Genomic DNA, 139948 nt, shown 5'->3' with positions numbered 1-139948 from the left:
CTGCCCATGTGTAATGATATCAGTCTCTATAGGTTACACTGACACTGCCCATGTGTAATGATATCAGTCTCTATAGGTTACACTGACACTGCCCATGTGTAATGATATCAGTCTCTATAGGTTACACTGACACTGCCCATGTGTAATGATATCAGTCTCTATAGGTTACACTGACACTGCCCATGTGTAATGATATCAGTCTCTATAGGTTACACTGACACTGCCCATGTGTAATGATATCAGTCTCTATAGGTTACACTGACACTGCCCATGTGTAATGATATCAGTCTCTATAGGTTACACTGACACTGCCAATGTGTAATGATATCAGTCTCTATAGGTTACACTGACACTGCCCATGTGTAATGATATCAGTCTCTATAGGTTACACTGACACTGCCCATGTGTAATGATATCAGTCTCTATAGGTTACACTGACACTGCCCATGTGTAATGATATCGGTCTCTATAGGTTACACTGACACTGCCCATGTGTAATGATATCGGTCTCTATAGGGTACCCTGACACTGCCCGTGTGTAATGATATCAGTCTCTATAGGTTACACTGACACTGCCCATGTGTAATGCTATCAGTCTCTATAGGTTACACTGACACTGCCCATGTGTAATGATATCAGTCTCTATAGGTTACACTGACACTGCCCATGTGTAATGATATCAGTCTCTATAGGTTACACTGACACTGCCCATGTGTAATGCTATCAGTCTCTATAGGTTACACTGACACTGCCCATGTGTAATGATATCAGTCTCTATAGGTTACACTGACACTGCCCATGTGTAATGATATCAGTCTCTATAGGTTACACTGACACTGCCCATGTGTAATGATATCAGTCTCTATAGGTTACACTGACACTGCCCGTGTGTAATGATATCGGTCTCTATAGGTTACACTGACACTGCCCATGTGTAATGATATCGGTCTCTATAGGTTACACTGACACTGCCCATGTGTAATGATATCAGTCTCTATAGGTTACACTGACACTGCCCATGTGTAATGATATCGGTCTCTATAGGTTACACTGACACTGCCCATGTGTAATGATATCGGTCTCTATAGGGTACCCTGACACTGCCCGTGTGTAATGATATCAGTCTCTATAGGTTACACTGACACTGCCCATGTGTAATGCTATCAGTCTCTATAGGTTACACTGACACTGCCCATGTGTAATGATATCAGTCTCTATAGGTTACACTGACACTGCCCATGTGTAATGATATCAGTCTCTATAGGTTACACTGACACTGCCCATGTGTAATGCTATCAGTCTCTATAGGTTACACTGACACTGCCCATGTGTAATGATATCAGTCTCTATAGGTTACACTGACACTGCCCATGTGTAATGATATCAGTCTCTATAGGTTACACTGACACTGCCCATGTGTAATGATATCAGTCTCTATAGGTTACACTGACACTGCCCGTGTGTAATGATATCGGTCTCTATAGGTTACACTGACACTGCCCATGTGTAATGATATCAGTCTCTATAGGTTACACTGACACTGCCCATGTGTAATGATATCGGTCTCTATAGGTTACACTGACACTGCCCATGTGTAATGATATCGGTCTCTATAGGGTACCCTGACACTGCCCGTGTGTAATGATATCAGTCTCTATAGGTTACACTGACACTGCCCATGTGTAATGCTATCAGTCTCTATAGGTTACACTGACACTGCCCATGTGTAATGATATCAGTCTCTATAGGTTACACTGACACTGCCCATGTGTAATGATATCAGTCTCTATAGGTTACACTGACACTGCCCATGTGTAATGCTATCAGTCTCTATAGGTTACACTGACACTGCCCATGTGTAATGATATCAGTCTCTATAGGTTACACTGACACTGCCCATGTGTAATGATATCAGTCTCTATAGGTTACACTGACACTGCCCATGTGTAATGATATCAGTCTCTATAGGTTACACTGACACTGCCCGTGTGTAATGATATCGGTCTCTATAGGTTACACTGACACTGCCCATGTGTAATGATATCGGTCTCTATAGGTTACACTGACACTGCCCATGTGTAATGATATCAGTCTCTATAGGTTACACTGACACTGCCCATGTGTAATGATATCGGTCTCTATAGGTTACACTGACACTGCCCATGTGTAATGATATCGGTCTCTATAGGGTACCCTGACACTGCCCGTGTGTAATGATATCAGTCTCTATAGGTTACACTGACACTGCCCATGTGTAATGCTATCAGTCTCTATAGGTTACACTGACACTGCCCATGTGTAATGATATCAGTCTCTATAGGTTACACTGACACTGCCCATGTGTAATGATATCAGTCTCTATAGGTTACACTGACACTGCCCATGTGTAATGCTATCAGTCTCTATAGGTTACACTGACACTGCCCATGTGTAATGATATCAGTCTCTATAGGTTACACTGACACTGCCCATGTGTAATGATATCAGTCTCTATAGGTTACACTGACACTGCCCATGTGTAATGATATCAGTCTCTATAGGTTACACTGACACTGCCCGTGTGTAATGATATCGGTCTCTATAGGTTACACTGACACTGCCCATGTGTAATGATATCGGTCTCTATAGGTTACACTGACACTGCCCATGTGTAATGATATCAGTCTCTATAGGTTACGCTGACACTGCCCATGTGTAATGATATCAGTCTCTATAGGTTACGCGCCAATTTGTAACTCAGAACTGATAACGGTGTTGATTTTCCAGGTGCTGAAGTGGTGTGAGGTTTGATAATGGACCCAGTGGATACAGAGCCGTCATCAAGTTCCTTTACTTGAAAGTCTGAACACCAAAGGAGACGTTCGAGGAGATGAAGGAGGTTTATGGTGATGATTCCCCATCATATGATGGAGTCATGAACTGGCATCGTCAATTCAAATGTGGTCTGACTTCGGTGCAAACAGCTCCAATTCCAGGGCGACCCCACTCTGTCATTGATGAACACACCATTCAGTGGAGGTCGCCATTTTGGAAAATCGCTGCATAACCATTCACCACCTAGCCCAAAATGTCAAGATTAGTGTGGGATCCGAGGAAAAAATCATCCCAGACCATCTTCACATGCATGAGGTATCCGCTTGCTGGGTTCCCCGGCTGCTCACACCTTTCCAGAAGCAGGAACGAGTCGAATGCTCTCAGGCTCTATTACGATATGCCATGGAGACCAGGAGGACTTCTCCAACAGACTGATCACACAGGATGGAAGCCAGGTCCATCACTGTGATCCTGAGACTAAAGTCCAGTCAATGGAAGCATCATGACTCGCCGCCTCCAGAGAAGGCACGTGCCCAACCCTCAGCAGGAAGGTCATGCTCACAGTATTTTGGGACCAGCACGGAGTAGTATTGATGGATTTCCCAGCAAAGTGTACCATGATCACTGGGGCATACTATGCTTTACTGCTGCAGAACTTGCTGGAGGCCATCAAAACCAAGAGACGTGGCATGCTCACCACAGGTGTCCGCCTTCTGCAAGACAATGCATCAGTTCACAACTCACATGTTGCCCAAATGGAAGCATGCTCCTATGGCTCAGAAATTCTACCGCATTCCCCTTATTCACCTGACCTCGCACCATCAGACTGCCACCTCTTTCCAACAATGAAGTTAGTGATGAAGGGCAAGCATTTTCCAGATGATGAAACTCTGAGTTCTGAGTTAACAATGTGGCTTATGAACTTCTACAAGCGCTTAAAGCATAACTGTAGTTTATCCCATCTTTGGGAAACAGAGTTCCAATTCCCTAGCCACATGAAGGCCTGATTATTGCCACACCTCTTCTCAATCAAGAAAGTAGGGGACATGTCACTTTGAAATTGTTTGGCGCATGTAGTCAATGTTATACAGGCGTCATCGACAGACCCCCCCCAAATTTGTCATGTTGGACGCTATTCACACTAGGGCATCCGACAGACAGCGGTAATTCCACATTCGGCCACTTTTCCTCAGTGGCGCCGGCTAGACTTTATCCAAGTTGTCCGGGGTTAATCTAGCTGGTAATCGGGTTGGAGGCTGGGTCACGCCCGTGGCCTTTAAATAGTCATTCTGGACTTTGGGCGTCGCCGATTATAATGTCATGCGGGTACTGGGTAGACTACAGCTGATTACCCGGGCCCCTGCGATATCCCTCAGACTAGGGAAAACCCTGTCTGTCCTTCTCCCAGAATTTACACTCATGGTGTGCTTGTCTGGGCCGCCAGGCCTGACCCTGACTCCTGTTTCAGTCCTATGCTGAAACCTCCACCCGCCACCTAGTGATAAGACCACACACCAACCCCTACAGAAAGCACAGACAGGGAAAACAAAATGCACCACGCCGCAGACACACAGGAAAACACTATAATGTGCACAGGGCAAAACAAATATAGGAAGGAGAAATATGACAAAGGATAATACACCACCAGATACAATATTTCTTCTCCTAGACCACCACTCCAGACCGAGATCACCAGGTACAAGACATAAGCTATAATCGGCGATGCCCAAAGTCCAGAATTACTATTTAGAGGCCCCGGGCGTGACCCAGCCTCCAACCCGATTACCAGCTAGATTAACCCCAGACAACCTGGATAAAGTATAGCCGGCGCCACTGAGCGTATAGTGGACGAATGTGGAATTACCGCTGTCTGTCGGACGCCCTAGTGTGAATAGCATCCGACATGACAAAATTGTTCTGTTACTGACGTAATACAGTAGGGTACATCTCACGTACAAATTGTTTGGAACATGTAGTCAATGTCATATAGGCATCATCCGCACCAAAAAAAGATCTGTTACTAATGTCATACAGTAGGGGACATCTCACTTTGAAATTTTTTGGAGCAGATCTTCTTTGTCATACAGGCCTCATTGACACTGAAATAATTCTGCTGTGAGTAACATGATTCATCACACCGTATTTCACCTTCTAATTTTGTGTCGCTGTGTGCAGACTAAAAAATCTAATTTTTAGTTGCTAATAGTGTGCTCCTAAGGCTACGTTCACATTTGCTTTGTGCGGTGCAGCGTCGGCGACGCAACGCACAACGCAAATGTAAATGCATGCACAACACAGCGTTTTGTGACGCATGCGTCCACTTTTGCATGGTTTTTGGCGCAGAAAAAACTGCATCTTGCAGCGTCCTCTGCGCCCTGACACATGCACCACAGTGACGCATGCGTCACAAAACGCAAGTGCAACGCATGTCCATGCGCCCCCCATGTTAAATATAGGGGCGCATGACGCATGCGTCGCCGCGGCTGCGCCTGTCGCAACGCTAATGTGAACGTAGCCTAACACACTATGTAGCCAACATGACTGAAAAAGCGAGGTCGTGGAGGAAGGTGGATTAGGCTTGGTGTTCAAGGTGTATATGGGGTAGGTGTTAATGTCTCTGAAACACTAGTGAACCACTAACGTGACGTCCTATCCAAAGACAACTGACAAAATTTGTTACTGGATGTTGTAGTTTTTAGTGTGCTGCATTGTTCTCGCATAATTGCAGTCTCTGATATCTTTAGTGGGGCTTCTGTGCCTGCTGTTGCTGCTGCTGCTGGAGATGTTAACTCTAATTTGTGGAAATGTGAACAGTCCGTCCTGCTTGGGTGTCCATCTGCTAGATTGGGTGTGGTGGAAGACCTGTCGGTCCCTATTAGACTATTTCTACTGTGGTGAAATTTATGTCATAAATCGTGTTTCAAAAAAATACTTTACATAATGGGAATTTTAAATCAAATAAATTAGTGAACATGCATCCCCTTAAAAAATAATTTTATTTCAAGATATTTAAAACACACCACCCAGTGTTTATTGGCAGCAAACAAAAAAAAACAAAACTGCCTAATTTTAAGACCAAGGTCTAGCGCATACCCTACACTAATCCTTACTGACCCCTGCCTAGCTGTGGAGGTTGGCACCCTAACAACGATTTTTTGGCGCCCCCACTCAGCGTAGGCTATCCCTCTCTGCCCTATCTCACCCTACAATGCAGGTGAGAAAACAATAGCATAAGAACAGAGATGAAAAAAGTCAAAAAAATAAAAAAAACTAAATATAATAAACTTAGCAAAAAATATGGGGTGAAAGGCAGTTAATAGGAATAAGATATCGTTTCCTTACAAGAAATATAGCAAATTAATTACATGCTATATTCTAATGGGTATGCTACCATTTTTGCCACATAGATATTGTATTCAGGCTAAAACAACTTCTTTTGGACTAGCACCCATACCACAAAAAAGATGTGTCAAAAAGGAGGCCATCAACCATATGTTTTATATCCAATATCATTAGTGGCATATGCATCCACATATTCATTAGGTTGATAACTGACCACATTAATAATCAATGTAAGGTACCTGCACAATAGTAGATAACCGTAGGCATGTCCATAGCCACTATCATACTGTTTTTTTTTTTTTTGTCTTTTTTCATCTCTGTTCTTATGCTATTGTTTTCTCACCTGCATTGTAGGGTGAGATAGGGCAGAGAGGGATAGCCTACGCTGAGTGGGGGCGCCAAAAAATCGTTGTTAGGTGCCAACCTCCACAGCTAGGCAGGGGTCAGTAAGGATTAGTGTAGGGTATGCGCTAGACCTTGGTCTTAAAATTAGGCAGTTTTTTTTTTTTTTGTTTGCTGCCAATAAACACTGGGTGGTGTATTTTAAATATCTTGAAATAAAATTATTTTTTAAGGGGATGCATGTTCACTAATGAAATTCATGTCACTTTGTTGATGTGTGCAAATAAATTTTTGTAAATGTATAGATTCCGCTTTGGGTCTCCTTCATGTGTGTTGCCTCCAGCAGTAGGCCTCCGATACCAGCAGTCCTCCACTATCTTTGAGTCAACTACCCGTGTTACTATCCTTACATTTTTCTGACAATAGTAATCTACGAAACTGATATATGTGCCACCTGAGTGTGGCTGAGCATCACTTTCAATTTTTGAGGTGGTTTTATCACTTATATAGCGCCAATAATTCAACATTCACTGTACAGACATTTACAGACATTACTGGCATTGTCACCATTGGGACTCACAATCTAAATTTACCATCTGTATGTCTTTGTAGTGTGGGTAGAAAAATAATTACTGGTAGTAAATCCTCGCAAACACAGGTAGAACATACAAACTCTTTCCAGATGCTGTCCTTGGTGGGGTTGTAACACAGGACTACAGCGCTGCAAGACTGCTAATGTTTTTGCGTTGACAACTGAATGTTTCTATGATTGGAAGGCTATCACTGTAATGCAACCTGTGTGCCTCACTGTTGTGTTGGGGAAAACCACTGTCAAAATTGTCTCCCAGCATGTTTTGATACTGCATCATGGGGGCATCCCTTTGCAGGGGGTAGCAACTGGCAAAATTTACTTTTGTATTGTGGATAGAACACACTGGCAACCCACTAGTCAGCACTATTTGGAATCATAACTATACGGGTAGCAATCATGTTGCAGATAGTGCTGCAAGAAGGCGCTCATGGGTCGTTCTTTTTCATGAGGTCCAACTCCACAGTGTGTTGGTGGTGGTATAACACTCAAGCTTTCTTCCTCCATCCCCTCCTGACAACCATGGACAACATAGAGGGAATCATTATCGTCTTCATCTCCAACCTGTTGCGCGTCCATCACCTCTTCCTTCTCGTCATTTTCATTCCATGGCAAACATCTGTGAGACGAAAGACTTGAACTTATAGATATTGTTAATCTTAAAGGTATCCTCCTCTGCTTCCTCCTCTTCCCCCAGGGCCACCACCACCGCCTGCTCACCCACACTATTTAAAGTGTGCTCCAGCATGTAGATGACAGTAATAGGGATGCTGATGACGGCATCATCACCGCTAACCATCTTAGTAGCTATTAAGAAAACATACAGAAGGGTGCAGAGGTCCTTCATCTGCATCCAGTTCGCAAGTGTGAATTGCACCACGTCCGTACTGCGTTGTGCCAGGCTGGGACAGTGGCGAACAAATTTCTTTACCATCAGATTGAAGATACGAGCCATGCAAGGCACATGTGTAAGGTTGGCCCGGCGTAGGGCCGCCACCAGGTTATCACACACAACCTTCCCTGGCTCCAGGTTGAGTGTAGACAGCCATTGCTCAAACTCAGTATGGATAGCTGTCCACAACTGTTGATCTGCATGACTGCGATCTCCAAGGCATATTATTGTAAACACTGCCTGATTATGGTGAGCCCCGGCTGTGCAGTATGGAGGTGGGTGAGGGATTCTCTCTGCAAAGTTGGAACGTGCGTTTAATTCAGACAGAGGTTGCGGGGCCCTAGAGGAGGTGGAGGAGGCAGAAGCACTGCAGGAACTGTTACATACAGAGGTTTGTTCTGCAAGCCCTGGGGATTCTGTGACTTGGTGTCTAGTGACATCTTGTTGTCTACTGCTTTAGTTCTCCATCCTCTGCTGTGTACTAGTTTAGTTCTCCAACCCAAGCTGTTTAGTAGTTTAGTTCTCCAACCCATATTGTCTATTAGTTTAGTTCTCCATGTTCTGGTGTTAATGTGTTTAATTCTACAATCATAGCTGTTTAGTAGTTTATTTCTACAACCCCTGTTGTCTAGTAGTTTAGTTATCCATATTATGGTGTGTAGTGGTTTATTTCTCCATCCCTATGCGCCCTGCAAGCCCTAGGAATTGCAAGACTTGTGGAGCAGCCCCTTCCCCGACTGCCCCTATAGCCACCAGAGTCACCCAGTTCCCACTCATCTAGATGTAACTCCCCTGTCCATGTTTGCTTGCCAGGTGTCATTGTTGAAATGCACCCTGGCAGACATAGAATTTTTCAGGGAATGGGTGATGTTGTCTGCGACTTGTTGCTGTAGTACAGGCACATCTTTCTTAAAGAAGTAATGGTGACTGGGCAACTGGTACCGGGGGGACTGTGACGGCCATCAGCTTTCTGAAACCGTCTGTATCCATAAGGCGGAAAGGCTGCATTTCCGTGGCCAACAGTTTGGAGTGGCTATGTAATAATCACAGAGATCACAGGCCATGAGTCATATAGAAACAAGCGCTGTGATCTTTGTAGCGAATAGCTCTCAACTGGCCCCTATCGTCCACACAATGACACGATTGGACGGTGGCTGGCGATCCAAACTAGTCTGCATTTTAGCACAGCGACATTTTCAGATTAACACATGTTGATCGCGCATGTGCCAGTTCATGCATGTAGTACTGAAATTATTAATTTTTTTTTTTTACTCTACTAGGTCTTTTTTTTTTTAAAGTTGACAGCTAACATGATTTTTCAGATTTTTGCCGGTCTGAAAAAAAGACCCAAGATAGGCAACTGCAGAACCGTGCATGCTGCTGTCCACTACCAGACTTGGGGCTCAGGATGCATTGGTTGTCTTGGTTGCCTAACTCTGTGTCTACGTAACCTCCTCGTCTTCCTCCTCCTCTGCTGAGCTACTCAGCTGCATGCCTCGGGGTTTACACCAAGTGTGATCTACTACCTCATTGTCATCCTCTCTGTTCTCCCACTTCTCGCCCTGAGAGTCACCCTCCTCCTCTTCCTGCCTTGACAGCATGGTACAGTCTGCGGGTGCCTCAAGTATCAGAGTCTCATCAGAAATGGATCACCTTCACCCAACAGGGTTAACGTCTGTTGACGAGGGTTTGGTTTATGCTTGGACCAAACTTTGTCCAACCATGGATCAAACTAAGAAAAAAATTTGGCCATCGGTGCAGATGATTTCCTCCTCTTGACTCTGAATTTTTTGAGTACCCTTCCTATGCCCATGGCGTGAAAAGATCTGCAGACCAAGCCATCTGTGGTTCCCAACAGTCAGTTGGGCGCTTGGAGAGTTGTGATGTGGGGGAAAAAATGGGTAACTGGTGTACCACCACTGAGGATTGTACTTTGTATGATGTTAAGGTGGAGGAAGATGAGCAAAGGCCACTTGATGCAGCGCTTGCCATCTACTGGAGCACATGTTCTTTCTGGCCCCCATCTACAAAGCGTATTGTTGTACAGCTGCAAAAGAAAGGGAGCGGAGTTGCCCGTCCAGTAACAGAAGTTGTAAAAATGCTGTGCAATTGCTCACTGCAGCAAAACAAACTGACTACTCATCTCTCATATACCTGTCTCACAACCCTAAACAACTGTTCAGTACTTTAAATTTTTCCTGCATCCACCAGCTCCCCTTCCCTCTCCTCTCATCTCAGGTAAATACTTTGCTTCACCACCTGTGAACTTGACACAATAACGCCCCACCTCATTCCAAACTTTACCACAGTCTTCATCACAAGCCTAACCTACCTCTTCAACCTGTCACTAACAACTGGTGTCTTCCATCCTGATTGAAACATACCTCAATTACACCCATCCTCAAAAAGCCCACCCTTGACCCATCCTCTGTGTCTAGTTATCGCCCCATATCATTTCTCCCCTATGCCCAGGGCCGTATTTGCCACTAGGCACTTGAGGGCACGTGCCTAGGGCACCAGGATGCGGGGGGCGGCACCTGAGCAAGTTTTTCCTTTACATTAGAGTCCGGGGTTATCGCCCGCATGCCAGACCAAACCCCCCCACCAGCCCACCTCCTTGCAGACATGATACTCACCCTCCTCCAGTGGTGCCTGCAGCTCCGATTTTCTCAGTGCCGGCAGCTCATCCTGTTCTCAGCGGTCACATGGTACCGCTCATTAAGATGATAAATATGTATGCATATTCATGACCTTAATGAGCAGTACCATGTGACCGCTCACACAGGAAGAAGCTGCCATGCCGGGACAGAGATGCTGGGACTTTCGGTGTGGTGGAGAAAGATGAGTATGACACGGGAGGGAGGATGGAGGATGAGGGAGGACAGAGAAGGAAGGGGGAGGACAGAGGAGGACGGGGGATGGATGGGGAGCCATGCATACAAGATGGGACGGGGGAGCAGAGCCATGCATACAAGATGGGGAGGGGGAGCAGAGCCATGCATACAAGATGGGATGGGGGAGCCGAGCTATGCATACAAGGATGGGAGGAGGGGGAGCAGAGCCATGCATAGAAGATGGGGGGGAGCAGAGCCATGCATACAAGATGGGGGGTGCAGGGCCATGCATACAAGATGGGGAGGGGGAGCAGAGCCATGCATACAAGAAGAGGAGGGGGGAGCAGAGCCATGCATACAAGATGGGGAGGGGGAGTGCAGAGCCATGCATATAAGATGGGACAGGGTGGGGAGCAGAGCCATGCATACAAGATGGGATGGGGAGGGGAGCAGAGCCATGCATACAAGATGGGGAGGGGGAGTGCAGAGCCATGCATACAAGATGGCAGGGGGAGCAGAGCCATGCATACAAGGATGGGAGGAGGGGGAGCAGAGCCATGCATATAAGATGGAATGGGGTGGGGAGCAGAGCCATGCATACAAGATGGGATGGGGAGGGGAGCAGAGCCCTGCATACATGATGGTGAGGGGGGAGCAGAGCCATGCATACAAGATGGGACAGGGGGAGCAGAGCCATGCATACAAGATGGGATGGGGGGAGCAGAGCCATGCATACAAGATGGGACGGGGGGAGCCATACAGACAAGATGGGACATGAGGGAGCCATGCATACAAGATGGGACAGGGGGAGCCGAGCCATGTATACAAGGATGGGAGGAGGGGGAGCTGAGCCATGCATACAAGATTGGACCGGGGAGCCGAGCCATGCATACAAGATGGGACCGGGAGAGCCGAGCCATGCATACAAGATGGGACGGGGAGCTGAGCCATGCATACAAGATGGGACCGGGGAGCCAAGCCATGCATACAAGGATGGAAGGATGCTTACAAAAGGGGAAGCCACACAAAGCAGGACAGGACGGGAGGAACCACACATACCGGGATAGGAATGAGGGGACAATACATACCCAGCTTATACTCGAGTCAATAAGCTTACCCAGTTTTCCGTGGCAAAATTAGGTGCCTCAGCTTATACTCAGGTCGGCTTATACTCAAGTATATACAGTATGTAATATATACACATGTATGTGTGTGTGGCTACATATATATAGTTTTGTCGCTATAAAAGGAGGGGGGCCCAGACACAGTTCTTACACAGGGGCCCCAATCTGGGGAATGTAGGGCATGTATGAGGAAACAGTATGGGGTTATGGGGGCATGTATGAGGAAACAATACAGGGGAATAGGGGCATATATGAGGAAACAATATGGGGGAATGGGAGGCATGTATGAGGAAACAGTGCGGGGAAATGGAGGGCATGTATGAGGAAAAAGTATGGGGGCATGTATGAGGAAACAGTATGGAGAATGGGGGCATGTATGAGGAAACAGTACTGGGCAATGGGGGGCATGTATGAGGAAACAGTATGGTGGAATAGGGGGCATATATGAGGAAACAGTATGGGGGGATGGGTGCAGACAGTATGGGGAGCGAACGGGGGAATGTATGTGGACACAATGTGAGTAGAGATGTGAAAAATGTATGTGGACAGAGTACGGGGAGTGAGGGTGATGGGATGTGTGCAGACACAGTATGGGGAGTCAGGTGAGCAGGCAGTATAGAAAGTGAGGAGGTAAATATATGAGGAGACAGTATGGTGAACAGGAGGGATGTGAAAGGAGACAGTATGAGGGAGTGGAATAGTGTGAGGAGACAGTATGGGGGGAGAAAAGTGAGTGGTCCCAAAATGGAAACTGAGTAGTGGGTTCGTAGCATGGGGGGACAGTGTAAGGGCCCAGCCAGGAGAGGACAGTATACCAAGGAGTAGGAGAGTGATGAGAGAGTACAGTATAAATACTGGGCCCTATAGGGGGGACACAGTGTGAGAGGATAGTGTGAAGAGGGGTCCGGTATGGAAAGGAGAGGTCAGTGTGAAGAGCATGTACCATAAGAGGGACAGTGTGGGGTCATATTTTGTGCAGACAATATAGTGAGGGGCAATTTTTTATTCAGGAGCATTTTAATGACATTTGTATCTTTAAGGGAGTCATGTGGAGATTTTCTGCAAAAGAGCAGAGAAGATGGAAGTCTGCAGAGACGGCTGTGGATGAGAAAACTCATCATGGGGTCTGGACAAGATGAAGATAAGAAGAACGACTCCAGAGATGATGTCATCTATAAGGTACCTGGATGTGAATGTTATTTGTGATACTGACTAAGGATATGTGTCCACGTTCAGGATTGCATCAGGATTTGGTCAGGATTTTTCATCAGTATTTGTAAGCCAAAACCAGGAGTGTGTGATAAATGCAGAAGTGGAGCATATGTTTCTGTTACACTTCTCCTCTAATTGTTCCACTCCTGGTTTTGGCTTACAAAAACTGATGAAAAATCCTGACCAAATCCTGATGCAATCCTGAACGTGGATACATACCCTAACATGTTTTTATTTATGTTAGGAGCATTAAAGGGAATGTCCAGGTTTGTAATGAGTCTGCAATCATTCTTTGTGACTGCAGACTTCTGAGTTCTCACAGTGCGCACTGCACGCTGTCAGGATTCTCTCGTGCTGGCATTTTACATACATGCGGTCACATGCTGACTAGACATGTGTGGCCTCACTCAATGAAAATGAACTGAGCGAGGCCGGGCACGTCTAGTCGGAATGTGGTCAGAAGTATACAAATCGCATGCTTGTGCTGACATGACTGTCCACAGGCAAGGGAGAATCCTAAAAGTGTGCAGTCCATGAGTTGTGAGAATTCAGAAGCTGCGATGTCAGGATTCAGCTCTGCAGGTTCCAGTATTCGTCACATGGACACTTCACTCATATGTGACTTTCATACTTGTGGTCCTGTGACATCGAGCTTCTCTTCTGTTTCTCAGTTTTTCACTGAACATTGAGAGTATTAGGGAGAGGAGCTCGTGGGCACATGACTGAGTGTGCAAATCGCATATGTCCTTCTTGCCCCGGGTGCCAGAAACCCTAGATACACCTCTGCCGGTATGCTACTGTGAGCAGTGATTACCGGGTCCGGTGGAGGGAGGTCTGTGCACAGGCAGTGAGGCAGGGACTGAGGGTGTCCACAGAGAAGATGGAGACCCAGAGACTGCCCGTCCCAGTCTACGCCATAGCCTGGAGCCCTCATTATCATAGGAATATGTCAGTTAATATATTGTTTTTCTAAAGCTTTATAGTGTAGTTTTAGGTCAGAGGGCTGGTTAGGGATGAGCTAGCAAGGTGCAGGGACAGGTAGTGATGGCTACTTGCGGACATGTGCAGCACTTGCGGTGAGACAAAAAAACACTGTTAGCCCTGTTTTTTTCCATTGCTGCAAGTACCGCATTTGCCGGATCGCTGCAAAACTGCAAGTGCCGCACATGTCCGCAAGTCCCATAGGGAATGAATGAGGCCGAACGCAGTGTTGCTGTAAGTGATCCGTTACGCGGCAGATGCGGAAAAACTGCCGGATCTGCTGCAAAAGGCGACTTTCACATCAGCGATTCTTGCCAAAGTCACTGCCGATAGTGTCATACTCACCAATGGGGGAGGCAGCACTAAAAGTGCCTAGGGCAGCAGAAACTCTAAATACGGCCCTGCACATGCCTCCAAACTACTAGAACAACACGTCCATGTTGGACTGTCCTCCCACCTCTCCTCCCGCTCCCTCTTTGACCACTTACAATCTGACTTCAGACCGCATCGCTCCACTGAAACTGCCCTCACTAAAGTCACCAATGAGCTACTAACCGCCAGATGAAAGTGACGCGAGTTTGTCCTCCTTCTCCTGGACCTGGCATCAGTCTACGACACAGTGGACCATTCCCTCTTACTACAGGCTTTCTGATCTGTTGACATTACAGACTTGGCCCTTTGTTGGATCTCCTCGTACCTAACAGACAGGACAAGAAAACAAAAAAAAAAACCACAAAGTAACCATAATGTGTGAACGTAGTCTAAGTCCTTATTCACACGATCATGTTCATTTAGCTTCTTTGCACCTGATGGCCCATTTTTCATCCATTTCTATTCCGTGTGTCCCCATTTATCTTCCCTGTGTCATCCATATTTCTTGATCCGATGGACACTTCTATCAACTGTTCTGGGAAAAACTGATACCATCCCTGTTCTGACCGTTTTTTTTAGCTCCCCATTCACCTAAATGGGAAATTCTCTTAGTAATATATCCTTTATTTCTGTGGACATGACCCTATCAGTGTAATTATATGTCGGGGGGACACAGGGACCCTCTGCGACGTTGTTTACAGGGATGCAGATCAACAAGTGTGAGAATAGCTGCAGCTGATGTGTCAGGCAGCGATGGAGTCGTTTGAGGACTTTAGGTGCAATCCTTATTCTATAGTGCCTCCTAGTGGCGAAACCTGGTAAGGACATGATCTGTATAGACATTTAAAGAGAATCGATCACCCGGATTGTTAAACTCACAAAATACCATGAATATTCTCTACTCATGTAGAATTCCGATGCCTCGGCCATTGCTGACAGCTTTTGGGCGTCAGATGGTGATTGGAGACTAATAAAGTTGGTCTGTGAACATTTAAGCCCCTTAGATTAAATAAGAGACACCGCGGCATCCAAGGTGGGTGACGGAAGGAACATTGACCCTCTTCAACTGACCGGGGATAGGACCCCATTTCCCTTCATGGTCTGCTTCTATGGCCAGTGCAGCCTTACACCAGGTCTTCCATCATATCTGTACAATATCACCCCATACATTACTAGGGGCCCACCAGTAAAATTGATACCGGGGTCCACTGTTCAGCTTCATGCAATAATACCAGACTGTCATTCATAAACTCTCTTATGCTTCTACAGAGGATGAAATAAGCATTGACTACGTCACCATTTTCCTAAGTAAATCTATTTGTAAAGGTGCTATTGACATGAAATTCTCCCCAGATTTCGATAACAACCCATCCAATTTACACAGGCAAAGAAATCATCCATTGGAGTCCATAAATTAATTGATGTGTAATAATGAGAAAACAATGGGAAAAAGTATAGACAGCGCTTACAGAAATTGAATTAATTCTTCGTACAAAAGCCTTTGTTGGTGATGAAGTTTTAAGACGCCTCCTGGATGGAGAAACTAGTCGCAGGTATTGCTCAGGTGTGATTTTGGCCTATTCTTCCACACACACACTCTTCACACCCTGAAGGTCCCGTGGTGTTGTGAAATTGGATTTTGGGCTCCCCCGGTGGCCACTGGTGGAATTGAACTTGTGTGCATCATCCCCTCTGTTCACCTGTTCCCATCAGGATGTGGGAGTCGCTATTTAACCTTGCTCCTCTGTCACTTCCATGCCGGTCAACATTGTAATCAGAAGCCTTTCTGTGCTTGTTCCTGCTACCAGACAACTTCCAGCTAAGTCGGACTTTTGTCCTTGTTTGTTTTTTGCATTTTGTTCCAGTTCACAGCTGCAGTTTCGTTTCTGTGTCTGGAAAGCTCTTGTGATCTGAAATTGCCACTCTGATGTTATGAGTTAATACTAGAGTCTTAAAGTAATTTCAGGATGGTGTATTGATAGGGTTTTCAGCTGACCATGAAAGTACCCTTTCTGTCTTCCGGCTTTCTAGTAAGCGGACCTCGATTTTGCTAAACCTATTTTCATACTACGTTTGTCATTTTCATCTTAAATCACCGCCAATATATGTGGGGGCCTCTGTCTGCCTTTCGGGGAAATTTCTCTAGAGGTGAGCCAGGACTATATTTTCCTCTGCCAGGATTAGTTAGTCCTCCGGCCGGCGCTGGGCGTCTAGGGATAAAATGCAGGCTACGCTACCCGGCTACTGTTAGTTGTGCGGCAGGTTTAGTTCATGGTCAGTTTAAGTTTCCATCCTTCCAAGAGCTAGTTCCTATGTATGCTGGGCTATGTTCTCTTGCCATTGAGAACCATAACAGTTTGACCGGCCACAAAGGGTTAAATTAATTGGCAGAGAAAGGAGAGAAAAAAGAAGTCTGCTGAAAAATTTTTTTTTTTTTTTTTTTCCTTCAGTTCTGAGTGTGCTTTCAATTGAATCACTTGCAAGTCTGCCTATTTTGCAGCCTTCCTCTCTCTCTCTCCTTCTAATCCTGGAATGGCTCTGTGTTCACCTGTTTAAAATGGATATTCAGAGTTTAGCTGCAGGTTTGAATAATCTCACCACGAAAGTTCAAAATTTACAAGATTTTGTTGTTCATGTTCCTATATCTGAACCTAGAATTCCTTTGCCTGAATTTTTCTCGGGGAATAGATCTTGCTTTCAAAATTTCAAAAATAATTGCAAGTTGTTTTTGTCCCTGAAATCTCGCTCTGCTGGAGATCCTGCTCAGCAGGTCAGGATTGTGATTTCCTTGCTCCGGGGCGACCCTCAAGATTGGGCTTTTGCATTGGCTCCAGGGGATCCTGCGTTGCTCAATGTGGATGCGTTTTTTCTGGCCTTGGGGTTGCTTTATGAGGAACCTCATTTAGAGATTCAGGCGGAAAAAGCCTTGATGTCCCTATCTCAGGGGCAAGATGAAGTTGAAATATACTGCCAAAAATTCCGTAAATGGTCTGTGCTTACTCAGTGGAATGAGTGCGCCCTGGCGGCGAATTTCAGAGAGGGTCTCTCTGATGCCGTTAAGGATGTTATGGTGGGGTTCCCTGTGCCTGCGGGTCTGAATGAGTCCATGACAATGGCTATCCAGATCGATAGACGTCTGCGGGAGCGCAAACCTGTGCACCATTTGGCGGTGTCTACTGAGAAGACGCCAGAGAATATGCAATGTGATAGAATTCTGTCCAGAAGCGAACGGCAGAATTTTAGACGAAAAAATGGGTTGTGCTTTTATTGTGGTGATTCAACTCATGTTATATCAGCATGCTCTAAGCGTACTAAGAAGCTTGATAAGTCAGTTTCAATTGGCACTTTTCAGTCTAAGTTTATTCTATCTGTGACCCTGATTTGTTCTTTATCATCTATTACCGCGGATGCCTATGTCGACTCTGGCGCCGCTTTGAGTCTTATGGATTGGTCCTTTGCCAAACGCTGTGGGTATGATTTAGAGCCTCTTGAAACTCCTATACCTCTGAAGGGGATTGACTCCACCCCATTGGCTAGTAATAAACCACAATACTGGACACAAGTAACTATGCGAATTAATCCGGATCATCAGGAGATTATTCGCTTTCTTGTGCTGTATAATCTACATGATGTGTTGGTGCTTGGATTGCCATGGCTGCAATCTCATAACCCAGTCCTCGACTGGAACGCTATGTCTGTGTTAAGCTGGGGATGTAAGGGGATGCATGGGGACGTACCTTTGGTTTCCATTTCGTCATCTATTCCCTCTGAGATTCCTGAATTCTTGTCTGACTATCGTGACGTTTTTGAAGAACCTAAGCTTGGTTCATTACCTCCGCACCGGGAGTGCGATTGTGCCATAGATTTGATTCCGGGTAGTAAATACCCTAAGGGTCGTTTATTTAATCTGTCTGTGCCTGAACATGCTGCTATGCGAGAATATATAAAGGAGTCCTTGGAAAAGGGACATATTTGTCCTTCGTCATCTCCCTTAGGAGCCGGTTTTTTCTTTGTGTCTAAGAAAGATGGCTCTTTGAGGCCGTGTATTGATTATCGGCTTTTGAATAAAATCACGGTTAAATATCAATATCCGTTGCCACTGCTGACTGATTTGTTTGCTCGCATAAAGGGGGCCAAGTGGTTCTCTAAGATAGATCTCCGTGGGGCGTATAATTTGGTGCGAATTAAGCAGGGGGATGAGTGGAAAACCGCATTTAATACGCCCGAGGGCCACTTTGAGTATTTGGTGATGCCTTTTGGCCTTTCAAATGCCCCTTCAGTCTTTCAGTCCTTTATGCATGACATTTTCCGTGATTATTTGGATAAATTTATGATCGTGTATCTGGATGATATTCTGATTTTTTCGGATGACTGGGACTCTCATGTCCAGCAGGTCAGGAGGGTTTTTCAGGTTTTGCGGTCTAATTCCTTGTGTGTGAAGGGTTCTAAGTGCGTTTTTGGGGTTCAAAAGATTTCCTTCTTGGGATACATTTTTTCCCCCTCTTCCATCGAGATGGATCCTGTCAAGGTTCGGGCTATTTGTGATTGGACGCAACCCTCTTCTCTTAAGAGTCTTCAGAAATTTTTGGGCTTTGCTAACTTTTATCGTCGATTTATTGCTGGTTTTTCTGATGTTGTTAAACCATTGACTGATTTGACTAAGAAGGGTGCTGATGTTGCTGATTGGTCCCCTGCTGCTGTGGAGGCCTTTCGGGAGCTTAAGCGCCGCTTTTCTTCCGCCCCTGTGTTGCGTCAGCCTGATGTTGCTCTTCCTTTTCAGGTTGAGGTCGACGCTTCTGAAATCGGAGCTGGGGCGGTTTTGTCGCAAAGAAGTTCCGACTGCTCCGTGATGAAACCTTGTGCTTTTTTTTCTCGTAAATTTTCGCCCGCCGAGCGGAATTATGATATTGGGAATCGGGAGCTTTTGGCCATGAAGTGGGCTTTTGAGGAGTGGCGTCATTGGCTTGAGGGGGCTAGACATCAGGTGGTGGTATTGACCGACCACAAAAATTTAATTTATCTTGAGTCCGCCAGACGCCTGAATCCTAGACAGGCGCGCTGGTCGTTGTTTTTCTCTCGGTTTAATTTTGTGGTGTCATACCTACCGGGTTCTAAGAATGTTAAGGCGGATGCCCTTTCTAGGAGTTTTGAGCCTGACTCCCCTGGTAATTCTGAACCTACAGGTATCCTTAAGGATGGAGTGATATTGTCTGCCGTTTCTCCAGACCTGCGGCGGGCCTTGCAGGATTTTCAGGCGGATAGACCTGATCGTTGCCCACCTGGTAGACTGTTTGTTCCTGATGATTGGACCAGTAAAGTCATTTCTGAGGTTCATTCTTCTGCGTTGGCAGGTCATCCTGGAATCTTTGGTACCAGGGATTTGGTGGCAAGGTCCTTCTGGTGGCCTTCCCTGTCACGAGATGTACGAGGCTTTGTGCAGTCTTGTGACGTTTGTGCTCGGGCCAAGCCTTGTTGTTCTCGGGCTAGTGGATTGTTGTTGCCCTTGCCTATCCCGAAGAGGCCTTGGACGCACATCTCGATGGATTTTATTTCGGATCTTCCTGTTTCTCAGAAGATGTCTGTCATCTGGGTGGTGTGTGACCGTTTCTCTAAGATGGTCCATTTGGTTCCCCTGCCTAAGTTGCCTTCTTCTTCCGAGTTGGTTCCTCTGTTTTTTCAAAATGTGGTTCGTTTGCATGGTATTCCGGAGAATATCGTTTCTGACAGAGGAACCCAATTCGTGTCTAGATTTTGGCGGGCATTCTGTGCTAGGATGGGCATAGATTTGTCTTTCTCGTCTGCTTTCCATCCTCAGACTAATGGCCAGACCGAGCGGACGAATCAGACTTTGGAGACATATTTGAGGTGTTTTGTGTCTGCAGATCAGGATGATTGGGTTGCTTTTTTGCCTTTAGCGGAGTTTGCCCTCAATAATCGGGCCAGCTCTGCCACCTTGGTGTCTCCTTTTTTCTGTAATTCGGGGTTTCATCCTCGATTTTCCTCCGGTCAGGTGGAATCTTCGGATTGTCCTGGAGTGGATGCTGTGGTGGAGAGGTTGCATCAGATTTGGGGGCAGGTGGTGGACAATTTGAAGTTGTCCCAGGAGAAGACTCAGCTTTTTGCCAACTGCCGGCGTCGGGTTGGTCCTCGGCTTTGTGTCGGGGACTTGGTGTGGTTGTCTTCTCGTTTTGTCCCTATGAGGGTTTCTTCTCCTAAGTTTAAGCCTCGGTTCATCGGCCCGTACAAGATATTGGAGATTCTTAACCCTGTGTCCTTCCGTTTGGACCTCCCTGCATCTTTTTCTATTCATAATGTTTTTCATCGGTCATTGTTGCGCAGGTATGAGGTACCGGTTGTGCCTTCCGTTGAGCCTCCTGCTCCGGTGTTGGTTGAGGGCGAGTTGGAGTACGTTGTGGAAAAAATCTTGGACTCCCGTGTTTCCAGACGGAAACTCCAGTATCTGGTCAAATGGAAGGGATACGGTCAGGAGGATAATTCTTGGGTGACTGCCTCTGATGTTCATGCCTCCGATCTGGTCCGTGCCTTTCATAGGGCTCATCCTGATCGCCCTGGTGGTTCTGGTGAGGGTTCGGTGCCCCCTCCTTGAGGGGGGGGTACTGTTGTGAAATTGGATTTTGGGCTCCCCCGGTGGCCACTGGTGGAATTGAACTTGTGTGCATCATCCCCTCTGTTCACCTGTTCCCATCAGGATGTGGGAGTCGCTATTTAACCTTGCTCCTCTGTCACTTCCATGCCGGTCAACATTGTAATCAGAAGCCTTTCTGTGCTTGTTCCTGCTACCAGACAACTTCCAGCTAAGTCGGACTTTTGTCCTTGTTTGTTTTTTGCATTTTGTTCCAGTTCACAGCTGCAGTTTCGTTTCTGTGTCTGGAAAGCTCTTGTGATCTGAAATTGCCACTCTGATGTTATGAGTTAATACTAGAGTCTTAAAGTAATTTCAGGATGGTGTATTGATAGGGTTTTCAGCTGACCATGAAAGTACCCTTTCTGTCTTCCGGCTTTCTAGTAAGCGGACCTCGATTTTGCTAAACCTATTTTCATACTACGTTTGTCATTTTCATCTTAAATCACCGCCAATATATGTGGGGGCCTCTGTCTGCCTTTCGGGGAAATTTCTCTAGAGGTGAGCCAGGACTATATTTTCCTCTGCCAGGATTAGTTAGTCCTCCGGCCGGCGCTGGGCGTCTAGGGATAAAACGCAGGCTACGCTACCCGGCTACTGTTAGTTGTGCGGCAGGTTTAGTTCATGGTCAGTTTAAGTTTCCATCCTTCCAAGAGCTAGTTCCTATGTATGCTGGGCTATGTTCTCTTGCCATTGAGAACCATAACATCGTGGGCTCCTTCTATGAACTCTGAGCTTTAGTTCCTTCCATACATTTTCTTTTGGATTCAGGTCCAGTGATCGGCCCGGCCATTCTATCAGCTTTATTTTCTCTGAAACTAATTGGGAGTTTTCTCGGCTGCGTGTTTGGGATCACTGTCTTGCTGAAATGTCCACCCTTGTTTCATCTTCATTATCCTGGTGGATGGCAGCAGATTTTTTATCAAGAATGTCTTGGTACTTTTGGCCATTCATCCTTCCTTCAATCATATGAAGTTTCCCAGTGCCACAAGCTGAAAAACAGCCCCACACCATGATGTTCCCACCTCCAGACTTCACTGTTGGTATGGTGTTTTAGGGTGATATGCAGTGTAATTTGGTCTCCAAACATGGTGTGTATTATGGATTCCAAAGAGTTCAATTTTGGTCTCCTCTGACCAGACTATATTCTCTCAGTATTTCACAAGCTTGTCTAAATGATGTGAACAAATTGGAAATGCGCTTGACCATGTTTTTTTGTTCAGCAATGGAGTCTTGTGTGGGGAGCATGCATACAGGCCATGAAGGTTATGTGGTGAGCATGCATACAGATCATGGAGGTTATGTGGTGAGCATGCATACAGGCCATGGATGTTGTGTGGTGAGTGTGCATACAGGCCATGAAGGTTATGTGGTGAGCATGCATACAGAGCATGGAGGTTATGTGGTGAGCGTGCATACAGGCCATGGAGGTTGTGTGGTGAGCATGCACAGGACATGGACATTATGTGGTGAGCATGCATACAGGCCATGAAGGTTATGTGGTGAGCATGCATACAGATCATGGAGGTTATGTGGTGAGCGTGCATACAGGCCATGGAGGTTGTGTGGTGAGCATGCATAGACCATGGAGGTTATGTGGTGAGCATGCATACAGGGCATGGAGGTTATGTGGTGAGCATGCATATAGACCATGGAGGTTATGTGGTGAGCATGCATATAGACCATGGAGGTTGCGTGGTGAGCGTGCATACAGGACATGGAGGTTATGTGGTGAGTAGTGTTGAGCATTCCGATACCGCAAGTATCGGGTATCGGCCGATACTTGCCGTATCAGAATTCCGATACCGAGATCCGATACTTTTGTTGTATCGGGAATCGGTATCGGGACCATATTAATGTGTAAAATAAAGAACTAAAATAAAAAATATTGATATACTCACCTCTCCGACGCAGCCTGGACATCACCGCTGGTAACCGGCAGCCTGCTTTGTTTAAAATGAGCGCGTTCAGTACCTTCCATGACATCACGGCTTCTGATTGGTCGCGTGCTGCTCATGTGACCGCCACGCGACCAATCAGAAGCCGTGACGTCATCCCTCTAGGAATTTAGGACCTGAGAATTACGTCACGGCTTGTGATTGGTCGCGTGGCGGTCACATGGGCGGCCGTGACCAATCACAAGCCGTGACGTCATCTAAGGCCCTGAACGCGCTCATTCTTAAGAAGGAAGGCTGCCGGAAAGAAGCAGGGCGCGTCCGAGGGTGAGTATATACCTAATAGGAATATACTCACCCTCGGCTTCTTTCCGGCAGCCTTCCTTCCTAAGAATGAGCGCGTTCAGGGCCTTAGATGACGTCACGGCTTGTGATTGGTCGCTTCCGCCCATGTGACCGCCACGCGACCAATCACAAGCCGTGACGTAATTCTCAGGTCCTAAATTCCTAGAATTAGGAATTTAGGACCTGAGGGATGACGTCACGGCTTCTGATTGGTCGCGTGGCGGTCACATGAGCGCTCATTTTAAAAACAAAGCAGGCTGCCGGTTACCAGCGGTGATGTCCAGGCTGCGTCGGAGAGGTGAGTATATCAATATTTTTTATTTTAATTCTTTATTTTACACATTAATATGGTTCCCAGGGCCTGAAGGAGAGTTTCCTCTCCTTCAGACCCTGGGAACCATCAGGGATACCGTCCGATACTTGAGTCCCATTGACTTGTATTGGTATCGGGTATCGGTATCGGATTAGATCCGATACTTTGCCGGTATCGGCCGATACTTTCCGATACCGATACTTTCAAGTATCGGACGGTATCGCTCAACACTAGTGGTGAGCATGCATATAGACCATGGAGGTTGTGTGGGGAGCATGCATACAGGCCATGGAGGTTGTGTGGTGAGTGTGCATACAGGCCATGAAGGTTATGTAGTGAGCGTGCATACAGATCATGGAGGTTGTGTGGTGAGCGTGCATACAGGCCATGGAGGTTGTGTGGTGAGCGTGCATACAGGACATGGAGGTTGAGTGCATTACTTATAGCTTTCTTTGAAATAATTGTATCTGCTGAATCCAGGTCTTTCTGCAACTCTCCACAGGTGGTTCTTGGCTCTTGGATAACTCTTCTGAAAATGTTTGCCACTCCTCTGTCTCAAATCTTGCGGGGAGCACCTGGTCTTGGACGGCTTATGGTGTAATTATGTTATTTCCACTTGCTGATTATGGCCCCAGCAGTGCTCACTGGAACCTTCAGTAGTTTAGAAATTCTTCTGTAGCCAATGCCATCAGTATGTTTTGCAACAATAAGGTTGTGGAGGTCTTGAGGCAGCTCATTGGCTTTACCCTTCATGAGATGTTTCTTGTGTGGCACCTTGGTAATGAGACACCTTTTTATAGGCCACTGGATGAACCGGCTGATATTATCTGTCACTAAGTGTCAGGATTGCTTTCTATTTACTGATAGATTTCAGCTGGTGTCAGGACTTTGCATGGCTTTTTGCTCCTCACTTTCTTCATGTTCAATATTTTTTCCTTTTGTCGTTTCTCATTGATGCATATAACTTAATTTATGCACATCTATGGTGATTTCTTTACCTGTGTGGATTGCGTGGGATGTTGCCGACATCTGGTGAGTATTTCATGTAAATAGCACCTTTTAGAAATAGACTTAAGGAAATTGGTGACAAGTTCAATACTCATGTCACCCGCTGTATATAATAAAATTGCAACCCCAATTTCTGTAGTGGGATAGAGATTCCCCCCACTTTCTTTACCCACCATCATTGTCTGTAGAAAGACAAAGATCCGCCCCATTGTCTGTAGAGACAAAATACGCCCCATTGTCTGTAGAAAGACAAAGATCCGCCCCACTATTTGTAGAGAGACACAGACTCCTCCCATTGTCTGTAGATAGACAAAATACCCGCCCCATTGTCTGTAGAGAGAAAAAGACCCCCCTTTATAGTGAACAGTCGTAGTCAAAAGTTCTGATACTGAAAAAAAGTTTTAGTTTCCACAAAGTTTGCTCCTTCAGTGTTTTTTTTCTCTGCTCTTTCTATTGTTACTAAATGCAACTATAAACATTTCAGAATTTGTGTTTTTGCCACTTTTTTAGGATTAACCACTGGTTCTCAATGGGATAGAGATCTGGGAGTTTTTTGGCCCTGGACCCAAAATGTCAATGTTTTGTTCCCCAAGCCACTTCGTTTTCATTTTTTGCCTTGTGACATGGTCTCCATCATGATGGGAAAAGCATCACCACCACATTACTCCTGGATGAAGGGAGAAGTTGCTCTTGGAGGATTTAGATCCAATCTTTTACTCATGGCCAAGTTCTTAGGCAAAATTGTGAGTGAGTCTCCTCCATTATAAGAAGCCCCCATCCATAAGTGGTCTCAGGAGGCTTCCTGGCAGGACACAGGACTCATGGCAGTGCTCACCATTGCTTTTCCCGACAATGATTCTCCCAGATGTCCCAAAAAGTCTGAAGGGGAAATGAGAGAGAATAACTTTACTCTTGCCCTCTGTAGTCCAATCCCTGTACTTACTGCAGAACATTAGTCTGTCCATGATGTTTCTTGGAGAAGGTTGGCTTCTTTGCTGCCCTTGTTGACACCAGGTAGCCTCCAAAGCCTCCACTGACTGTAACCTGCTGCCATTTCTGGGCATGCTCTGCAGTGGTGCTGAACCGATCTCGTTGCTGAATCCTCTTTGGGAGACGGTCCTGATACTTACCAGACTTTCTTGGGCAGCGTGAAGTCTTCTTCACAGCAATTGGACCTTTCTCTTTGAATGGGATTTGTTTTTTTTGACTAAGGTAATTTTCATTGCAAGGATAGACTGTCCAATTTTTTTTGTAATTCACCAGTTCTCTCTTCATAACAATCTAGAATCAATAGGAATTGCCACTATAAGACTAAAGCAGCAAAACTGTATTATTTATTATTATAGGAGTAATAGCGCTGGATAGAGACGATGCTTTACTAGGCGCGACCAGTAGAGGTCCTCAGTGTAATGTGCAATGTCAATAGCTGCTCATAGGTGCAAATTTGCCCCAAATGACCAGAAAATACACCCCCTGGCAAAAATTATGGAATCACCGGCCTTGGAGGATGTTCATTCAGTTGTTTAATTTTGTAGAAAAAAAGCAGATCACAGACATGGCACAAAACTAAAGTCATTTCAAATGGAAACTTTCTGGCTTTAAGAAACACTAAAAGAAATCAAGAACAAAAAATGTGGTAGTCAGTAATGGTTACTTTTTTTAACCAAGCGTAGGAGAAAAATTATTTCTCAATTTCGCCATAGGTTTCCATTCTAGCAAACGCCGGACACCGCCAGATCCGTCGCTGTCTGTTTTTTCGACAGAAATAAAAAACATTAATATGTCTGTTTTCTCTAACAACTGGAAAACAAATTTTCGATGGATCCGGCAAAAAGTGGATGAAACGTGAGGCCATCCGTCGCAATCCGGCGCTAATGCAAGTCTATGAGAAAAAAACGGATCCGGCGGCATAATTCCATTTTTTTTCAAAACTCACCGGATTGAGCCTGATGGCAAAAAACTAATGTGTGAAAGCAGCCTAAGAGTGTGTGCAGTGAAAGAGGGAACTCTTCATATTTGTAGATTGTGAGCCCTCGCGGGCAGGGTCCTCTCTCCTCCTGTACCAGTCGTGACTTGTATTGTTTAAGATTATTGTACTTGTTTTATTATGTATACCCCTCCTCACATGTAAAGCGCCATGGAATAAATGGTGCTATAATAATAATAACTGTGCGACATCTGTGTCTGGAAACTGCCACTTACTGCCCAACTAGCACCCTTTGGAACCAATGAGAGAGGTGAGTGTTTTGGGGAAGATGAGTCTACATGAAGCACCTAGTCAGGTGACATTCATGACACTGTTCCCAGATATAAAAGCTTGATGTGACAAGGTGGGTAGAGATTAGGCGCCGAGAGCAGGGGGACGCTAAGGAGAAGAGACCAGGACATACACGAGAAACTAGGACAGTGAGCTGCTATGTAGCCGCAAGATCCAGACTCCAGGCAAGAAGATCCATAGAACAGATCATGCCGGTCAAGACTTGAGGCCTAGCTGTGCGCCAGTCAAGATACTGAGACCAGACTACGCTGGCCATGACTCAAGCATCAGCCCTGCATCCTTTCGGACCCAACAGATGCCCTTGCAGGTCAATCACTGAAGGTCTGGTGAGGACCTCAATCTGGGAGTGGACATCTACAATGGTGACCAAGTGGTGCGAGTGATCCGGCCGCTACTTCCGACACTGATGTACAGTACAGATGTTAGGGGTGGTGAAACAGATGGGGTGGGGACAGTCCAGAGTGTGAGAGGCACAGAGAGCATTGACTGATTTTGTCAAAAGGACTTGCGGCCTAGCGGGAAGAACCGGAGATCCTCGCTAGGGCCTACTATATAAAGAGGATCGTTGTGGCGACACCCTTATCACTGTGAACATTGCTCTCATCAGAAACTAAATGTATGTAGCGTAGGAGTTATAGTACATTGATAACCACTGTGATATTATTGTATATCCTTGATGAGGATGTTAATCTTAGGTCATTAGCAGAATGGAGGGCACGGGTAGGGTGGTAGGCAGACGAGGGAGCAGAAGTAAGGTGATGCTGGACCATGGAGTGCTTTGTGGGTGAGAGTGATGAGTTTGTACTGGATTCTGGAGTGGATGGGTAACCAGTGTAATGACTGGCACAGGGTAGAGGCATTGATGTAACGGTTGGTGAGGAATATGATCCTGACTGCAGCATTGACAGATTGGAGAGGGGAGAGTTTGGTAAGAGGGAGACCGATTATTAGAGAGTTACAATAGTTCAATGAGTAAGAGCAACAGTAGTTTTTGCAGAGTCGACAGTAAGAAAGGGTCGAATTATAGAAATGTTTTTGAGGAGCAGATAACAAGAGCGAGCCAGTGATCGGATAGGGGGGGGGGGGTAAATTAAGAAAGCGGGCATGTTGCTGGGGAGTAATGGTAGAACCACATGTGGAAATTACAATGTCGGTCATAGGTAGGTTAGTGGAGGGAGGAAATACATAGTTCAGTTTTTGACAGGTTCAGTTTGGGATAGAGGGAGGACATGATGTTGGAGACAGCGGTAAGACAATCACTGGTGTTTTGTAATAATGCAGGTGTGGTGTCAGGAGTAGAAGTGTATAATTGGGTGTCATCAGTATAGAGATGGTACTGGAACCCAAATCTACTGATTGTTTGTCCAATAGGGGTGGTATACAAAGAGAAGAGGAGGGGGCCTAGGACTGATCCTTGAGGAACCCCAACAGTAAGGGGAAGGTGAGAGGAGGAACCAGCAAAACATACAATAAAGGAGCGGTCAGAGAGATAGGAGGAGAACCAGGAGAGAACGGTGTCCTTGAGGCCGATGGAGCGGAGCATAGTGAGGAGGACCTGATGATCCACAGTGTCGAATGCTGCAGAGAGATCCAAGAGAATTAGCATGGAGTAGTGACCATTAGATTTAGCTGTTAGTAGATTAGAGACTTTAACGAAGGCAGTTTCATTAGAGTGTAAAGAGCGGAAATTAGCGTTTAGAGGGTTAAGTGGAAAGTGATCTGAGATAGCTGATCAGACAGGAGTGGACCAAGCATTCCAGGAATTTACAGATGAAGGGAAGATTAGAGACCGGTCTATAGTTAGCGGCACAGTTTTGGTCGAGGGATGGTTTTTTAAGTAATGGATGCATGTTAGAGTGTTTAAATGAGTAGGAAAGATACCAGAAGAGAGAGAGAGAGGTTGAATATTTTTGTTAGGTGAGTGGTCACAGCTGGGGAAATGGACTGGAAGAGATGTGAGGGAATAAGGTCACTGGTGGAAGTAGTCAGGCGAGAAAATACAAGGAGTCCGATCACTTCTTCTTCAGTGATAGTGAGCTAGATGCAGTGGGGGAGGGAGGACAGTGCATGGTATGAAGAGATTGGGAGAAAATTTCCTGTTGGATATGGTCCATTTTTTCTTTGTAAAAAGAGATCTGTGGTCTCCCCTCTTGGGTTGAGGAAGGAATGAAAAGTGACGTTTAGGATGGTTGGATGGTGAGGTAATGAGGTTGTTGAAGTATTTTTGTTTGGAGAGGTGAAGGGCAGAGTTGTATGTTTTAAGCATAAACTTATAATGTATGAAATCTTCGGCCAGATTGGATTTTCTCCACAGTCGTTCGGCGCACCTGGAGCACTGCTGTAGGAAACGTGTTTGCAGCATGTGCCAGGGTTGTTGCCATCTGTGCCGAGTTGTTCTATGAAGAAGAGATGCAGCTTCATCCAGGGCACTTTGCGGTGTTTTATTATTTTTGTGGTTGCCAAGCGAGGGGTATGAGAAGAAGCTGTCCAAGTAGTGGACAGCTTCTTTAAGACCTAATTGTTTTTTATTGTACAGAAAAAGCAGACTCATTTTCATCAGTGTTTTGGAACAGATTTTTGCCAGTGTTTCCATTTTTACCATCAGAGTCTTATTAATGATTTTCTCATAGTGTAAAACAAATAAAAAAAATAGCAAATCTTCTCCAAACAATGACTATGTAAATCACAGACAATGCATGGATAGCACTCAGATGGTATCCGTGTGCCGTCCACGACTTTCACGCGCCCACAGGCTAGCATTGGTGAGAGTGATGTTATCCATGACTCAGGTCAAAAATGGACATGTGAACAGCCACAGACCATAATGGGTACATGTTCAATCCATGAAAACCACGAACATAACACGTACGTGAAAAACGGACGTCTGACAGAGCCCTTATATGGATTATTGTATATGACGACCAACAAACTGAAGATTTTGACTCAATTGGCAACAAGCATTGACGTGTCGGGGATTTAATATCTGCACTGGGTATCATTTTATGTACTTATTCACATTTATTTTTTTTCATGCACTTTGGTGCTACTGTTATACAATTTGGAAAACCTTAAATTGTAACTGCTGCGTGTGAACGTATCCATTCAATGTGAGAGGTGAAATCAGCAGTGAATCTGCATGTGGAAATCAGCGGCGAGTAGACGTGGCCTTGGACATAGATGGTGCGTTTACTAGGATTGACCAGCAGAGGTCCTCAGTGTACCTACTGTGCACAGCTATTTATTTATTTTTATTTATCTATTTTAATTTAAAAGCAGATAAAAAAAATTAAAAACTTTGTAAGAATTGTGTCGCCATTTTCTGACATTTTTTCATCAGAGCTGTAGTTTTGATTGGTACCATTTTGGAGTAGATATAGTAACACTTTGTGGTTTTACGGGATTTCTTGGAGGTTCCTGCATTTTGGGCTTTTTTGGCTTCACGAGATCTAACCTACTGGTTAAATAATTTTATATTTTGATAGATTTGGACCTTTGCGTAGGCGATGATAACAAATTTACTTATTTATTTTTGCTCTTTTTATAAGGGTAAGAAGGTGTTTATATTTATGAGTGTTTTTTTTAAAACTTTTAAAGCTTTTTAAACTTTTTTTTTTCAGTCCTAGGAGACTTGAGCCTGTGGATCATTTGATCCCTTGTACTGAATAAGGTACGATCAGCACAAAAAAAAAAGGAATTGCGTTTTTTTGTTGTTGCTGCACCTCCCACAAAAATGCAAATAAAAGTAATCAAAACTTCACATATAACCCAAAATTGTGCTATTAAAAACTAAAGCTTGGCAAGCAAAAAACCAACCCCTACACAGCCCTGTCAATGGAAGAATAAGAAATGTATGTGTTTCAGAAAACTGCGACACAAACCACATTCATATTTTTAGAGAGATCAAATATTATCCTGTGATCTGTGCTGAGCACTTACCTTGGGGGTTCTGTCTAAATCCCCCCCCCCAAAAAAAAAAAAGTGAAATTCCAATATAAGTGCTCATTGGAGAGCACAGGATAAATGTGAACTGAGCCTTAATGGGGTATTCACATCTCCAAGATCCTATCCCAATATTTAGTAGATGTAGTAATAATTATAATATTATTATCAAATTCCTCAAATTAGAAATGTAGTATAGTTCTTCTGATTCGCTATGTCGCTTACCCCATGTGCAGGGCATTGCAGCAGCTTAGATATCCATGGTTACGACCACTAACAGCTGTCACTATATGGGCTCATTTCCACATGCGAGGCACACGTCCGTATCTCGCATGTGGAAACCAAGCTGTGGAGCCGGCACTTTGGAGCGGAGCATGCGGCCGCATAGGAACACATGGAGCTGCACAGCTCCGCTCCTGAGTGCCGGCTCCACAGCTTGGTTTCCACATGCGAGATACGGACGTGTGACTCGCATGTGGAAATGAGCCCTATGAGTGGTCGTAACAATGGATCCCTGTCTCGAGGGTGTCACTTCCACCTGGAAAACCTGGAGTTAGACGGTCACGTCGGGTAATGAATCGCAGGTCTTCTTTAAAGATTGTGTGATTTGTGTCCCATATTAAATGGATTTATTTTCCTCTGGTGCTGAAGAGAGTAATGACCCTTTATATGCCTGTCAGAAACATGCAGCTCCATTTCAGCTGCTTCTGATCTGGTCATTACCTCTTCCTATAAAAAGTGGCCAGACCTTCTTGTCTCTGCCAGTGAAAGATTTGTCTTCCTGTGCTGTGTGTTAAAGCTAAGTGGTTGGAATTGAGTTGTTGTAGAAGTGATGTATGGTTTGCTGTTGTGTTTCTCTCCTGGTCCCTATTCCCATTTAGTTTATACCTCCCTGTCCCTATCCTCCTTTCTCCACTTTGCACTGACGAGGGGCAGTACCCCGAAACACAGTGTCTGCAAATTGATATCTGGTTTGGCTATTATCCTAAGTCATGTGACAAGGCTCGTTAAAGGGTCGACATTGACTGTTAGGATTGCTACTGCCAATAGGTGGCACTAGAGTTCTAGTCCTCTTCCTCTCTGAAGAAACAATTTGCATATTTCCCAGAGGAGCATTGCGGCTTTAAGTCTCCTTACCTCGACATGCTTAACATGTCACTCTCCACAAGGAGAAACGATACTTCTTGGATCAGGAGTAGAGGGAAGAATTGATTCAATGAAATTTCAACAAATTCTTGATGCAAACATGACACCATCTGTAAAAAAGCTGAAGCTGAAAAGAGGATGGCTCCTACAAATGGATGATGATCCTAAACACACATCAAAATCTACAATAGACTACATGAAAAGGCGCAAGATGAAGGTTTTACAATGACCCTAACAGTCCCCTTATTTGAACATCATTGAAAATCTGTGGCTAATAATGGTCCCCCATCCTGTAATAATGGTCCCCTATCCTGTAATATTTGCCCCCTTCCTGTAATGCACCCCAATCCTGTAATAATGGCCCCCATCCTGTATTAATGGCCCCTATCTTGGATTTCTCCTCCAACACATTTAAGGAAGTTCTCCTCCCATCAAAATTTTTATCCTTGTAATATATTGCAGTCATCACTGTGTACTAGTGATGGGTGAATCCTGAATGGGCTGGGCAAAATTCCAGAATTGGCGCATCTAATAGATGCACCTTTTCTGGGGTGGCTGCAGGCTGATATTTTTAGGGTGGGGGTGCCATTACCTATGGCTGCTTACCAGCCTGAGAATACCAGCCCCCAGTTGTCTGATTTAGCTTTTGATGGTTGTCAAAAATGTGTGTGTGTGTGGGGGGGGGGGCTACACACCATTTGTTAATATTTATTTAAATAATAAAAGAAAGCAGCGTTGGGACCCCTCTATTCTTGATAACCAGCCATGATAAAGCAGACAGCTGAGGGTTGCAGCCCACAGCTGTCAGTTATGCCATGCTGGTTATCAAAAATAGAACAGACCCCACTTTATTTATTTATAGAGCAGGCGCTGGCTGATTAATACTCTCATCAGGAGCGACTGAGCCTGCGGTTATCAGCGACAGCAGACGTAGTCTGATGGGAGTAGTACTCACATCATCTGACGCCTCTGTGACAATCAGTAAACTTTTACCGCCGGTCACATCTGCTGGTTCATGCTATCATCTGATCAGATCAGAGCTGATAGTGTTTCTCACGCTGTCATGCAGATGACAGGCTGGGAAACACCGATGGTTGGAGTGACGAACCCGAACAGTAATACAGACTTCCTGAAGAAGTCCATGTTCAAGGTCTGTGCCCAAACAGTAGGTGTTCGGTACAGACCCCGAACTTTACTGTTCGGGTTCGCCCATCACCTGTGCTTACAATTGCCCATTTTGCTTATCTCACTGGCTAATTCTTCTCTTTTATCTGCTTAATATAGAAACAGGAAGCCTCTTTTCCCTGCATTTATCATCCCCTCTTCATCTCCTGACCCAGCTGCTCTCTCCTTCCCCTGGCAGGGACTTTTGCAGTGACTCATATAGGGAAAATTGATCTCCTGTTTCTACATAGAGCACCATAGTCAGTGTAGAAAGAGGGTCTGCCCATGAAAGTGTCATCATGTGTAGCCCGCGGCGGCCACACTGACGTCAGCTGCTGTCCTCCGATAGGCTGGCTGTTACTATATCTATACTGTTGCCCGGAAAAAATTGAAAGGGTTAATGGCGGCAAACATGGCAGATTTGTTATAACTAGGTAAAAGAAGTGTCTTTGTTGCCTGCAGCAACCAATCAAAGCACACATGCCATTTTGCCAGCAGAGTTTAAGAAATGAAAGCTAAGCTGTGATTGGTCGCTATGGGCAACAAAAGACAGATTTTACTTTTAGGATGTGTTGATGAGGCCTAATCTGCTAGGCCTCATTGCGGCCATTTCTGAATACACCCGTACACCGCTCCACCTCTCAGTAATAACTGAGACTCGTAGTGTTACAAGCTCATGAATCATTAACCCAAGAAGCTGAGACCATTTACTTAAGTAAATAAGTGTGAAACACCAAGCAATGGTGGAAGGAAATGTCCAGTATTTCTGTGTGGTCCGTCTATAAATAACCAAATCTGATAAGAGCCTGTGAGGAAACCAGCAAAACAATAGTAAATTCTTCACCACCTGCGTTACACAACCCAGACTAAACATGGAGTCTCAAAATCTGCGCTGACACGAGAGAGATCCTCTCACGTCTCCTCCCGAAAACATAGACGACACCTGAGCTGAAGAGACAATCGTCCGGGCCGCTAGAGATTCCCCTCTGATATTATCCTCAGTGATATAATAAATATTCTTAAAAGGGGGGGTTTAGCCCAAATTTACTTTTATTTATTTTAATTCCCATCATTTTTAGTTTTTGCGCTTTTGCTTATTCATCCCCTTCTTCCCTGAGCCATAACGTTTTTTTTATTTTTCCGTCATCATAGCCATATATGAGGGTTTGTTATTCAGAAATGCGAGTTGTGGTTTTCTTTACCATTCACAGAAAAACGTGAAAAAAAATTCCAAATTGGGTAAAATGGGAAAAAAATGCAATTCTGACTTTTCTTTCCCCCACAGTGTACAATGTGTGGTATTTTATTCTTTAAGTGACTTAATGGGAATCCATCATCAGGTTTTTGCTGAGAGTAGCATGATGTAGAGACAGAGAATCCGATTCCAGCGATGTATCACTTACTGAGGCTGCTTCCTGTCATTTTGATAAAATCCCTGTTTTCTCTGTTGCAGATCTAGCAGTGCTCTGAATGCGGAGCTCTGTATAACCCCGCCCACACCACCATTTGGAAGCTTTCTGTGCATAGGCAGAAAGCTGCCAATCATTGGTGGTGGCTGGGGTACAGAGCTCACGAGTATGGAGCACTACATGGCAGCTGTGATTTTATCAAAACTATAGCAAGCAGCACAGCAAGTCACACATCGCTGGAATCAGGGTCTCTGTCTCTACATCATGTCACTCTTAGATTAGGTGGAAAAAAAACTGCTGACGGATTCACTGTAAAAATATACTAAAATGTGGGGAAAAAATTGGATGGTGACGTCAGTTTCCAAGGTCCATAACTTTTTTGTTTTCCCATTGTTGAAATTGTGTGAGACTGTATTTTCCGCTACAACATGTAGTTTTTAATGGTAACATTTCGGATTAAGTCGATTTTTTTTTTTTGGGGGGGGGGGTGAAATGATCAAAAAATGTCAATTCAGGCACCAAAAATTTTGTTTTACGGCGTTTATTGTATGGGTTAATTAATTTAAATGGCAAAAAGACGGTGATTCAATAGTTTACATGTTTTTTTTAAATTTATGTTTACCGTAATTAACCCCTTCACGACATTAGCTGAACATGTACTGTGCATATCGTGTCTCTCCCTTTGATGTGGGCTCCGACGCTGAGACTATGAAACAAGTGTAAAGTTAAAAAAAAAATGTTTTTAAAAATATAAAAAAATAAAAAAAATATAAAAGTTCAAATCATCCCCCATGCGCCACATTCAAAACAAAGCAATTTAAAAAAAAAAAAAAAAATACACATATTTGGTATCGCCGCGTTCAGAATAGCCCGATCTATCGATATATAAAAAGGATTAATCCGCTTAGTAAACGGCGTAGCGGAAAAAAAAGTCAAAACGCCAGAATTACGTTTTTTAAAATGCAATAATGGGCGAGCAAAAGATCTTATCAACACCAAAATGGTATCAATAAAAACGTCAGCTCGGCGCACAAAAAATAAGCCCTCACCCAGCCCCAGATCCTAAAAAATAGAGACGCTACAGGTCTCGAAAAATGGCGCAATTTTTTTTTAACAAACTTTGGATTTTTTTTCACCACTTAAATAAGAAAGAACCTATACTGTACATGTTTGGTGTCTACAAACTCGTAATGAACTGGAGAATCATAATGGCAGGTCAGTTTTAGCATTTAGTGAACATGGTTAAAAACAAACAAAAAAAACTGTTGTGGAATTGCACTTTTTATGCAATTTCACCGCACTTGGAATTTTTTTCCTGTTTGCCAGTACACAACATGTAACAGTAAAACCAATGGTGTTGTTCAAAAGTACAACTCGTCCCGCAAAAAACAAGCCCTCACATGGTCATATTGATGGAAAAATAACAAAGTTACGGCTCTGGGAGGAAGGGGAGCGAAAAACAGAAACGCAAAAACGAAAATGCGCTGGGGCGTGAAAGGGTTAATTTTCATTATTTTTTTTAATAGTTCCTGGACATCAAGGAACTTGAACTGGTGATCGCTTGTACCTTGTACTGTGATACCTCAATGTTGAAGTTTATAGCAAACGATTACCCCCTGGTGATTCAGGGGCCTTCGGTAGGCTCTTGGCTGCCATGATAGCCCATCGGCACGCTGCGTATGGGCATCTCAATACTTTTACGCTCCGATTGCAACCATTTAACTGCCAATGTCAGAGATTGACCAGGGCATCTAAACATCATTGATCAGAGCCATCTTTGGTTCCTGTTGTTAGAGCTAGGGGCTGGTTGTATGTTGTTTAAAATGGATCTTTCTCGGCATTGTAATTGGGAAGAGGATGCCGCAGTGATAGTCGTGCCGCCCTTCTTCCGGCCAGGACACACACGGGCGAATGTTGGGCTTCCAACGAGTAGCAGGTCCTCTGGAGAGATAAGGGGGCACGTGTTAAAATCTCCCCTCTGACCCCAATATATACTCCTAGGCTCAGATAACGTGAGACTCATTATACTGCCGTGACGAAGCAGACATTACAATAAAACCCATCCCTCATGCCATACACGAGAAATGTCCTAATAAAAGCATTGCAAAAATGCAGAGAGTAAATATTGGAGCAGTGAGCAAATCATGCGATTCTCGGCTTAGACTGCCACATTACGTCCCACATATAATGGCTAGATTTAGGTTCTCTCACGATAGGGCTGCTGTAAAGTGAACACACCTAATAAACTCGCTAATCCGCTGTCATGAGTGTGTCACGTCCTACTGGGGTTAGAAGATCACTACCTATTGTGAATCGCAGATCTTCCATTTAGCCTGTGTGTTTGTGTCTCATATTAAATGGACTTAATTTCCTTTGGTGTCTAAGAGGTTAACAACCCATTTTATGCTGTTTAGAGACTTGCATCTCCATTTTCAGCTGCTTCTGATCTGGTCATTACCTCTCCCTGTAACACCTGGCCAGACCTTCTCTGTCTTGCCAGTGAAAGTTTTGCTTCCTAGCTCCTTGGAGACGCTGTGATGAATAGGAGTTTGTTGTTGCTACTGGAGATTGTTGGGTGCTGTTTTGGGATGTATGCTTTCCACATTATCCTATTCCCATTTGGTTTGCACACTCCTATCTTTCCCTATATAACTCTTTACCTTTGGGGAGTGTTTGTATGTTTGTTGCTTTCTGTTATCCCTGTTTTGTCTTTGTATCTTGCTTTTCTTATATTTCTGTCCCATGCCTCATGGTGTTGGGGACCGATCAGAGTTAACAGGAGCACCGTAAGGTGAGAGACTCAGGCCTCTCTACCTTCAAGAGTACCCCCAAGAAAGGTTTAATTAGGCTCCCAGTTGCAAAGACAGTTTGAGGACCCCTTTCCTTACCAAAGACTGTCACAGCATGACATCTGCCAATACTTTACCTTGGAAGTTTGGGGTGAGTCTTCCTAAGGAGCGCTCAGTTGTGCAGGTCACTTGGATAACCTAGAAGAAAGTCACATTATAAGAAGGTTGTCCAATTCAGAAACCAAACTTTTTTTTTATTAGGTTTCAGGACTAGGAGACTTTGAGGTTTGGGGGTCCGGGCTGCTTGATTGCATTGGAAAGTTTATAGAAGCTTTCCGTTATGACTCCTACTTGGTTACCTTGTCGCGTCTATGGCCAGTTTATGGCCGTTGTCTGTCCACAGTTACATAAGAAAGAACAGCTCTGAAGCACAAACTGCAGCTCTAGTAAGTAGGGTCTGGAGTGCAGCAGACAGGAAGGTTGGAATGTGGCCCTTAAAAGACAGTAGTGATGACAGCACCTGTCGATGGCTGCTAAAACTGCAAAATGGGATGGCACCACTGCAGAAAGACATGGTAGAAAGAGCGCAGAAGTCAAGGGTGGCATCATGCCCGCAGGAGAGCTGGTTGTGAGGACACTAGGGTAGAAAAGGAGGAGACCCCAAATCATGTAGATAATAGACAACACAAATTGGGAAAAAGGAGTGATAAAACTATTTAAGAACCAGAATTGGCACCATTTGAAAGTTTGGGCACATCACACGTCAACAAATTGGCTTTTTTCCGTGCTCTGCTCCATACATGGCACGTGACTGTCGAAGTCATTTCGATTGAAAGCTGGCTCCCCACTGCATACCTGCGGGGAGACGGCGGTCAATCAGCAGGACGTTGGCAATCACGCCCCATCAACAGAGCAGCCCGGAAGAGCTGCTCTGCTGACGTAAAGCAGCTGAATCGCCGGCAGGAGCGGTGTGTGACTGCTCTGAGCCACGTAGAACAGGCGGGTAATCAGCAACTACCTACCCGTTAGCTTTCAGGCCCATACAACTCTTCTAGTTGTGGACTGAGAATGTTATTGCTGCAACCTTCAAGTACAGTGCCCTCATATTGAGCTTTTGCAACCAAATGCTTTGCACCCCGTATATATGATTTGGAAGCTACCATGCCTTACTGTTCCGGCAACTAACTTAAAGGGGTTGTTCGGTACTGGACAACCCCTTCATAGTGCGCCCAAGGAGGCATGAAAAATAAAAAGATTGCAGCGTTAACCTTTTGTGCTTTCTTGCATTCAGACAAAATGTGAACGCTGCAGCCGATCAGTGGCCGCTGAGTACAGAGGAGCGGAAAGAATTTCAATTTTTTTCTACATTTCCTGTGCTCATTAGTAAGAAACCCCTTTAACTTCTTGTTAGGTGCCAGTTTTATGTCTGCCTTCACCTACCATGATTTCTGCCTCACATCAGAGAAGATTCACGACCACACGGACGTTTTGGGGCAATAATGACATCACTGAGCAATCGAGATGACAGCACTGACCTCCTCTCAGATAGTCATGGCCTGATTTGGGAACTAATCAGTCGATTTTCACTTACTAAAGAACTACAAAGCTTTGCGATACTCGCACAATCAGAGCCTCTCTTGTTCCTATTGATGCGGCCCACAATACGGCTTTGTACGTCTATGAGAAACGCTGCACCAAACACGGGAAGGAAACCAAACCAAGAACCGCGAGGTTATCTCACCGCTCCTGGGCTCCACCGCAGTCATTTTCTTATGTATTTATAGAACAGAAAATATCTAAAAGTGAGTAAGCGTGGGCGTCCGGGGGCAGGAGGAAAGAAACAAAACCCAAATATAACTCTATATAATAAGCACTTTCCACCGCTGCGACTCCTACAGAGCAGCGGCTCCATCCTAGACACCAGTCCAGGTCGTGTCCCCAATATACCAGTGTGGCCGGACAGAAAGGGGATGTGGTCTCATGTCACATCTGCCGGCTTTTCAGGAAGAACAGATCCTTGAAATGCGCCAAAATGCGCCCGTCACTAGTTTAAAGGTACCCGTACACTTCCCATAGGCGTTCAACCACAGCTGATCCTTCTGACCTGCCGGACACATGCACTCTCGATTTGGCAGTGCGTGCATGGAACTAAGCTGCTGACAGACACCTGTAATGGCCATTTTTCTCGTTTCCACGAATGGATGAGGCATACGGATTCCACATGTCCAATTCTTCTTTCCACGCAGTATCATCTGGGTTTGGAGATCTCCATCTTTCAGCTTCTCAGCACTTTTTGGATCACTGATGTCCATCAGTGACAAATCTTGGTTTGCCAGGGTAGGTATCGTGCCCTCTAACCCCATGCCCCTCCTTGCCCCAATACCACCCTCCTCTAAAAAAAAATATATAGCCAAGACTCACCTAATCTGCACCACCAATTCTCTCAAGTGCAGGCATTACGGGCCAGCACAGCAGTGCGCTCCCTACACACAGCAGTGCGCTCCCTACACACAGCAGTGCGCTCCCTACCGGACGGACAATGGTGGGTCCTATTACTCCCTGCTCTTCCAAAGGATCCAGTTGTATCGACATCATGAATACACCAATACAAAGATGTGCGACATTCTGCCAGAAGTCCTGGGGCACGAGCTCCATATCTTCTACTAAGTTCTTTTAACTTTACACCCCTAAGAATTTTGGGTCCCAGATCCAATGCCCCAGTGGTCCCCCAGGCTCTGGCACACAGACGGAGTAAAGGTAGTGTTGGCTTTTGCTACATAGCATTGTTGCACTTCCATATTGAGTGGTCGCACATTTTTTAGGAACTCTCAGCGTAACGCATGGAGAAATTTACATAAAATCACTCCTGGTGGTCTGGGGCACAATCGCACTAATGTTTTGTGACTTGTAAATGTAGCACGAGACCTCTGAGCCTCCTGCGGTCACAGGAGAGACAAACAGGTTTTTCCGGCATTAGTTTTGGTTTCCTCTTTACTGTTGATGAAAGAACCGACATGAAATCTGATCAAAGTATGAAAAAAAAGAAAAGAGGCTGTAAAAGAAAAAAAGAAGAGGCTCTAAAAGAAAAAAAGAAAGAGGCTCTAAAAGAAAAAAAGAAGAGGCTCTAAAAGTCACCCGGCGTCCTGCATGAACATACTCCGTATACCGCGGTGTATACAGGGCACTAATACCTGGTGGTGACATCTGTAAGGATCAGTAGGGTGAGGCCTGAAATCCTGGAAAACTTCTACATACCTATAAGAAGCAAAGTCACGGCTGGCCGGTCGTATTTAACCCCTTAAAGGGCACGAATACTTTGGTTTTTGTCATTCCAACGCACTTAATATAAAAAATAAGGTAACTCTACAATTAATTCAGCGTAAAAATTTTCTACCGTTTTATGTATACAGCACCAACGAAGGCCTATGTATTACTATGGTTATTGAAAACACCCCTCTACTGTAAATGATAAACTATTTAATGTAAAAATGAGATAATAGCGTATACTCTTCTGCCCGCCCCAGAATGCAAAGGTGACGTCATGACACCAGCAACCTGCCAACCCGGGCCGGCGCCGTCTGGGCCCATCATCCACCGGTCACGTAAACTGCATGTGTGGAGCTCAGGTGTCGTCGGTGTTATACGGCAGGCGCCAGAGTCTAAGGGTATGTGTCCACTTTCAGGATTGCATCAGGATTTTTCATCAGTTTTTGTAAGCCAAAACCAGGAGTGGAACAATTAGAGGAAAAGTATAAAAGAAACATATGCACCAATTCTGCATTTATCACCCACTCCTGGTTTTGGCTTACAAATACTGATGTAAAATCCTGACCAAATCCTGATGCAATCCTGAACGTGGACACATATCCTTAGGGATGTGATCAGAGAGCCGATTGCAGAGGTTTAAACTCTTAAGTGCTGCTGTCAATTGGGACCACAGCATTTAAGAGTTTGGAAATGGAGGAAAATGTCAATTCTGACTCCCGTGTAACATGACTGTGGGAGCTGATGTCATTATCATGGTGGCCGAGGTTTATTGGGCGTCTGCCCAGACCGTGACCGGGCTTCATAGGAGATCAGTACCAATATACAGCAGGATTACAGTGCAATGTACAAGTGATCGCAGGTTCAAGTCCCACAAGTGAACCTGCTAGGGAAGAATGTATATATAAAATCATAATATAATAAGTAAATGCATTACAAATAAAAACTATCAGTAATATTATATTACTTATTATAACATGTATTTCTAATGTATTATTATATTAGACTATAACATTGTATTATCTGTTTTATTATTAATGATAATATAACATAATTTATAACACTATTCTAAAACAATACAACATTGCAAATATAATCCAAGGAATCTAATATCAAATAACTGATAAATATAAATACAAATTATAACATAATATAAAATAATTACTGTTTTTATAATTAATTAAATAATGATATAATACTATAAGCACATTATAAATAATTATATTAAATAAATAATAATACAAAAACGCTAGGGAAAAGTATATAAAAAAAATGTATAAAAAATATAAGTTAATTTCACACCCCCGCTACTTTTCTACTTTTTCTCAGGAGGTAAATAATATATTTGATATGTAACCAATAATAAATTATGAGAACATTCCCAAATGGTAAAATTGCAAAAAAAAAAAAAAAAAAAAACAGTAGCAGAGTTGCTGTATTTTAGCACTTACACAGCGCAGAGCCCTCACACAGCGCAGAGCCCTCACACAGCGCAGAGCACACATACAGCACAGAGCACACACTACAGAGCACACATACAGCGCAGAGCACACATACAGCACAGAGCACATACTACAGAGCACTCATACAGCGCAGAGCACTCATACAGCGCAGAGCACACACACAGCGCAGAGCACACACACAGCGCAGAGCACACACACAGCGCAGAGCACACACACAGCGCAGAGCACACACACAGCGCAGAGCACACACACAGCGCAGAGCACACACACAGCGCAGAGCACACACACAGCGCAGAGCACACACACAGCGCAGAGCACACACACAGCGCAGAGCACTCATACAGCGCAGAGCACTCATACAGCGCAGAGCACTCATACAGCGCAGAGCACTCATACAGCGCAGAGCACTCATACAGCGCAGAGCACTCATACAGCGCAGAGCACTCATACAGCGCAGAGCACTCATACAGCGCAGAGCACTCATACAGCGCAGAGCACACATACAGCACAGAGCACACATACAGCACAGAGCACACATACAGCACAGAGCACACACACAGCACAGAGCACACACACAGCACAGCAGTCATACAGCACAGAGCACACATACAGCACAGAGCACACATACAGCACAGAGCACACACACAGCACAGCAGTCATACAGCACAGAGCACACATACAGCACAGAGCACACATACAGCACAGAGCACACATACAGCACAGAGCACACACACAGCACAGCAGTCATACAGCACAGAGCACACATACAGCACAGAGCACACATACAGCACAGAGCACACATACAGCACAGAGCACACATACAGCAGAGCACACACACAGCACAGCAGTCATACAGCACAGAGCACACATACAGCACAGAGCACACATACAGCACAGAGCACACACACAGCACTCATACAGCACAGAGCACTCATACAGCACAGAGCACACACACAGCACAGCAGTCATACAGCAGAGCACACATACAGCACAGAGCACACATACAGCACAGAGCACACACACAGCACTCATACAGCACAGAGCACTCATACAGCACAGAGCACACACACAGCACAGCAGTCATACAGCACAGAGCACACATACAGCACAGAGCACACATACAGCACAGAGCACACATACAGCACAGAGCACACACACAGCACTCATACAGCACAGAGCACTCATACAGCACAGCAGTCATACAGCACAGAGCACACATACAGCACAGAGCACACATACAGCACAGAGCACACATACAGCACAGAGCACACACACAGCACAGCAGTCATACAGCACAGAGCACACATACAGCACAGAGCACACATACAGCACAGAGCACACATACAGCACAGCACACATACAGCACAGCACACATACAGCACAGAGCACACATACAGCACAGAGCACACATACAGCACAGAGCACACATACAGCACAGAGCACAGAGCACACATACAGCGCAGAGCACACATACAGCGCAGAGCACACATACAGCGCAGAGCACACATACAGCGCAGAGCACACATACAGCGCAGAGCACACACACAGCACTCATACAGCACAGAGCACTCATACAGCACAGAGCACACACACAGCACAGCAGTCATACAGCACAGAGCACACATACAGCACAGAGCACACATACAGCACAGAGCACACATACAGCACAGCACACATACAGCACAGAGCACACATACAGCACAGAGCACACACACAGCACAGAGCACACATACAGCGCAGAGCACACACACAGCACAGCAGTCATACAGCACAGAGCACACATACAGCACAGAGCACACATACAGCACAGCACACATACAGCACAGCACACATACAGCACAGAGCACACATACAGCACAGAGCACACATACAGCGCAGAGCACACATACAGCGCAGAGCACACACACAGCACTCATACAGCACAGAGCACTCATACAGCACAGAGCACACACACAGCACAGCAGTCATACAGCACAGAGCACACATACAGCACAGAGCACACATACAACACAGCACACATACAGCACAGAGCACACATACAGCACAGAGCACACACACAGCACAGAGCACACATACAGCACAGAGCACACATACAGCACAGAGCACACATACAGCACAGAGCACAGAGCACACATACAGCACAGAGCACACATACAGCAGAGCACACATACAGCGCAGAGCACACATACAGCGCAGAGCACACACACAGCGCAGAGCACACATACAGCAGAGCACACATACAGCGCAGAGCACAGAGCACACATACAGCGCAGAGCACAGAGCACACATACAGCGCAGAGCACACATACAGCGCAGAGCACACATACAGCGCAGAGCACACATACAGCGCAGAGCACACATACAGCGCAGAGCACACATACAGCGCAGAGCACACATACAGCACAGAGCACACATACAGCACAGAGCACACATACAGCACAGAGCACACATACAGCACAGAGCACACATACAGCAGAGCACACATACAGCACAGAGCACACATACAGCGCAGAGCACACACACAGCGCAGAGCACACATACAGCACAGAGCACACACACAGCGCAGAGCACACACACAGCGCAGAGCACACACACAGCGCAGAGCACACATACAGCACAGAGCACACACACAGCGCAGAGCACACACACAGCGCAGAGCACACACACAGCGCAGAGCACACATACAGCACAGAGCACACATACAGCGCAGAGCACAGAGCACACATACAGCGCAGAGCACAGAGCACACATACAGCGCAGAGCACACATACAGCACAGAGCACACATACAGCGCAGAGCACAGAGCACACATACAGCGCAGAGCACAGAGCACACATACAGCGCAGAGCACACATACAGCACAGAGCACACACACAGCGCAGAGCACACACACAGCGCAGAGCACACACACAGCGCAGAGCACACATACAGCACAGAGCACACATACAGCACAGAGCACACATACAGCACAGAGCACACATACAGCAGAGCACACATACAGCACAGAGCACAGAGCACACATACAGCGCAGAGCACACATACAGCGCAGAGCACACATACAGCGCAGAGCACACATACAGCGCAGAGCACACATACAGCACAGAGCACACATACAGCACAGAGCACACATACAGCAGAGCACACATACAGCGCAGAGCACAGAGCACACATACAGCGCAGAGCACACATACAGCGCAGAGCACACATACAGCGCAGAGCACACATACAGCGCAGAGCACACATACAGCGCAGAGCACGCATACAGCGCAGAGCACACACACAGCACAGCAGTCATACAGCACAGAGCACACAGCACTCACACTACAGAGCACACACACAGCACACATACTACACAGCAGGGCAGGATGTGAGCGGCGGCGCTGGGCTCCGGCTGCGGGCTGGGCTCGGGTGACGTAGCGCCGATGACGTCAGCACACCTGGTAACAGCGGGCAGGCCGGAGTCTCCCTGTGAGGAGAGCAGGGAATCAGCCAGGACTTGGAGGAAGGCCTGCCATTGGCTGGCGCGCATCACGTGACGGCGCCGGGCTCCGAGCTGGCGTTCTAGTTCGCAGTCGTCGTGTGTCTCCGTGTGGTGCGGGCAGGGCGGGAGGAGACGTGACACGGTGCGGGAGCCCCGGGGACGGCGCAGCGGATATTGATGGGCTGACAGCGCCGTGTGAGGGGAGCGAGAGGCCGGAGAGGCGGCAGGCAGCATGGGTGAGTGCTTCCCCGACACACAGGGCCCGTGCGGGGGGACGGGACACACCTGGGCACGTCACATGACTCCGGGATGGCGGGGGTAGTAGTCTGGGGATGGGAGGGGCGAGGAGTGCATCTCCTTAAAGGGCCTGTCTTGTTTATGCGACCCCTTTAAGACTAGCCACTTAAAGGACCCTCCTGTGCCGCCTTCCTTACCTCATAAATCATATTGTGCGGCTGCAGGAAGTCAGAAACCCGCTGCTGGGGGAAGAATTAAAGGGAGTGTCTGCTGGCAAGATAAAGGGGTGCAGCGTGCTTCCCACAGAGGAGGCGGTGACTGGCGCATAGTGTCACTACATGCTATGGGAATGGGATTTGTCGCTACGGACGATGCATTTGTGCAGCTGGTTGCTATTGGCAATGTTTTCTGGTGACTGGTTGCTATGGGTTGAGATGATTGGTTGCCATGGACAATGCCTTTGACATTTGTTGCTTTCGTTGCTATGGACAATGTAGTCTTGGACTAGTTGCTATGGGTTGATGTGACTAGTTGCTAAGGACCATACATTGATGGTGTCTGTTGCTACGAAGGATGCATTTATGTTGTTGCTATGGGTTGAGGTGATTGGTTGCTATGGGCAATGCCTTTATGGCATTTGTTGCTTTGTGATTGGTTGCTATGGATGATACATTTATGTGATTGGTTGGTTGCTTTGGACCACGTAGTCTTTGACTGGTTGACGTGACTAGTTGCTAAGGACCATAGATGGATGGTGTTAGTCGCTATGGACGATGCATTTATGTGATTGGTTGCTATGGACCATGTAGTCTTGGACTGGTTGCTATGGGTTGACGTGACTAGTTGCTAAGGACCATAGCTGGATGGTGTTTGTCGCTAGGGACGATGCATCTATGTGGTTATTTGCTATGGACCGTACCTTAATGGAGCGTGTTGCTATGGAGGATGCCTTCATGTGAGTGGTTGCTGTGGACGGTTGTAAATCTCCATGGTGATGTCAGTCCTATTGCAGGAGTGGTGGAGGAGTGCAGCACAGATCGGACCCCCTGGAGCCTCTGTCCCTAATCCCGTCATATTTGGTAGGAAACATAGCCCTGCAGCTCTAGTACAGTGACGCCCAGACGGACCCTAATTTGGGGTTGGCTCTTGGTCTCCTGTCTGTCAAACCACATAGCAGATCGTCCGGTTTCCAGTACAGGGCAGACGCGCCATTAGACAGTGACAGCAGCAATGCTTGATGGGAAATAAGGGTAAGGCCGTTTAGCACCTATAGTGCTGATAGAATGATGAGTGGAACAGTTCAGTGACTAGGAGACAATGGAAAGTTACACAGCCATGAATCAGGTATATAGTAGTCTTCTCCGTGCAGTAAAGGCAGCGAGGACAGATCGGGGGGATGGCGGCAGCAAGACCTTAACCCACTTTTTGAAAACAAAAAAATAGCTTCTTTCAGCTCCTGAGTACTAAACGCTGTGTAATAATAATGGTCGGCGCAGGACGTCTCAGCTGCTGAAAAATGACAGCTCCCCGTCTGTGAGGTTTTTGGCAGAAATGTGCACAACTGAGGCCTTCAGCTGCCAGCAGTGGCCTGTACAGGTGACAGCTCGGAGCCATCGGCCACAGCGGCGCTTTGTGCTCCGCAGATTCCCGCACCGCCCTGCATATCTGCAGCATTTACTCTGTAAACAAGGAAGGTGAGCGCCGCGGAAGTTCCCATACCTGGGCAGAATGGGCCGGCGCACTCTTCACAGGGGGCCGATGTTTGCCAATTAATTTGGCTGAGTAACGAGCTCTCATTGGAATTTTTATCCCAGTAGCGTAACATTTATACTTAGAAGCTGGTCAGTGATAAGGTCCGTATACTCCATGTGACTCCACACTCCAATGTACTTGCTTGGAGCTGGCAGTTTGCACACTTGCGACCACATTCCGACTAGACGTGTCCATCCTTGCTAAGTTCACTTGTATCGAGTAGGTCTGCCCACGTCTAGTCGGCACGGGACCACCAGTATGACAAACACACACTTGCGGTCACGTTCCCAACATCAGAAAATCCTGCCAGTGCGCAGGTCTGCAGACACATAGTGACTGCAGATTTTAGCCCCAAACCTGGACAACCCCGGGCCTTTCTTAAATCATCATAAAATGGGTAAAATTGCAAAGGAAAAACAAGCAACTTTGCAATTTACTTCTTAAATGGAGCCTGACAGCTGATGTATGCTGCCCAATCTACAGGGGGCTTGTATCAGGCGCTGGCTACATGATTGCAGCCAAATATGTTTAAAGGGAACCTGTCGGTAAGATCAGCCCTTCTAAACCGTCTATATGGGCACTCAGGTCATAGAAAGCTGAATAAAATGATACCTAAAATGTTTAATTCCAGAGAAATCCACTTTCTTCCATGAGCCAGAAATGGATCTTACTGAAAATCTGCTCCCAGAGAAATATCTATAGGGTTCGGGTTTAGGTTCCAGTTCTGGTACCGAACCAAACTTTGGAATAAAAGTTCAATTTGAACCTGAACTTCCACTGATCCGCTCCTCCATAGACGTTGTCAGTGTGAGACATGACAGGACTGACGGTCTGCGCTCATGATCGCTCATGGCTCAGCAGTGAGGTCAGAGCTGATGCAGTGGGCCAGGTCGGCCCGGCTGAGTTTATCTACCACCTATGATACTGCAGAGGCAAAGGGGTTGCCCACTACTAGAAAATATGTAATCATGTGGCTGATGGCGGTGAGTAAGATTGATGCCCTTCTATCAGATCGGCGTTGCACTGCTGCCTTCTTCTGGCTGGGGATGGGGAGGAGAGGGCAGCACAGAGGCGAAAGATAAGCTTTTCTGGCCCTTGTGGTACTTTACTGCTGCAACTGTTCAGTCGGTGATCACCTGGATCCAGCGGCCAGAAGGGTTCGGCAGCGGGTTGGATCACTGGTCCTCTGGGCGAGGATCCTTTTTGAGTTCCTTTGTATAGTAGTTGATAACTTCTAGGTGCAATCCAATGAATGGTCACAGATTGTCCGGCTGCCGGATCCCCTAGCTGTCAGTGTGTCATTGCCTGCAGCGCTCCCACAGGGGAAATAAAGTATTACATCGTTTTCACTACAGTCAGTGGACTCTTTAAAGCAACTGTGAATGTATTAGGATTTCCACAGAGAAGTGCACGTTGTCCCCCTCTAGCATCGGTGCACCAGCCCATGTGCCGGACTCCAGGAAGGATCAGTCTGCACCCCACACATCAGTCTTTGGGGGCTAGAGGAAGAGCTCTTCCAGTGCTAGCCCCCGGGCCTGTGATCCTAGGTCAGGGTATTATATATAGGGCCCGTACAGTGCATTGCAGATAGTCTTGTGCTGTGATTAGCAGGAAGTGCCTCTTCCCAGGGTGGGAGGCTGGGGCTTGGAGGTTTTCTCCGGCTTCTTCCCTCCGCCGTTTGTTTCCTCAGCAGACAGCTGCTCCCGGTGTCAGGCGGATTATGTTTACCAGTGAAACATTGGATTATGATTCACAGCCGGGCGGGTTTTCTGCACAAGAACACTAAGTGCTGGGGGCTCTCCACAAGTCAAAACCGAGCCCATACGCCCCAGGGTGGTCATGGCGAACTGATCGTGCAGGAAGTAAATGTAAAGCTGGACACTTGTTTTTTTTTGTATATTCTTTCAAAACGATGATTGGAAAACAAACCCCTCTCTCTTTCTCAGTGCAATGTGTACAGGGTGCATATATCAATATTTTTACTCCCTGGGTGCTACATTTACACCCTCTCAATCATCCCTAGCAGCGGCTTACTGCATATACCTCGCATTTGGAGGCACAGACTTTGGATCTGGCCTTGGTCTTGCGTCCAGTCTGGTCCTCCATGACAGTCGGTCCTCACTTCTGCGGGGTTGCATCCTTTGCCCTGCAGTCTGGGCGTCTTTAACGTCACTAGGCCTCATCTGATGACATGATAGATGTTGCAGGGGCATAGTGTGCACCAAAAGCGCCCAAAATGCCGGCTGCTTTAGAGGAATGAATTAGAAGCTAGACCAGAGCTGTTTCTAGATTTTATTATTTTTTTTTCCTAATTCATAACAGCCCCTTTTAACAGTGATAGCCTGAAATTTGTTAGTAGTAGTCCAAGGGAGAGTGGTATGTCAGTGTAAGGAGACTTATAGGCCATGCAGTGCTTACAGCTGCAATTTGCATAGTAAGTGTGAAATTGGTAGTAGTAGCCTAAGGGTTAATGTCACTCCTCACAAGGAGATACATACATCTAAGAAGACTTATAGGCTATGCAGTGCTCCTGGCATTGTTAGTAAGCCCTCTTCATGTGTGTAAATGAAAGGACAGCTTCAGAGTCCTCTGTCGTTTCCATATAGTCAGGCCCAGGAGCACCAGGCTAGCTGTACTACTTTATGCCCTAATGCTTATGTATAGTTTGATCGCCCCCTTATGGTGGAGGAATGGTGGCAGCTCCATGACGGCGCTATCTTCCTAGCTGCGGCCCTGTATTTGGAGGCCGTGGATGCCCGTCTGTTCCCAGGATAGCCTCTTGTAAAGCCGCCACCATTTGTAACCGATTCATTACCGACCCTCCCTCCATTCTTGTTCCCTTGCATCTCAGGAATGTCTTACTTCGCTGCCTCATTACTTTCTTGGATTTTTCTTAATCTATGAAAAGGTTTTCTTCTAGTAGGAAAGGACCAGGTGCAAAACTCTATTAAATGTTTTTTCTTTTTTTCTTTTGGGAAATCGTGGGGTCTGATGTCCGCCTCCAGGAGTCGGTCTACCATTCATTGTACCGTGTGGTTCATTCTGAGGCTCTGGGTGCGGTCATGGCGCTTCTCCCTGGTTTTATAGGAACAATTGTATGTTATCATTTTATCAGGTCCTACAGTTCGGGGATTACAGTGTCTGTGACATATGACAACTTGGTCACGGGGGGGCTTTGATTAATAATGATGGTTCTCCCAAGTGATGAGCAATTTTAAACAAGAATATATATAAGGGGTTTCAAATTAATATCATACAAATTCTCTATACAGGTGATACTATATTGATAAAAAGGACCAAAATACTGTCCACACCAAAAAGTGACCAAATAACCAACAAAAAAAAGTGCTCAAAAAACTGTTGGGGTGAACTAAGAGTCCCTAGGTGTATCGCCTAAGCTCACACCTACCTGGCTGCGGAGGTTGGCACCCTAGGGGGGAAGCGTGTTGGTGCCCCCGCTCCACGATGGCTGACGCTAGGGGCCCTGATGTACCCTGCAGCTACTACAGAAACCCTCTACCCAAGTCCTAGAGGGGCCCCTACCAATAAACATAGATAGAGCTATGCTAAGGAGACTCTAATCACCCAACCTTTAAAAACTATAGACTGAACACATTAGGCAACCAGTGGTATAATGGTGAATGATCCCAATGACGAATAGGCTTATTCCAAACCAGACTATTGGTACTGGTGGGGATCAAAACCACCACACCAACATCTCATATGATGCACTCATTATCACAATAATTGAAGTATTGGCACATAAAGATGCACAAAATCAGATAGACCAATGCAAAAAGTGCTCGATAGCATTTCAAATACTGAAAGTGTCAATACTCATCTTATCCTTTTCAGCTGAATGCCAGGCTCTCTATACAATACTTATAGAGTACGTGCCCACGATCCGGAATAGCAGTATTTTGGTTGTAGCTCACCTGCGCTGTGTCCGAAACGCTGCCTTCTAGGTTACAAGCACAGTAGGTGGGATTTATAGAAATCCCATGCCCACTGTGCTTCTATGTAATGCTGCGTATACTCCCCCGCGGTGCGGGTTTATGAGCCGCAGCATGTCAATAATCTTCAGCGGAGACTCGCCCATAACCATTCACTAGATGTGCATGGTTCACAAGAAATGTGCTATATCCTTATCAGGAGCACATAGCCGAACACTTAATGCTGTTACTAGTGAAAGGGGTTGTATGGCCTAAATAAATACGTTTTGAGAGGGGAGGAAGGAGGGGTGAAAATAATTACATGCTTGCATTCTGTCATTCTCATGGATTCTGCACGGGCCGCACCAATGACCTTCTTTGGCACTGAAAGTAATGACGTCACTGAGGCCTGTGATTGGCTGCAGCGGTCAAGTGACTAGAAACTGACATCATCTCTTCCGCTGCCAGCGCAGACCACCAGAGCGGCCTATGAGGGATACACGGAGGTAACAGTGGATCAGCATCCCTGATGTTGTTTTTCAGGCCACCCATGGCTCGGTAGCATATTTTTTTTTAATCAACCCCTTTAAGACAGCGGGGATGTGCTGCGATAAGCCAGGACTGCTGCCAAGTGCCTGACGGCCAGTCCGGTGGTGGACATGTAGCAGACCTTATGGACCGGTGCCAGTCACGCACACACCTCAGAATTTCCTAACTCCCCCATAAATCCACGTATCCGCCTGTTTACTGCCGGCGATATCTCTGGCATCGCTCCTCTCCCAGGGGTAATGCAGAATTTGGCATTGTGAAGTCCAGCATGGCCGTCCCTTGCCCAGGAGAAGGCTTGCACAGGCTGATCTGTTCCAATGACGCCCGGTCTTCATACCTTGCGATGGTCGTTCTTTCCCCTTTGTGTGAGGCTGGCTCGTGTGGTCTTTGTGCAGGTGTAGCAGCATTTGTTGCACTCGGTGACAATATGTCGTCCGTCCCCCATTCATGACATTCTTTTCATACAATCTAAGCTCTGGAGGCCGCAGTCACTTCCTCCATGTGACAAGCAGGAAAGCACTGAGCCGTCTGGCTGCGCTGCTGTCGCCTGCAGGTGTCGTCCTGCACCAACGTCTGCATGTTGTGTGTGCAAACACCTGGGGCAGAGGCGGCCATGGTTAAAGCACGGAAGGGCCACATTCTCCTGTCTGGAGTCGCTCTTCCAGTATACAGAGTACAATGGTGTGTACGCCGCAGCTGGGCGTCCTTTGTACTGCTGCACCCTCCAGCAAAGGTTAAAGGGTTCTACAATTTGGGGGGCCCCTTTCTTAGTGTTGGGGTGGGACAGGCGAAGCCTCAGTCAGGGACAAGTACATTGTCTCAGCACGTCCCTTTCAGCCTAAATGGTTCCCAAAATAAAAGCCACTATGGTCAGCAGGGTCACGTTCACATTTTGATGATCATTTTTCTAGGGTAACCCTGTAATCTTCAGATTATATCAAACATCACACTTTCCAATGCAGCAAGCAGAGGCAGCTTTGTGTCTGCAGCATCAGAGGGGCTCCACGGCACTAAAGCTGGCCAGGTCGTGCATTCCCAACGCTGTTAAAGGGAATCTGTCATCAGGTTTTTTGCTATTTAATCATAATGTAGAGATAAGACAGCCTGATTCCTGTGATGTGTCGCTTATTAGACTGTAGTTTCAATACAATCAGTGTTTTATCAGCAGGAGATTATCATTAGAGGACTAGGTCTCGGGTGCACAGCAGTCAGGCTAATCTGTGTAACCCCACCCCACCACTGATTGGCAGCTTGCTCTCCATGTACACAGGTAGCTGCCAATCAGTGGTGTAGGCGGGGTCATACACAGCCCAAAAGTCTTATCGCTGATCTACATCAGACAAAACGGAGATTCCATCAAAACTGCAGCAAGCAGCTCAGTAAGTGACACATCCCTGGAATCAGGCTCTCATACCCAGTATTAGACTGCTTTCAGATTATATAGCAAAAAACCTGCTGACAGATTTCTTTTAAAAAGTGCGTTAAGGCACTGCTCATGCTCTGCCTCTGCTGCTAGACTGCAGCAGTGGCCGGTAACTAGGCAACGAGCATTAAATAATGACGTTGTGTGACCTCTGGTGCCCTGTAGTCATCATGGCCTGCCAACAAAGACTGGAGGCAGCGGTGGAGGAGGAGGAGCAGCTCTGGGGGAGTAAAGCTTGGCGTATTACTTTTACACATGGCCGAGCCTATGGATACGAGCATTCTTTCTGAAGTCTTGTTTACATGGACATATACTCATCCAGATATGCGCTGATAGCTGCCCTGAAGGTAGCACGTTGTATTTTGTCTCTACAAGGCTTTTAACATGAATGAAGTAACTTTCTAAATGTACTTTATTATAATAATAATTAAAATAAAATGCTATTTTTAGTTTTTTTGTCTGCAGCTCCTATGCAGACCTATGTGTTTCCATAGATAAATAATACAAACTAAGGGAAGAATCAGTCGGCCATATAACTCGGACGAGGATCGCAATGCAATGCTCGGACAGGCTCTCCTGACCTGAGCAGGACAGCTGCATAGAAATGCATGTTATTCCCGCTCCATCATCCAGTCCGAGCATTGCGTTGCGATCCTTGCCCGGCCATCTGCCTCTTCCATAGCTGTTCTTGTATCCGGTGGCCATGCTTCCGATTTTTTTTTTTTTTGCCTACATCCTGCTACATAGAAAGATGCAAAATAGGACTACGCAGAGTGTTTGTTGTCTGTTACCATGGAGACACAGAGGTTTGCCTAGGAGCTGTAGGCCCACACTGTAGGAGACTGTAACTGCCTTTATCACAAAACAAGGTAGGATGGGGATGATTTTATTTCTTCACCCTTATATTTGCCACCAGGGGGGAAACTATGGTCACTAAGGTTGGTTAGGAGGCCTCCTAGAAGTATTAGGCTATGTGCACACGTTGCGGATTCGGCTTAGGAATTTCTGGTGCGGATTCTGTCTCTCCTGGCAGAAAACGCACCTGCGGTTTTTTGTGCGGTTCCGCAGCGGTTTTTTGTGCGTTTTTGCTGTGGTTTTCTTGCGGATTTGCTGCGTTTTTTAACCCTGCGGTTTTCTATAATGGAATGGGTACAAAAACGCTGCAGATTCACAAAAAATAATTGACATGCTACTTCTTTTAAACCGCAACGTTTTCCGCAAAGCGTGCACAGCATTTTTTTTTCTCATTGATTTACATTGTACTGTAAATCGATTGCGGATCTGCAGCGTTTCTGCACTGCAAAAAACGCTGCGGATCCGCAGAGAATCCGCAACGTGTGCACATACCCTTAGATTGCTGACAGAATGCAGATGACAGGTTTGTCTATCATAGAATCCTAGAATGTTAGAGTTGGAAGTGACCTCCGGGGTCATTGTGACGAACCCCCTGCTCAAAGCAGGAGTCACTAAAGCATCTCCGACAGATTTCTGTCCATCCTCTGTTTGAAAACTTCCATTGAAGGAGAACTCGCCACCTCTCATGGCAGCCTGTTCCACTCATTGATCACCCTCACTGTCAAAGTTTTTTCTAATATCTAATCTGTATCTTCTCCCTTTCAGTTTCATCCCATTGCTTATCCTGTTTCCATGTGCAAATGAGAATAAGGGTATGTGCACACGTCAGGATTTCTTGCAGAAATTTCCTGAAGAAAACCGGAAATTTTCTGCAAGAAATCCGCATTTTTTTTTTTTGCCTTTTTTCCCGTTTTTTTTTAGCATTTTGCAAGCGTAATTAGCTTGCAGAATGCTAAAGTTTTCCAAGCGATCTGTAGCATCGCTTGGAAAACTGACTGACAGGTTGGTCACACTTGTCAAACATAGTGTTTGACAAGTGTGACCAACTTTTTACTATAGATGCAGCCTATGCAGCATCAATAGTAAAAGATAGAATGTTAAAAAATAATAAAAAAAAATAAAAAAAATGGTTATACTCACCTGCAGACAGCCGATCTCCTCAGCGGCGTCCGTTCCTATAGATGGTGTGTGCAGGACCTTCGAGGACGTCACGTGACCGCGACGTCAACGCGGTCATGTGACCGCGACGTCATCGCAGGTCCTTCACACACACCATCTATAGAGAGGCGGGAAGACTCCGGGGGCCATCGAAGGTGAGTATATCACTATTTTTTATTTTAATTCTTTTTTTTTTTTTACCAAATACATGGTGCCCAGTCCGTGGAGGAGAGTCTCCTCTCCTCCACCCTGGGTACCAACCGCACATGATCTGCTTACTTCCTGCATGGTGGGCACAGCCACATGCAGAAAGTAAGCAGATCAATGCTTTCCTAGGTGTGCGGAATCCCCGCAATTCCGCAAATTTAATGAACATGTTGCTTTTTTTTTCCGCTATGCGATTTGTTTCGCGGAAAAAAATTCAACATTTGCACAAGAAATGGGGAATACAATGAAAATAATGGGAGGCATATGTAAGCGTTTTTTTTGCGTTTTTTCACTTTTTTATAGCGAAAAAACTCGAAAAAAACGCGAAAAATACCTAAAGATGATCCTTCTACACTGTGACATCCCTAAACAACACTCGAAAGCAACAAAAGCCGACCAAGCAGTCCAATAATGTTGATTTTTATTAATATAAAATTCAAGTAAAAGATCATAAACAATACTATTGTTTATGATCTTTTACTTGAATTTTATATTAATAAAAATCAACATTATTGGACTGCTTGGTCGTCTTTTGTTGCTTTCGAGTGTTGTTTAGATTTCAGTTTCCGACTGTCCCTATACATACTGAAAAACTAGTCCAGCTTCTTGGTAGTATTTACGTGTTTTATCATTATATTTAATACCATTGTTTCCTTACTACCACGCTGTGTACTCCTTTGCTACTGTGACAGCCCTTCAGATATTTATAGACAGCTATTAAGTCTCCTCTTAGCCTTTTTTTTTTTTTTTTTTCCAAGCTAAACATTCCCAGATCCTTTATCTGTTCCTCGTAGGACATACTTTGTAGTCTGCTCACCATTCTGGTCGCTCTTCTCTGAACTTGCTCTAGTTTTTCAATATCTTTAAAATGTGGTTCCCAGAACTGGACACAGTATTCCAGATGATGTGGCCTGACCAAGGAGGAGTAGAGGGGATAATTACTTCACCTGATCTAGACTCTATGCTTCTCTTCATACATCCCAGAATTGCATTTGCCTTTTTTGCTGCTGCATCACACTGTTGACTTCTGTGCAGTCTGCGATCTTTTATCATACCCAAGTCTTTTTGCTGTTGCTTAGTTCTATTCCTCCCATTCTATAGATGTAATTTTCATTTTTCTTTCCCAGATTTAGAATGTTGCATTTCTCCCTGTTGTCTATTAAAACTCTTGACCTCCAGAGCTGTATTTGTAATTCTGCTGGCATGGACTGGCAGCTCGGATAAGGGGCACTGGGCTGCAGAGCATTGGGCTCCATATCTTGCATCATGTTGTTCAGCACGGGGCTGCGGTATGATGTGACGTCTTGCATAACGAGAAACTGGCAGTTGGATTTCTCGGAGAATGATTCAATTAGTGCAAGGAACGTGGTGTCGAAGTTACTGAATACTTCATGAAGACGATGTCTAGATGTAAATTGACTGTAAGTGCCGTGCGTGCTTCATCACGGCGTGCATTAGATGAGCGCATATCAGCTATTACTCTGGGGAGTGGTATTGTGTACTGGGAATAGCGGCTGAGATGGACGCTCACCGCAGCGCTGCACTTCACTGTATGGAATAGGAGCCGCAGAAGAAACGGGAAGAGTTCCCCTAGTGGTGGCCGCTAAACCCCTAATTTTGCTGTCTGTCTAACACTGAAAATTCTGACTGTTCATTGGAATAGGCTCATTTCCGAAGTAAGCATGAGAGATATTTCTAAAAAAATAAAATAAAAATCTGCCGCCTGTGACGGCAAAATTGGGTTTATCGTAGAGACGCATAGATCTGCTGAGGAGATGGATGCAGAAAACGGGAGGAAAAAAATTGAACTTTGCAGTAACTTCACTTTTCTGCTATGTTGAGTTTTTGGGATGTTCAAAAGTTTTTTTTCTTCAGAAACTGCTTCAGAATAGATGATCCATCTCTGGAGTTTTTGTCCAGAAACCGTTTTGAAGAGTTGTTTTTTTTTTTTTGTTTTGTTTTTTTTTAATTATTTTTTTTTTAATCTCCTGAAGTCTTTGTGGAAGACTTGTGATGAGATGTTGGAGCAGATTCTATCAGGATGCTCTTCGAAGAAGTGACCTTTCTACAGGAAAATTTAAAAAGTAGAAATGATTATGAAGAGTTTTTCCAAGTGTGTTTTTTTTTTTTTTTTTTTTTTAACCTGATTTCCAGGCGAATTTTAGGGATGATCCCCCTCAAAGACAAATAAATCTATGTGGACATAGCCTAACTTGTAATATGTGCAGAAGAAAGGACCACCTAGTGGAGGAAGCTTCCCCAGAAGTCAGTGTCCATCCCTATCACAAGCCTTCCACTACGACCAGGGGAAAAGTGGATGGGGGGCTTAGGTGCAGGGGAGATCCCTCCCAGAAGGTGCTTGCAGGATGGTTCTTTCACGGAATGAAGAGACCTGATTTGCATGTTTATTTCCCATGTAGCATTGCCTATAACGCGGTACTCTGCTTATCTCTTTACCCTGTTTATAATACATGGGTTTATACAAGTAGTCACCAAAAGGCCTAGATAATCCTTTATGAATCCCTTTTACTTTTTCATTTTATTTTGATTTATTTGTTAATAAAACTGTGTATCGGAAACTCTCGGCCTGTATAAATCTCGTAGTTCCTTGTCCGCCACTGCCAGACACTGCTATGTGATGTCTGCATGATTCCTTCACTCCAGCCATCCCCCCCTGTGATTTGTCCGTACAAGATGTGACTTGTTGGTCCTGAATTCGCTTCGTACTTGATCACTTTTTCTGTTTCCATAGTATACCGTGGCATGTAAAAGTTTGGGCACCCCTGGTCAAAATAACTGTTATAGTGACCGGTTAAGCAACTTGAAGATGAAATGATCTCTAAAAGGGCTAAAGTTGCAGATGACACATCTCCTTTGGCAAAAAAAAATCTATACAATGAGGAAAATAAGTATTTATTGCATGAAATAAGTATTTGATCACCGACCAACCAGCTTATATTCTGGCTCTCACAGACCTGTTAGTTTTTTCTTTAAGAAACCCTCCTATTCTGCACTCATTACCTGTATTAATTACACCTGTTTGATCTCGTTACCTGTATAAAATACACCTGTCCACACACTCAATCACATTCCAACTTGTCCACCATGGCCAAGACCAAAGAGCTGTCTAAGGATACCAGGGACAAAAATGTATACCTGCACAAGGCTGGGATGGGCTACAGGACAGTAGGCAAGCAGCTTGGTGAGAAGGCAACAACTGTTGGCACAATTATAAGAAAATGGAAGAAACACGATGACTGTCAATATTCCTCGGTCTGGGGCTTCACGCAAGATCTCGCCTCATGGTATAAGGATGATTCTGAGAGCGGTCAGGAATCAGTCCAGAACTACACAGGAGTATCTGGTCAATGACCTGAAGTGATCTGGGACCACAGTCTCAAATATTACCGTTAGTAACACACTATGCCGTCATGGATTAAATCCTGCAGGTCACATAGGTCCCCCTGCTCACACCAGCACATGTCCAGACCCGTCTGACGTTCACCAATGACCATCTGGATGATGCAGAGGAGGCATGGGAGAAGGTCATTTGGTCAGATGAGGCCAAAATTGAACTTTTTGGTATCAACTGCACTCGCCGTATTTGAGGGAAGGAGGAGGAGTATAACCCCAATAACACCGTCCCAACTGTGAAGAATGCAGGGGAACCATAATACTTTGGAGGTGCTTTTCTGCAAAGGGGACAGTAGGACTCCACTGTATTGAAGGGAGGATGAATCGAGTCATGCATCGCTAGATTTTAGCCAACAATCTCCTTCCTTCAGTAAGAGCATTGACGATGGCTTGTGGCTGGGTCTTCCAGCCTGATAATGACCCGAAACACACAGCCAGGGCAGCTAAGGAATGGATTGGTGAGAAGCATTTCAGGGTCCTGGAGGGGCCTAATCTGCCGAAATCGTCAGTGTTTCAAATAATTATTTTCCCTACTGTATATATTTTCACGTTTTACATTTTAAAAATTGCAAAAAGAAAAATGGGCCAATTGCAAAAGTTGCATGGTTAGTAGTACCTAGTATCACCTACTTTTGCAAGTATCACAGTTTGCAAATGCTTTTTGTAGCCAGCCAACAGTCTTTACATTCTTGTTTTGGATTTACATAAATGTTACCAGTTCTGTGAGATTCCTGGGGCGTCTTGCATGCTCTGCTGTTTTGAGGACTAGCCACAGATTTTCAATGATATTCAGATCAGGGGACTGAGGGCCATTGTAAAACCTTCAGCTTCTGCCATTTGAGGTTGTTCACTGCGGATTTTGATGTATGTTTAGGATCATAGCCATCCTCTTTTCACCTTCAGCCTTTTTACAGATGGTGTTATGTTTGCAGCAAGAATTTGTTGAAATTTAATTGAATCCATTCTTCCCTCTACCAGTGAAATGTTCCCCATACCATTGGCTGCAACACAACCCCAAAGCATGATTGATCCACCCCCATGCTTAATGGTTGGTGAGATGTTCTTTTTCTGAAATTCTATGCTCTTTTTCTTTTTTTTTTTCTCCACACATACCTTTTTGATTATTATGGCTAAATAAAGAGTTCTATTTTAACTTCATTGGTCCACAGGACTTGTTTCCAAAATGCATCAGGCTTGTTTATATGTTCTTTTTCATACTTCTGACTCCTGAATTTTTTGGTGAGGAAGCAGGAGAGGTTTTCTTCTCATGACTATTCCTTGAAGGCCATATTTGTGCAGGTGTCTCTGAACAGAAGAACAATGTACCAAAACACCAGAGTCTGCTAAATCTTTCTGAAGGTCTTTTGCAGTCAGGCGAGGGGTTCTGATTTGCATCTGTAGCAATCCTACGAGCAGCGCTCAATGAAATTTTGCTTGGTCTTCCAGACCTTATCTTCAACTCCTATTCCTGGTAATTGCCATTTCTTAATTATATTTTGAACTGAGGAAAGGGCAACTTGAAAACGCTTTGCTGTCTTTTTATACACTGTGTGCAGAATTATTAGGCAAGTTGTATTTTGATCACATGATACTTTTTATACACGTTGTCCTACTCCAAGCTGTTCAGGCTTGAGAGCCAACTACCAATTAAGTAAATCGGGTCATGTGCATCTCTGTAATGAGGAGGGGTGTTGTCTAATGACATCAAAACCCTATATAAGGTGTGCTTAATTATTAGGCAACTTCTTTTCCTTTGGCAAAATGGGTCAGAAGAGAGATCTGACGGGCTCTGAAAAGTCCAAAATTGTGAGATGTCTTGCAGAGGGATGCAGCAGTCTTGAAATTGCCAAACTTTTGAAGCGTGATCACCGAACAATCAAGCGTTTCATGGCAAATAGCTAACAGGAAGCGTGTTGGGCAAAAAAGGCGCAAAATAACTGCCCATGAATTAAGGAAAATCAAGCGCGAAGCTGCCAAGATGCCATTTGCCACCAGTTGTGCCATATTTCAGAGCTGCAATGTTACTGGAGTAACAAAAAGCACAAGGTGTGTGATACTCAGGGACATGGCCAAGGTAAGGAAGGCTGAAAAACGACCACCTTTGTACAAGAAACATAAGATAAAACATCAAGACTGGGCCAAGAAATATCTTATGGCTGACTTTTCAAAGGTTTTATGGACTGATGAAATGAGTGACTCTTGATGGGCCAGAGGCTGGATCAGTAAAGGGCAGAGAGCTCCACTCCGACTCAGACACCAGCAAGGTGGAGGTGGGGTACTGGTATGGGCTGGGATCATCAAAGATGAACTTGTGGGACCTTTTCGGGTTGAGGATGGAGTGAAGCTCCACTCCCAGACCTACTGCCAGTTTCTGGAAGACAACTTCTTCAAGCAGTGGTACAGGAAGAAGTCGGTATCGTTCAAGAAAAACATGATTTTCATGCAGGACAATGCTCCATCACATGCCTCCAACTACTCCACAGCGTGGCTGGCCAGTAAAGGTCTCAAAGAAGAAAAAATAATGACATGGCCCCCTTGTTCACCTGATCTGAACCCCATAGAGAACCCGTGGTCCCTCATAAAATGTGAGATCTACAGGGAGGGAAAACAGTCCACCTCTCGGAGCAGTGTCTGGGAGGCTGTGGTGGCTGCTGCACGCAATGTTGGTCATAAACAGATCAAGCAACTGACAGAATCTATGGATGGAAGGCTGTTGAGTGTCATCATAAAGAAAGGTGACTATATTGGTCACTCATTTTTTGGGGTTTTGTTTTTGCATGTCAGAAATGTTTATTTCTAAATTTTGTGCAGTTATATTGGTTTACCTGGTGAAAATAAACAAGTGAGATGGGAATATATTTGGTTTTTATTAAGTTGCCTAATAATTCTACACAGTAATAGTTACCTGCACAAACAGATATCCTCCTAATATAGCCAAATCTAAAAAAAACCCACTCCAACTTCCAAAAATATAAAGTTTTGATATTTATGAGTCTTTTGGGTTGATTGAGAACAAAGTTGTTGATCAATAATAAAAATAATCCTCTAAAATACAACTTGCCTAATAATTCTGCACACAGTGTATACTTCCCCTGCTTTGTGGGCCTCCACCATTTTCATTTTCGGAGTGCTAGACAGCTGCTTAAAAGAACCCATAGCTGCTGTTTTTTGGCACAAGGTTGGAGGAGGCTGGGTTTTTCTAAAGCTGGGAAATTTCCATCATCTGGCCTTTCCCAACGATGATGGTGAAAGTAACAACAGGCTAACTAAGGTGTGAAACCTTGGTCAAAATTATCAGAGCGTGTATAATTGCCCAAATATTACTTTTTCTGGGGTAGTGGTATCAGTTCGGTGCCTCGTGTCAGTCCTTTCGTGAGCCTCCGGCCACCTTTTGGCATTGACTAAACTTTTCTGTATCCTGAAAACCTCTGTACATGGGAGTTGTCGCTCAGGAAGGTATTGATCCTGTGATGACTGAGACTTTGAGACTGGTGTATAAATTGTAGACTTTGGAAGAAGTGAGCTCAGTAATTGTATTTACCTGGATCATGTGAGGACGCTGCCGAACTACACACCTATTCGGCAAAGAGGGCAAAGGCTGCAGAAGATAAGGGCCGCCATCAGTGTTGAGAAAGGCAGAAGGATTACAGGAGGCTTTTCACTACAGCTCTGGATTGTCACTTTCTCCTGGTTTCCAGGTTTGTAGAAAGCAAAAAATACCTAAATTCTCTGCTGGTACTGTTCTTCTTTAGCTCTTTCATGGTGTATGGCTCACTCCTGTCTTCTGTCCCTTTCTTTGCCCTGTGTTGTCCTATTATTCCAACCCCTCCTATCCTTTTGCTCATTGCTCCCTTTTTTGGTTTGGCCTTGTTGCCCTCAGCTGCTTGTTTTTTGGTTTGACCTCCTTGCCCGCTTTTTTGCTTTTTGCTTTTGCCTCTGCACTTGCTTCTTAATTTTGGGCTGTGCTTTACATCTGCTGCTTGCTTTTTGCTTTGGCCTCTTCGCCCTCTCATTTCTTTTTGCTTTGGTCTGCTCGCCCGCTCATTGCTTTTTGCTTTGGCCTCCTCGCCTGCTCATTACTTTTTGCCTTTGGCCTCCTCGCCCTCTCATTGCTTTTTGCCTTTGGCCTCCTCGCCCTCTCATTGCTTTTTGCCTTTGGCCTCCTCGCCCTCTCGTTGCTTTTTGCCTTTGGCCTCCTTGCCCTCTCGTTGCTTTTTGCCTTTGGCCTCCTCGCCCTCTCGTTGCTTTTTGCCTTTGGCCTCCTCGCCCTCTCGTTGCTTTTTGCCTTTGGCCTCCTCGCCCTCTCGTTGCTTTTTGCCTTTGGCCTCCTCGCCCTCTCGTTGCTTTTTGCCTTTGGCCTCCTCGCCCTCTCGTTGCTTTTTGCCTTTGGCCTCCTCGCCCTCTCGTTGCTTTTTGCCTTTGGCCTCCTCGCCCTCTCGTTGCTTTTTGCCTTTGGCCTCCTCGCCCTCTCGTTGCTTTTTGCCTTTGGCCTCCTCGCCCTCTCGTTGCTTTTTGCTTTGGCCTCCACGCCCGCTCCTTGCTTGCTTTTTGCCTTTGGCCTCATGGCTTTGATTGCTTTCCCCCTCACTCCCTGCTATGTTCGGCTGCGCTGGTTTAGTGCTAGTTTATCTGATGCCTCCATGAGGTGGTATTGGGTTCCTCTCCAGTTTCCTTGTTCTTTCTGCCTGTGACGCCGCCATGTGTGGGGCATCTGTTTGCTAAACATCAGCTGGTGGAGTTGCACATACCTGTGGCTGCCGGGGTAGGGAGGGGCAGCGCAGGTAAACACTGAGCGCGGGGCACCAGACCCATCCACACAATGGGAGACCTTCATGCGTATGGGAGGACGGCAGTATTCTTAGCAGCCCTATGTTTTCGGTAAGCATGACCCCTGTAAAAGGCAAAGAAAGCGGAGGAGACGAGGCTGTATAATAGGTGCCTGAGACTACTCCCCGGGCTACAGCTGAAAATAAGTATTGCTTCCACTGGGTGGCGCACTGCTCCATTTTTATTATTATAGCGCCATTTATTCATGGCGCTTTGCATGTTTATTACACTATCATGTTGCTACAATTAATGAATCTCATTGTCAAAAAAAAAAGTGCTAATTTTACGATTTCCCCAGCCATGAAGCTCTACACAGTATACAACAATTGTCATCCGGCCCTGCTGGAAATATCAGAAATGTCATTTTCTGGGTGACGGGTCTGTTATGCTGCTGTAGACTAGATAGGCAGGACTACACAACTAATGGGAGAGTAAACCAGACTGGTATCTCTAGGCTCTCTTTAGTTCCTTTATGATGAATATCCAGTGACTGGCGCTTATTCTACAACTGGTCCTTCACGTTTCTTTTGTTCTCCATCCGGCTCAGGTCACCACGATAACGTCTTTCAGTCCTGATTTTGGCTCCTTAAATTTACATCGCCCCCACTTGTTCTTCGCTCCTTTAGGGCTTTTTGTGCCACACACAGGAGAAAATTATTCCCAAAATTAGTATTCCCACTTGCCTTTCTCTGACCGCCCCATAGACTGGAGTGGAGATCAAGCGTGGACACCTAGACTCCATGCAAGATTGGGCTCTGCGGAGAGCCATTTTTGGGAACCAGAGCCCTGTTCCTGGGATCTCTAAGGACCCCGCGGTCAGACCTCCATGATAGATTATACCACAGATATACCATAATTTACCATTTCAGGAGTATCTTCTTCTTGTGCCACCTGTAGGCCCCACGCTGTAAGTGCTACTCCAAGTGCTTCCATTCCATTTTACCCACGAGAAGAAATGTCGCTGTCTCGCTCTCTCCCTTTGACAAGCATTCTGAAAATATACCATTGTTATTGACGGAGTCTTGTGAGACCACCGACCTGTGATAGCGCGGAGCCCCCCAGTCATGAGGATGCGTACTGCCTGCAGAATGACCGCGGTCTGTAACCGAAGGCGTATGTGACTGCCGCTCATCAATACTGCTGCCGCTAATGAGGATCTCTAATGCTCACCCCTAAGTTTTCAGGCCAGTGTCAGTGAATTTGTGATAACTACTTAAAATAATTTATTTTCCATGTACACACGGAAAATCCTGCTACGTTACCCACTGGTGTTAATATTAGAGAATTTCTGAAAGTTATGCTGGCGAAAAACACATCCAATAGCTGTCTGCCGACACCTTGTGTTATATATGTACACAGTGACTGCACCAGCAGAATAGTGAGTGCAGCTCTGGGGTATAATACAGGATGTAACTCAGGATCAGTAATGTATGTACACAGTGACTGCACCAGCAGAATAGTGAGTGCAGCTCTGGGGTATAATACAGGATGTAACTCAGGATCAGTAATGTAATGTATGTACACAGTGACTGCACCAGCAGAATAGTGAGTGCAGCTCTGGGGTATAATACAGGATGTAACTCAGGATCAGTAATGTAATGTAATGTATGTACACAGTGACTGCACCAGCAGAATAGTGAGTGCAGCTCTGGGGTATAATACAGGATGTAACTCAGGATCAGTAATGTAATGTATGTACACAGTGACTGCACCAGCAGAATAGTGAGTGCAGCTCTGGGGTATAATACAGGATGTAACTCAGGATCAGTAATGTAATGTATGTACACAGTGACTGCACCAGCAGAATAGTGAGTGCAGCTCTGGGGTATAATACAGGATGTAACTCAGGATCAGTAATGTATGTACACAGTGACTGCACCAGCAGAATAGTGAGTGCAGCTCTGGGGTATAATACAGGAGGTAACTCAGGATCAGTAATGTATGTACACAGTGACTGCACCAGCAGAATAGTGAGTGCAGCTCTGGGGTATAATACAGGATGTAACTCAGGATCAGTAATGTAATGTAATGTATGTACACAGTGACTGCACCAGCAGAATAGTGAGTGCAACTCTGGGGTATAATACAGGATGTAACTCAGGATCAGTAATGTATGTACACAGTGACTGCACCAGCAGAATAGTGAGTGCAGCTCTGGGGTATAATACAGGATGTAACTCAGGATCAGTAATGTATGTACACAGTGACTGCACCAGCAGAATAGTGAGTGCAGCTCTGGGGTATAATACAGGATGTAACTCAGGATCAGTAATGTAATGTATGTACACAGTGACTGCACCAGCAGAATAGTGAGTGCAGCTCTGGGGTATAATACAGGAGGTAACTCAGGATCAGTAATGTATGTACACAGTGACTGCACCAGCATAATAGTGAGTGCAGCTCTGGGGTATAATACAGGGTGTAACTCAGGATCAGTAATGTATGTACACAGTGACTGCACCAGCAGAATAGTGAGTGCAGCTCTGGGGTATAATGCAGGGTGTAACTCAGGATCAGTAATGTATGTACACAGTGACTGCACCAGCAGAATAGTGAGTGCAGCTCTGGGGTATAATACAGGGTGTAACTCAGGATCAGTAATGTATGTACACAGTGACTGCACCAGCAGAATAGTGAGTGCAGCTCTGCGGTATACAGGATGTAACTCAGGATCAGTAATGTATGTACACAGTGACTGCACCAGCAGATTAGTGAGTGCAGCTCTGGAGTATAATACAGGAAGTAACTCAGGATCAGTAATATAATGTATGTACACAGTGACTGCACCAGCAGAATAGTGAGTGCAGCTCTGGGGTATAATACAGGATGTAACTCAGGATCAGTAATGTAATGTATGTACACAGTGACTGCACCAGCAGAATAGTGAGTGCAGCTCTGGGGTATAATACATGATGTAACTCAGGATCAGTAATGTATGTACACAGTGACTGCACCAGCAGAATAGTGAGTGCAGCTCTGGGGTATAATACTGACTGTAGTAAACTGATATACCGTAGCTTTATGTTGCACATTATTATTGTGGTTTGTGGTCATTATGTGATGACGAGTCTTAATTTATGGTAATGGCCACAATTGTTCCTGAAAAGTCCCTTTGCACAATGCTGATGTGTCCACACCCAGAACCTCCCTGTTCTGCATACTGAGGTCTGAAACCAGTTCACACTATGTTCCCAGTAACCTTGCCAGTGTGAGAGCAGTGGGGAGGACGCAGCTCTGATACTCCCATTGGTGCCAGCAGAACCCTGGAGTACGGGTGTCTGTCTCCGCTCTCCTTGCCCTCCTGGCTCTCTCCTGCCGGTGTGTAGTGAGGCGCTATTCTATGCATTCACTAATGTATAGTGAGCTTTCTGCTGTCACTCCTGACACTTGCACAACACTGTCCTGATTTAGCAACATGATGCATCATTGCCTCCAGATAATTGTCAGGAAGTCGCTGCCTAATGTTTGTGTCTCTCCCTTTCACCAATAAAAAAAAAAAGTAAATATGTAGTATCACCGCATCTGTAAAACTCTTATCTGTGAAAATGTAGGGGAATGGGAGGAGGTGAGCTGTGACATCACCTATTGTGAATGGTGGATCCTGTGCTATCTACTGTATATAGAGGCGTTATCAGTCATTGTACAGGGGGAGGAGGTGAGCTGTGACATCTATTGTGAATGGTGGATCGTGTGTTATCTACTGTATATAGAGGTGTTATCAGTCACTGTACAGGAGGAGGAGGTGAGCTGTGACATCACCTATTGTGAATGGTGGATCCTGTGTTATCTACTGTATATAGACATGTTATCAGGCACTGTACAGGAGGAGGTGAGCTGTGACATCACCTATTGTGAATGGTGGATCCTGTGAATGGTGGATCCTGTGTTATCTACTGTATATAGAGATGTTATCAGTCACTGTACAGGAGGAGGAGGTGAGCTGTGACATCACCTATTGTGAATGGTGGATCCTGTGAATGGTGGATCCTGTGTTATCTACTGTATATAGAGATGTTATCAGTCACTGTACAGGAGGAGGAGGTGAGCTGTGACATCACCTATTGTGAATGGTGGATCCTGTGTTATCTACTGTATATAGAGGTGTTATCAGTCATTGTACAGGAGGAGGAGGTGAGCTGTGACATCACCTATTGTGAATGGTGGATCCTGTGTTATCTACTGTATATAGAGGTATAATCAGTAATTCTAAAGGAGGGGGAGGTGAGCTGTGACATCACCTATTGTGAATGGTGGATCCTGTGTTATCCGCTGTATATAGAGATGTTAGTCATTATAATCCTGTGTGTTATGATTTTTAATTACTTTCTAAATATATAGAAAGAAATATGGAAGATGTAAAAAAAAAAAGTTAATATTTTTTAAAACACCTTTACCTTGACTAGCATCTTGTTGCAGTAAGATCCCGGTACTTTTCCTGCTATTTTCCTCATCCTAATGCTGATGGGTAACTGTTGTCAAATAATGTTTTTATTTTATTGGAATTTTCTAAGAATTCCCAGTTTTCTTGACTTTGCCGCTCTGCGTTTGGCTTCTGTGTACAAGTCCCAGATGGGCAGCACATGTCGCCTCGCTGACGTGTTTCCTCAGACATTTATTTCAAGTTTATTATCTTTATCCACCTTTTATGTATCCTGGAAATTCCTGCCCCCCATATTGTGAGCGCGGTGTGACCGTGCAGAGATTGCGATGGTTTGGGCATCGGGGGAAGCGTGGTGGCAGATTTCTTCTTTTGCATTTATAGAGGTAAGCCGCCGGCCAGTAGCGCAGCTCACAGCGGTGCGGCCGAGCGCAGGGACCAGGTGGAATGATCCGCACTTCCCTGCTCCGTCCTCATTGTTAGCAAACACATTTTTTATTCTTTGCAGCCATTGCAATGGCACGATCTATAAAGATGGGATGAAGTGAAACTTGCTGAGCCCGGTGTTTGCCGTCCTGTGTGACTTCCTCTGTGCCCGGCCGGCGCGCTCCGCACAGGTCACAGGCGGTCACAGCGGAGTCGCTCGCGTCCTTACTAGTATTCCTAGTGCTACAGCCATTCATGTCTCTTATGATCTAAAAAAGATGAATGCAAAGGAACCGTAGATAGAAAATGAAGAAGTGATCTGGGTGATGTTTCTGGTGATGCTGCTAAGGCACGTGGGTGCTGGGAATTTCGGTTTTGCTAGAAGCAGACTTCGTTTTTCCCAGTCTTTCGCTTTCTCGCCGACATTTCCACTGCAAATTTGGTGAGCTCCGGTGATTGCGATGGATCGCCTCTGTTCTCAAGGGATAAAAATGGAAATAAAACATTCCCATAAACAATCCATTCATCAGAACAGGAACGGAAGTGACATGAAATGTCACCTGGTTGCCTACTTTCCATCTGCTATTTGTTTGTTTTTTTAGCCAGCGGGTGAAATAAGTATTGAATACGTCAACAATTTCCTAAATAAATCTATTTGTAAAGGTGCTATTGGCATGAAATGCTCACCAGATGTCCATAACGACCCGTGCAATCCACTCAGGCAAAGAAATCAAAGTGTAGATATCCATAAATTAAGTTATATGTAATAATAAGTGACACCGGGAAAAAGTTTTGAACACGCTTACTGAAATTTAATTGGTACTTCGGATAAAAGCCTTTGTTGGTGGTGACAGCTTCAAGGCTCCTCCTGGATGGAGAAACTAGTCACAGGCATTGCTCAGGTGTGATTTTGGCCTATTCTTCCACACACACACACACACACACACACACACACACACACACACACACACACACACACACACACACACACACACACACACTCTTCACACCCTGAAGGTCCCGTCAACTCCTTCTATGAACTGAGCTTTAGTTCCTTCCATACATTTTCTATTGGATTCAGGTCCGGTGATCGGCTTGAACCTTTATTTTCTCTCTCTCTGAAACCAATTCCTCAGTTGTGTGTTTGGGATCATTGTCTTGCTGAAATGTCCACCCTCGTTTCATCTTCGTTATCCTGGGTGATGGCAGCAGATTTTTTTATCAAGAATGTCTTGGTACGTTTGTCCTTTCATCCTTCCTTCATACTTGAAGTTTGCCAGTGCTGTATGTTGAAAAACAGCCCCACACCATGATGTTCCCACCTCCAGGCTTCACTGTTGGTATGGTGTTTTAGGGTGATATGCAGGGTATTTTGTCCTCCAAACACGGTGTGTATTATGGCATCCAAAGAGTCCAATTTTGGGCTCATCTGACCAGACTGTATTCTCTCAATATCTCACAGGCTTGTATAAATGTTGTGAGCAAACTGGAAATGCGCTTGAGCATGCTCTTTTGTTCAGCAATTGAGTCTTCCCTGGTGAGCGTGCATACAGGCCATAGAAATTGAGTGCATTACTTACTGTTTTCTCTGAAACAAATCTACCTACTGATTCCAAGTCTGTAGCTCTCCACAGATAGTCTTTGGCTCTTGGACAACTCTTCTGATAATTCTTTTCAGTCCTCTATCTGAAATCTTGTGGGCAGCGCCTGATCGTGGCTGGTTTATGGTGAAATTATGTTCTTTTCTCTTCCAGATAATATACCCAACAGTGCTCACTGGAACCTTCAGTAGTTTAGAAATTCTTCTCTAACTACCGGTAATGCCATTGGTACGTTTTGCAGCAATAAGGCTGCAAAGGTTTTGAGACAGCTCACTAGTTTTACCAATCATGAGATGTTTCTTGTGTGGCTGCTTGGTAATGAGACACCTTTTCATAGGCCGTACCAGCTGATATTATTTGTCACTAAGTGGCAGTATTTTTTCAATTACTGCTAGATTTCAGCTAGTGTCAGGATTTTCCATGGCTTTTTGCAACTCTCTTTTTTGGTGTTCAATACTTTTTACCCTGTGTTTTCTCATTAATACACACACATAAGTTACGGTAATTTATGGACATCTATGGTGATTTCTTTCCCTGTGTGGATTGGATGGGTCGATACCGACATCTGGTGAGAATTTCATGTCAATAGCACCTTTTAGAAATAGATTTAATTAGAAAATTGGTGACGTGTTCGATACTTATTTCACCCGCTGTGTGTGTGTATTATAATTTTTTTTTCTGCTGTTCGTCTATTCATGATTTCCATCTTTTTAGCACTGCAACTTCCCGGAACAGTAAAAATGTTCAGAAATGCCTGTAATAAATGGCGCATAAATGGCTGCAAAATGCAAAGTGTCCTTTTTAAACTGATCCATTTTTCTTTTTAAAGATGCATCAGCCAAAAAAATAAAAAAACAAAATCTTGTATTTCCATTTTGCATCCATTTTTCCATGTTTGTTTTTTTTTATTACTGTATCTGTTGCAAATGGATGACAACTGGAGGTGATCAGGGTCTCCCCTCTATGAATGGAGATGACCCAGGACTAGTCCCAGATGTAGTGGTCACATCCAGACCCCATACATCGGTATTATAAATGGCGCAGGGTACGTACTGATTATCTCTGGAATTCCTCAGCCTCACGGTGGCGATAATGCCTGGTCGATAGACATATAATGTGCAGCCTGAGTGTGAGGCCGACACAACGTGTTTCTTATGATATAAAGGAAGCCATTTCCTGCTGGCGACTCTTTGAAGTAAGAACAGAGGAGCCGGACTTGTGATCGTCTTCCAGCTCCTTGTCTGGGGCTCGGCTTTCTACGAGACGCCTACAGTTCACGGTCATGAGCCACGTTACTGCCAGCACTAGCCACAATATAATGGCTGCTGAGCCATGGCGAGACATTGGCAGTGCGCTGTATGGGGGAAAGTATTGGGACACTCATCATTTAATTTGGGTTTTCCATCTGGCCCTTTTTAGCGATCGTGTGTCAGTGTCATCTGTGCAGGTAGTAACGTACTCACCGGTATCACCGGCGCTCTGCTGCGGCACCATGACAGCCTCATTGACTTACATCGAGAGAGTAACCGCTGCTCCTCACGGTGGTACTGCAGGTTACAGATGTGGTCACGTGGAACCGGAGCACCGCCAAAACCAGTAGGAGGAGGCACCGGAGAGTATGTCACCACTTTAGACAGTTACGCCAATGATACCTAACAAAGAGGCAAATAGTAAAAATCACTGGTGTGTTCCTTTTTAATTCTTATGGATGTAGATCAGGAGGTCAAAAAAGCTCACGATGGTGTTGGGCAGGAGGTAAAAAAAAAACTCCGTGTAGGGCAAAAAAGCTCACATTGGTGTAGGAAGGAGGACAAAAAGCTCACGTTGGTGTAGGGCAGGAGGTAAAAAAACCTCACGTTGGTGTAGGGCAGGAGGACAAAAAAAGCTCATGTTGGTGTAGGGCAGGAGGACAAAAGCTCACGTTGGTGTAGGGCAGGACAAAAAAAGCTCACGTTGGTGTAAGGCAGGAGGACAAAAAGCTCACGTTGGTGTAGGGCAGGAGGACAAAAAAAGCTCACGTTGGTGTAAGGCAGGAGGACAAAAAGCGGTGTAAGGCAGGAGGACAAAAAAGCTCACGTTGGTGTAGGGCAGGAGGACAAAAAAGCTCACGTTGGTGTAGGGCAGGAGGACAAAAAAAAGCCACGATGGTGTATGGAAGGAGGACAAAAAAGCTGACGTTAGTGTAGGGAAGAACGACAACAAAAACTCACGTTGGTGTAGGGCTGGAGGACAAAAGCTCACAGTGTAGGGCTGGAGGACAAAAAAACTCTGTAGGGCTGGAGGACAAAAAAGCTCACGTTGGTGTAGGGCAGGAGGACAAAAAAGCTCACGGTGTAGGGCAGGAGGTCAAAAAAGCTCACACTGTAGGGCTGGAGGACAAAAAAGCTGTAATTATAGGGGATAACTTAGGAGACTCTTTGCGTGGAACAAGACAACTACAGGACACAGTTTTATAAGTGGTGAAGTCTATATTATCACACGGTGATTCAAACAGGTGCAGAGAGAAACTCAAGTCCACAACACTTGGTGCAAATATTAAACGCAGCTTAGCAGTCTAGGGAACTTCAGAGGAAAATGCAAACAAGCAGAAAGTCTATGAAGCACAGTTATTCTTGAGGATACTTGACACGAATAAGTCCTTGTTTTAGTCCAAACACAGATAGATATGCTTATTAGGCAGTTCAAGCAATGTCTTATCTCAACCAGGGAGGCCTGGGTAATAGTCTCAGGTTTAAGCAGAGCAGCAACAGCTTACATGTCCAGCAAATGCAGATGGAAGTAAACACGAGCAGCAGATGAAGGAGGATTACTGGAAACTGGTGTATGCAGCAGGAACTCAGAGCAGAGTAGCAGGATCACCACACAGGTTCACAGGAGCAGGTATATAGCCAGGGAGTCACCAGAGTCAGGAGCTGGATGCAAGGCAGAATACTCTAGCACAGACTGATGGCTGGGGTGGAGTTTTATAGTAGGAAGACACAGTGCACATGAGACCAAACACGCCATCTTGGAAAAGGGTAGTAATGCACAAAAGGTAATAAAAATGTTCAGAGTCCTGACAAAAGCTCATGTTGGTGTAGGGCAGGAGGTAAAAAAAAGCTCATGTTGGTGTAGGGCAGGAGGACAAAAAAAACTCATGTTGGTGTAGGGAAAGAGGACAAAAGCTCAGTGTAGGGCAGGAGGACAAAAAAGCTCACGTTAGTGTATGGAAGAACAACAAAACTCACGTTGGTGTAGGAAAGGAGGTCAAAAGCTCACGTTGGTGTAGGGCAGGAGGACAAAAAAAAAAAGCTCACGTTGGTGTAATATGGAGGGGGTATATACCTTTGCTCATTTAGTGTATGTTCTGTGCATTTATGCTGCAATATATGAAACGTATACTGTACCTCTACTGTGATTTTTACACCAGGCTGAGGTCCTTCATCTCCAACATATGCGCATGATCCATATTTTTCTTGTAAATCCACACATTTTGGGGAGATGGAAGATACTACTGGTAAGCCAATGTGTCACCTCTTTGTCTCGTGTCCTTCCAGTTGACTACATTGTGGAATATGACTACGAAGCGGTACACGAGGACGAGCTGACGATGCGGATTGGGGACATCATCAAGAACGTCAAGAAGCTGGATGAGGAGGGCTGGATGGAAGGGGAGATCAATGGCAAACGAGGGGCTTTTCCTGATAACTTTGTTAAGGTAAGTAGCCCCCTCTCTTAATCTAATATACATTGTCTCTTCAGTATCTGAATATTTGAGGGGTTTTATCCCCAAGACAGACCTCTTAAAGGGGTTAATAGCGATGCAAGTTCTATTATTATTATTGCAAGTTTTCTGTTGGCCTGGAGATTTCAAGTATTCCATTCTGGTTGCCTGCAGTTACCACTAGAGGGAGCTCTCTGTGTACTGGTTATAATGGTGTGCACTGTGTAACTATGCAGCAAGCTCCTGCGCTCCCTCTAGTGGTGGCTGCAGGTAGCTAGAACATGGAGCTTATGGTATTCTGTGCCCTCTGCCGCTACTCGGTCCAAGCACTGTCCGAAATACTCTTCATCTTGGATAACGTAATATTATTTGGCTCTTAATTATTTAGTTTTATCAGGCTAAGATACTCCAGTCTTGTCTTCAGGAGGTGAGAAATATGCCTGGAACTGGTTCTAGGTAGTTGAAGGGGTTATTCAAGACTACAGTATCGCTGTCTTATGTTGAGGCTAGGTCGTTGACAGCAGATCAGTGGTGGTCCGACAACCCTTATCCCCGCCAATCAGCTGTTGTCATTTCCAGCCAGAACCGCGCTTGACAGAACAGCTCCGTGCGCTGTGTAGTGGCTGTGCTCGGGTACTGCAGCTCAGCTCCTATTGAAGTGAATGTGGTTCGAGCTGCAGTACCGAGAACGACCACTATACCATGTGCGGCGCTGTGCACATTTGGAGCTGAGAACAGCTGATCGTTGGGCCAGTGCTGGACCTTCATTTATCTACTGCTGATGACCTGTCATAAGGAAACCTAATCTAACTCTAATGTGCCGCCCTCCGGCCGATAACGTGCCTGCCCTCCGGCCGATAACGTGCCTGCCCTCCGGCCGATAACGTGCCTGCCCTCCGGCCGATAATGTGCCGCCCTCCGGCCGAGTCTGAGCTGATCGATGCTCCCTTCATCTGTGTAATCCAACCTCATTCCGACGCTATAAACCTCTGGAATTTCGGAGGACAGGATGAATCCCTTTCCCTTCTTCCAGTAGTGAAATATGTCATCCAGATGTCCTCAGTCACACGCGAACCGCTTATATTGTACGATTTTTTTCTTTTTTTGCATTAATCAGTGATGCTTGCAGCAGACTGATCTGAAAATCAGACAATATTTCCAGACCTGCCTGGTTTTTGAAGATGCTGCAATGGTGATGAATTCATGAGTAAAGCTCCATGTATATGTGCTAACGACCTGTGAGGAGTCAAGCGGTGGTCACTTTTTATGGAGGAGTCATGATGTCCAACTCCTCCTCTGACGTCCTGATTGACATGTATCCTGGTGTGTGCAGTGAACACCGGCCGTCTTCATGTCTTATGGATGCACCGTTGCTTACTGCTCCATGGGTACGTGCAGAGCAGCTCTGCCACCCCCATATCGCCTATCAATCGCCAGAACAGGAGACTCCTTTCCATCATGTCATGGAGCAGCGGTGCACACATAGTCTACCACTGATCCATTAATTCTCTATGGGACTGACGAAGATGGTCGAGACGGCTCTTGGCAGTCTCAGGTTGGTGGTGTCCAGTGAGGTAAATAAATGCCGTCCTCCCTGGTGCTGGGCGGGTGCCGTCCTCCCTGGCATTGGGCGGGAAGGGGTTAATGTTGGATAATGCCCGCTTCCCAGAGGGATGTAGTGTGGTACTGAATTAGTGCTGATTGTGCTCAGCTCCCTTACAGAGTGGGAGTACTGTCTGTGGTCGGGCCGTGTGCCCCCCGTTACGTGTCCTGTACAGAGATATGGGTCACATATAATGCGGGGTCCCTGATACTTCAGTCTGACTCCAGTATGTGGTGACTTGTGGCTGCGCAGGATAACAGGAGCCGTGCAGGATGAAGCCAGGGACTGCAGGAAGAGCAGGCATTGTTAGAATAGCTAAGCAGATAAGATGGGGACATTTCTGGCAGTGTTCTTGGCATCAGAGGCCTAAGTGCCCCGGGAGGCAGCCCCCTCCTCCACTCTCAGCCTGGACCCCACTCTGTGCAGGTGCTACCGGCAGCCCCCTCCTCCACTCTCAGCCTGGACCCCACTCTGTGCAGGTGCTTCGGCAGCCCCCTCCTCCACTCTCTGCCTGGACCCCAATCTGTGCAGGTGCTTCGGCAGCCCCCACCTCCACTCTCTGCCTGGACCCCACTCTGTGCAGGTGCTACCGGCAGCCCCCACCTCCACTCTCTGCCTGGACCCCACTCTGTGCAGGTGCTACCGGCAGCCCCCACCTCCACTCTCTGCCTGGACCCCACTCTGTGCAGATGCTACCGGCAGCCCCCTCCTCCACTCTCTGCCTGGACCCCACTCTGTTAGATGCTACCGGCAGCCCCCTCCTCCACTCTCTGCCTGGACCCCACTCTGTTAGATGCTACCGGCAGCCCCCTCCTCCACTCTCTGCCTGGACCCCACTCTGTTAGATGCTACCGGCAGCCCCCTCCTCCACTCTCTGCCTGGACCCCACTCTGTTAGATGCTACCGGCAGCCCCCTCCTCCACTCTCTGCCTGGACCCCACTCTGTTAGATGCTACCTGTCAGAATGTGTGAATGTTTGGAATGGTGACATCCTCCTCCAGTACATGCAGCTCCTTTGCACCCTCCCCCATGCCTTTATACTGCCTCTCTGCCTCTTTTCTGTTCTTTCCAAAAATTTTGCCAAAGTATTTGTCCAGCCACATAAGCCATATAAGCATTTATTTATTCTGAAAAATTAGGATTTCAGTATTTTATCATTCACTTCAATTGGAGATGATCTGCAGTACCGGGGAGCGGCCACCGCACAGAGTGGCGCTGTTCTGACCTTGTATATAGTTTCCATTCGTCTGCTGCCGGAACTGAGAACAGGACGGCTCATCAGTGCTCTCAGCCTGGAGATCCTCTAATAAGGGGCTAATCCCAAACTATAGGGGATAACTTGGTGACCGCTGGGGATCTGACTGCTGGGGCTCCCACTTCAATAAGTTTCCTTACCTGTAAAAAGCAAAGCAAGACCTTTTCCTGCAACCTATGTCTCAGTCTCCTTTGTAGAACTATAAGTCCCAGCATAGCCTGACTGCCAGGAGTCGTGGTGGTCTCGCACACGCTGATCACTTCCCGGATCACTACCTGCAGACAAGTCGTGTCATGACTGGGCGTGGGCCGGCAGGCTGAGCGCAGGGCGTGTGCGGCCCGACAACTATGTCCCTGTCCCTGGAGCCGGTGAGTGCTGCCGCTTATTGTCTCCTTCTCTGGGCATTGTACACATGACGCAGAACAATGGTGGGGGCCGTGCTCCCTGGGATTATCCGATGCCTCGTGTAACGGTGAGCAGCGGCCCCTCGTCCTGTCATCTGGGGTCACGGCAGGAATGTAAGCTTGCATGTATCGTCTACGATGTAGCAGAGCTGTGTTTGTCGCTGAAGCGTTACACTGCGCCCTATTAACATAATTATTTCATTGGACACTTTGCATCCACAATTATAATAGGGGGACTGTGCCTTAATGCAGTATTTTTATTTCCATGCTTTTCCAGTTCTTTGTACAACCACATTTGAGATATCACTGCAAGGTGATAAACTCGTCTCTGCTGTGTCTGTAAATGTACTTTCCTACTTTTTGTATAAATAGGGCAGGGAGGTTCAGGTATTTCATGCCCTCTATATGCAAAAAGTGTGCAACCCTAGTCATAAGGATACAGATGTAAGGGATCTACTGCCGAGTCAAAGGGTCTCACGCACAGAGACTGGTCCATCAGTGATTTCCTGAATGGAGGGGCTGCATGTCCCCACCATCACCACTGATGTAATACTGGGGCTGCGGACTCGCCATGGTGAACACCTCTCTCCGAGCAGTATAATACAGGGGTTCAGAGCCCCCAACACATTGTGCTGAACAACTGCAACATGCCAAGCACCATTTGCAATAGGTGATTTCACAGCTCACCTCCTCCCCCTTCCATGCACAGTTGGCTCTGCACAGGTCACTGAACATGAGCACAGCGCTCTTTGCTATAGAGGTCAATCAGATCCCTCAGTATGCCCACAATTCTCCCCCATAGAAGTCAGTCAGGCCGCTGACCAATCCCCACAACCCCTTCCCTCCAGATGGCCTGCTGCTGCGGTCCTGGTGCCCGCTGTGACCTGTATATGCTGCGCTGAGCTCCGCACTCTGCACCAGTGTGATTATGTCACCTGTACCTCTGATGTGCCGTATTTGGGTGGAATTTTAACTTGTAGAGAAGTTATCCAATGAATATGCAAAGGTAAACGCGATAATGCACATCAAAAACCCCATCACTCTCCAGGGTAATGCACCTCTTTTTAGCTATTTTCCTCTTGCACCTGTGGTCTCCTCTCCTTCTGTGGCACAGGAGCCTCCCATGTGACTGGCAGCTCCTCCCCTGGGACTCTGGCTGGTGGCTCCTCCCCTGGGACTATGGCTGAAAGCTCCTCCCATGGGACTGTCTGGCTGGCAGCTCCTCCTATGGGAGTGTCTGGCTGGCGGCTCCTTCCCTGGGACTGACTGGCGGCTCCCTATCTGGGACTGTCTGGCTGGCGGCTCTTCCCATGGGACTGTCTGTCCTGTGTGTTCTACTGTATAAAGAGGTGTTATCAGTCATTGCACAGGAGGAGGTGGTGAGCTGTGACATCACCTATTGTGAATGCTGGATCCTGTGTTATCTACTGTATATAGAGATGTTATTAGTCACTGTACAGGAAGAAGAGGTGAGCTGTGATATTATCTATTGTGAATGGTGGATCCTGTGTTATCTACTGTATATAGAGGTGTTATCAGTCACTGTACAGGAGGAGCAGGTGAGCTGTGATATCACCTATTGTGAATGGTGGATCCTGTGTTATCTACTGTATATAGAGGTGTTATCAGTCATTGTACAGGAGGAGGAGGTGAGCTGTGATATCACCTATTGTGAATGGTGGATCCTGTGTTATCTACTGTATATAGAGGTGTTATCAGTCATTGTACCGGAGGAGGAGGTGAGCTGTGACCTCACCTATTGTGAATAGTGGATCCTGTGCTATCAGTCATTGTACAGGAGGAGGTGAGCTGTGACGTCACCTATTGTGAATGGTGGATCCTGTGTTATCTACTGTATATAGAGGTGTTATCAGTCATTGTACCGGAGGAGGAGGTGAGCTGTGACATCACCTATTGTGTATGGTGGATCCTGTGTTATCTACTGTATATAGAGGTATTTTTTTAGCCAAAAATCCTGTCCGTGTCGTGATTATAATGAGACTGCTGGAAAGTCTTCTGTGCGGAACGGGAAGTACTAGTGGCCAGTGAGAGATCGATACATAATGGTATTTGTACGTGTTGCGTATTTCGTTCAGAAAAACCACTGTGTAAATAATGCACGGGTTTGCTGCATTTTTGGTTCATTTTTTTTCCCATCCGTTTTGGGTGCAGATTTATCCCCGCTCATTAATGTGAGATTGACACATGCAGCAGATTTAAATCTGCACCAAATCTGCACTTCACAAATAAGCAACTTGTGCGCGTGGCTTCAGGATTCTCATTCACTTCTCTGGCATCAGAAAAACCCTACAGTTGCGTCAGGTGCTGCTGCTGGTGCTTGTGATACTAAGAGTATTGATGCTGGTGCTCGAGGTATTAGTGAACACCAGCGCTGCAGGTTCTGCTTCATAGTTCTGGGCGTACAAGTGCTGTGGGCACTGCTGCAGGTTCATAATTGGGTGCTGGGCATACTGGTGCAGCTGGTATTGCTGCTGGTTCCGCTAGGAGTTGTGCTGCTGCAGGTTTTTTTGGTGGTACTACTGTGCACTGCAGTTGGCTTTGCTTCAGGTACTATCCTGCCATCTATTTCACACTACAAAGTTGAAAATGTGTTTTTAATATCCATGCGTTCACATGACTGCTGCAGTCAATTGTGATTATGGAGGACTGATAAAATCCCTGTCAAGAGCTGAGAGTGCAGGGGAGGACGGTGAGCAGATAACTGATGCATAGAAATCAATGGATTGGAACAAGGTGGCTGGGATGTTAGGAGTTAACTCCTGTCTTAGAGACAGAGCCAATTTGGTACTTAATGATAGAGCCAATTTTTACAATTCTGACCACTGTCACTTTGAGGTAATAACTTTGGAACGCTTTAAGGCTGTGTGCACACGTTCCAGATTTTTTGCGTTTTTTCGCTATAAAAACGATTAAAATGCGCATACATATGTATCCCATCATTTATAATGCATTCCGCAATTTTTGCTGTTATGTTGCGTTTTTTTTCCGTGAAAAAAACGCAGCATGTTCATTAATTTTGCGGATTTGCCTCTATATTATTGCATCCCAGAACCTCCGGAAAAAAACACAAAAAACGCGAAAAATCCGCATGCGGATTTCTTGCAGAAAATGTCCGTTTTTGTTCAGGAAATTTCTGCAAGAAATCCTGACGTGTGCACATAGCCTAACAGATCCCGGTGATTCTGAGAATGTTTTTTTCGTGACATATCATACTTCATGTTAGTGGTAAAATTTCTTAGATATAACTTGGGTTTATTTTGTAAAAATTTTGAAAATTTTGCAATTTTAATACTTTAATTTTTGTACCCTTAAATCAGAAAGATATGTTACAAAAACTAGTTAATGAATAACATTTCCCACAATTTTTTTTTGTTAGGACGTTATAAGGGTTAAAAGTTGACCAGCGATTCCTCATTTTTCATTTTTCCAACAAAATTTACAAAAAACATTTTTTTAGGGACCACATCACCTTTGAAGTAAGTTTGAGGGGTCAGTATAAAAGAATATACCCAAAAGTGACACCATTCTAAAAACTGCACCCCTCAAGGTGCTCAAAACCTCATTCAAGAAGCTTAGTAACCCTTCAGGTGCTTCATGAGAACTAAAGCAATGTGGAAGGAAAAAATGAACATTTTAATTTTTTTACAATTAATTACTTTGGAACCAATTTTTTTTTTTATTTTCACAAGGGAATCTGGTGAAAATGGACCCCAAAATTTGTTGTGCAATTTCTCCTGAGTATGCCGATACCCCATATGTGGGGGTAAACTACTGTTTGGGCGCATGGCAGAGCTCAGAAGGGAGGGAGCACCGTTTGACCTTTTTTGAACGCAAAATTGGCTGGAATGAATGGTGGCACCATGTCACATTTGGAGACCCCCTGATGTACCTAAACAGTGGAAACCCCTCAATTCTAACTCCAACAGTATCCTCAACACACCCCTAACCCTAATCCCAACACAAACCCCAACACACCCCTAACCATAATCCCAACCCTAACCCCAACACACCCCTAACCATAATCCCAACCCTAACCCCAACACACCCCTTACCCTAATCCTAACCCAGCACACCCCTAACTATAGCCCCAACACACCCCTAACTATAGCCCCAACACACCCCTAACTGTAGCCCCAACACACCCCTAACTGTAGCCCCAACACACCCCTAACTATAGCCCCAACACAATCCTAATACACCCGTAACCCTAATCCTAGCCCAACCCTAACCCTAGTTTTAGCCCAACTCTAACCCTAATGGAAAAATAGAAATAAATATATCTTTTTTTATTTCATTATTTTTCCCTAACTAAGGGGGTGATAAAAGGGGGTTTATTTGTTTTATTTTTTTTTTTATTTTGATCACTGTGATAGGGTCTATCACAGTGATCAAAATAAACCAATAGGAAAAATTTCCTATTGTTGTCAGGTGCACTATGCATGTGCCCGCCAGAAGACTACTGATCCAGTACATAAGGCACCATGGGGGGCTTGGGGGACCCTTTTTCTCTTTCCTCTGATGATGTGCGATCACATTAGAGAAGAGAGAAATTAAATGGAAAATCGGACCTTTGTTGTTGTTTTTTTTGCGGTTAGCGTAATACCGTTAATAACGGCGATCGCAACACTGGGGTCGGTAAAAACCGACCCAAATCATGTTCTCTGGAGTCTCTGCTACCCCTGTAGCAGAGACCCCAGAGAAATTCCAACTCTGGGGGGCGCTATACCCTTATTCCTCAGCGTCATTAAAAAGTGGCGCTGAGGCATAAGTCGTATCAGCGGTCGTTAAGGGGTTATAATAAAAGGTCTCACAGCAGGAGAATGACAACAGATAGAAAAAGCAAATCAATTGGAAAACTGTTAATTTTCATGCTAACTAATGAAGTAAAGCAATATTAATACTTGGGAGTACCCCATTGATGTAATCCGGCACTGTCTTCATTATGTCTGGCACACAGAATGCAGGGCCTGATTGGGTTTTCCCTTGTGTGATCTATGAGCAGGTACACAGTAATGTAAAATAACAGGTGACTTGTAAAACCTGGGGCGACTATACCCTCCCCCGCTTATGGCTGAATGACAGGACAACCTGGGGTGTTCAGGCTAAATGTCACCATGATGGCTGCTCATGGCTGAAAGCTGTCACTTGTGTCTCCTCTAACAGCTCCGCTGATTCATCTTCTGGCTTTATGGTGACGTGCCAACATTATGCCGGCTATAAATGTCTACAGGCCCTCTACACCCAGGGAGGAGCCGGCCCCCATATTGTATAGAGCCCGAGCTGCCTACAGGGGGGGCTATACAAGCTCATCATCTCCCCTGACTGTCAGAGACGTGCGTCCCCACACAATTATCTGTCTAAATCTGGTTTTATGAAAATACATATATTTTTTTTAAATGTATTTCATTTATCTTTTTTATTATTATTATTATTTTTTTTTTATATACTGGCCACAGTGGCTGCATCATAGACACTTCCTGTTTTTAAGTTTCATTATTATAGACTTTATTTTCAATGAAAGGTAACCCCCCTGTAGTTAATAACACGGGATCCACCATTCACATTAGATGTCACAGCTCACCTCCTCCTTCTCCTGTACAGTGACTGATAACACCTCTATATACAGCTGATTACACAGGATCCACCATTCACAATAGATAATATCACAGCTCACCCCCTCCTCCTGTACAGTGACTGATAACACCTCTATATACAGTAGATAACACAGGATCCACCATTCACAATAAGTGGTCACAGCTCACCTCCTCCTCCTGTACAATGACTGATAACACCTCTATATATAGTAGATAACAAAGGATCCACCTGTGGCCCCGTGTACCTTTCTCTCTGATTTTCTAGTCTCTTTGAACATTCGTGTTTGTTAGAAATTAATGGAAAATAGCAGTGTAAGCGTGTATGTTGTGTACAGCAGGCTTGGCGATTCTTACCTTCCTTGAAGTGGATGGGTGATAATGTATTGCCTGTGGGGGGTCTGACTGCTGTTACCTGCGCCGATCAGCAGAACGGCGAACTTTTTTTTTACCCCCATAAAATGGTACCGCAGTGCAAATTACTAACCACGGCTACTCATATCAGTCTGTCACATCAAGTCTCGCTGTCAGCCCAGTGAGAGATCTCATCACACCTGTCTATTGAAGCATGCAGAGGGTGAGGCACACACAGATAGTGTTACTGCTCTTTAGTAAGTGTTTCTCACCACCAGAGCTGGATTCACAGCTACACTCCTCAGTACTGCTGTATGCGGTCCTCCATGCTGCTGTGTCTGAACTTTTGCTACATAGGGACTGAAGAACAGTAATCCCTCATGTCTGTTGGTGCTTTTGTATGGAAGACACCACCCGTTAGCTGACAGGTGTGTGACACAGGACCAGCGTTTTAGAGGGGCAGTGACAGGTAATTGCTGGTTGTGGTGACCATAGATGATAGATACCTCTGTCTGGCTGACGTCCAGGAGCGGAGCCTCCTCTGTAGCGCGCTGCCTGCCGGGTGTGTTATGTTCCAGTAAAGCCAGTGAATGTCGTCATTAGGGGCTAATTGCACATTTATCACCGTAATAACACACCACAGTCCTGGATTTTCACCTCCTCCATGAAATCTGTCTAAAAATATCATGAGAGTAATTTGTTGATCTGGAAGTATCAGAAAATACTCGTAAAATCTGAAGAGAGGAGCCGTCCCATGTGGGGCCACCATTCAGCTAAGATCTAAGTGAAGGGTTCCTGTACACAGACACCACTCCAAGTAGCCCCTGGTGTATGGTTTACAACAGTTGTGCTTGAAATAAGAATGTTTGTCTTCATAAAATGTGATAGTTCCAAGATTTTGCAGCACTGAGCTGCGGGTGTGTAAAGGTGCCGCTGGAGCGCAGCTGGTGTGTAGGGGTGCCGCTGAAGTGTAGCGGGTGTGTAGGGATGTCGCTGGAGCGCAGCGGGTGTGTAAGGGTGCCGCTGGAGCGCGGCGGGTGTGTAGGGGTGCCGTTGGAGCACGGCAGGTGTGTAGGGGTGCTGCCGAAGTGTAGCGAGTGTGTAGGGATGCTGCTGGAGCGCAGCGGGTGTGTTGGGGTGCCACTGGAGCGCAGCAGGTGTGTAGGGGTGCCACTGGAGCGCAGCGGGTGTGTAGGGGTGCCACTGGAGCGCAGCAGGTGTGTAGGGGTGCCGCTGGAGCAATGCGGGTCTGTAGGGGTGCTGCTGAAGTGCAGCGGGTGTGTAGGGGTGCCGCTGGAGCGCAGCGGGTGTGTAGGGGTGCCGCTGGAGCGCAGCGGGTGTGTGGGGGTGCCACTGGAGCGCAGCAGGTGTGTAGGAGTGCCACTGGAGCAATGCGGATCTGTAGGGGTGCTGCTGGAGCGCAGCGGGTGTGTAGGGGTACCGCTGGAGCGCCATAGGTCTGTAGGGGTGTCGCTGGAGTGTTGCGGGTGTGTAGGGGTGCCTCTGGAGAGCGACAGGTCTGTAGGGGTGCCGCTGGAGTGCGGCGGGTGTGTAGGGGTGCCTCTGGAGTGTGACAGGTCTGTAGGGATGCTGCTGGAGCACGGCGGGGCTGTAAGGGTGCTGCTGAAGCGCGGCGGGTGTATAGGGTTGCCGCTGGAGCGCGGCGGGTCTGTAGAGGTGCCGCTGGAGCGCGGCCGGGGTGCTGCTGGAGCGCGGCAGGTCTGTAGGGGTGCTGCTGGAGCACGGCAGGTCTGTAGGGGTGCTGCTGGAGCACGGCAGGTCTGTAGGGGTGCTGCTGGAGCACGGCAGGTCTGTAGGGGTGCTGCTGGAGCACGGCAGGTCTGTAGGGGTGCTGCTGGAGCGCAGCCGGTGTGTAGGGGTGCTGCTGGAGCGCGGCAGGGCTGTAGGGGTGCTGCTGGAGCGCGGCGGGTCAGTAGGGGTGCCGCTGGAGCACGGCCGGTGTGTAGGGGTGCTGCTGGAGTGTGATGGGTGTGTTGTGCCAGTGTGGTGCAGAGCCGTGGGATGGTAAGGGTCAGCGCTGCGAGGCAGGAGGATGGCACTGCTCCCGGAAAAGGCTGCTGGTGCAGCAAGCTTTTGCTAATGGGGTGTAATCTTGCATGCTGACACCGTAGGGCAGGGGTGTCAAACTGCATTCCTCAAGGGCCGCAAACAGGTCATGTTTTCAGGATTTCTTTGTATTGCACAGGTGATAATTTAACCACCTGCACAGATAATGATTCCTGCACCTTGTGCAATGCTAAGGAAATCTTGAAAACACGCATGGTTTGAGGCCCTCGAGGAATGAAGTTTGACACCCCTGCTGTAGGACACAGTATTTCGGTTGTGCCCCGTATATTTGGCTCTGACAGGTAAAGCTGCAGAGATTTCTCTTCTTGCCATACTTTATCCTTTCACCCCTGTGTGACTTAGTTTAGGCGGAGGTTCAGTGATCCAGGTGTGCATTGCGCTCTCCCTCCTTCCCGATGGTGCGAGCTGTCGGGACAAGCGCTCACCTGCATTCTCCACATTCCTTTACCTCCTGATATAGATCAGTGATCACAGTCCCTGCCCCCCCTGATCACCAGTCTGACACCTGCTGCCCCCCCCTTCTATTTTTGTGCCTGGCTTTCCTGTCCAGTGACTTACCCCTGCTAATGATGATCCATTTAACTGTTCATCTGCTGGTTATTTTGCCTTCTCCAGTGCATTACTTGTACAGTATCACTATTATAGTGTTCATTTCTGTCCCCTGTAGGAAATTAAGAAAGAAGCTGAACCAAAGGAGGAGAATATACCTAGAAGGGAAAAGTCTGGAAATGTCGCTAGCCTGGTACAGCGGATCAGTGTGATCGGGATTCCTGCGATGGGACCGCCGCCGCCGCCAAACAAATCCAGCAAGAAAAGTATGCTGCTCCTGTTCTTTCTTCTGTATTAAATTTGCCTAAAAATAGTCAGAGATGATTTCAACCATCCAGGAAATAATGAAGCCTAGTGCAGGACTACCCATCCCAATCTGCACCCAACAAGGCCTAGTGCAGGACTATTCAACCCAATCTGCACCCAACGAGGCCTAGTGCAGGACTACCCATCCCAATCTGCACCCAACGAGGCCTAGTGCAGGACTACCCATCCCAATCTGCACCCAACGAGGCCTAGTGCAGGACTACCCATCCCAATCTGCACCAAAGGAGACCTAGTGCAGGACTACCCATCCCAATCTGCACCCAACGAGGCCTAGTGCAGGACAACCCATCCCAGTCTGCACCCAACGAGGCCTAGTGCAGGACTACCCATCCCAATCTGCACCCAACGAGGCCTAGTGCAGGACTACCCATCCCAATCTGCACCCAACGAGGCCTAGTGCAGGACTACCCATCCCAATCACCCCAACGAGGCCTAGTGCAGGACTACCCATCCCAATCTGCACCCAACAAGGCTTGGTGCAGGATTGCCCATCCCAATCTACACCCAACCAGGCCTAGTGCAGGACTAACCATCCCAATCTACACCCAACAAGGCCTAGTGCAGGACTATCCATCTCCATCTACACCCACCCCAAGTCTAGTTCTAGATATCACTTTTGCATGGGAGCATTCATTTAAAGGCTGTAGACCGCTTTACACTGACTAGCATTGGGTCTTGTACTTCCATCAAATCCAAAATTAAACCAATGTCTAAATAGTATTCAGTAAATAATGTCAGAGACCTCTCGCCCAATTCTGCTGATGAGGGGGCAAACGCCCCGAAACACATCTGCAATGCCTTATAGCCCCTGTCGGAGGCCTCTCGCCCAGCTAAACCAGTTCTCCTGCTTTGCACTGATGAGGGGCAAACAACCTGAAATACCTCTGCAATATCTTATAATCCAGTTTTCCTGCTTTCACTCCATGAATGAAGCTGTGCTGATACTTTAGAGCTAGTGAAGGCTACATATCCCGGGACACACAGACTTGTTGCTTTGTGCACAGTCACATAATTGTGCGGCTACAGGTCCCTTATTGATTTGTGGTGTGTTGCCATCAGCTTTGCCAGACTACAGGGTTGTAGATAGCTCCTAGGAGCTGGTCGGGCCCTGTAGTTTGGAGAGTTGGCCCTTACTCGTGGTGTATGCCCAGTAATGTGGGACTTTTCCCAATCGTTCCCACTGTTGGCTTTCTGTAGGTAAGTGGGCCTCATCATTCACCATCTGCCTTATTGTTCCCTACCAGAATCCAAGAAAAGGCAATGTAAAGTAATATTCGATTACGTGCCGCAGAACGAGGACGAGCTGGAGCTGACAGTGGGAGAAATGCTGGAAATCACAGAAGAGGTGAGCAGCCGGCGAGGCATAGCTAGGTGCTGAGGATTGGGGCACACAGACCTTGTGTGACCAACCTCGATGCAGATGCAACGGTCTCGAAACATTACACACGTTGTGTCTGTCTCGGTGAGAGATCCTCTTTAACCCCTTTAATGTCACGTGACATGTATTTTTATCACTGGCTGTGTTGGCTCCATATGCATCAGGTACCAGCTGCGTTACACAGCTTGCACCTGTCTAGAAAGGCAGCAACCGAGCGAACTCTGATCACTGCTGTTTAACCGTTTAGATGCCTCTACCAGACTCTGACCGCGGCTTGTAAATGGTTGTGATCATGGGGGCCGACGCATTACCGGATCATTAATCTGACTGACTACATATGGCAATCCTGTGCCACTGCAGTATATAGGACAAGCGATCAAACAACCGTAGGTTTAAGTCTTCCAAAAAACTAAAAAAAAACAAGTCCAATATATTAAAATGTTTTCAAAAATCTAAAAAGGACTCAAAAATTCCAATTACTCTCCCTATTCCCCATCCAAAGATAAAGAGATAAAAAAGTCCATATTTGGTTCCATCGTGTCCATAAAAGTCCGATGTGTGAAAATAGAAAATTACCAAACCCATAAAATAAATATGGAAAAAAAAATCATATTCCATGTGGCTACCGAGCACAAACCGATTTGCACCAACTCTAGTTAATGCGTCTGTGAACTCCTGACTTGGTGCCATCGTTTGGACCCCACAGTCGGCTGTAGTATCTCAGGAGCAGCGCTCTTCTACTCTTTCACATTATTTGCACAATAATAAGCGTGCAGTGTTTGGCGCAGCTGGAGACCCCCGTTAATGACCCGCCGTCCTGCCCCCGTCAATGAGGTGCAGTAGATGTTGCATGATTCCAGCTCCGCAGCTATTCTCATAGTGATGCACAGCACATGGGGACGGCCCTGGCACGTCTGCACCTCTTGCTCAATACGCCACGTGTCGTGCAGCCTCTCCAGGTCCCGTCTCACTGGTTCCTGTTCTTATCTTTGTGATCATGTTCATCACGGGGCTTTCTGGAGACAGTCGCCCATTTAGCGTGACAGTCGGGGAAAGCAATGATCGGCCATTTCTGCCATCAGGCTGCTATAGTCTGTCAGTAGAGCAGTGTCGTGGGCTTAAGAACTAAACAAGTACCCTCCTGTTCTACCCAATGCCGGCTCAGAGCGATCACTGACCGTTCTTGCCTGCGATTCTGCTGCTCCACGTCAACAGAGCAGCTCTTTCTCCTCTGATCTGCTTTGTTGACGGGGCGTGATTGCTGACGTCTCACTGATTGGCAGCTGGCTCCCCGCAGTTATAGAGCGGGGAGCTGACTATCAATTAGCATGACATGAGCAGAGAGGAAGAGAAGCCGCTGCCCTAGAATCGCTGGCAGGAGCCTTCAGTGACCGCTCTGTACCAGCAGAGATCGGCGCCGGGCACAACACCTGCCTATTAGTTCATATGCCGCTTTAATGACCCGCCATAATGGGGCCTATATTAACTTTTGTGCCTTTATGTTATTATCCTTCCCATTTTCTAGGACTCAGTTTTATTTTAGACTGTGGACATAGCTGTGTATGGGCTGTTTTTTTTTTTATTTTTCTTTGCATACCTTACTGTGTTTTTGTGTTTAGATCCTTTTTTTTTTTTTTTTTTTTTTTTTTTTTTTTTTTTGCTGAGGTGGGGCAACTAGAATTTTTTTTTTTCTTTTTTATTTTCTGTTTTGTTCTCGGCTTTTTCACTACATGATAAGACTTTTATACTTTGATTGATCGGACTCTGGCTTACTTGGTGATACGAAACATGTATATATTTTTTTTTTTTTTTTGTTGGAAAAATTCAATTCATACTTTTTACGCTTTTTTTTTTTTTTTTTAAATCACTATTTATCTTCAAGGGGCTTGAACCTGTGATTGATGGCCTATACTGCACACTGACATACATTGATCAATTATCAATGTCCTATGACTCACAACCACGGACTGACCTCAGGTGTGCAAAGATGGCAGCAACGGGGTCAATCATTAGGCCCCACCGCAGGGAAAAACAGACAAGCCCCCCGAGGTCGTGTCAGCCTCGATGGTCGGCAGAGAGGACCCTGCCCTGGATCACAACAGTAAAATTCTGCTGTTGTCTCCATACTTGCATCCATCATACATGCGTGGCAGATGTTACACGTGCTGTCCGATGTAGCGCATCCGAGAGAAGATGTGCAGCTTGAGAGAAGCCTTCTTAGACGTGGCTGACCGATGTGAAGGCCTTATGTGGGTTTTTCTTTTACTCGATATCCTTCCCTCAAAGGACAGATTTTCAGCTTTTGCAATGTTTCCATTTCCTTTAAAGCAAGCAAAGCGGGGAACGTTTTCTCACAGACAGTGTTGTCTTCGGAGGTGGCGGTTTTCTCACGTGTCGATCTTTGCGTTCCCCATCACTCAGGTTGAAGAAGGCTGGTGGAGCGGGACGTGTAGCGGACGCTCGGGGCTCTTCCCTTCTAACTTCGTGAAAGAAGTGGATCTGTCGGACGAAGGAGAAAGTCAAGAAAGTTCTGAAGATCCAGGTAACGTCCTCCCTTTCCCCGCAGCATTATTACTGCCATGGTGGACGGAATCTGTCTGTGTATGACCCGAGGGTTGCAGAACTGCATCTCCCAGCAGCTGCAGGCTGGAGCTTGTAGTTCTGCAGTAGGATGCTTTCCATTATCCTTCCTGGCAGGAGGTTTAATCCTTTACTACCCGTTGGGCTTTGAAGTCTTTGCCTTGAGACCGTGATCCGCCTGCAACAGTGGGATCCGGAGCTGGGGCCGGCGAGGCTTCACAACCCCCCCCCAGCTGCACGTGGCCGGAAATAAACACCATGTCGTCACTGCATGTGTTCTGTATTAAGCTGGAAGTGAATGTTCTACACAGAGCCACGAGCAGCGTGCGCCCCCGCCGGCTGCTGCCTAGTGGATCCCCGGATCACTCATTAACTTCCCATTGTTTTCTGCAGGAGTTAGTAACTTTTCCCTGATTTCTCCTTATGAGATGTGCAGAATTGTATATGTTCTGCATCGACAAGCTCCACTATTAACCCTTTTTTCCTGTTTGGGCCTTTTTTTTTTACTTCATTTTTAAACTTTTGTTTTTTTTCTTCACCTTCTCACAAAAGCCTTAACCCCTTTCTGACCTCGGACAGGATAGTACGTCCGAGGTCAGAAGCCCCGCTTTGATGCGTGCCCCGGCGGTGAGCCCGCATCAAAGCCAGGACATGTCAGCTGTTTTGAACAGCTGACATGTGCCCGTAATAGGCGCAGGCAGATCGCGATTCTAGTTAACTAGTTAAATGCCGCTGTCAAACGCAGACAGCGGCATTTAACTACTGCATCCGGCCGGGCGGCCGAAAATGAGCGCATCACCGACCTCTGTCACATGATCGGAGGTCGGCGATGCTGCAGAATAGTAACCATAGAGGTCCTTGAGACCTCTGGTTACTGATCCCCGGCAGCTGTGAGCGCCACCCTGTGGTCGGCGCTCACAGCACACCTGATCTTCTGCTACATAGCAGCGAACAGCAGATCACTGCTATGTAGCAGAGGCGATCATGCTGTGCCTGCTTCTAGCCTCCCATGGAGGCTATTGAAGCATGGCAAAAGTAAAAAAAAAAAAAAAAAAAAAGTGAAAAAAATAAAAAAAATATAAAAGTTTAAATCACCTCCCTTTCTCCCCATTCAAAATAAATCGATTTAAAAAAAAATCAAACCTACACATATTTGGTATCGCCGCGTTCAGAATCGCCCGATCTATCAATAAAAAAAAAAGGATTAACCTGATCGCTAAATGTCGTAGCGAGAAAAAAATTAGAAATGCCAGAATTACGTTTTTTTTTGTCGCCGCGACATTGCATTAAAATGCAATAACGGGCGATCAAAAGAACGTATCTGCACCGAATTGGAATCATTAAAAACGCCAGCTCGGCACGCAAAAAATAAGCCCTCAACCGACCCCAGGTCATGAAAAATGGAGATGCTACGAGTATCGGAAAATGGCACAAATTATTTTTTTTTTTTTAGCAAAGTTTGGAATTTTTTTTCAACACTTAGGTAAAAAATAACCTAGTCATGTTAGGTGTCTATGAACTTGTAATGACCTGGAGAATCATAACGGCAGGTCAGTTTTAGCATTTAGTGAACCTAGGAAAAAAGCCAAACAAAAAACAAATGTGGGACTGCACTTTTTTTGCAATTTCACCGCACTTGGAATTTTTTTCCCGTTTTCTAGTACACGACGTGCTAAAACTAATGATGTCGTTCAAAAGTACAACTCGTCCCGCAAAAAATAAGCCCTCACATGGCCAAATTGACGGAAAAATAAAAAAAGTTATGGCTCTGGGAAGGAGGGGAGCGAAAAACGAACAGGGAAAAAACGGAAAATCCCAAGGTCATGAAGGGGTTAAAGGGGTATTCCCATCCTATCCCAATATGTAGTAGGTGTAATAATTAATAATATTAACAAATGCCTCCAATTAGAAATGTAGTATAGTTCTGATTTAAAATACCGCTGCAGTGAAAAAATAATCAAATGCAAGGTCAAAATGATTATGGTAATACAAAATGCATAGTTTTTATTTTTTTGTTGTTTTTTTTTTTTTTTTTTTTAAATAGTGAAGAAAATTTCACAAATTGGTAAAAAAAAATTATATCACCACTCTCGTTTTCACTCTCGTTTTCATTATTTGTTCCCAACCTGATGTTTTTATTGCTACTATTTGGGGTGCATATAATGCTTTCATCGCCTTTTTATTGCATTTTCTTTGTGGTTTTACAGTAGATAGAAAACCAAAATTTTTGTGTTTTTAATTTAAAATTAAAAAGATTAAAAAAAATTATTTTAATGGAGTTTACTGATCGGTTTAATTTCATATTTTGATCAGATTTTTACGGACGTGGAGATACCAGATATGTGTTTTATTTTTTTTTCATATAATGAAGGAAAAGGGATAGGATTTAAATTCTTACACTTTTTTTTTCATATTTTTCAAACCTGTATTTTAATTGTTTTTTTTGTTTTTTTTACTGTAATTTGTAGTCCCCTTAGGGGACTTGAACCTTCAATCGGCCGATCGCTTGTACTATGTAGAGCTTGTTTAATGCTGTATCTAGTAAAGTCGCTGTTTCCTTAGAACGCCAACCACAGCAGGGTAGTCTTAATAGGGGTGCCGTCCTGGCTGGCCCAGGGGGGATTCAGCAGACCCCCCCAACTGTCATGGCAACCAATCGGCACCGTAAGAGGGCTCGTTGGGTGGTTAAATGGGCCACAAGCTGTAAATGAAGCCCTGCTATATGTAGCACAGACAATTGGAAGGTCACAGCCTTATGTCTCCTAAGGAGACTGTTGAAGACAGTAAAATCTTTAAAAAAAAACAAAAAACACTTCACCCCTCTTTTACCCCATTCAAAATAAAAAAAAAAAAAGGTAAATAAAAATAAAATAAATACAAACATATTTGGTATCCCTGCATTCTGAAATGTCCAATCTAAAATATAAAGTAAATTAATCTGATCGGTAAATGGCGTAACAAAAGAAAAAACTCCTGAATTGTGTTTTTTTTTTTTTTTGAGATGCCGCAATTTTGCAATGACAGGCGATCGAAGCATCATATCTACCCCAAAATGGTATCTATAAAGACATCGGCTTGTTGTGCAAATAATAAGCCATCACCCAGCCCCGTATCCTGAAAATTGGAGACACTACAAGTCTCGGAAAGTGGTGACAAAAGCTTTTTTTTTTTTTTTTTTCACCACTTAAATACAAAAAAAAGAACCTAGACATGTTTAGTATCTGCGCACGTAGTGGGTGAAGCATATGTGCAGCAGCCCGGGCCGTATGCCAGCAGCTTATGGCGCCGCCGTCCTGTAATGCAGCGGCCGCCGCCTGGCTTTATGTATCCCGATGCAATCAGGATTAAATCAATGGGCTGCGATTTACAGACGTATTACAAAGATTTATAAGAAAGGGGGATTATCTGTATGCTCAGAATAAGGCATTACTTTCCCCTCCGGCTCGCCTCCTCGCACAGCAGATGGCACTTCTTGCACTTTTCTGGATTACCGGCCAATGTTGGTAATGTCTCCTCCTCCGTATATTGGTGACATGAACCAGCAGAGCTGTGAGGAGACGCGGCGGCCACGTCCATTCCATGGCGGCTCTGGTTCCGATATCTGACCAATGTGTGAGCAATTTCTTCTGCCCAAACCATTATCTGATCATGGCCAGAAATCCACTGCTCACCGTGTCCACGCCAGAACATGATGGGAGTTGTAGTTGTGCCACGGTTTCTATATTCTATAAGGTACTGTATATTGTGAAGTCGACCATGGCGGTGTAACAGCGCGTCGAGCAATGTCCTTAATCCCTCGCGGCTTCTGGAGATCTCTGCTTGTAGACATTGAATGGGAACCTTCAGACGTCCAGAGAATGACTTTGTCACGTTCTGGTCACACGGTGTCAGAGCTCAGGTCAAGACCAGGGGCTTCTTAATGTCGGAGGCCACGTAGGTGGGACGGAGGCTGTAAATATTCACTTGGCCTCTGATTCTTATTTCCGCAGAACCAGCGTCTGCTGCCGTTGCCTCCCCAGCATCTCCGCTATCTCCAGCTATTAACTCAGAAGTGCCTCCTATGTCTGTGGCGCAGCCAAAGAAAGTCATGGGGGTCGGCTTCGGAGACATCTTCAAGGAAGGGTCCGTGAAGCTCAAGACGCGGATGCCCAACGCCGAAGTGGAAGTGAAAAAGCCGGAGAAGGTAAGCGAGCTGGAAAATGGTCCCACCGCCTACATGGGGGGAAAGTGTAGTAACCTATTCTACGGGAGTGCACTGGGGTGTAACATGGTGCCCTGCTCTGATTTTGTTTTACCGAGTCCTGCAATTTGCTTCTTTTTTTGCAGCCAGCACCAACGCCTCCATCAAAGGTCGCTCGAACGCCAAGTTCAGACCTTCCCAGGACGGAAACTGACAGTAAACCTAAAGGTTGGTTTTCTCTCTGTGTTATAGTACATTTTACTCGGACGTACGCTAGCCCCTTATTTTTTCTTAACGGATAGCAAATGAGAACATTACAGTCACACGTATTTTATTTTTTTAATGTATCTGTTATTTTGCGGACTAAATGCATATATTTCAGTGTTGGTGCTCTGGTGCCATCGATGTGCTTCCGTTCTTTTCCCTTTGTGCAGAGAATGTGTGCGTTACAGGCCTTATACTAGTCACAGTAGACAATGCACATTACATATGTCTGACATTAGTACTTACTATTCCTTAGGGGGATCACATAGGGGGCAGCACATAACCAGTGCTGCTCAGATGCTGCCAATAGCAGGAACTGATTGGTGTTTTTTTTTTTTTTTTTTTTTTTTTTTTGGTTCCTGCCTTTTGCAATAGGATCACTTTTAGGCTGTGTGCACACGTTGCAGATTTTTCATGTTTTTTCACTATAAAAACGCATAAACGCAAACATTATGCATCCCATCATTTAGAATTCATTCCACAATTTTTGTGCACATGTTGCGTTTTTTTTCTGCGAAAAAAAAAGTTTCGCGGTAAAAAATGCAGCATGTTCATTAATTTTGCGGGTTTTTTGCGGATTTCCCACTATATTATTGCATTGGGAAATCTCCGGTAAAAAACGCAAAAAGTCCGCCAAGAAAAAAAATGCAAACAAAAACACATGCGGATTTCTTGCAGAAAATGTCTGGTTTTGCTCAGGAAATTTCTGCAAGAAATCCTGACGTGTGCACATAGCATTAAAGGGCTTTTTTCCCCAATATAATATGTTATCCTCAAACCCATATTGGATAAAGGATAAGGTTGTGTCTTATGTGATGGGAATAACCCTTTTTTTAAAAGAACCTGGCTGTGGCTTAAAAAAATAAATAAAATAAAGCATACTCAGACTTATTTTATTAAAGGAGTTGTCCAGCCTTGGGGCTCAAGTCTGCTGTCCGGATTCTCTGGTCCCGAGCTCGTGACCACAAGTATGCTATTTACTTACATACTTGTCACATGCCAACTAGACATGTGCGGCTTCACTCAATGCAAGTGAATTGAGCACGTCTAGTTGGAATGTGTCCGGAACTATGCAAATCGTGTACTTTCCGTTCATTGACCGCCCATTCCCGACACTGTTCTCTGTGAGGTTTGACATGCCTGCAGTTTGTTAAGTTATAACTTGATTGTTGCAATATCTAATGTAATGCGCCAGTCTTGTATACAAGCCGTCCATAGCGCAAAGTGGTGGCAGCCGGTATGAAGGGGGAGTCGTCTGCCATCAGATTACACTTCATGCAGCCATGTCATTGCTCAGATTATGGCACTGGTGTAATTCTTGCTCTGCTGGTTTATTGCCTCAAATATAAGTCAGTCAAGTATCTGGCACTGCCGGGAAAAGAAAATCTGAAATTATGTATTTCAAGAAAACGGTTGTCCAAAACTATAGCTGGAGGCGAATTCAGTAACACCGAAGAAAATCATAGCCGTAAGGAAAAATGATCTGTGTTGCAGGATTATTATAGAAGAAGCTTGGTGTCTGACTGATGAGTTTTGTTTAATTTAAGATAATTAGTAAAAAATGTAAATTATATATAACTACTATAATACTGCCCCCTATGTACAAGAATATAACTACTATAATACTGCTCCTATGTACAAGAATATAACTACTATAATACTGCCCATATGTACAAGAATATAACTACTATAATACTGCCCCCTATGTACAAGAATATAACTACTATAATACTGCTCCTATGTACAAGAATATAACTACTATAATACTGCCCATATGTACAAGACTATAACTACTATAATACTACCCCTATGTACAAGAATATCACTACTATAATACTGCCCCTATGTACAAAAATGTAACTACTATAATACTGCCTCCTATATACAATATAACTACTATAATACTGCCCCTATGTACAAGAATATTACTACTATAATACGGCTCCTATGTACAAGAATATAACTACTATAATACTGCCTCTATGTACAAGAATATAACTACTATAATACTGCTCCTATGTACAAGAATATAGCTACTATAATACTGCTCCTATGTACAAGAATATAACTACTATAATACTGCCCCTATGTACAAGAATATAACTACTATAATACTGTCCCCTATGTACAAGAATATAACTACTATAATACTGCTCCTATGTACAAGAATATAACTACTATAATACTGCCCCTATGTACAAGAATATAACTACTATAATACTGCTCCTATGTACAAGAATATAACTACTATAATACTGCCCCTATGTACAAGAATATAACTACTATAATACTTCCCCCTATGTATAGGAATATAACTACTATAATACTGCCCCTATGTACAAGAATATAACTACTATAATACTGCCCCATCTACAAGAATATAACTACTATAATACTGCTCCTATGTACAAGAATATAACTACTATAATACTGCCCCTATGTACAAGAATATAACTACTATAATACTGCCCCTATATACTAGAATATAACTACTATAGTACCATCTCCTGCAGAAAATAATACAGACCTGAATGAATAGCATAATATTTATACAGTGTCTTACATACCTCGTTTTACTTTTACACATTTTTTTAACTTTTCATCCACAAAGTTAAATGTGGATCCTCAAATAGCCCTCTCTTGACCCATCCTCTGTATCTAGCTATCGCCCTATATGACTTCTTCCCTATGCCTCAAAACTACTGGAACAACAGGTCCATCTTGAACTGTCCTCCCATCTATCTTCTTGCTCCCTCTTCGACTGCTTACAATCAGGCTTCCGGTCACACCATTCCACTGAAACTGCCCTAACTAAGGTCACCAATGACCTATTAACCGCCAAGAGCAAGCGGCACTACTCTATCCTCCTCCTCCTGGACCTGTCCTCTGCCTTTGACACAGTGGACCATTCCCTGTTGCTGCGGACCCTCTCATCACTTGGCATCACAGACTTGGCCCTATCCTGGATCTCCTCATACCTAACAGACCAGACATTCAGCGTCTCCCACTCACACACCACCTCCTCACCTCGCCCCCTATCTGTCGGAGTCCCGCAAGGTTCAGTTCTAGGGCCCCTGCTCTTCATCTACACCTTTGGCCTGGGACAGCTCATAGAATCTCGCGGTTTCAAGTATCATCTCTATGCTGATGACACACAGATCTACATCTCTGGACCAGATATCACCACCCTACTAACCAGAATCCCTCAATGTCTATCCGCTATTTCATCCTTCTTCTCCGCTAGATTTCTAAAACATGGACAATACAGAATTCATCGTCTTTCACCCAACTAACCTATCAGTTACAGTAAATGGCTGCCCACTCTCCCCAGTCCCACAAGCTCGCTGTCTCGGAGTAATCCTTGACACTGATCTCTCCTTCAAACCGCATATCCAAGCCCTTTCCACTTCCTGCCGCCTTCAACTCAAAAATATTTCACGGATCCGTAAACCAAGAATCTGCAAAAACCCTAGTCCATAACCTCATCATCTCCCGCCTCGACTACTATAACCTCCTGCTCTGTGGCCTCCCCTCTAACACTCACGCACCCCTCCAATCTATTCTAAAGTCAGCTGCCCGACTAATCTACCTGTTCCCCCGCTATTCCCCGGCCTCTCCCCTCTGTCAATCCCTCCACTGGCTCCCCATTACCCAAATACTCCAGTTCAAAACCCTAACCATGACATACAAAGCCATCCACAACCTGTCTCCTCCATACATCTGAGACCTCGTCTCCCGGGACTTTCCTGCATGCAACCTCCGATCCTCACAAGATCTCCTTCTCTACTCCCCTCTTATCTCCTCTTCCCACAATCGCATACAAGATTTCTCTCGCGCATCACCCCTACTCTGGAACCCTCTACCACAACATATCAGACTCTCGCCTACCATCGAAACCTTCAAAAAGAACCTGAAAACCCACCTCTTCCGACAAGCCTACAACCTGCAGTAACCACCGATCGACCAAACCGCTGCACGACCAGCTCTATCCTCACCTATCCCTTGTAGATTGTGAGCCCTCGCGGGCAGGGTCCTCTCTCCTTCTGTACCAGTTGTGACTTGTATTGTTCAAGATTATTTTACTTGTTTTTACTATGTATACCCCTCCTCACATGTAAAGCGCCATGGAATAAATGGCACTATAATTATAAATAATAATAATAATGTATTTTATTGGGTTTTTATGTGATAAACCAACACGAAGTATCAAGTATTTAAGTGTAAAGGAAATACATGAGTTTTTAATTATTTAAAACTATAAATCTGTGAACATTGTGAGGTGCATTTGTATTCACACACTTGCATAAAATCCGGAGTGACCAGATAACTCGGAAATGACGTAATAAGTAAACTGAGTCCACCTGTGTAACTTATTCTCAGTATAACATCTGTTCTGTGAAGGCCTCGGAGGTTTGTGTGAGAACATTAAGGATCAAACCACATCATGAAAACCAAGGAACACACCAGACAAGTCGGGGATAAAGTTGTGGAGAAGAGTAAAGCAGGGTTAGGTTATAAAAGAATAGCCTGGGATCTAGACATCTAACAAAACTGTTCAATTAATCATAAAATATGGAAGGAGTATGGCACAGCAGAAAACCCACAATGACATGGCCGCCCACCTAACCTGACAATCCAAGCAAGGAGAACTGTAATTAAAGAAGGAGCAGAGAGGCCCTTGGTCACTGTGGAGGAGCTGCAGAGATCCACAGGTCAGGTGCGAGAATCTGCCACAGGACAACCATTAGTCGTGTCCTTCACAAATTTGGCCTTTATGGAAGAGTGGAATAATTAGCCGTTTTTTTAAAGCAAGCCGCAAGGAGTCCCTTTTGCAGGTTGCAAGAGACGTAGGGGACACAGCGAGCATGTGGAAGAAGGTGCTCTGGTCATTTGAGACCACTCTAGAACTTTTTGGTTTAAATGCAAAACGCTATGTGTGGCTTTAAAACTAACACTGCACATCACCCTGAAAATACCATCCCCACAGTCACGCATGGTGGAGGCAGCATCATGCTGTTGGGAGGCCTTTCTTCAGCAGGGGCCGGGAAACTGGTCAGAGCTGATAGAAAGATGGATGGAGCTAAATACAGGGCGATCCTGGAGGATAATCTGTTAGAGGCTGCATAAAACTTTGAGACCGGAGCGTAGGTCCACCTTCCAGCAGGAAAACGACCCTAGTACTGACTCAAGGGGGCTGAATACAAATGCACCTCACAAGTTTCAGGTTTATATTATTTAAATATTTAGAAAGCCCATGTCTCATTTCCTGTACATTTCAGAAATGATTGCTACTTTTTGTTGGTATCACATAAAATCCCAATTAGATTCATTTAAGTTTGTGCGTGTAACGAAATTTTTGGTGCAATTTTTTAATTCTCATTCTAATTATTTTGTATTTTCACAGCCAAAGAGTCGTGCCGGGCGCTGTATAACTACGACGGGAACAGCGACGACGAGCTGAGTTTCAAAGAAGGAGACATCATCCACCTGATCAGTAAGGTCAGTTTCATACCCCAGGTTATAAGCGTGTCTAGGAGCCGTACTTCGCTCCATAAAACCCCCGAGTCCTGAGCAGATACAATTGGTGTACACCCGGAGTATATAGTGATGAGCGAAGGGCGACCCCTGGCGATGAGTGATGGTGGAGCGCGGATGGTAGCTCTGCAGTAATCTGTATGACCCTGTAAGTGAAGTGCACGTTGACGACCTGATAATGGCATATTGTGTCCTCAGGACGGAGGAGATCCCGGCTGGTGGAGGGGGGAGCTCAACGGAAAGGAAGGAGTATTTCCTGACAACTTTGCTGCTATAATCCAAGATACTGAAAAGGAAGTAAGTGGAGCCGCGCTATAGTAATTACATAGGAAAGATGTGAATTGTGAGCCCATGTAATTCCCAAGTGCAGGGTAATACCACTTTTGCTTGTCTGCAGTACCCTGGGCTGACACTAGGGGGAGATGTTTGTATTGCCCCAAGGGCTCTGTGATATTACGAGTCTTGCATTTACAGTAGTGATAAAAGCGCACGTGCTCAGATAAAGTGTTATCCAAGCATGCTGGGGTGCTAAGAGTGTCGAGACCCCGCGGTTGTATGTCTCATGGCTGTTCGACATCTACAACACATGCAGTGAATTCCTAACAAACAGGCAATCCCATGTGTTGCTTCTGTCTAACAGACTCGTGGACTAAAACATATTTTTTTGAGCATGCCAAAGATACTCTGTTAGTACCCGAGCATGCTGAGATAACACCTTCTTCAAGCACGTTCGCTCATCACTAGTTTACAGCCAACTCGTATACGTAATAGTTACAGGTGATTTTTATATTCTTACAGAAGCCAAAGAAGCCACCGCCTCCTCTAAAAAGTCCGGGTATGTAACACCTTTGTACTCATGTACATTTTTGGATGTGCCTATTGTTCAGTGTTTTAGTATTCCGTGCTGTGTAAGTGAATGGGAGATCGGAGCGGGATCCACCAGACAGGGCGATATAGCACTATCTGTGCTTTCATCAGTGCTGTAGTACTGTCTGTAATTACATAATGTATAGAGGATGAGTTCCATATGTGCTCACTGCTCCCTGTGAAAGCACTATTATCTGGACCTACGTCATTTACAAGATGTAAATTGAAAAATACAAAGATAATTTACAAGGAAAGACCCATAACTAATTTACAAAAGAGATGGAGAACAAATACTGTCTGTGCCTAGAATACGGGAAAAATGGTCTGTCCATGCCAACGTCATTTGTAAGGAGAGACTGATGAAGAATGCCGTCTGTGCCCACATCTTATACATGGAGAGGCAGGAAACAAGTACGGTAGTTTCTGTTCCTAAATAATTTACAGGAAGATTTCGAGAACAAGTACTGTCAGTACTAACGTAATTTTCAAGGAGAAGCAGAGAAAGAGTACTATCTGTGCCTACTTGGCTTACAAGTAGAGATAGTATTTACCTATCTGTGCCCACTTAATTTACATGGAGAGAAAGGGAAAAAGTACTACCTTCCCGGTCTGTGGCTCCAAAATGATAGTTACAGATGGTGCTATTTCCCTGTCTCTTGTTAATGATGAAGGCACAGATAGTACTGCCTCTCAGTTTCTCTCTTTGAATGATGTAGCCACAGATGGCACTGCTTCTTTATTTTCACCTGCAAATTTCATGGCGTTGCCTGAAGGTAGTAATATCTGTAAGAACACCATTTATTTGGTAAGTTTACTTTGTTTAAGAAAAAGAAATATGGAGCAGTGTTATCTGTACATACATAATTTACAAGGAGAAATGGGAAACAAGTACTGTCTGTACCTATCAATACTTACAAAAAGAGACTGGAAACAAGTACTGTCTGTGCCTAACATAATTTACAAGGAGAGACCGGAAACAAGTACTGTCTGAACCTAACACAATTTACAAGGAGAGACCGGAAACAAGTACTGTCTGTGCCTAACATAATTTACAAAGAGAGGTGAGATACAAGTATTTATTTATATAGCACTATTGATTGCATGGTGCTGTACATACAAATTACAGAGATCACTTAAGGCCCCGTCTCACTAAGCGATTTACCAACGATCACGACCAGCGATATGACCTGGCCGTGATCGTTGGTAAGTCGTTGTGTGGTCGCTGGGGAGCTGTCACACAGACAGCTCTCTCCAGCGACCAACGATCAGGGGAACGACTTCGGCATCGTTGAAACTGTCTTCAACGATGCCGAAGTCCCCCTGCAGCACCCGGGTAACCAGGGTAAACATCGGGTTACTAAGCGCAGGGCCGCGCTTAGTAACCCGATGTTTACCCTGGTTACCAAAAAAAACAAACACTACATACTCGCCTTTCGGTGTCCAGGTCCCTTGCCGTCTGCTTCCTGCTCTGACTGAGCCGCCGTACAGTGAGAGCAGAGCGCAGCGGTGACGTCACTGCTGTGCTCTCACTTTCACTGTACGGCCGGGAGTCAGTGAGAGCAGGAAGCAGACGGCAAGGGACCTGACGGACATCAGAAGGCGAGTATGTACTGTTTGTTTTTTTTTACATTTACGCTGGTAACCAGGGTAAACATCGGGTTACTAAGCGCGGCCCTGCGCTTAGTAACCCGATGTTTACCCTGGTTACCAGTGAAGACATCGCTGGATCGGTGTCACACACACCGATTCAGCGATGTCAGCGGGGCCTCAACGACCAAAAAAAGGTCCAGGCCATTCCGACACGACCAGCGATCTCACAGCAGGGGCCTGATCGCTGGTACGTGTCACACATAGCGAGATCGCTATGGAGGTCGCTGTTGCGTCACAAAACTTGTGACTCAGCAGCGATCTCGCTAGCGATCTCGCTATGTGAGACGGGGCCTTTACAGTAAGCAAACTAACAATCATAGACTGATACAGAGGGGCGAGGACCCTGCCTTTGCGGGCTTACATTCTACAAGATTATGGGGACGGAGACAGTAGGTTGAGGGTTGCAGGAGCTCCGGTGTTGGTGAGGCGGTAGCTCAGGTAGTGGTGAGAAGGCAGCGGGGTCAGTGCAGGCTGTAGGCTTTCCTGAAGAGGTGGGTTTTCAGGTTCCGTCTGAAGGATCAGAGTGTGGTTGATAGTCGGACGTGTTGGGGCACAGAATTCCAGAGGATGGGGAATATTCGGGAGAAGTCTTGGAGGCGGTTGGGTGAGGAGCGAATAAGTGTGGAAAAGAAAAGAGAAGGAGGTCTTTGGAGGACCGGAGATTGTGAGGGAAGATATCAGGAGATTGGTTCAGAGATATATGGAGGAGACAGGTTATGGATGGCTTTGTAGGTCAGTGTTAGTAATTTGAACTGGATACGCTGAGGGAATGGGAGCCAGTGAAGAAATTTGCAGAGGGGGGAAGCAGAGGAGTAGCGAGGAGAGAGATGAATTAGTCGGGCAGCAGAGTTAAGAATGGACTGGAGAGGTGTTAGCAGGGAGGCCACAGAAAAGGATGTTGCAGTAGTCGAGGCGGGAGATGATGAGGGCATGGACAAGCATTTTAGTAGATTGACGGTTGAGGAAAGGATGGATTCTGGAGATATTTTTGAGCTGAAGGCGACAGGAGGTGGAGAGAGCTTGGATGTGAGGTTTGAAGGACAGGGCAGAGTCAAGGGTTACTCCGAGGCAGCGGACTTCTGGTACGGGGGGAAGCGTGATGTCGTTAATTGCGATAGGTCAGGTAAGTAAGATCTGTGAGATGAAGGAAGGATGAGGAGTTCAGATTTGTCCACATTGAGTTTGAGGAAGCAAGAGTAGGAGGAGGAGGATATGGCTGATAGACACTCCGGGATTCTGGACAGCAGAGAGGTGACGTCTGGTCCAGAAAGGTAGATCTGAGTGTCTTCAGCATAAAGGTGGTACTGGAAGCCATTGAGAAGAGTAGGGGCCCTAGAACAGAGACTTGGGAGACTCCAACAGAGAGAGGGTGAGATGAGGAGGTAGTGTGGCAGTGGGAGACGCTGAATGTGCGGTTGGAAAGGTATGAGGAGATCCAGGATAGGGCGAGGTCTTTGATGCCAAAGGAGGAGAGGATCTGTAGTAGGAGGCAGTGGTCAACTGTGTCGAAAGCAGAGGACAGGTCTAGAAGGAGGAGTCCGTTAGCTTTGGCTGTAAGTAGGTCGCTTGTGATTTTGGTCAGGGCAGTCTTAGTTGAGTGATGGGGGCGGAAACCAGATTGTAGATTGTCAAAGAGCAAGTTAGATGAGAGGTGGGAGGAAAGTTCAGCATGGACGTGCTGCTCCAGGAGTTTGGAAGCGAATGGGAGCATCGATATTGGGCGACATGAACATAGCGGTTGGGTCGAGGGTTAGCTTTTTAAGGATAGGCGTGAATGTGGCATGTTTGAAAGCAGAAGGGAAGTTGCCAGAAGTTAGTGATAGGTTGAAGAGGTGGGTTAGTGATGGGATAAGAGTGGTGGTGAGGTTGGGGAGGAGGTGGGATGGGATGGGGTTGAGCGCACAGGTGGTGAGGTGCGATTTGGAGAGGAGATAGTTAAGCCCCCCCCCCCCCCCCCTTCAGTGATGTTGGATAGGGAGGTTATGGGGTTTGGGCATTGGTCTGGTATACAAAGGGGTTGTGGTTGAACAATGAAGACTTGCCTTGTTTGGTCGATCTTATTTTTAAAGTGTGTGGCAAAGTCCTAACAAGATAAGTACTGTCTGTACCTAACATGATTTACAAGTAGAGTAAGATCACTATCTTCCCTGTCTGTCTCTCCAAATGAGTTACAGATAGTGCTGTTTCCTTGTCTCTTGTAAACGATAAGGGCACAGATAGTACTACCTCTCAGTTTCTTCTTTCAAATGATGTAGCCATGGATGGTACTGCCCCTCGATTCCCTCCAGTAAGTGATGTAGTACAATCTGTGTTGTCTGTGGATATTGTATCTTACAAGGATAGACAGGAGTTAGAATTTTCTGGGTTTTTTTTTACTCTGTCGCCTCATTGGGGAACACAGGACCATGGGTGTTATGCTGCTGTCCACTAGGAGGCGACACTATGCATAATCTGAAAAAGAGTAACTGTGGCTCCCCTTCTGCAGTATACACCCCTGGACGGCGTCGGCCTTCTCCAGTTTTTGCTTAGTGTCGCATAGGAGGCACACCTAAGATTTTTTTTTTTTACTCCGTTTTTTTCCGACGGATTACAGATGAAGAAAAGTGGGTCTCCTGTGAGACTCCCGGCATGGCTCCTTCCTCGGCCTCCTATTACAGGGTGCCCGGTTGAAGTAGAGATGGTTATTCCCCATGTTGCTCTTTCCCCAGTCCCTCGGGTGCTGGTTCGAAGTCGAGACCCCCCCTCCTTCCCCAATTCCTTTTGGTTTCTGGGTTGAGGTCGAGGCGAGGATAAAGGCCCCTGAAGGTGACAACAGCACCCTCCCTAATCCCCCTCTGGGGGCATAAGGTTGAGACGCCTCAGGTAGGGTCTGTACAGGCAGCATTCTACAGCTCCCAGCAATGGGCCAGCACACTGCGCCTGCATCCAGGGACCCCAGCCCAGCTGCGGGCTCCTGTTGGGGCCGGGGGGAGTGCAGGCAGGCATGGCACATACAGACACAGGGCTCCCTGCGCCTCTGTCTCTGCGGCAGCACCAGCTCTATACTGCCTCAGGGGGACCCCTCACCGGGCCCCCCCTTCCGCTTACAGCCCCACCGCTATCCTGCCTTTAAACTATCCTGCCTTTATCCTGCCTTTTAACTTCCGTGCCAGCCTGGAGCCTTTCTGGGCATCAGGCATCTAATTTAGGCCCCGGTTTCGGCCTAGCTGTAGCCGCCGCATCCTCTCCGCCCCCCGGATGACAAATATGACACTCTACAGTGTCATAAAGGGGGTGGATCGAGACAGAAAGGGCGCGTTTTTACACAGCTTTGCCGCCTTTTTCTCAGCCCTCCGCCCCCTTCTCCCCCTGCCTCTTCTCCTCGGCGGCCATTTCTAGTGCAGCAAGGATTAACCCTGCATCTCCCGGTCAGGAGGACCAGGCCAGCCAGTCTCCGGGGGTCACAAGACTGTGGATCTTCGGCGCTGGACCTAGGGGCATACTGGTGGGGTAAAATCACAGCTGGGTTGTTTTACTCGGCTGTGAATCCATATTACCTATAAGGCTCCCCTATAGGTTTCTCTACCCCTGCAAGGTCCTCTGCAAGCCAGCCCTTCTGCACTCTGTGCACTATGCCGGGCTCAAGGTCCAAGAGAACCAGGCAGGACTGCTATTATGCATTCTGTACTGCTTGCTGGACCGCTCTCCCCCGAGGCAGCACATAACGTGCTGCCAGGACTGCATCCAGACTACTGCGTCAGAGCCCCAAGAAGCCCCTGCCAATGCCTCGCTGTCTAATGCCACGCCGGAATGGGTCACTCAGAGGTCGCAATCTATGACGCAGTCTATAGAAATCCAAACCTCCACATTGCTTCAGGCTCTGCAGAGTCATGCCTCGGCTATGACCGCTACCCAGCAAAGGGAGAGCTTGACTCAGGAACAGAACGACCTGGCACATCCACGTCTAGGCCAGGACGCAAGCGGACCCATAGGTCAAGTCCATCTGCGTCATTCCATAGCACACGGTCATCCCCTTCTAGGGAGAGACACCGTAGTTCCAAGTCATCTAGACCGTCCCCTTCCAGGGGCAGACAATGCAGATCTCCGCAGTCCCCGACCAGAGAAGGCCTCCTCCCCAGCTCACCCAGCAGGGGACGCCTCAGGATACACAGGATTCGGAAGGCATCTGTGACTCCGACTCAGACAGGGAAACGGAGGGGTCCCTGATCCCAATCCCCCCTAGCAATAAGCGCTAGTCGAGAACATAATCTCTTCCATCCATCGGGTGCTAGTCATTTCTAATCTGCCACCAGAGGATTTACTTTGAAGGACCTCTGAAGCCACCTAAGGTTTTCTCTAACCACCCAGAGTTTAAAGCGATCCTTATAGAGCAGCTTTCACCGCCTGAGAAAAAATTAGCTAATCGCAAATATCTGGAGGCAAGGTACCCTTTCCCACAGAAGGACACCAAGGAATGGACAGATCCACCCGAAGTGGACCCTCCAGTCTCTAGACTAGCAGCACTGACTCTCCTTTCACTGCCAGATAGCTCAACCCTCAGGGACGCAGCAGACCGGCAGTTAGAACGCATGGCTCGTTCAATTTTCGAGGCGGCAGGGGCCTCCCTGGTTCCCACGTTCGCTTCAGTTTGGGCTGCCAAGGCCATAGTGGCTTGGGCCAAAAATTTTACAAGCTGGCCTCCAAGCATCTGCTCCTGAGCTGTCGGACCAAGCGGTTCAAATAGCAGTTGTAGCAGATTACATGCTTCATGTAGCTCTGTATTCAGCAAGGGGCGTAGCGGGGAGAGCATCAAACGCCATCACGATTCGGCGTATCCTCTGGCTGCGGAATGGAAAGCGGACGCAGCCTCAAAGAAGTCCCTCACGCACCTCCCGTATCTCAGTGGGTGACCTTTCGGTGAAAAGTTGGACACAATGATATCCAACGCCACCGGGGGGGGAAGAGTACCTCTCTCCTTCAACTGAAACCTATACGCACTTACAAGAAGTGTAACAAAACCGATTCCGATCCTTTTGGAATTCCTCGGGCTGGTCCGTCTCGCGTCCAGCTCAAAATCGTAACCGTTCCCCACACGGACAACTCATGGTCGACGCAAAGGTCGGACAAGACCTGGCAGTTAAAAGCAGGCCAGTCAAAGCCCAAAGGAGGTAAACCTCAGATTTTTTTCCTCCTCATGACTCACGGACCCCGGAAGACATCCCACCCGTAAGTGGCCGACTTTGCTCTTCCAGCAAGTCTGGATGCCTACTACAGAAGACAGGTAGGTCAGGGAACTAGTGTCTTCCGGATACAAGATAGTGTTCAACCTCCAACCCACTGAACAGAGTCTTCCTCTCTGTTCCCCCAAAGCCGCAAGGCTCGTGCCTTCCACCAAGCGGTTCCCTCGCTTCTTCAAGCAGGAGTCATAGTACCGGTTCCCACGGCCAGGCGCTTCCGAGGGTTCTACTCCAATCTATTCGTAGTCCCCAAGAAAGGAGTCAGCGTACGGCCCATAATGGACCTAAAACAACTCAACAAATATGTACGGGTTCGTCACTTCCTCTGGAGTCTCCTTCGGTCCATCATTGCGTCCATGGAGAAGGGAGAATATCTCGCCTTCATAGAAATACAAGACGCATACCTGCATATACCGATTGCACCTGCTAGTCAGAGTTTTCTCAGGTTCGCAATCGACCAGGACCACTACCAGTTCGTGGCTCTTCCGTTCGGACTCGCCACGGCTCCCAGAATGTTTACCATTGTCATGGCAGCCACCATGGATGTCCTGCACTCCAGAGGCATAGTAGTCGTTCCATACCTGAACGATCTACTGATCAAGGCTCCTACCTTCAAGGACTGCGAGCTCAGCGTCTCAATGACAATCGACACTGAGTCGCATGGGTTGGTTAGTCAACCTACAAAGGTCATCACCAACCCTGAGTCTGTCTCTGACCTTCCTGGGAATGCTATACAACACCTCCAGGGGTCTAGTGCTCTTTCCCAGGCACAAGGCACTGGCTCTCCGTCTAGGAGTTCGCACCCTCCTCCGCAATCCCCCTCGATCTGTCCGGTTTGCCATGAGAGTCCTCGGCAGGATGGGGGCAGCAATAGAAGCCGTCCCATTTGCCCAGTTTCGCCTCAGGCCTCTCCAACTAGCCATCCTCAAGTCCTGGGACAAGAACCCTTTCTCTCTCGACAGGGAGTTCCGGCTAACGTCGTCAACCAAGAGGTCCCTGCACTGGTGGCTCAAACCAACCTCGCTAGCAAAGGGGAAATCCTTTCCCACAAGTCATTGGAAAGTTCTGACCACCGATGCGAGCCTGAAGGGTTGGGGCGCAGTGCACCTACACCACAGGGCACAGGGCAAGTGGTCCCCAGTGGAAGCGACCATGCCTATCAACATCCTGGAAATTCGTGCCATCCTCCATGGCATTGAGGGCCTTTCATCACTTACTGACAGCCTCTCACATCAGAATACAGTCGGACAATGCCACGGCTGTGGCATATGTCAATCACCAAGGGGAAACCCGCAGTACCCAGGCGATGCAAGAAGTGTCACATATCCTCCACTGGGCAGAGGACACAGGTTCGGTTCTCTCGGCGGTCCACATTCCAGGTGTGGGTAAAGTTTAGAAGACAGCGCACAATCTTAATAGATATTTATGCAAATTGTGCAAAATTTATTCAATATAACACTACACGTTAGTGACACATGGGAGCAATGTACAATTCAAGGATAAGCGACCACTTGTAGTAACAATTCAATTGACGTTTCGGCTCTCCTGAGCCTTAATCATAATATCGCTACAAAAACACATTCCAGGTGTGGACAACTGGGAAGCAGACTTCCTCAGCCGACAAATAGACTCGGGAGAGTGGTCTCTCCATCCCGAAACTTTTCGCCAGATCTGCCATCGCTGGGGGACCCCAGATGTGGACCCAATGGCATCACACTTCAATGCCAAGGTCTCCAACTTCATGGCCAGAACACACGATCCGCGGTCGCTCGGAGCAGACGCTCTGGTTCAGGACTGGACCCAGTTCCAGCTTCTGTATATATTTCCACCTCTCCCCCTGATACCCAGAGTGGTGAGGAAGATCAAACAAGAGGGAGTTTCAACCATCCTAATTGCACCGGACTGGCCCAGACGTACATGGTACGCCGACATCGTACAACTCACAGCAGACGCCCCCTGGCGTCTCCCCGACCGCCACAATGTTCTATCACAAGGCCCGTTCTACCACCAGAACTCAGGGGCTCTCAATTTGATGGCGTGGCCCTTGAGACCTGGGTTCTAACCCAGGCAGGGCTCTCGCCGGACGTCATTGGAACCATGATCAGGGCACGGAAGCCAGCCTCTGCCAACATTTATTACCGTGCCTGGAAAGCTTTCTTTACCTGGTGCGAAACTCGTGGCCAGACCCCACTCCCTTACTCCCTACCCAAAGTACTTGGTTTTCTCCAATCGGGTCTGGAGGCCAGGCTGTCATTGGGCTCTCTTAAGAGCCAGGTGTCAGCCCTCTCAGTGTTTTTTTTCAAAGGCGCATTGCTACCAAGCCGCAAGTAAGGACTTTTCTTCAGGGGGTTTCCCGATTGGTTCCCCCCTACAGATGACCACTAGAAATGTGGGACCTCAACCTGGTCCTGACAGCATTGCAGGAACCACCCTTCGAACCCCTTAAAGAGGTCCCGCTCCACCTTCTCTCCCAGAAGGTGGTTTTCCTGGTGGCAATCACTTCGCTACGCAGGGTGTCTGAACTGACAGCACTCTCCTGCAGACGGCCCTTCCTGGTTTTTCACCAGGACAAGGTAGTTCTTCGTACGGTCCCATCCTTCCTTCCGAAGGTTGTGTCCGACTTCCACCTCAATGAGGAAATTTCACTACCATCCCTTTGTCCGGTTCCAGTTCATAGAGTGGAGAAGGCTCTGCATACGCTTGACCTTGTCAGGGCATTGCGTATATACGTGTCTAGGACTGCGTCCTTCCGGAGGTCTGATTCTCTTTTCCTCCTTCCGGAAGGCGGCCACAACGGTCTGCCAGCTTCCAAAGCTACCCTTACCAGGTGGATCAAATCCACCATACAAGAGGCCTACCGCCTTAAAAATTCTCCTCTTCCAGCCGGTATTACGGCACACTCTACACGGGCGGTAGGGGCCTCCTGGGCCATTCGGCACCAGGCTTCGGCACAACAAGTGTGTAAGGCAGCCAGTTGGACTAACCTACACACGTTTACTAAACACTACAGGGTTCATACCCAGTCCTCAGCGGACGCGAGCCTGGGTAGATGTGTTCTGCAGGAGGCGGTGCCCTAAGTATAGGGGCCTGTCTGCACAATATTCGTCCATTGCTTCCCACCCAGGGACTGCTTTAGGACGTCCCATGGTCCTGTGTCCCCCAATGAGGCGACAGAGTAAAAGAGATTTTACGGTGAGTACACAAAAATCTCCTTCTCTTAGCCTCCTAATTGGGGGACACAGCTCCCACCCTGTTGCCCTTTCCGGGCCGTTGTAACTGTTTTCTCATATTGTTTTCTTGAGCTCGTACATAGTTTCCTTCTTACAGGCATAATTATGTTATTCATGTTACGTTCCTCCTACTGCTTTTGCACAAAACTGGAGAAGGCTGACGCCGTCCAGTGGTGTATACTGCAGAGGAGGAGCCACAGTTAATCTTTTTCAGATTATGCATAGTGTCGCCTCCTAGTGGACAGCAGCATAACAACCATGGTCCTGTGTCCCCCGATTAGAGGCTAAGAGAAAGATTTTACGGTGAGTACACAAAAATCTCCTTTTTTGTTTTTGTTTTTTTTCTCCATTATCTTAAGGTTTTCGCTTACATAGTTGTAGGCATCCAAGGGATAACTCTTCTCCTTGCGGAGAGCGACATGTTAAGCCTGCCGAGATGAGGAGACATAAAGCAACAATGCTCCTCTGGTAAAATATGCATGTTATTTCTTCAGAGAGGAAGAGTACTGGAACTCTAGCGCCACCTATAGGAAGTAGCAATCCTCAATTTGCAGACACTGTGTTTCACGGTATTGCCCCTCGTCAGTTCAAAGTGTGAGATCTGGCTTGGTTGCAGTGTCTGCAGATTGAGATTGTGGTTTTGGCTTTAATCCGAAGTCATGTGACAAGGCTCGTTAAAGGGTCGACCTTGACTTCTAGGATTGCTACTTCCTACAGGTGGCGCTAGAGTCCTAGTCCTCTTCCTCTCTGTAGAGACAATTTGCATATTTGTAGACTAAATTACTGTCTCGGACGTGTAATAACACATAAGATCTTCTTCTTTTCATTCCATTAGTGCCAAAGCCGGAGCTTCGTCTGTCAGAGAGACGGTTCACTCCACCAAAACCAGAAGAGAAAGGTGAGAGCAGGGTCAGAGGCGGGCTAACGATCACTCCTATATTCCCTCATGTCCTAGTTAATTAGTGACTAACGAATCTGCTCACGATCCAGGAGCAGAATATTCTGGAGAGCACAGGAACGTCGTCCCCTCCGGGGGGCACTCATTTCTGCTGAGCTCTCGCTGCTGCGTCACGTCTCCAGAATTCTAATTTTCAAGGGTTAATTAGGTCAGAACTCCAGAGTAGTTTTCATTTGATGATCAAATTAATTGTAATTTTGCTTCTTGATTTCAAGTTTTATTTTGAGAGTAAAGTCTCAATTTATTTAAAAAAAAAAAAAACTTTCTAAAACTTTTTATATATATATTTTTCTGTACCTAAATAAATATATACACGTGGTCAAATATGTTGGTACCCCTCGTTTAATGACAGAAAAACCCACAATGGTCAAAGATATAACTGGAATCTGACAAAAGTATTAATAAAAAAAAATCTATGAAAATGTATAAATGAAAGTCAGACATTGCTTTTCAACCATGCTTCCACAGAATAAAAAAATTAATAAAACTCATGAAATAGGCCTGGACAGAAATGATGGTACCCGATAATGTGACAAAAGGGACATGTTATATCACGGTGTGTCCACTAACTATCATCACAGGTGTCTACAATCTTGGAATCAGTGAGTGGCCGGTATATAGGGCTACAGATACTCACTGTGCTGTTTGGTGACATGGTGTGTATCACGCTCAACATGGACCAGAGGAGGCTAAGGAAAGAGTTGTCTCAGGAGATTAGAAAGAGAAAATTATAGACAAACATGTTAAAGGTAAAAGTTATAAGACCATCTCCAAGCAGCTTGATGTTCCTGTGACTACAGTTGCACATATTATCCAGAAATGTAAGATCCATGGGACTGTAGCCAACCTCCCTGGACGTGGTCGCAGGAGGAACATTGATGACCAATCAAAGAGACGGATAATACGAATGGTAACAAAAGAGCCCAGAAAAACTTCTAAACAGATTAAACGTGAACTTCAAGCTCATGGAACATCATTGTCAGATCGCACCATCCGTCGTTGTATGAGCCAAAGGGGACTTCATGGGAGACGACCAAAAAAAAATCACAAAAAGCCAGACTGAAATTTGCCAAACAACATGTTCACAAGCCACAAAGCCTCTGGGAGAATGTGCTATGGACAGATGAGACTAAAATGGAACTTTCTGACAAGGAACATCAGCTCTATGTTCACAGACGGAAAAATGAAGCATATCAAGAAAAGAACACTGTCCCTACTGTGAAACATGGAGGAGGCTCTGCTATGTTCTGGGGCTGCTTTGAGCTAAGAGGAAAACATTGGATTATTCTGAAGTGGCCTTCTGTGAGACCTGACCTAAATCCTATTGAGCATCTTTGGAAAGAGCTGAAACATGCCGTCTGGAAAAGGCAACCTTCAAACATGAGACAACTGGAGCAGTTTGCTCTTGAGGAGTGGCCATAATACCTGTCCAGAGGTGCAGAACCTGTCTCATTGACAGTTACAGGAATCGCTTGATTGCAGTGATTGCCTCAAAAGGTTGTGCAACAAAACATTAAGTTAAGGGAACTATCATTTCCGTCCAGGCCTATTTCATGAGTTTAATTTTTACAAATTTTCTGTGGAAGCATGGTTGAAAAGCAATGTCTGACTTTCATTTGTTCATTTTCATAGATTGTTTATTATTACTTTTGTCAGATTCAAGTTATTTCTGTGACCATTGTGGGGTTTTCTGTCATTAAACGAAGGGTACCAACAATTTTGACCATATGTGTATATGTATGTATGCGTGTGTGTATGTATATATGTGTGTGTATGTATATATATATATATATATATGTATATGTATATATATATATATATATATATATATATATATATATATATATATATATATATATATATATATATATATGTGTATATATATATATATATATATATATATATATATATATATATAATTTTTTTTTAATTTTTTTTTTTTTTGCCCCAACTATCGGCTGATCTCTAGTGAAAGCCTCTGGCACACAGACCCCCTTCCTCACTGCTGCAGTGACCGGACTGTTGGCGTGCCACACATTTTATGTTACCTCTGAAGCTCGTCTAATCTTTCCATCACCTCGTTACAGATGACAAGCCATCTCTGGAATATAAGCCTTCCAAACCAGCCGCTCCTCAGGTACCTCCCAAGAAGCCCATACTAATTAATAAGACGAACAGCCTAGTGAAGGCAGCGAGTATCCCACCCAAACGACCCGAAAAGCCAGCTTTGCCCACTCCTCCATCCAAGTAAGTGTTACCACAGGCTGTATCTCAGCAGACGTCACATAGTGCGGTGCTGCTTGTCATATACGGGATACACAGCTCCCGACTCCAGGTTGCAACCATTAGCACCATGTTGTGGCTTCATGCTAATCCCTTGTGGAACTGCCCATTTTTTTAATCAAAATTTATGACTTCCTCCCTGGGGATAAAAAATAAAATGTCCAATTATTACTTTCCTGTGCTGCATCTACATAAACCGTATGTGTATAGCAGAACCTGTACTGACCCCGAGTTACATCCTGTATTATACCCCAGAGCTGCACTCACTATTCTGCTGGTGCAGTCACTGTGTACATACATTACTTTACTGATCCTGAGTTACATCCTGTATTATACCCCAGAGCTGCACTCACTATTCTGCTGGTGCAGTCACTGTGTACATACATTACATTACTGATCCTGTACTGATCCCGAGTTACATCCTGTATTATACCCCAGAGCTGCACTCACCATTCTGCTGGTGCAGTCACTGTGTACGTACATTACTGATCCTGAGTTACATCCTGTATTATACCCCAGAGCTGCACTCACTATTCTGCTGGTGCAGTCACTGTGTACATACATTACATTACTGATCCTGAGTTACACCCTGTATTATACTCCAGAGCTGCACTCACTATTCTGCTGGTGCAGTCACTGTGTACATACATTACATTACTGATCCTGAGTTACATCCTGTATTATACCCCAGAGCTGCACTCACTATTCTGGTGCAGTCACTGTGTACATACATTACATTACTGATCCTGAGTTACATCCTGTATTATACCCCAGAGCTGCACTCACTATTCTGCTGGTGCAGTCACTGTGTACATACATTACATTACTGATCATGCGTTACATCCTGTATTATACTCCAGAGCTGCACTCACTATTCTGGTGCAGTCACTGTGTACATACATTACATTACTGATGCTGAGTTACCTCCTGTATTATACTCCAGAGCTGCACTCACTATTCTGCTGGTGCAGTCACTGTGTACATACATTACATTACTGATCCTGTACTGATCCTGTATTATACCCCAGAGCTGCACTCACTATTCTGCTGGTGCAGTCACTGTGTACATACATTACATTACTGATCCTGAGTTACCTCCTGTATTATACTCCAGAGCTGCACTCACTATTCTGCTGGTGCCTTTAGTTTTGTAAGTTTACCATAGATTCAGGTCCCACAGCTCCACCTAGAGGACAGTGATAGACATTACAGGTGAATCTGACCCTCTCACAGGTACAGTAACCTTTGTGCTCCTCTCTCTCCTTAGACCTAATGGAGAATCTCCTTTCAGTCGACCGAAGTCTGAGCCTGAGCCGTTTAGTAAAACGAAAATGGATCTAGAGCAAATCCTAAGTCGCCCCAAATCTATGGAGGTCGAGCAGAGTGTGGTGAAGAGCCCGAGAGAGAACGGTACGTAGATATGTATGTGGAGGCTGAGGACGCCCGTCTCCTAGTGCATGACCCGTGTGGAAGTGTTCATCATCCTCATCCTCCTCGCGTCCCTGCCCTGATGTGAGGACACGTTACCCTGCGCCCCACTGACCCTCCTTCTCTCCATGACCCTCGCCCTTTTCCTGCTCCCCTTAGTTTGCATGCCTCATGTGACGGTCCGCTCTCGCGCACATCGCCGGCCGGCTCTTCATCGCTGCGCTTCTTGCGGAGCTTTCTGACATGCATGTGATCATTTCACCTGGAGCCTCTCGCATCTTGTAAAAAGTCTAGAGAGTCGGGGCACAACCTCAAAGGTTCAGCGCTGCACTTTGGAGCTGTGCAGTGTGACAATGTGACATAAAAGATGGAGCCCCCCGACATGTTGGAGCCCCCCACCGGAGCAGACAGTACATGTCCCACAGTGGGGCTCCCAGGGCCCCTCCATCGCTCTGCTCTGCATGTCCACACTCTTTGCTTCTTTCCTTCAAATGATTTCCTTTTTTTTTCTGCTTTGCAAAGTAATTTTGTTTTCACAATCTTTGTTCTAGACATTCCTCTCCTTGACTTTTCTTTCCAGATTTTGTTTCCTCTCCTGTTTGCCATGTACCCCTTCTTTCGTATCGGGAACTTCCCCTCCTACCCTTCTCCATTTTGGTAAGATCATGTTCTCTCGGCAGTCCTGCATTTGCGATGATGAATTTAGAGATCTGTAGGTTACAGGAAACCGGTCAACCAAGTAACGGGCGGCGTGAAATCGCCCAATTAGGAGAGTGTATCCGAGTGCCCTGATCTGCTCCCCACACTCAGAGGGTGAGTGCTGGTAATCCGGCGGAGCTGGAAGGAGACACTCACTGGACACGTCTTCCCTTTCCAAGAAAATAATCTATTGTGTAAAAGAGTGTGTGTGTATATATATATATATATATATATATATATATATATATATATATATATATATATATATATATATATATATATATATATATATATATATATATATATATATATATACACAATTAGTATCATTTTTATATACACCGGATCCACCATTCACAACGGTTGATGTAACAGCTCACCTCCTCCTCCTGTACAGTGACTGATAACACCTCTATATACAGTAGATAACACAGGATCCAGCATTCACAATAGGTGATGTCACAGCTCACCTCCTCCTCCTGTGCAATGACTGATAACACCTCTATATACAGTAGATAACACAGGATCCATTATTCACAATAGGTGATGTCACAGCTCACCTCCTCCTCCTGTACAATGACTGATAACACCTCTATATACAGTAGATAACACAGGATCCATTATTCACAATAGGTGATGTCACAGCTCACCTCCTCCGCCTCCTGTACAGTGTTTTCTGTAATGGGGGGTGCTTTCTGTCTCTACAGCAGATTCCCAGCCCTGGGGTGATGTTTCTGCTGGGTTGTCCATGATCAGCGCTGGTATCGCCCAGTGCAGGAAATGTGTGTAGTGGCCTCTGTCTAGGGTTATATGTGTGACTAGTGATAATGTAACATCTGTCCTGAAGGCAAGTTGCACCTAGGTGTTAATAGGTACTTCCTTGGGACTAGTAGAAACTGTGTCTCCATATCTCACTAGGAGGTCTAGCTTGGGCCAAGAAGAAAGGTAACATATAGTTACAAATTATTATATAAAGTTATAAATTTAGGCTGCAGACAGAGAATTGTGTTCACATGATGGGGGCAGCCTAAAGCTGGTGTGATCTAATCTACACTCGTCCTATCCTCAGGGAGCAGAAAGCAACTACCAGTTAGATAATTTCTGTAAGTTTCTCCTCTTTATTTTATACTGTTTTGCATAAGTTGTATGTCTTTTTATTATCATATTTTTATACCTTTTTCTTATTGTAAGCATTGAACCTTTTGTTAAAGTATAAAACTTTAACAAGTTGAACCTTGAATGTTCTAAAAGAATCCATATCATATGTGTGAGCCTTATAAGTGATAGACATATTTTATTAGTATTCTTAGTTCCGGGACTCATCGCCCGTGTATTCGATGAGTGGTGGCAGCGTGTATGAGCGGGGGTGTGGTCTGGGTCGGTGTGTGATTTATGCTCCCATTACAGCATAGGTCAGAGGTTGAATGCTGGACTGAGAGTGGGAAGATAGATTAACCCTTGCAGGCACAACCCCAAGTCATTTGTGAGAGCAGGCACATGACGAATAAGTGACACCACGGAGAAGGGATCCATGACACCACCATCTGAATTGTGTCCATGTATCTTAGGTGTAATGTGTGTCTACCATAAACTCCCTTTATATTCAGTGTTAATCTTTTATTATTTAACATATTTTTACAGAACATTGTTGTTACTTTGCTCCAAATCTGTTCCAGGACATAAATGATAAAATACTGACTTCCTGCAGCCACCACTAGAGGGAGCAGTGAGCTTGTGTATGCTGTGAGCCTTGTAGTAAAGCTTTATGCAGTGAGCTCCCTCTAGTGGAGGCGGCATGGAGGGAACTGTTATTTATGGTCAGTATGTGCCAGTTTTGACCTCCTCTGGGGCCATTTGCTCCCCCCCCAGCTCAGCCCGTCCTCCCACAGTGAGCCCAGCGCGGCCCGTCCTCCCCGGTGAGCCCAGCGCGGCCCGTCCTCCCACAGTGAGCCCAGCGCGGCCCGTCCTCCCCAGCGCGGCCCGTCCTCCCCGGTGAGCTCTGGTGGCTCCATGCCGGCTTCCTCTCTAGTCGATGACACGGCTGAGTTCGTTCTATATCATTTATCTGCTGCTCCATCGTTTCCAGCTTTCTTCTCCAATTTCTTTGAGAATCGCGTAGATGACCATACCCTAGGCGTGCCCTTACTATAGTGACTGTGGGGAGGTCTGCATGCGGCCCTTAGTGCATCGCGGCCCCCCACATATGGCTGCATCGGACATTTAGGTTATTGCCAGTTAAGCAGTTTCCCAGAGTATCCAAGGTCTCGGTACACGGATGATGAACTCTCTGCTTTTCCTCGTTCAGCTCCCTCCGAACTCAGCTTTGATGATGTGCTGTCTACCTCAGAAAACCTTTCCCACCCCACTGCCAGCAGACCAAAGATGCCGGGCAAGAGACCCCCGGGACGCTTCAATGGTCTACCATCTGTAAGTACCGTTTTAAAGGGGATGCTGGGTTTAAGGAGAACTGTTTGGTTTTATTTGGGTGGGTACGGACAAGGCAAATGGTCTACGACATCCTCAGATAATCTCCTCCGTGAGGGCACCGATTGCTGACCGAAGTGGCCACAGCGCTAGGAAAGAGAAATGCTATGGCGGCCACAGAGATGAACATCGATGTCACGTTCCCAGCACTGCCGCTACTTCAGTCTGGTGGTCTGGTCTCCTGTGAGATGATCCCCTTTAATTCCTGGATAAGGTCAGACTAATGGCCGTCTACTTATTTGTTGCAGCAAAACAAAGACTTGACTGAGGAGCCGAAGGCGCATCATGTGGTAGAGGAGGAAAGTGCCAAACCGTCGACGCCGGATGTAAAGAAGGTATCCAGTGGTGTGCGCTGCGACATGAAGGGCTCGTCCTATCACCTGCCCGTACGCCAGGAGAAGAGCTACATGTATGATCGCCGGGGGTCTGACCTTTGTGAATGGAGCAGTACTGAGCATGTGCGACCATTGCTCCATTCACGGTCGCACATGCTCAGTACGGCTGCATTCACAGAGGGGACTTTGTGCATCTCGTTTTTGTAGTCTGTTGAGGTCCTGACAGTCGGATCCGCCCCACCACCTTGATCCCTGTAGATTTTTTGTCTGCTGAGCACATTAGTCGCGCTGTTCCAGGTGTCATTAGGTCTCCATCCGCTCATGTATGTGATCAGACGACTGCAGCGGCTTCCATTGTTTTTGTAATATACCTTTTATTCCATCATTTCAGCCATCGGTGATCGGAGCATCCATGTCTATCTTCTCACCCATGTCGGCCGTGTCCAGGCCGGGCCTAGCTCCCCTCAGCCCCGTGGTGACCGACGTCAAACCAAAGCTTGATTTTGTGGATGGGAAAAAGAGCGAGGTGGAGGAGTTACGAGCACAGATCGGCGAGCTGCTGACCATAGTAGATGCGCTCAGGAAAGAACATAGGTACCGGAGACGGTCTGTTATACTAGTCTGTGTAATGAGGCGGTGAGAAGGCAGGAGGATCTCACAAGATGCAAAGGTCTGATCTCTGGAGGTCTGCGAGGTCCGTGGGAAGAGATGGCGGCACTGGGCTGTGCTGCTTCATGCTCTCCACCTTTTCCGTGACACATGGGTTTATTTGTTTTTTGTGCTGTTCCCAGAATATTGCAGCTAGAACGTTGATCCTGATGTCTTATGTGATATGAACCTTTTGCACTTTTCGTCCTAGGAATGAGCTGGATAAAATAAAGCGGGATCTAGAGGAGGAGCGGATGCTGCGCAGCAGTTTAGAAGTGAGTGAGGTTGGCAGTCTCGTCTAAACTACGACCCTAGGGTCAGATAACAACATATAATGAGCACCGTGATTGTTCTTGGCCACTTCCTTGCTTTACCGTGCATTGTGTAATGTAGCGTTGTGGTCCCTGTGCAGAGGTCCCTGTGCAGACGTCCCTGTAACACAAAGTATTTGCAAAGTGTAAATGATACAATGGTACATGAATTATAAATCTGAAACTTGTGGTGTGCATTTGTAGTCAGCCCCCTCATTCAGTGCTTTGTAGGACCACTGTTCACTGCAGTTACTGCTGCCAGTCTTTTGGGGTCTGTCTCTACCAGCTTTGCACATCTACAGGTGACATTTTTGCTCCTTCTTTTTTGCACACTCGCTCTCACTCAGTGAGATTGGCTGCAGGGGTCTGTGATAAGAAATATTCTAGTCTTGTCACAACTCAACTGGGCAGTTCACACACATAACTGTACTTTGATGTAAACCGTCCATTGTAGCTCTGGCAGCATGTTTAGAGTCGTTGTCCTGCTGGAAGGTGAACCTACACTCCAGTCTCAAAGTTTTATGCAGCCTCTAACAGATTATCCTCCAGGATCGCCCTGTATTTAGCTCCATCCATCTTCCTATCAGCTCTGATCAGCTCCCCGGCCCCTGCTGAAGAAAAGCCTCCCCACAGCATGATGCTGCCACCACCATGTGTGACAGTGGGGATGGTGTTTTCAGGGTGATGTGCAGCGTTAGTTTTACGCCATACATTGCGATTTGTATTTAGCCCAAAAAGTCCCACTTTGGTCTCATCTGACCACAGAACCTTCTTCCTTAGCTCTTTGTGTCCCCTTTCATTTTTGAAAACTGCAAATGGGACTTTTTATGCCTTGCTGTCAGAAATAGTTTTTTTTTTTCTTGCCACTCTTCCATAAAGGCCAGATTTGTGGCATATACGACTAATAATTGTCCTGTGGACAGATTCTCCCACCTGAGCTGTGGATCTCTGCTGCTCCTCCACAGGGTCCATGGGCCTCTTGGCTGCTTTTCTGATTAGTACTCTCCTTGCTTGGATTGTCAGGTTAGGTGGATGGCCAGATATTGGTAGATTTGCGACACTGCCATACTCCTTCCATATTTGGATTGAACAGTTTTGTTAGATGTCTAGATCTCAGGCTACTCGTTTATCACCAAACCCTGCTTTACTCTTCTCCACAACTTTATCCCCGACTTGTCTGGTGTGTTCCTTGGTTTTCATGATGTTGTTTGATCCCTAATGTTCTCACACAAACCTCCGATGCCTTCACAGAACAGCTGTAGTTACACTGAGAATAAGTTACACAGGTGGACTCTGTTCACTTATTATGTCATTTCCGGGGTTATCTGGTCACTCCGGATTTTATGCAAGTGTGTGAATACAAATGCACCTCACAATGTTCACGGATTTATATTTTTAAATAATTAAAAACTCATGTATTTCCTCTACACTTAACAAATACTTGATTCTTTGTGTTGGTTTATCACAATAAAATATATTTACCGTGTTTTTCGGACTATAAGACGCACCGGACCGTAAGACGCACCTAGGTTTTAGAGGAGGAAATTAGGAGAAAAAAATTACAGCAAAAAACATGGTGAATTCTGTACTTAATATCTCTTATCCAGGTATATATGGTCCCCTCATCCCTATCCTGGTATGCATGTCCCCTCATCCCCAACCTGGTATGCATGGCCCCCTCATCCCCAACCTGTTATGCATGGCCCCCTCATCCCCAACCTGTTATGCATGGCCCCCTCATCCCCAACCTGGTATACATGGCCTTTTCATCCCTATCCTGGCAGGAAGGGTCCCCTCATCCCTATCCTGGCAGCAATGATTGCCCTCATCCCTATCATAGTATGCATGACCCCCATCTCGTCCAAGTATGCATGGCCCTATCACTATTCTGGTATGATTAGCCCCACCCCCCAACCTGGTATGCATGACCCATCAGAAAACATTAAAAAAACCAAACCATTACACTTACCTTCCCGGTGCTCCCTCACAGCAGCATCTTGTTCTGATGCCAGCAGCTGCTTTATGCTTGAAAGCAGGGACGTCATGCGCTGCTCACAAGCAGAGCTCAGCTGCCGGAATACTCGCCGCTCTGCACGCCAGGACTGTGTGCGCGGAGAGCAGTGAGTATTCATTGCTCTTCAGTAGCGCACACAGTGTCAGTCACCGGCTTCCCGCAATGGGCGTGGAATGCAGTGAATATTCATTTCTCTTTAGCAGCGGGCACAGGAGTTAGCCGGAGCCTCCTGTGTGTGACCCGCTGCCCCGTTGATGCCGCTCCCCCTCCTACCTACCACAGCCAGAACTAGTATAGCCAGACTATAAGACGCACCCCCCATTTTCAGAGGAACAAAATGCGTCTTATAGTCCGGAAAATACGGTACATTTTTAACTTTTTCAAGGCCCTGTCTATCCAGACCATATTGATTCGAGTTTTTGTCTAATATCGGGTCACAGATCTGTCACCCCAGGTAACTCGTTCTCGTTTTATCCCCCGCAGAGTGAAGTCGACAAGCTGAAAAAGGCCGTACATTTGTCGTGAGGCGCCCGGTTCCTGCAACCTCTAAGTCCCGTTTTTTTTTCTTGTTCTTTTTCCCCACATTCACAGAAGCATAATTAAACCTATTACAATGGACTACATTTTTTTTTTTTTCCTTCCAGAAAATAATTTGCATAATTCCTTATTTTTTATTATTTTTTTTTTTTTTTTAAATGCCAATATGATATAAGGGGCCTTACCGTCTTACTGTGCCGGAGCCGCCATCCTCCTGTGCATAACTGGGTTTGCTTGAATATACTACTGAACTTGTATGTATAGAGAGGGATTTGTGTATCAGACTTTTATTAAATACGTATAATTGTAATTTTATATATAAAAAAACAAACAAAAAACCTATCCCTGAATAAGGGGGATATCTATTTTTTTTTTTTTGTGCAAATTATGTGTAATATAATCCTATCAGGGGTCTCCATATAGCCTTAGAGCATCGCTAGCTGATATTTTCCTATGCCCGGAAGGGGGAAATATATTGATGATTTTTTTTTTTTTTTGTATATTTTAGCTTTTTCTTACCCAGAATCACCCACGGTTGTGCCTGCGCGCATCTCGAGTATTAATAACAAGCTGTGTATAATTAGATTTATATGAATTGGCTCTGTTAATGTACTGTATGTTGGAAGCATCTCATATATGCATTTTTTTTTTTTAAATATATATATCTGGCCATCAAGTCACTTGCACTAGGATGTATACAAGGGATCGTGTTGGGGTGCATCCGTCGTGAGATGGGTGCACGGTAATCAGGGGAGGTGCTGCTAAAAGTTAGCTCCAGGGTGCCAACAGGTGTACTGCACTGGCCATTGTGCATGGTGTACTGTCCCTTTAAATGACTATATCATTTCTCAGTTTTCAAGAGCTCTGCTCGAATGTGATCACATTTAAAGGGGTTGGGGAGGAGGACTATTCATGGTTATGATAGGTCAAATCAATGACGGTCTGCCGCTCGGGACCCTTAGTTGTTATAGGGTCCCCAGAACGGCCACTACACAATCGTATGCGTTGTGCATCCTGGATATTGATTCCCCACCAATCAGATATTGATTACCTATCCTAAGGGTATAAGAGCCGCTCCACCCTCACCTTTTATGAATTGCTATTCAATAGCAGCAAGCAGAGATTTTGAAAATGGTGAAATTGATGATGCAGGAACCCTTTGTTTGAGGGTCTGGCATAGGGGAGACCTTCTGATGCATCCTTTAGAATTAACCTTTTCAGTGCCTGCCCCCGTTTAGAGCGCGGCGTTCGCACTCTGCACTTACAGCGGACTACTCCCGAATTCACCCAGAAATCTCATCGCCTCCCACTTAGTTCCCTTCCTCCTCCTCCTCTTTTGTGAAGACGAGACCTGCCTCCCTAACCCCGGGCCATGGAGACTGTTCAGCACTATGCAATACTTTATACGCCTATCTTAACCCTTTCCCAATGATAAATGTAAAATCCGTTATTCCCACTTCATCGAGATTCAGAAATTATATATATTTTATTAAAAAAAATAAATTTAAAAAAGTTCAATCTCCAGACAAGTAAACGAATGATCAATATGTGTGATTGTCTATAGGGGGCGCGGGAAATCGGCCATCAATGTTCTGTCCAGATTTGTATTTCATGCTATGGTCACCTTAAAGGGCATGTCCATCCCCAGTGAATAGAAGTCTGAGTTGCCCTCTTCCCTTTTTTTATTTAGCTGAAGATTCTCCACCTTTTACCACCCTATTGTATTTCTGGTACACAATTCTGAGTCGATTAATTACCTTTCTTTGGGAGAGGTTGGTCATGGCTCCATATTCCCTGTAAACACCCTTTTCAGTGTTAATATTCTGGCTTCCTTTAGCTGCCACTAGGGGGAGCACACTGTTATAATCCACCTGTAACTTGTATGCACTGAGCTCGGAAGCTCCCTCTAGTGGTGACTGCACAAAGCCAGAATTTTATCATTTCTCTTTTTTTCTATGCATGGGATTTAGAGCTCGGAATACAGATGTTAAGGAATTAATTCGACTTTTTTTTTTTTTTTATAGGATTTTATATTTACTGGGGATTTTTTTTTTCTTTTAATGGTCCATGCTCAATAATTAAAATTCTAAGCGATCTACTGCTATCCGAAGTCAGAGCTGTAACTGCTGTCTCTTAATAGAGTCAGTGGCTGTGATGTAAAATACAGATAGGGCCCTGAGGACAATGTGCTGGGATTTGTAGTTTCCTTGCAAGGCCACGGGTCGCTTATCTCAGGCTGGTTCTGTAAGCAGGAATTTGCATGTAGACAATCAGTATCTGTGATATTAATATACGATATAATGGCCTTTTTTTTTTTTTTTTCATGTAGCAATAAATTTGATAAAGTGCAATGGGGGGGGATGGCTAAAGTCATTATTTTGTAAGCTGCTATGAATGTTTCCAGCCACAGGAGGCGCCGCGTTAATGTCCGTTTTATGTCCGTTGTGAATACCGAACATTCCAGATCCCGCGAAGCTGCTTATGTCAGCGCATCGAAATGACTGTTTACAGGTGCTGTAATATAATGCATGCTTTCAGGGCAGGTAATAAAATGATTGACTTTTCCACAAGCGCCTCTCGTCTTCATTCACCTCCCTTTCGGAGAGAGACCCCCTCTCCTCTGTGTTGCCCCTTCTTCTTTCCAGGGGTCGTCCACTACTTAAACGCAACAGTCCCTATTGAGAAGAAAAACGACTTCTACTCTCCTCCTCATAACAGGGACATCGGTTCGGCGTGACGTTTTAGCACAAGAACGCTTCAGTCAGTCAGCGGCTGGTAATGGGCTGCAGCGCTCGCACCTCTCCAGGACGTCTGGGGAAATTGTGAGCTAAGCAGCTCACCAACAGCCACTTTTTTGGCTCATATTACAATGTCGCACTTCGCCGACATAACTGGAACCACACCAGTCCAGGAGGTGATTATAGACTTTGGGGGTTGTGCAAATTTTTGGGACAATCCCTTTAATTAACAGATGGCCACATGACATTTTAAGGAAGATTTGTTGGATGAGATAAAAAAAAAATAAAAATGGCTTTTTTTTTTTTTTTTTTTTTTCAAGAAACAGCGCCACCCCTGGTCTAAGGGTTGTGTCTGATAATGCAGCTCAGGTGAATGAAGTTCAACCATAGGACCAAAATGGCAAACTTTTTGTTTTCTAATTTTTCTACAATCCTTTTAAAGGCAGATTAAATGGAATCTTCCCTACTCTGGGGATTGTCCAGTTATCTCGGCATCATTCAGCACTTGTTTGGGCAGCTTCTAGAAGTATAATTAGTACCGTAGTGTGTTCAATCATTTATTTATTCTTCTACATTGGCAGCTTATTATATTATAATATATATACAAATATAATAATAAATATATCAAATTATATATAGTATTAATAGAAAGTAGAAACTGTTCCATTCGGGTCACCTAATGGGTGCACAGCATGTATACGTTTCGAACATGCTAATTGTCTCTTCAAAGAAAACTAGAACGCTCGCGCCACCAATTGGAAGTTGAAATCTTAAAAGTCAATATTGACCCTTTAACAAGCCTTGACACATAACTTGGGATAAACGCTAAACCAGGATCTGTTTGCAGATAGTGTTTCGGGATGTTGCCCCTCATCAGCGTAAAGTGTGAGATCTGATTTGGCTAGATGAGGCGTCTGACCGGGATCCAACGTTTCTCTTTTATGGATAGTGACATACCAAGACTGACATGCCAGTGTGAGCCTCACACCTGGACAAACCAGATCTCACGCTTTGCACTGACGAGGGGCAACACCCAGAAACAGTGTCTGCAAACTGAGTTTCTGGTTTGGCTTTTTTCTTAAGTCATACTTCAAGGCTCGTTAAAGGGTCGATGTTGAATGTTCGGATTGCTACTTCTAATAGGTGGCACTAGAGTTCCAGTCAGCTTCCTCTCTAAAGAGGCAATTTGCATATTTAATTTCCCCGAGGAGCATTGACATGACGTATAAGTCTCCTCACTCTGACATGCCACGCTTGGCATGTCACTCTCCACAAGGAGAAACGTTGCCCATTAGCTTTCCAACGGCATACTTGAATCCAAGAAAAATCGCCATCTCACATATTCTATGTGCACAGTTCACAGAACACAAACTGAGCAGAATCTCTCAAGTTTTTGAGAAGAATTTGGGCAGTTTTTGCTCAGTTTCTCCTCCAAAACCTCTGTAAAAGTGGCTAAGAACAGGTATTTTTTTCAAAATAAGGACAAAGATGACAACGACAACAAACCTAAAGTATTGGGCAATACGTTTCTGGTCCTTAATCAAAGCTTGTATAATAATGTAACTGTTAAATAGACATAATCCCTTTAAGTGGGCACAGTATGCATAACTAATCACAAAACATCAAAAAACCTAAATGAGGGAAAAAAACAGCTTTAAAATATGTATTTGATAATGAAGAAATAAATCTGACCTAGGATTTAAACTTTTCAGGGGGGGAAGTATGAAGCATTAGAATCCAGGAGAAATAAACGTCGATGACTTTAGGGTTATTTTTCTTGGATGCCAGGTATATGGCGGTATTATTTGGGTATTTTATTTGAAAAGTTCTGTTCGCCCCTTCCCACCGCGGCCAATTACTAATTTTTATTTTGGTTTCCTTTTATCCTCCCCTTCTTTCCAAGAGCCATATCTTTTTATTTTATTTTTTCTGTCCACTTAGACTTATGAGTGCTGTTTTTTTTTTTTGCGGGACAAGATGCACTTTTGAATGACAGCAGCCCAAACATGCTGCTGGTCTGGACTGTCAAGTTTCAGGAAGACTGGAAATGGAGACAGTCCTGGATAAAGAACATGCAACCATTAATGTACCTTTTCGTCACATGCGTTTTTAAGTATAACAGTGGATGTTATACACCAAGGGGCAATGGGGCTGAATGATTACCCTGAATTCAATGATTAATGTGGGACTCAATCATTTTCCGTATATTATAGAGCAGTGCTCCCCAATTCCGGTCCTCAAGAGCCACCAACAGGTCATGTATTCAGGATTTCCTTCGTATTGCACAGGTGATGGAATTCTTGCCTTTCCAGGTAATGCGATTATCACCTGGGCAATACTAAGGAAATCCTGAAAACATGACCTGTTGGTGGCTCTTGAGGACCGGAGTTGGGGAACACTGTTAGAGTATAATAGTCTGACAACTAAGTGATTGATATGAGGGAATTTTTTTGTGAATCCCTACAGAAAACTCCATCAAAACCAAGAAATAAGTCGAGTGCAAGTTGCTGTACGTGCAATGTGTAAGAGCACGTTCACACTGTGGACATTTAACAGACAAAACCTAACATTAAAAAAACATAAGTGAATAAATAGTACATGTAAATAACATAGGATAATTAATACTCTTGTGATCAAAAAAATGTTTAAAAGCCATCTCACTGCGACAAGGTGTTCCTAATCAGGACGGACCTAACCTCTAGTATTAAAACATCACCTTGTGTTATCCAATCTCAATGTAGATGGGGTCAGAGAAGGACCCAGGCCTGACTGTGCAGACACTTGGCCATGGGACGTTATATAGACAGCGGTATATTGTCTTTCCGCTGTCTCCAACATCATGTCCTCCCTCTATCTGATGCATGTAGAAAAGCCGCGGAGACACCATCACATGTTTCTCAACGCAGTGATCCAGAACACTGCCCCCATCCCTTGTGGGAAATATGCAAATGCATGTAGAAAAGCCGTGTAGACACCATCACGTGTTTCTCAACGCAAGAAATGAATAGCCAGGTCTTTCACCGGGAAGGAACAACCACGGGAAGGGCAGCATCCAATAAAGGAAAACCACCTATACCAAAACATGGTATCCATCCACAGACAGCTGTTTCGGGGTGTTTGCCCCTCATCAGTGTGGAGTAGGAAACTGGCTATTAGGAGCAGTGCCCAGTGGTTTTCCTTTATTGGATGCTGCCCTTCCCGTAGTTGTTCCTTCCCGGTGAAAGACCTGGCTATTCATTGCTTGCGTTGAGAAACACGTGATGGTGTCTCCGTGGCTTTTCTACATGCATTTGCATATTTCCCACAAGGGATGGGGGCAGTGTTCTGGATCACTGCGTTGAGAAACACGTGATGGTGTCTCCGCGGTGTTGGATGTTTTGATCTCCCCGAGGTCATTCATCCTTATGTTCATACTCCCTCTATCTGAAACTGAACCTGTCAAAAACCGAACTCCTTGTGTTTCCTCCCTCCACTAAAATACCTATGCCCAACATTACCATTTCCATGTGTGGTTCTACCATTATTCCCCAGCAACACGCCCGCTGCCTTGGGGTCATACTTGATTCTGAGCTTTCTTTCACCCCGCCACATCCGATCACTGGCTCTCTCTAGTCATCTATACCTCAAAACCATTTCTAGAATTCGACCTTTCCTTACTTTCCAATCTGCAAAAACTCTTACTGTAGCTCTTATTCATTCTCGTCTGGCCTATTGTAACGCTCTACTAGTCGGTCTCCCTCTTACCAAACTCCCTCCTCTCCAATCTGTCCTGAATGCTGCAGCCAGGATCATATTCCTCACCAGCCGTTACACCGATGTCTCTACCCTGTGCCAGTCATTGCACTGGTTACTAGTGATGAGCTAGTGTACTTGTTGCTCGCGTTTTCCAGAGCACGCTCGGGTGATCTCCGAGTATTTGACTGCTCGGAGATTTAGTTTTCATGGCGGTAGCTGAATGATTTACAGCTACTAGTCAGGCTGAGTACATGTGGGGGTTGGCTGGTTGCTAGGGAATCCCTACATGTAATCAAGCTGTCTAATAGCTGTAAATCATTCAGCTGCCGCAATGAAAACTAAATCTCTGAGCAGTCATAAATACTCGGAGGTCACCCGAGCGTGCTCAGGAAAACCCGAGCAAAGAGTACACTCGCTCATCACTAGTGGTTTCCTATCCACTCCAGAGTTTAATATAAACTTATCACTCTCACCCACAAAGCGCTCCATGGTCCATCACCACCTTACATCTTTTCCCTCATCTGCCTACCACCCTACCCGTGCCCTCCGTTCTGCTAATGACCTGAGGTTAACATCCTCAACACAGGTCTGCAAAAAAAATTTTTTCAAGAGCTGTTTTGGTTATTCCACGTAATCTTTGTATTTAAGTGTGCTGAATCCGAAAATGACCTCCGTTTTGTCGTAGGAGATCAAGTTTTCTGATAATTTAAGTAACTATGTTAAATAAGACAAAACCTCAAAATAAATGAAAATAGACTCATAAAATGATTTTTTTATTACAAATGTTTCATGAAAATCATTTTTTAACTGCAATGAGCTCACTAACACACACTAAAATCGATTCTTTTTCCCTGTGAGGCTTCTCTTGGTACATTTACGCTTGTGAGTAGCATCTGGAATGTCTCTCTGAAGCGTCCAGCAGTAGTCTGCCATCCTTGTAATGCTCCATCTTCCCTGGTATCTTCTTTCCACCTCATTAATGTCCTGGTGGAATCGTTCTCCTTGCTCTTCACTCACAGCTCCCAAATTTTCAGGAAAGTTGTCAATGCAAACCACCCTTCGTTTTGAGGATATTCACCACAAATGTAACAGACACTGTCAGGCGAATTAATACACTTCCGCTGAGCCATAATGCTAATTTTGGGAAACACGGTTGAATATGACGAGCTAACACGAACTGAGATGAAAAAGTGTGAACAGGCGAGAACCAAGATAAAACAATTGTCATGTCATGTCCTGCTTGTTCAGCTTGCAACATGTTGATGCTGGTTTCATTAGCTCACTCTGAAAGTTCTTTTCTTTGAAAGTTATATTTTTTGGCATTGTATATCTTCAATGCATTGATGTGAATTAATTAATAGTAATTTTGACGTTCAAACCTCTAAAAAAAAAAAAAAAAACCATAAAAAAATACTAAAAATTGAGGAAAAATTATAGTAAATTTGAAGAGAATTTTGTGGCAAATCCTGACATACAGGATTTTTTTTCAATATTTTTTTCGTTTTCAGCACACCCAAATACCGTATATACTCGAGTATAAGCCGACCCGAGTATAAGCCGACCCCCCCTAATTTTGCCACAAAAAACTGGGAAAACTTATTGACTCGAGTATAAGCCTAGGGTGGAAAATGCAGCAGCTACCGGTGAATTTCAAAAATAAAAATAGATGCTCCATACCATTCATTATTGCCCCATAGATGCTCCATATAAAGCTGTGCCATATATAATGCTCCATACCATTGATTATTGCCCCATATATTATCCATATATAGCTGTGCCATATACAATGCTCTGCACCGTTCATTATGGCCCTATAGATGCTCCTTATAAAGCTGTGCCCTATATGCTCTGCACCGTTCATTATGGCCCCATAGATGCTCCTTATAAAGCTGTGCCATATATAATGCTCTGCACCGTTCATTATGGCCCCATAGATGCTCCATATAAAGCTGCCATATATAATGCTCTGCACCGTTCAGTATGGCCCCATAGATGCTCCTTATAAAGCTGTGCCCTATATGCTCTGCACCGTTCAGTTTGGCCCCATAGATGCTCCATATAAAGCTGTGCCCTATATGCTCTGCACCGTTCAGTTTGGCCCCATAGATGCTCCATATAAAGCTGTGCCCTATATGCTCTGCACCGTTCAGTTTGGCCCCATAGATGCTCATTATAAATCTGTTCCCTATATGCTCTTCACCGTTCAGTTTCGCCCCATAGATGCTCATTATATAGCTGTGCCCTATATGCTCTGCACCGTTCAGTTTGGCCCCATAGATGCTCATTATAAAGCTGTGCCCTATATGCTCTGCACCATTCAGTTTGGCCCCATAGATGCTCCATATAAAGCTGTGCCCTATATGCTCTGCACCGTTCAGTTTGGCCCCATAGATGCTCATTATAAATCTGTTCCCTATATGCTCTTCACCGTTCAGTTTCGCCCCATAGATGCTCATTATATAGCTGTGCCCTATGTGCTCTGCACCGTTCAGTTTGGCCCCATAGATGCTCATTATAAAGCTGTGCCCTATATGCTCTGCACCATTCAGTTTGGCCCCATAGATGCTCCATATAAAGCTGTGCCCTATATGCTCTGCACTGTTCAGTTTGGCCCCATAGATGCTCATTATAAATCTGTTCCCTATATGCTCTTCACCGTTCAGTTTGGCCCCATAGATGCTCATTATATAGCTGTGCCCTGTATGCTCTGCACCGTTCAGTTTGGCCCCATAGATGCTCATTATAAAGCTGTGCCCTATATGCTCTGCACGGTTCAGTTTGGCCCCATAGATGCTCATTATAAATCTGTTCCCTATATGCTCTGCACCGTTCAGTTTGGCCCCATAGATGCTCCTTATATAGCTGTGCCCTATATGCTCTGCACCGTTCAGTTTGGCCCCATAGATGCTCATTATAAAGCTGCCCCATATGGAATGCTCTGCAGCGTTCAGTTTGGCCCCATAGATGCTCCACATAAAGCTGTGCCCTATATGCTCTGCACCGTTGCCCCATAGATGCTCCACATAAATCTGTGCCATATATAACGCTGCTGCTGCTGCAATAAAAATAATAAAACACATACTCACCTCTCTTGCTTGCAGCTCCCCAGCGTCCCGTCCCGGCGTCTCTCCGCACTGACTGATCAGGCAGAGGGCGCCGCGCACACTATATGCGTCATCGCGCCCTCTGACCTGCACAGTCAGAGCGGAGAGACGCCGGGAAGACAGAGTGGCGCCCGGCGTGTGGAACGTGGACAGGTAAATATGCGATACTTACCTGCTCCCGGCGTCCCGCTCCTTCCCCCGGACAGCTGGTCTCCGGTGCCGCAGCTCTTCCTCTATCAGCGGTCACCGGCACCGCTGATTAGAGAAATGAATATTCATTTCTCTAATGAGCGGTCCCACGTGACCGCTGTACAGGGGAAGAGCTGCGGCACCCGAAGACAATGTGACGGGCAGGGGGATCATCAGGATCGCCGGGACTAGGCAAGTATGCCTCAGCGCTCTCTCCCCCTCACCCGCCGACCCTGCCACAGACCGTGACTCGAGTATAAGCCGAGAGGGGCACTTTCAGCCCAAAAATTTGGGCTGAAAATCTCGGCTTATACTCGAGTATATACGGTATATGGAAATTAGATGAAAATAATCAAACAGCTTTTTAGTCGCAGACCTGTGTAATCAGAACCTCCCGCTCCCGTCTTCAAGACTTCTCACGTGCTGCTCTAATTCTTTGGAATGCACTACCCAGGACAATTTGATTAATCCCCAATACCGAGAGTTTTAATTGTGGTCTAAAAACGCGTTTCTTCAGACTCGCCTACCAACTCAACATATTTATCTAACTATCCCTGTGTTGCCCATTCAAAATTTTCAGAATTCATAACCAGGACCCTCATATCATGTTCTCACATGCTTTATGCATTTAATAGCCCTCTGTGTGCTAGTGCAGCGCCCCAGAGTCCTGGTCGTTGCAGTAGCATGGTTCAGCCACTAAGGGGGGCCATGGTGCGTTCGATGGCACTGAAGGAGTTCTCTGAGCAGGTATCACAGTCACCAATACATTTCACAGCTGGGACTCCGGGGGGAGCTAAGGGTGCTATTCATTAGGCCACTCCCCACCATAGTGGGTAAACTGGGGGTCAGGCAGGAAGTTAGGGAGAACGCTGACGGGATTGAACGGAGCAACACCCTGTGGCAGGGGGTGTTGTGAAGGGAGAGACTGTAGGGTCTCTGCCAGGGGTGGGATCCTGGCAGAGGCTTGGCATTGAGAGAACGTAACGGGTCCGCGCAGGCTCCTGGAAGCGGCGGGACTCAAGAAAGGACTAGAAGCGAGATAGATTGTGCTGAGTGAGAAACGAAATCAAGCGAAAGGAGATACCAGTGAGGGTTGTGCTGAAAGAGGCAGCACCTTACTGAGGCGCACTACCGGTGGCCGGAACGCCGAGGAGGTAAAGAGTTTCAAGCCATACCTCAGACCTACGGCAGGGCAGTTAGCTTTAGGCGGACTGTCTCACGCATCACCCAGGAAGGCAAAGGGGGGTACCAACAGGAGAGGGGCGCAGATAGAGTCCCGGAAGATCTCCGAGCCTCCCCGTCATACGGGTGCGTTCCTACCATAGTATCTGGAGGGACGAGGAAGATCATTGCGAATTAAGTTGTTGTGAGGGAACACGAGAAACAGACACAACAGTTGTGGGGTACTTTCCGTAAGCACAGCAGGGAAGGACTGCAACACATAGCGCTAGAAGGAAGGCACCGATTTCCACCTGCAAGGAGAGCTCTGGAAGTGCCATTGGACCGGCCGGACTTGCGCAGCCTGGTGAGCCGTATTCTGGACTGAGGACCCAGAGAGCTTCAGTAAAGAGGTAAAGAGACTGCAACCTGGTGTCCTCGTTATTTACCGCGACCTGCACCCCACAACTGCACCGCTACACCGTTACTACACCACTTATTGCACCGGACGTCCCCCACTGACAGACAGGGCCACGGACCGGGTCTAGCCACCGTGACAACCCCAGGAGTGAGACCTAGAGGCCCGGCTCCGGGTACCCCTCGGCCCTGCGGCGGTGTGGGGGCGCTCCAACTTGGCGTCACGAACAGGATCTACTTAAGCCTGAAGAATCAGGTCATGTGTGCCTAGAGACTGTGATTTACTGTACTTTATTGCAAGATTGTACTGCGCCATTGGCCGCCAGAAGTTCCCGCCAAAAGGCGCCGCCATTGCTACACCCCAGGAGAAGGAGGGTGTGTTATGGGCGGAGACTCTCAGTGTGGCGCGAGAAATGGCTACCGCCCCCTGCACTTCTGGCTGCAAAGAGACGACCTGCCCCAAAACAGAAGACAACCCCCTGAGATGCAACGGCGGGAAGCGGGTGATGGAGAAGCCCGACCTCAGAGAAATGGCGGAGTTAGGTGCATGCACTGCCAGCGACTATCAGGCGGCGATGATGAACGGCGAGTGCCTGAGCGAGGAAGAAGCAGTTCCGGCCTGCCCTTCTTCACCGGAGATGGACCGGAAGCCTGCGGACCCGACAGCGGAGTTACGTTCACCAATCCCGACCTCGGAGTTAGAGGAGGAGGAACCACAGCTAGCGGAGCCGAATCCGAGCATCCCATTGGAGGAGCCCCGGTCCGGGCTGCAGCAGATTCCAGCGTCTTTGTTAACGGACCGGAGCGGCACCGATGGAACCACATCAGGCGCAGGTATGGGCGGCGCCCCTACTCCCCTGGACGGTTCTGCTCTCCCGACCGATCCTCCCCACAACAGTAACCCCGCGTTTACAATCGACCGAGCGGTTCTCACCCCAGGTGCGTTGGGGAAGTTGTTACCACCATTGCCAACCAGGTGGGGAGAGCCCATAGAAATGGACCCAGGAGGGGTGATGTTCCGATGGGATGTTCCCTGGGTCGAGCAGGATGGGATTCCAATGGAAGGTCTCACTATTGCGATACTTACCTGGGACCAATACAAACAATGCGTGCTCCAGCATTGGGGACAGCGCACCGAAGTTGAAAGACGGGAACTGCAGAGCAAAAAAATGATCTATGATGGGACGGATGCTGTCAGGCGAGGGACGGTGGCGGCATTCCACCCAAAGAAGGGGTGGGGTTCCATTTGGGAGTCGGGTCTACCTACTGGCATCTTCGTTGCCGGCTACGATGTGGAGACCCCCTGCTGTGATCGAGAAGGTGAACCACTCCGGGAGGGGGATCAGGTGACATATACCCGCCACTGGAACACACAAGGATGGCGTGCCCGGAAAGTTCAGCGATGCGAGTCTGAGAGAATGGCACCTGCGGCCCCAACTGTGGTCAATCCAGGGCTGCCAGATCTTGTTACTGTTTCTACTGTACGCTTTGTAGCAGCTCCTGAACTTGCCGACAGAGTTAGGCTTCAAATTCAGACAGCAGGCGACCAGGTGGTCCCTGCGGAGCTTGCCGCTGGTGTCCGTGCTACAGTGGCCGGGGTTCAGGAGCCCAAGCCACCAGAAGAAGAATAAACCTCGATACCATGGAAAATGTAAATAGTTAACTGTTCATTCCTTTAACTGTTCCTGTTTGCTACTAAACCCGTCTAGGGTTAAAGGTGACTCCTTGTTGACCCGGGGCCACTATTGTTGTTCTCAAAGTTTTGCACAAGTTTAAAGAACTGCAGAAATCATGGACTGTGCATGATTCGAACTTCCCTTGTAAATAGTTTGCACCTTCTTAAAGGTGCTCCCTACTGGTTTGAGCCAAAAGACACTTTGCGAAGATTCCTTCTCTACTGGGTTTAGTTAAAGACACTTTGCGAAGAAACCTTTCCTACTAGTCCTAGTTAAAGACACTTTGTGAAGATCCCGGGCTGGAACTTTGCATAAGACTGGTAGGCTGAGAAGACGAGCTACCTCAGAAAGACTTGGTCCCCTCTTAAAGGGGATGTGACGAAGTAAATTTGAAAGAGATACTGTTACCGAACAGTAATGTGATAATGATGCCTTGAAAAAGAAAATGTAACTGTTTTACATGCCGAGTTATATGTGTTGAAGTTGTTGAAATGTGAAATCTGAATAATGTTTTGTAGAAAGGAAAGATGCAGAGAGCCCGTAGGGGTAGATGTAGAAGCCTGCATAGTTGAAAGTAAAAGAAGTAATAATGAAGGTGAGGATAGAAGGTAAACCCCGCGTCCCCATTGAAAAGTTACTTTGTTACTAAGGACAGAGAGTGAACCCGTAGGGGTTAGAGAGTGAGTCCTTAAAGGAGCCGAGTAGAGCGGGCTCAGAGTTCTTTAAATGAAAGGAATGTTATGTCTATACCGTGTATAGTAGCGAAAGGCAGTAGGCCCTGGCTGAACAGGGCGGTCCTGTAGAAGAAAGGAGAGGCAGTAGGCCTGGTGCCGTAGGGACAGGCGGTCCTGCAGGTTCACAAGAAGGAGAATGTAAAGTTGAAATGCCTTATAATGTGATTATAGGAAGGCCTTTGATAGACTAAGAGTGTGAGTTTCTTAAAGGCAATGTTAAGTTATTGTTCCAAAAATTGCACTAAGTAGAATACCCGGTTGGGTAACAGAAGTTATTTATGCTCTGTAATTTATAATGTTGATTATGTTTGTAACGTTAAAAGTGTCCTCACCTCCCATAAAGGGAAGCTTACTTAAGTATACTTACTGTTATTTGCACTCAACAAAATTGTATGTCTTTTTGCTAACCTGTATTGTTGTTTTTCTTCCCAGTCCCGGAGTACTGTGTTTAACCAGGGGGGAGTGCAGCGCCCCAGAGTCCTGGTCGTTGCAGTATCATGGCTCAGCCACTAAGGGGGGCCATGGTGCGTTCGATGGCACTGAAGGAGTTCTCTGAGCAGGTATCACAGTCACCAATACATTTCACAGCTGGGCCTCCGGGGGGAGCTAAGGGTGCTATTCATTAGGCCACTCCCCACCATAGTGGGTAAACTGGGGGTCAGGCAGGAAGTTAGGGAGAACGCTGACGGGATTGAACGGAGCAACACCCTGTGGCAGGGGGTGTTGTGAAGGGAGAGACTGTAGGGTCTCTGCCAGGGGTGGGATCCTGGCAGAGGCTTGGCATTGAGAGAACGTAACGGGTCCGCGCAGGCTCCTGGAAGCGGCGGGACTCAAGAAAGGACTAGAAGCGAGATAGATTGTGCTGAGTGAGAAACGAAATCAAGCGAAAGGAGATACCAGTGAGGGTTGTGCTGAAAGAGGCAGCACCTTACTGAGGCGCACTACCGGTGGCCGGAACGCCGAGGAGGTAAAGAGTTTCAAGCCATACCTCAGACCTACGGCAGGGCAGTTAGCTTTAGGCGGACTGTCTCACGCATCACCCAGGAAGGCAAAGGGGGGTACCAACAGGAGAGGGGCGCAGATAGAGTCCCGGAAGATCTCCGAGCCTCCCCGTCATACGGGTGCGTTCCTACCATAGTATCTGGAGGGACGAGGAAGATCATTGCGAATTAAGTTGTTGTGAGGGAACACGAGAAACAGACACAACAGTTGTGGGGTACTTTCCGTAAGCACAGCAGGGAAGGACTGCAACACATAGCGCTAGAAGGAAGGCACCGATTTCCACCTGCAAGGAGAGCTCTGGAAGTGCCATTGGACCGGCCGGACTTGCGCAGCCTGGTGAGCCGTATTCTGGACTGAGGACCCAGAGAGCTTCAGTAAAGAGGTAAAGAGACTGCAACCTGGTGTCCTCGTTATTTACCGCGACCTGCACCCCACAACTGCACCGCTACACCGTTACTACACCACTTATTGCACCGGACGTCCCCCACTGACAGACAGGGCCACGGACCGGGTCTAGCCACCGTGACAACCCCAGGACTGAGACCTAGAGGCCCGGCTCCGGGTACCCCTCGGCCCTGCGGCGGTGTGGGGGCGCTCCACTTTTACACATACTGGTTGGTAACCGGTTCATTCAGCATTACATGAACACCTGATTTCTTACATTTTGGTGGATCGTAACAATGAAAGCAATTGTTACCATCCACCTCTCGTGTCTCCCCTTTTTCCTCATAGATTGTAAGCTTGCGAGCAGGGCCCTCACTCCTCTTAATATCTGTTGATTTATGTGATTATTGTTCTGCTGTAACGTCTTTTATTGTCTGTTCAAGTCCCCTCTAATGTACAGTGCTGAGTAATATGTTAGCGCTATAGCAATAAGATTATTTATTATGAAATGCCTAGCTTAAAAAAAAAAAAAAAAAAGGCTGCAACCCTGTTTGTACAAAGTACAAAAATCGACAGCAAAACCAAAGAAATGAGCCGGAGCATACAGTAAGTTGGTATAATAGATATTTTATCTTTATAGCTTCCATTGGGCTGGTGTCTGAACAGTCAGGCCTGGGTCCTTCTCTGCCCCCATCTCATTGAGGTCGGCTGACACAAAGTCAGGTTTTAATACTAGAGACAGGATAAGACCATTCCGATTGAGTACACCTTGTCGCGGTTGGATGGCTTTTTAACACTATTTTGATCAAAAAGTGTAACTGTTGTTTACTATTACTATTCACATACTACAGGGTATATGCTCATTTTGTTTTTCTTGGGTTTTGTCTACTGAAGACTGCTCTTGCTCTTCACCAGCAGATGCCACCAATGTGCCACTTGTCTTGTAAGGATCTCTGATAGCGGCCTCCACTTGTACTTTACAGACCTCTCACCATCTCCGGAAACCCATAGGAATATAGTGCAATATGGATATAATCCTATGACTATCCTGGTGGTGGGATGAGATAGTAGCATGGGGAGTCAATACTTATGCACACAATTATTTTGGAAGGAAAGGTTCCCCGCTGATATAATGTAACCTAAACTATTGGCGCCCAATCAAATATATAATCCGCACAGGTCGCCTTTCTCTTCCATATTTCATGAGTTACCGGCCAGCGAGACTCTTCATCCCTAAAGCCTGTGACCATAATTACTGGACTGGTCCTTTGCAATTATCTGTATGATTACATGAATGATTCCGAAATATCAAGATTATGAATTGTAGATAAATATATTCAGCAGCCGGGATTATTAAAGATGGGCTCATTGGACTTTCCGGGTTAAAGATGGACTCTCAATCAACTTCCAAACCTCCTGCCAGTTTTTAGAAAACATTTTTCTTCCAGCAGTCGTACAGAAACAGAAAAGTCTCAATCTTTCAAGTAAACCATGATTTTTATGTAGGATGATGCTCCATCGCAGCATCGAAGTCTCCACTGCTCGGGGCCAGGAAAGTCCTTAAAGACAAGAGCATATAATGGAAAACATGCACCAAAGGACACGAATGTAAGGTTGTAAAGTAAAGTTTTTATTAAATCAAAAATTGTAAAAATTGAACAGACATAAATAGATGATGACGGAAAATGGCCCGAAAGAGGCACTGTAGCTACAAAATGCATAGATAAACATGCAATGCATATCATCAATGCATAGATAAAAATATAATATAATCAAGGCATAGATAAACATAATACAGAAATATGTGAAAAACTACATGAATGTGCAATGTGCAGTCGGGTATTCCTTATGAGTGAACTAGTAAGTAGTACTAGATAATCCAAAAGGGAAAAACAACACTTCAATGTTCAAAAGTTGTAAG

At 45.8% G+C, this 139948-nt stretch overlaps 1 protein-coding gene and 1 long non-coding RNA gene across 6 annotated transcripts; one reads left to right on the top strand and one right to left on the bottom strand.

The window, feature by feature from the left end:
* Positions 1 to 36459: 36459 nt before the first annotated feature.
* On the bottom strand, positions 36460 to 46104 carry LOC143808653 (uncharacterized). Of its 2 annotated transcripts, none has more exons than XR_013221988.1 (3): positions 46074 to 46104; positions 37569 to 37629; positions 36460 to 36583 (listed from the first exon to the last, which is right to left on the bottom strand). It is a non-coding gene; the product is annotated as an uncharacterized LOC143808653 (long non-coding RNA). The 2 variants fall into 2 exon arrangements; XR_013221987.1 differs by lacking the exon at positions 46074 to 46104 and adding an exon at positions 45596 to 45644.
* Positions 45586 to 125460, top strand: CD2AP (CD2 associated protein). 4 transcript variants are annotated; one of them, XM_077291539.1, is made up of 18 exons: positions 45586 to 45875; positions 73935 to 74095; positions 86085 to 86232; positions 87538 to 87638; positions 90093 to 90213; positions 94241 to 94434; positions 94578 to 94659; positions 100100 to 100194; positions 100429 to 100527; positions 101029 to 101065; positions 112029 to 112091; positions 114239 to 114398; positions 115702 to 115844; positions 118867 to 118988; positions 119294 to 119380; positions 119772 to 119974; positions 120240 to 120303; positions 122837 to 125460. In XM_077291539.1, exons 1-18 carry the CDS (start codon positions 45872 to 45874, stop codon positions 122876 to 122878), a joined length of 1926 nt encoding a protein of 641 aa, XP_077147654.1. In that variant the 5' UTR covers positions 45586 to 45871; the 3' UTR covers positions 122879 to 125460. The 4 variants fall into 4 exon arrangements, with proteins under 4 accessions (XP_077147654.1, XP_077147656.1, XP_077147655.1 ...); XM_077291541.1 differs by lacking the exons at positions 45586 to 45875; positions 73935 to 74095 and adding an exon at positions 77162 to 77327; XM_077291540.1 differs by lacking the exons at positions 45586 to 45875; positions 73935 to 74095 and adding an exon at positions 77325 to 77431.
* The last annotated feature ends 14488 nt before the right edge of the window (positions 125461 to 139948 follow it).

This window comes from Ranitomeya variabilis, chromosome 2 (assembly GCF_051348905.1).
Source record: "Ranitomeya variabilis isolate aRanVar5 chromosome 2, aRanVar5.hap1, whole genome shotgun sequence".
NCBI classification, from domain to species: domain Eukaryota; kingdom Metazoa; phylum Chordata; class Amphibia; order Anura; family Dendrobatidae; genus Ranitomeya; species Ranitomeya variabilis.
The sequence above is the reverse complement of the archived record's forward strand: the minus strand, read 5'-3'. Positions and strand labels throughout refer to the sequence as shown.

What these genes read in the sequence shown, in the direction of transcription:
- CD2AP (XM_077291539.1), top strand. An exon ending in GCTTCAATGGTCTACCATCT is followed by an intron (nt 118,989 to 119,293) that starts GTAAGTACCGTT and finishes TATTTGTTGCAG; the next exon opens with CAAAACAAAGACTTGACTGA. An exon ending in CGACGCCGGATGTAAAGAAG is followed by an intron (nt 119,381 to 119,771) that starts GTATCCAGTGGT and finishes CCATCATTTCAG; the next exon opens with CCATCGGTGATCGGAGCATC.